This window comes from Lissotriton helveticus, chromosome 3_2, assembly GCF_964261635.1.
Source record: "Lissotriton helveticus chromosome 3_2, aLisHel1.1, whole genome shotgun sequence".
NCBI classification, from domain to species: domain Eukaryota; kingdom Metazoa; phylum Chordata; class Amphibia; order Caudata; family Salamandridae; genus Lissotriton; species Lissotriton helveticus.
In genome coordinates, this window is record NC_136062.1 from 327,844,273 (window position 1) to 327,988,451 (window position 144,179).

Consider the following 144,179-nt stretch of genomic DNA (forward strand, 5'->3'; position numbering starts at 1 on the left):
AAAGAACATTTTTTCCCAGACCTCTGTATGAAAACGAAGAAAAGCCAGTAGGTTCAGGAGTACCCTTTTTGCAGCCTCCATATGGGGAGGAGCGCAGGTCATTTAGTGCAGGAACTATGTTCCCAAAACCAAATTATGGTGGAGGACCGAGTGAAACGCATCCTACTGCCCCGAGTTTTACTCCTCACCTGACCCCACAGATAATGCCTGAACGAACATTAGGAAGGATACTGGAAGAGAGGGAGCAAGAAGTTCTAGCTAGACAGAGGACAGAAATAATTCAGAAAATCTCCCAGTTAAACACTAGTCCTGAAGCTTTGACTATTCCGGTAACGATCGGACCAGTAGTCCCGTTGTATGGGAATAGTCAAGGAAGTCCGAACCCTCCAGTTATGAACCCGATAATGGCCCCGCCGAGGCAAGAGCCCCTACTGATAGACGATCAGTCCAGTGAGTGCGAGTCCGAAGTGGTGTTCTTGGATCTGCCAAACAAACAGACCGGAAAGGGAGTGCAGAAGAGGCATAATCCTTTTGATGCGAAAGAAATTAAATTAGAATCAGCAACAGGGACTAGGAGTGTTTCCTTGGTAACGCCGGAAGAGATTGAAAATTGGAGTCGTGATTTAGAAAAACAGGCTCCGCAAACGAAACCTTTAGACCTCTACAAGCTGAGGGTAGAAATAGAGGAATTGATGGCAGGAAATGTGGGGTTAGACAGATTAAACACCTATTCTGAAGAAGAATTGCTGTTCATGTGTAAAAGCCTTACCAGAAGTACCAGGGTGCTCCACGAAAAGCTGACAGACACCGCAGCTAGTATGGGGGTAGATATTTCAAGATCCAAGCCCTTACAAAAGCCTTACAGAGCTGAATTCTCAGACAAGGATTTAGAGAACCTGAATGTGTCAGGGAAGAAGGTGCAGATTAAAGAGTTGCTTGCAGTTTTGCAAAAATGGGGAGATGTGGAAAGGTGGAGAAGCAGGTGGGCAAGAAAGAAAGATGAGGCTCGATCCAGACAAGCTACCCCTGAGTTCCCTTTAAGAGAAGTAGACAAGCCTGAAACATTATGCCCCATGCGTGAAGTGCCAGGTGGGAGGTATGTGCACGTTCCATGGTCCAGACAGGATATTGTGTCCTTTACTAACGATTTCCCGAAGTTGCGCGAAAAGCCAGTTGAATGGTACCGGCAAGTGGAAAGGTTCGTAAAGGTGCAAAAATGCCTGTGGAAAGACCTGGATGGGTTTTTCGATATTGTGGTCCCGGTCGATCTATGGACCGAGTGTAAAATAGGCATAGGCTGGCCTAGTGAGGAGTACCCGAGGGACTCCGCCACAGGGGAGCCGTCAATTGAAGTGATGAAAAAATATGAACAAGTGATTCAGCATTTGAAAAATAAGGTGCCGGCAAAGGAAACAGATTGGACCAGGATAGATAGAACAACGCAGGAGAGAGAGGAGACAGTGCACTCCTATTATGAAAGGCTGTTGCAGGTGTTTAAAACATACAGTGGTATAGATAACATCGAAATGAAGGATATGACGCATTTCATTTACAGGTTTGTAAACGGTTTAAGGCCTGAAATTTGTCAGTGGATAAAAGATAATAAAATCTGTTGGCATACCAAAAAGGTAGACGAGGTCCTGTGGTACGCAAAGTACTGCGAGGACGAAATGGCAGAAAAGAAAAAGGCTCTCAAGGAGAAGGTGATGTGGGCTCAGGTGAAGCTCGCAGAACAGCAGGAAAAACAGTTGAGTAACATGGTCAAGAACACTCAGAACCAAGGTACTGGGGGTGGGGGAGGAGGTAAGCCCCGGCCCAAAATGAGCAGGGAGGAGGCTATGAAGAAATTTCCCTGCCATCAGTGCGGCGAAATTGGACACTGGCGTAACGAGTGTCCTTACTTGCCGGATGATAACCCCAAAACACCTGATTTAACTCCACAGACGCAGAAAGAAAGACCAAGAAAGACTCAACCACAGGTAAAAACAGTTCAGGTGCCCCGAGCACCAAAGCAAGTATACAAGGGAAAACAAACAGAGGGAGATGAGATAGAAGTCTGGGAAAGCAATGAGAACAGAAATGCAGCAACTTCGCAGTATCTATTAAATGATACCTTCCTTTGTGATGATCAGTACTGACGGGGCCTGAGAGGGGAGGACGAGGAGTGCGTACTTGGCGCCTCCTTGCCGGTGGACCAGTCCGGACCATACATTGAAGGAAAGGTTGACGGAAATGATGTCACTTTTCTGTTGGACACTGGTGCTACCCGTTCTACTGTGAGAACAGTGGACGTTCCAAACCTACCCCTCTCGGGAGAAGCCATCCAAGTAGTGGGTGTATCTAATCAATTGATTAGTACTCCTGTTACCAAGCCCATGGAGATCTCAATTGGAAACTTTAAGGAAATGCATAGATTTGTCGTTTGCGACACCAGTCCAGTGAACTTGCTGGGACGTGATTTGCTGTGCAAAATGAACTGTACCATCTTTTGCACACCAAAGGGTGTTGAAATTCAGACCCCAGATGAAGACGGCATTTATAAAATAATGTTAGTCCGCCCTGACTCGGAAATTAAACGAATGACCATGCAGGATTTACCGAAAGAACTCCAAGAAGCAGTGAAGCCAGAGGTGTGGGACTTTACTGGGAAAGATGTAGGGTTAATGAAAAATGTGGACCCCATACAGATAGCCATCAAGGACAATGCAGTATACCCCAATACTAAACCCTACAGAATGAATGCAGAAGTGAAAGCTGGTGTTATTCTGGAGATACAGAAATTGCTAGAAGGAAACATCATACAGGAAGTAATGAGTAGCCCATGTAACTCCCCGATTATGGGCATTAAGAAGCCTAGTGGCAAGTACAGGGTAGTGCAGGACCTGCGAAAAGTCAACAAGATAGTGGTCCCCTGTTGCCCTATTGTCCCGAACCCAGCAGTGATTCTGTATCAAATTCCCTGGGATGCTGAGTGGTTCACTGTGATAGACCTGTGTCATGCATTCTTTTTCATTCCATTGCATCCAGATAGCAAATTTCTTTTCTCATTTGCCTTCAATGGTCACGTGTATTGCTGGAACAGGGTCCCTCAAGGGTACACAGAGAGCCCCTCTATCTTTAATCAGATCTTGAAAAAATGTTTGGAAACTTTGGTCTTACCTGGGAACTCTGTCCTAGTACAATACATAGACGACCTCTTGGTGGCGTCTAAAAGTCATAGGGATTGTGTGATTGACACCATTGCCTTACTGAATCACCTGTGTGAGAAGGGACATAAAGTGGCCCCTGACAAATTACAGTTCTGTGCAAAATCAGTGAAATATCTGGGGCACCAGATAGAGAAAGGGGTCAGGAAAGTGACATCGGAAAGAGTGAGAATAATTCAAAAGATGCAGTTACCCCGTACTCAGAAAGAGATCAGAATGTTCCTGGGTGTGATAGGATACTGCAGGCAGTGGATTCTGGGATTTGCAGTCCTAGCTAGGCCCTTGATAAAAATGACCAAGAGAGGAACACCAGATGTTGTAGAGTGGGATGATGAAAGCTTAACAGCCTTCACGAAACTGCGAGATTGTCTGTGTACAGCCCCTGCATTGGGAATGCCAGACTATTCCAAAGAATTTGCCCTATTCTGTGACACTCGTGATAATTGTGCATTATCAGTCCTGACACAAGATCATGGCACAACAAGAAGGCCTGTGGCATATTTCTCTGCCACCCTGGATCCAGTGGCTGCTGGATTACCAGGTTGTCTGAAGGCAGTAGCTGCTACCTGCGCAAGTTTAGAGCAGAGTGAGTCCATTGTCATGGGACACCCGGTAACTGTGTATGTCCCCCATGGAGTGGTAATTTTACTGACCAGAACAAAGACTCAGTATCTCACCCCTAGTCGGCTGACTAAATACGAGAGGATTCTGGTGGGTGCTGCAAACGTAAACATTGTTAGGTGCAGTATTTTGAACCCTGCCACCTTACTTCCCGACCCAATGGATATGGAAGGTGGGGTGGATGATGAGCATGATTGCATCGATTTAACAGAATTCAATACCAAGCCACGTCCAGACATTAAAGAAACACCATTGCCTGTGCATGACAAGGAATTATTTGTGGATGGTTCATGTCTGAGACATGAACAAGGAGGCCTGAGTGCTGCCTATGCGGTAGTCTCCTTAACCAAAATTGAAGAAGCAGGTTATTTATATCACATAAAGTCTGCACAAGTAGCTGAATTGATTGCTATGATAAAAGCTTGCCAAATTGGGAAGAACCTACGCATAACAGTGTATACTGACAGTCAGTACTGTTATGGGGTTGTGCATGACTTTGGCCAGTTGTGGCTACAGAGGGAGTTCCTGACTTCATCAGGTACCCCAATTCGAAATGGAAAAGTTGTTCAAGACCTTTTAGAGGCAATCCAGTTACCCAAGGAACTGGCTGTGGTAAAGTGTGTCGCCCATAAGAAGGACCTGGACACTGTATCACTGGGAAATGATTTTGCTGATCGAGTGGCCCAATGGTGCGCCAGAGATCGGTATATCGTAAATCCAAAGCGAGGGGGGCCAGGAACCAGCTGCCAACTTCAGGTGTTTGAAGAAGTGCCTACATGGGATGAAGTGAAAGAGTGGCAGCAGGCGGCACCTTGGCAAGAGAGAGAGAAGTGGAAGGACGATGGGTGTAGACCAAGACGTGTGGATGGTGTCATCATAGGTCCAACTGGTATGCCTGTGTTACCTAGACACTTACTTAGCACAATGGCGAGATTGATACATGAAGGATCACACATTGGTAGGGACGCCATGATTCTAGTGTTCCAACAGACTTGGTACAGTAAAAAGTTCAGGAAAGTAGCAGAGTCCCTCTGCCAGAGGTGCCTGACATGTCAAAAGATGAACCCAGGGAAGAAGACGGTGGTTGAACTGGGAAAAATTGGGAGGTCAGGGGGTCCCTTTGTGAGAATACAGGTTGATTTCATCACCATGCCCCGTTGTGAAGGGAAGCGGTATGTCCTTGTCATGGTCTGTTTATTTTCAAAGTGGGTGGAAGCTTTCCCTACTCCCCAAAATGACGCGAAAACAGTAGCTAAGTGTTTATTAAAAGAACTGATACCTAGGTTCGGGGTTCCAGTCACTATTGAATCAGATCAAGGCTCACATTTTCATAATGAAGTGATCGACGAACTCTGTAAGGCCTTTGGAATTTCACAAAAGCTTCACTGTGCCTACCGTCCAGAGGCTTCTGGAGTAGTGGAACAAATAAATGGAACTATCAAAAACAGACTAGCAAAACTGTGTGATGCATCTAAATTGACCTGGGTGAAGGCCCTGCCTCTGGTCCTGATGGGACTAAGAAGTGTTCCTGATCGCAAAACAGGCCTAAGTCCCCATGAAATCATTATGGGAAGAGTGATGAGACAAGCATGGGTGCCTGGAAGCAAACTGTTGAGTATTACTGATGATTTGGTACTTGAATACTGCAAGAGATTGGGTGACCAAGTGCGTTCTATCTCTCGCCAGATCGGAGAAGACGCCATCCTCAATCCAACGACTCCTCTCCATAAACTGGTCCCGGGGGACTGGGTGAAGATAAAGAAGCATACTCGGAAGAGCTGCCTGGAGCCAAGGTGGGGAGAAAAACGTCAGGTGATCCTGGTAACTACCACAGCAGTAAAGTGTGCAGGAGTTCCACGCTGGGTACACGCCAGCCACACCCAGAAGGTACCACCAGACGAGGTGCCTGAAGCAGAAGGACGTCCCGCAGAGGACTCTGCAGGAGCCAGACCAGAAGTAGCTGACGACGTACAGCCCAGTACCAGTCGAGCTACAGAATCAGCAGACGTTGGCCCAAGAATAGTTGACAACAAACTACCAGGAGCCCAGCCTGCTGAAGGGGTCAAAGAAGCTGAGCCAGAAGTATCTGAAGACGAGCTGCCGAGCATATGGCCAGAGGAGTGGATTCCCTCGATTGATCTCACCGAAGACCCCATTCGAACAAGTGAACGACTTTGGGAAGGTAGAGAGTGGACTAGAGAGGAAAAGCAAGGCACAGGCGAAGAACCTCAGACTCTTGAGATTCACATAAAAACTGAGGAAGGAGAAGGTCAGACAGGGATAGAGCACGTGGTTGATACAGAACAAGTGAATGCTGCAGAGCCGGTGCCCGATACTGAACAAGTGAAGGATACTGAACAAGTGAGGAATACAGAGCAAGTGATTGATACTCCTCCACTGACACCTGATATCGGGAAGGGACAGACTAGACATAGCGTAATAGTTCGAGCAGAAGAAAGTCCAGAGATCGAAGTGCTTGAACAGGATCAGATAGAATTAGAAGAACGTGTTCAGGAAACAGAGTCAGAGACACTTGAAGAGCAAACACACAATTTACCTGAACCAGGCCAGATTAGTACCCAGGCAGAAGAAACAGATGCTAGCCCTGGAATTAGTCAGATAGAAGAAGAAGAAACTGAAGCAGAATTGCCACAAGCTAATGAAAATAAGAGGGCAAGAGAAGAAAACGAAGTCCAAGTACCAACCAAAAGACTTAAGAAAAGAAAGCATCTTGAGCCTAGATACATAAAGAAATTGAGACTGAGAATAAAAACAGTAGAAGAAACACGTGCAGAAGAAAGGAGAAGTGCTCGCATAGCAGAACAACCAGAAGACACTTCCAAAAGAAGGAGTGATCGGATAAAGAGACAAAAAAAAAGTACAAGTCACCTGAATGGACACTTGTGTTGGAAGAACTTGAAGATCTCGATATCACTGACGTAAGCGACGGAGAGCCCGTCCCTGAGTACTCTGACGAAGAGGAAGAAGAGCCACCGTGAATTTGCACAAAGTAAGATACTTGTGTAGAGACACAAAGAGGGGTTGAGAAACTTCTTCTGAAGCCAAAATGTCTGATTCAAACGTGAATGGTAGACCTAGTCGCAGCGGTTGCAAAACTTGCTGCAAGGTATGTGTCTGTAGTATAGTTGTCCTGATATTACTCTGGATAGGACTAACAATTTTCATTCCCTTTGCTGTAAGCAAAGATACTAATATTGTCCCTACTGAAATTGTAAATACTGACAGTGAGGAGCTGACAACACAGAGTGTAGCTAGACATGAGAGAGCACTGAGACAAACAAAACAAAACTTAGAAGCATCAGATGAGGGAGAACTACATTATCATGGAATTAAAAACAGGACACGCTTAAATGTTTTCGCAAACTTATTAATACACTATGTAGAGACTATGGAAATTGAAGATTGCTATGTCTGCATGAAGCTACCTACCTCTGTAGCTGAAGGCGTGTCATACCATCACTTGCCGCTGACATACGGAATTTCCTGTAGCATTTTAGCTAGTTTATTTTACAAAAGAGGACCGTTACAGTACTATTACTCTAATAATGACGTGATCTTTTCTGAGCTTCCTATACGTGGGAACTTGAATCCTGTACATACCAAAAGTGACGTGATACGATATATGGGAGATTATTTCCTGACTATTGGTGATATTGACATAGGTGAAGCACACAGAGATAACTTGACTTGTTCTTTGCGTGAGCAGGAAAAGATGTTCCTGAACATGGCAGAGAAAAGGAGAATTAAAATACAAAAGAAAGCAAATGACGAAAGTCAGAAAAGACCAAGGTGGGCAGAAAACATGGAAGGCACCTCAACTGGTGGGGCGGGTCCTGCTCTGTTGCTGGATTTTGAAAAGAAAGGCAAGCTATGTCTTCACCGCGAGAAGACTAGCTATTATAATAACATTTTCATTGGTTCCAGTGAATGCAAACATAATTACAAGGTAATTGGAGGTTGGGGTTTCAAAAATGGGTCAGAGCCTGTGTTTCCTGGAATTTATTATATTTGTGGGGACAAGGCTTATTTCAAATTGCCGGATCACTGGTATGGAAGCTGCTATTTTGGCATTGTCTTCCCGAAAATATACCATGTGAATGGAGTTGCTGGAAGCAGTGAAAATACTAATGGCTTAGTGCGTAGTAAAAGAGAAAGCATAGGTGAAATAATGGGTAGTATTTTCAGTGCACTGATACCTGGAGTGGGAGTGGTTCTGAACACTCACAGAATTTGCAAATTGTCCACTATAGTGGATGTGTTGTCGACTGAGACAGCTCATGGATTTCTGCTGGTCAATACCGAAATGGTTGCGATCAGATCAATGGTTTTGCAGAATCGACTTGCTCTTGATACCTTATTGGCGAAAGAGGGCGGAGTCTGCCGGATGTTGAAGGCGCAACATTGTTGCACTTATATTCCGGACAAAAGTGTGCAGCTCAAAAGATATGTGAGAAACATTACTAATTTGGCAAAGGAACTCAGACCACTCGAGGTTGATAGTGCCTGGAAGAGACTGGTAGATGGTCTCTCAAATGTAGGTCATTGGTTTGCTAGTATAGGTAAAGGCTTATTGTTTAAAGTACTGATGCCAATTGGAATTATAGGTCTCATCCTATTTTTCATATTTGTCTGTTGCAAATGCCGTAAGCACACCAGAAAGCATGAAGTGAATGCAAGAGGGGTGAAACGAAGTGTGGATGAGCTCGAATTGGAGGAAGTGAATAATCAGATCTATAAAAAGGTGAAGAATTCTCACCCTACCAAAACTGAAAGGGAAAAACTGGAGAAATTGCTGGAAGAGATAGAGTTGTACAAAGTGTGAAAGAAAGTTGGCATCTGGTTCCATTAAAATTTTGTGATGATAGTAAATATCATCAAAGAGGGGATTGATGAAGCAAAGCTTCGCATATTTTGCGACTTGCCGAAGTCATGAACCTCGTTTATGTGTAACAAGGTAATCACATGTATGTTTTACTAACGATATTTTATGTTTAAACAAAGGTTTCTTGATGCTTGCATATGTGTTTTACTAAAATAATTCACTCGAGTCATTTAACATGGCCGCCGCTTGTATTTAGTTACTGCGCATGCGTCAGTCACACTCACGTGTCCTGACGTGTCTGCAGAGTTGGAGGGAAATTTATGCGCATGCGTAATACATAGCTTTGCCAGTAACGTGGTACTGCTCGTGCCACTGCTCTTGTGTTTGTTTATATGTAGCTAACATTTAGGTTGCATAAGTATATTTTATAGTGATAAATTGAAAGTACAAACCCTGTGATGTGTTTTCATAATGTTATTTCTATGTATTAATTTGTTTTCGCTTGCTTTTCATGTACCGCGGGGAATGGGGGTCTAACTGCACCAAAAGCCATCTTGGAGGTCCCTTCTACGCATGTGCGACTTTCTGGGGCACCGACAACCTTGGCTGATGGAACACCGCCAGTTGGCAGTGATGGGCAAGATGCTCCTGAGAACTGACCTGCAACCCTAGCAGGACGGAATCACATGTTCTTATTCCGAAACAATGTATTATCTCTATTGTATTTCTATGCAGTTTCTCATGGGAACCCCAATCTCGCTAGGCGGTACCCAGATATGTAAATGAAGCATCCAAACAGTATATCTACCCTGGGTTCACCTAGGGAAATTGTCCGACTTGTCTGGTTTAGCTGACCTGTCACTGACCCATCGTACTCAATAGGTGACTGAAGATACAGAGCGCTGCGGAGCACTCTGTCCGAAATTGACCATAGACTAAGGTTCTACTGAACCTTAAAGTGCTGGCGAAGCACTTTGCTGGGAGTTCGCTGACCCAATCCGGGTCTTGATCGATAGCTGCAGAGAGGGTGGAGCGCAGGCGTTGCTTCCAAACTGCGGGTGCGGTCCTGTCCTGAGGGTTTGCTGTCCTGTCCTGAGGTCCTGTCCTGATTCCTAATCTGAGGGTATCCTGTCCTGTCCTGGGTGTCCATTCTGCACCTGCTGTCCTTTGAGGGGTATCCTTCCTTGAGGGTTTCCTGTCCTTAAACTGACCCGTGGCCAGGGTTTGGTTTCCACACCAGTCTAGGTAAATACTGCTCTAAGTTCCTTAAAACTTGCACCTTTCTATTTTTCTGTCTTTGCTTTAATAAAGACACACCTTTGCACATGTGATTTTCCATGCTTTTGCCGCAAACTATTGAATCTTAAAGTCAATTGCATATTTTCTTAAATTGTTCCTATGCTATCCTACCTTTTAGAAATCATATTTTGCATTGCAGTTTGTCATTTTTCTGATATGGTCTAGAACAGCCTTACTTAAATTTTCTAAAGAGTTTTTGCCTTGAATGCATAGCATATTTCCTTTGCCTCTCATATTTGCATTTGAATGATTACCCTGACTTTATTTCTCTATAGTTATGTACTTTTCATTATCTTGGTTATTGATTGCATTATTCTTGTAAGTTTGATGCTTGATGAAAACGAACTTTAGATAAACATTTTAAAACTTCCAGTTGTCCGTGGTCATTTTACAACAGTATTGAATGTCATTTGAATTTGCATTTGTTGCCTTTCCTTTTACAGCTAGGCCCCTGATCCGTTGAAATCATAGGTACCCGTGTCGGTGGATGGTAAGTCGGGTACACTGAGTGATAACAGTAGGGAACACACACAATTGGTAGCAGCCCGTGAAGTCGCCCTGTCAATGAATAGTGTGAATTGAAAGTATATGGGCCCTGAAGCCGGAAACGGCGGAATCATTGGCTGGGTGACCTCGCGCGCTCTATCACCACGCCGAGCTGTCTTCAGTCTCGCCCGCCTGCCGGCTATCGCGTCGCGCTGTCCTCAGTCTAGCCCGCTTGCAATCTTCAATCTTGCCCACCTGCAACAAAACAAAGAAGGGGGAACAAGAAGCTGATGCCCCTCAACGCCGCTACGAGTTCACAGCAGCCCAGGAAACGAAACCGCACCGCTTTCCTCCTCTCTTAAACCTGTAAGATAAAGACAAGAAATACAATTACAGTCTCCTAATGAGGCTGGTCTGTTAGGCGGGGGAGCGCGAGGAGCAAAGAGGACGATTCCTCTGCTCCCCAGCCTTTTATGGGCCATTTCCAGCCAGGCCAGTTCTAACTGGCCCTGTGTTGTCCACAAGCGTGACCCAGAAGTGATTCTAATCACTTCCGGTACTCGCTTGGGACCCAGGACCTATCAAGATCGAGGCGCGCCTGTTGCATCACTACTGACTGCAACAGACCCGCCTCTAAGGTCGTCACGGGCCGGCACGACTGCCATACTTTCTGCCGGTCCGATGCCAGCCCCGCCTTTTCTCTTCTGTAGAATTTGATAGCCTCCATAAGGAGCAGTTTTCACAATTCTTCCATGTTCCATGAGTGATAGTGTCATATACAACTCTGTTGCTGTACTTAAAATTTGAGATCACAGGCAGTAGCAACAGTGGTGTAACTTTCGCCCCAGCAGGCCCCCCTCAGGTGCGGGGGGTACCTAAACTCCAGTGGGCCCCCTCAGTACACTCAATAGTGCTACTAAAGAGGAAGATATGATGGGGTGGAAGGAGGGGCAAGGGCTTTATACAGAAATGAGGAGACACACATTTGAAACAGTGAGAGTGAAGAGTGAGAGAAGTGGAAAGCAAGTGAGGGTCTGTCAGTTAAGAGAGAGAAAGAACAGACAGTGAGAAGTGAAAAGAGGATTACAGAAGAAGATGGGGCAGAGAAAGGAGCATCAAACAGATACAGAAAGTAGCTTTGGGGGACATTGAGAAGGTTAAGAAAAGAAATAAAGTAGTGGGAGCATATACAAAGCACGACAGAGGAAATCAAGAGAAAGCATGTGGAGGAGTGAGAGAGGCAGAGTCAAGGAAGGAGAGAGAGGAGGAAACTGATGGAGAAAAGGGAAAGTAGAAAGAAAGAGGTTTAAAAGATAGATTATGTATGTATTACCTATAAATTGCCTGTCAGAGCATTCAATCCCAATTCCAGTGTACCATTTCTTTGAAAATATGGTGCTCTTCTGCTCTTTCACACAGCGGTGTACAGACATAATTTAAGTTACACATCTTGTACGGTGCTCTGCTGCCTTTTGTCTAGGGTTGTGCTACTGAAATAACATATACATATATACATACAGGCTGAAAATCACATTTTTTTTAAGAAAAGGCACATTTTTAAGGTACCAGGAGAAAATCCATCCAAGGCTCCAACACGGACCATTTCTCTGGCAGGTTACACTAGGGCGCTAGAAGACTTTGGGATTAGTGCACACCAGTCATGTTGCACATTTCTGATTGTGCTCTTTCTTCTCCATTAACTGGAAATGTTGAAATCAAATATTTTCAGAAACAGAGATTACAATAAAATGTAATTCCTCAAATCTATGACTATACCGTCATAGAAGTCTGTTGTCAGCAACCAGTCTATCCCACAATCAGCTCCTGAAGTACTTTTTCCTCAGGACTCGGAGCAGTGCACTGCCTGCAAGAATGGGTCTAGAAGGCTAGCCAACAAATTAACGGGACAAGTTGAGCCAGAGGGTCTGGCTTGGCTCTTAGAGCCCATGCACAAGCTAAGCCCTGAAAATATTTACTATGTAAATCACTATAAAGTCTCTTTAAAATTAAAAAAGGTGTATTTCTTCAACATTTGGAAGCATTGATACTAATATGTCACATTATCGCACTGCAATGAGAAGCACGTTTTAAAAGTGATAGTTTTTAGGAATAAACTTAAAGCATTTCCTACTCTGGTGACGGAGGCATAAGTGAACTAAGAGGCAAGACATTTGTCATGTGAACCCTGTATGGGGCCCAGAGTGATATAGAAAGAGCAACATTATTGTCTATTATATCAAACACAATAGTTGTTGATACAGTTGGTATTCCGGACTCACATATCTGAAGGTGCTTCCATATGTCAAAGTGAAGAAAAGGGAGGATAAATAAAATAAAATATTTTCCTAACATCAAACAGTTTGGTTAAGGGGAAAGCCATGATTAATCCAGGTTTTGTAGTTTCACTCTGTACAAATCAGCCACTAAATGTTTTTACCTCATGGTGCATGAAAGTAGAGCAAGGGTGGCATGCAGGACTCATAGGAACGCTCAACTCGTTATGGGCTCAAGGTTCCATTGGGACCTCAAGCTGAGCCAGAGCCAGGTTTCCGGCTCTGGCACAGTCTGGCTTAAGCTTTCAGTGGTTCTGCCACCCAAAGCTACACCCTACTGGGAAAACTTTAGTGCTGGTGAGAGGTGGTGTGACAATTGTTATTGACACCCCTCACCAAAGACCTCATTCCATACAGATTTCATCACTACCACCCCCCTATGCTCCGATGGTACCCATCATCTCTACTCTCACTCATGTGCGTTATTTTTTTATAGTGCTACTCATCGCAAATATGTAGAGTAGGGTGTCATAATGTGATCTATCATATTCATTTTATATAGAGACAATGACTGATATAAATGTGTAAATCGATGTATAGGAAGCATTAGTTAGTAGTACAAAGAGGGCCACAAGGTGTAGGAGTCACATTTCATCCATACTGGTAGGCAGCATATGGTAAGAGTGCCTGGGTTGGAGAAATATAAACTGAGGATTTAAATATAACATAGTGGCTGGAGTGCCTTTACTTATCAATAATTAATATTATCGAAAGAAACCCTACTTAGTAACCTTAAAATAACAAACGAATGGGAAAAAATCATAATGTTCTAATCCCATGTTTTGTATTTTGCATGCAGCTCTTTGACAACAGTTCATAGGTTACTGTGCTATATCAGAAATATGCCTTATAAACTGCAAGTACCTTTGTAACAACAGCAGCAGCCCATTGAACTATCTACATAAGAAAACTATTTTTGATCTGCACGTTACACTTGTGCTTTGCAAGAGTCACATCATCCCTCTGCGCTATTTTAGGAGTCAAACCTGGGACTGGGCGAAACTCAGATCTTTCCAACAGATACATTAATCACAGGAGTTAGTTTGCCAATTCTATTATTGCCTAAAAATTGGTGGCACATAAGTAACTCTGAAGTCTCTGTGTTCAACGCTTTAATTAATTTCAAAACACAGCACCCCTGAAGTTTGGGTGGTGCAGGCTCCAGGACAAATGCAGAATGCTATGCTCGTGGCAGCGGCACGTGGAGGCGTGCCATTTTTTAAAGATAGAAATATGGCTCATATTTTTCAAATCCAGATTACAGACACAGCTGGACCGGCTTCCCTACAGTTTTTTCTAAACTGAGGGTGTCAAATCTTGTTACAATCTACAATCTTTTGGGTATTATTTCAGATCTATTGCCTGTTTCTCAGTATACCACATGTTACGGTTCTTTTACGATATAATTTTTTCTGTATTACTTCACATCTGTTGTCCCTACCTTACTGCAGCACAAACTATTGACCCTTTTATTATTGAATCTCAGTGTGTGATCCAATGATTACTTTTGTAGTTGATGCTAGCAGCAACCATTCCCTGAGGGCTGGTTTACACCCACCCCACACGCATCCAGCAGAGACGTCACTGGATATGTGACCCTGGTAATAAAAAGGAATCGAGCGCACATGCCCGTACCCACTTCCACTATCTATCTGTGTCAGTGTGTGCATTATCTATGCATCATACTGCCCCAGGGCCGTACCACATTACATTGTGCTGTGGATAGCGTATGCAACCATGTTACCTCCGGCAGTGGGGACAACTTTGGTTATGTAACTTTTAGGTGCATGGCTACCACAGGTGGAAGGCTACTTTACAGACCATGAATATTGATGAAGATAATGTTTGCATGTTGTGTGTAGAGTAAGCTATGTGTACATAGCAAAACGTTTTCAAAAAACATCTCTAAGCAGAAGAGGTATGTCTCATCAAATGCCGTAGAATAGAATGACTAAAGTGGGTGGCGTTCGCCAACCACTACATTGTGAAATGGTATGAACTAATCAAATGCTTTTTTTTAAGATCACATGGCAATCATGCACCCAGCGCGCATGGAGACCACACCTGACGCGATTTTGAGAAAATATATTTACTATAATATGTTTATTACAGTTAGAAATGTATAAATGTTTAAAATATTTTATATTATCGCTTGCTCTTATGTACACTTTAAAGTTATTTAGATAGAGTTTTGAGATATAAAAAATATGAGGGAATGGCGTACTCGGCGCGACACCATACATCAATAACGTAACACAGAGCCTGGCAGCGTGCACTTCTCGCATACGCAACACGCAGCGGGCGCAACCCCATACGTACATGACGTAACACGGGCCTTGGTACTGCATAGCCATCACATAGCAAAGTAGCAGCTGGAGCGACCTCATACGTATATGATGTTACGTGGGATGCGGAGCCACGAAACCGTCGGATACGAAATACGCATCATTTACGAATTTAGGAATAAGGCTATAGGAGTCGCGTGCTAATGGAGCTTGGTACACTACCGGTAAGGGACTCTAGTTTTATAAAAAAAAAAAAGAGTTAAAGTTAAAAAAAAGGATAATAGAGTTCCAAAATATTACAAACATTTTTTTGAAAAAATATATGTTTTATAAATATTAAAATATGAAATTAACATTTAAAACCCTTCTAAATTTACTGAAAAAAACATAGGTTTTACAGACAAATTCACCCTTTATAGTTAGTTGAACTAACCATAACTTGCGCCCCTGCCATGCACTGCTGATGACGTCACATATTACATCATTCATGACATGGTCAGTGACATCACTGATAACATCTCATATGACTTCACTGATGACATCACTGATGACATCATCCATGTGAAAATCTGATCCACCTCCTCACACTGTAATATAACCTTTGATACACCCACTGTACCTGTTAATACATACACACTCACTGATTCCTAACTTTACATACACATCCACGGGCGAATTTCTCTGGTTTTATATGATTCAAATGTCCAACTAACTATAACGTCTCTGAAACCTATGGTTTTTTAGTGAATTTCAAAGGTTTTTTAAATGCTAATTCCTAACTTTAACATCTGTAAAACCTATGGTTTTTTCAGTGAATATATGTATATATATATAAATATATATATATATATATATATATATTACCTACTGGCGGTCGCCAGTAGGTATATATAGTTAGGATTTTTTCTCTATGGGATTTTTGAAAATTCTATGTCTAATAACTTTGGCGTTTGGGGACGGAATTGGCTGAAATTTTCAGGAAAATGGAACATTTTGTTTCTGAGCAGCCACTGAAAATTTGGGGGGGGGGTTTGTCAAGGGGGGGCTGAGAAAAAAGGGGGGTCCCAAAACGTGTTTTTCCCATGTTAATTTCTATAGGGCGGTTGGCCTCACTTTTAGCCCGAACGGCTGAATGGATTTGCACGAAACTTGGCAAAATTGTAGGGACTGTTAGCCCGATGTGCCTTTGCTAGGTCTCAAGATATGTGCTCCAGTGGATTTTGAGAATTTAACGTTCAAAAAAAGATATATATCTGTAAGCGCGTTCCGGGTAGCGCTCTGGTTCGCGTACTTGACGCGTAACGGAACTTCGCGTAGCGAAGCTGATTGGCTCTACGGTGTCTGTCAACATTCTAAACAGTCCGGAGCGGCCGCCTTCTTGTCTCTCGGTAGGATCGAGAGACAAGAGGAGGCCAAAACAAAGGGGGAAATGACCATAAGGGGGCATAGTAGATCCTCCCTGACCCCCTAGGTTTGATGTGGAGGCTTTAAAAGGGCCCCGTGGGGCAAAAAATAAATACATTTTTTTTGTTTTTTTTGCGTGGGGAGCGCCCGGTTCGCGAACCGGGAAGCGGTCCGGGGAGCATACTATAAGGAAAAAAGAATGATAGACTTTTCAAATATTGTATGTTAATTGATTGTTTGTTTTGTTGATTTTTTTATTTCTTTATTTTTTAAGCAATTATTTATTATTGTGATAGTGTTTCAAAATTTAATAAAATGTGTAACATTTCACTGTCTGAAATGTCGTTATTTTCATTGAACATAGCTTATAATGTTTGAGTGTGTAAAATGTCCTCATTTTCAAGGAGGACATCTACTGATTGCACACATTGCAGTAGTTCTTGGTCCCAAGTTTCATCCATAAATTCAATGTCATTTGGATCAATGATTTCTTGGTTGGTCTCTGCAAGGACAATTTCAAATGAAACTTTCTGTTCGCCTTCCATTTTGCCTGAAATTTGCATAAAAAAATATATATTAGTAGAGATAGGGCACTGTTGGGATTAATTTTAGATAGGCAGTTTTTAACAGTGAATTTATCTTTGGGCAGTGTATAGTATCAGAGTGGAAGTAGGAATATAAAAAAGTGTATGTGATTTAACGTAAGTAAATTCATAATTATACAAGAGAAGCCTAACTCCATCCATAACTATAACAGAGAAGTCTATCTAAATGTATAACTACTACAGAGGGATAGTATATAACTATCAGAAAAAGTTTACCATATTAACTTAAAGTGCACAATATACTTCAGTTTTTAAAATAACAACTTACCTTTAAAAAGAAGTTGAAGTTATTAGTGAAAATCCTATTGAAATGTACACCAGGAAGTAGTAGTCAAAATGGCTATGTTTCCTTCTCTTCCTTTATATATATTCAGGTACATAACCAATCAAATGTCAGGTAAAAAAAAATAGAAAATGAAAGTAACATTTTAATTGGTTGTCAATTCCAACACTTCAGATGTGTTTTTTGAAGTAATTTACCTCAGGGTATTTAGAGAGGTCTACAGGCTAAATGGCTAAATGGAATTCCAACCAAATTTGTGAAAATGGTAGGGATTGGTATGTAGTATGAGCAAATCTATATTTGGTGAAAGTGTCTCCAGGGTTTCTTCTGTAAATTACTTTCCCACCTTTTTTAATGGAGCGCTTCCCGGTGAGCGCCCCGGTACGCGAACCTGCAGCGTTACGGGAGTCCACCATTTTGTGTTTCGGTCGATTTAAAATACAAGATGGAGGGCAAATAATGTTCAGAATGGGTAGAAGGGGGCACGGTAGACGTATCTTGACCCCCTAGGTTTTCTGAGGGTGGCTGAGGAGGCCCATATGTGCGGAAAAAAACCCATTTTTAAAAAAAAATTCGCGCGGTTAGCTTCCGGTTCGCGTACCGGGTAGCGCTCCGGGGAGCGTACTTTGTTGAAAATTTGTGAAAAAAGTTAGAGTAAAATAATAATTGTGAGTGATCAGATGTAGGGTAGCTCTGAGAAGAGCTTTTGGGTTTATGGTACATTTAGGTACTTATAAGTAGGTACCAATGCACAGTCTTAAATTCAAAATGAAAACTCTGTTGCCCTCATCTGAGAAGTGAACTCCATCTCCTCTGTAGATATCTTGCATGTAGTAACGCAAGTTATTGTTGTACATGGAGCCCATTCCATGGTCTCTCATGTAAGCTGAAATAGATTTGTTTACATGCTTCCTCGACTTCTCAATTTGTGGACAAAATTGGTTCGACCACCTCCATTTCTGTCTTTGGCATATATTTGAATATACCAAGGCAGTTTGAGGAAAAAGTGCCATCAATTGCTCAAAGGTGTCCTTTAAAAGCATTTCCAGACCTACACCAGTCAAAGTGCCCAAGTCATTTCCTCCACAGTGCACAATTAACAGGTCAGGTTTAGGCAAATGCATAAAGGTTTTCACCAATGGTATCAATTGGTGACATTTTAATCCTCTGTGGCCAAACCACTTAATTTCCACATCTTGTAAATTGAGGTTAGGTAAATTTCTGTTCTCAGCATACCTTTGAGCCCAGTAGATGTAACTATGTCCAACAATCCAGACAGAAAACATGGTGAGAGAAGGTTCTGCTGCAGTCAGATGAAGTGTGGCAATGAAATGACAGTTGGAAAAATAAGAGTTTAAAATGAAAAAAACTGTGGAGTTTCTGTGTTAATGAAGCAGTAGCAGTGATTGGTGGATTTTGATTGCTGAAAACAGAAAGTTAGGGTGCATGGATGAGTTCTTTGAAAGATGTAATTTGAATGGTCAAGAAAAAATCATTTAATGAAAGATTGCACTGGATACGCAGGTGCACTGAGAGTTCAGAGTTCAATTGAAACATTGTTGTGTGAACTTGCAAACATCAGAGGTCTTTCAGGAGGTGGTTGCTATGCAAAAAAGGCAGAAAGGGCAGAGGGGGAAGGGTGTTGATTTGAAAAAAGTGAGGGAAGAGTTTTGATTGGGTGACATGAGAGATATGTGTGATGAATTACAGGTTTTCTGTGCTTTTTATGGCTGCAGACTCTGGAGTGCATACCTTTTGCTCTGCTAAAGACAATTTGGTGTGTTTCTGAGACTGTTTTGAAACTCATAAAGTATTTGCTAAGGTGAGAAAAGATTCATTTAATTTAGATAGAGAATAGTATGGTTTAGGGAGAACATTATGAAGAAAGTTGTGTATTTAAAATTTTGATTTGTGTCAAGTGTTTTACAAATAGATTTTGTTTCTTTGTGTTACATAGCCATGTTAAAAGTGACGCTAAAATAGTGCAAGGGTCTTACAAAAATGCTTTCATGTGTCTTAGGGTATTTTAACTCACTTCCCCATGAATGTATGAATATAATTGCTTTACAAGTTGTGTTTAAAAACGTTTTTTGAAATCAATTAGGTTTCTTGATATGTAATGCTAGAGGTTCATAGGTTGCTTGGGGCATATTTATAAGGCCTTTGAGTCTCTCTGATGTTATTTTTCCCATTTTAATTTAAGACCTTTCCCTGTGGTGCAAGGTCCTTGTAAATACGCCCCCATCTGTGCTTGGCAAATTTAGATCTTGATTATTTGACTTACATAGCCATGTTAAAAGTGATCTAAAAATGGAGCAAGGGCTTTAAAAAAAACGCTTTCATGTGTCTTAGGGCATTTTAAGTCACTTCCCGATGAATGTAGGTATATAATTTATTTAGATGATGTGTTTAAAAATGATTTTTGAAATCAATTAGGTTTCTTGATATGTAATGCTAGAGCTTCATAGGTTGCTTGGGGCATATTTATAAGGCCTTTGAGTCTCTCTGATGTTATTTTTCCCATTTTAATTTAAGACCTTTCCCTGTGGTGCAAGGTCCTTGTAAATACGCCCCCATGTGTGCTTGGCAAATTTAGATTTTGATTATTTGACTTACATAGCCATGTTCCATACAGTTCTAACCTTCTGCGTAGTCTTTGATATGCTAGACTCCATCTGCACTATGAGATACCTAAGCAAAGGAAACACAGGTGATGTGATTGTGAAATGAGGAAAAGAAACTCCACATTTTTCAATTACATCACATGTGTTTCCTAAGTTTACGAATGACATTGTGCAGATGAGGTTTAGGTCTGTCCACGGACACAGAAAAGGTCTGGCCTTTGTTCAAGAGTGAAGTGGACACGACTTACTTCATTGGTAGGCCTTCACATGTATTATCTCCTCTGTACTCTTCAAAAAGCGTAAATTTCATCTGCAACCCTGAGTAGGCCTCACCTCAAACAAACCTCTGGATAGGCCACACTTTATCATCATCCTGAGTCAATCATTTAAAATGTTAGGGACAGATTTATGATAGGTGTAAGCTTATTTTGCGTCACTGTGCGTGACTTTTGTGACGCAGCGGCGGTGCAAAAGATTTGCTATGTGGCGACATATTTACAACTTGATGCATCTAGGCAGATGTGTCATGCTGTAAAGTCCCGTGCCACATGAAACCGATGCAGCAGTGATGCAAAACATGCACCATGTTGCAAGACAGGCCTCATTTCATCTCCAACAAGATAAGAAGCTGAATCTTCTGTAAATGTGAAAATTGTTGTATACACTGCTCAACTTATGTGTACTCTTTGATATGCTAGAGTCCATCTGCACTATGAGATACCTAAGCAAAGGAAACACAGGTGATGTGATTGTGAAATGAGGAAAAGAAACTCCACATTTTTCAATTACATCACCTGTGTTTCCTAAGTTTACGAATGACATTGTGCAGATGAGGTTTAGGCCTGTCTACGGACACAGAAGAGGTATGGCCTTTGTTCAAGAGTGAAGTGGACATGACTTACTTCATTGGTAGGCTTTCACATCTATTATCTCCTCTGTACTCTTCAACAAGCGTAAATTTCATCTGCAACCCTGAGTAGGCCTCACCTTAAACAAACCTCTGGATAGGCCACACCTTATCGTCATCCTGAATCAATCATTTAAAATGTTAGGGACAGATTTATGATAGGTGTATGCCTCTTTTGCGTCACTGTGCGTCACTTTTGTGACGCAGCGGCGGTGCAAAAGATTTGCTATATGGTGACATATTTACAACTTGATGCATCTAGGCAGATGTGTCATGCTGTAAAGTCCCGTGCCACATGAAACCGATGCAGCAGTGATGCAAAAGATGCACCATGTTGCAAGACAGGCCTCATTTCATCTCCAACAAGATAAGAAGCTGAATCTTCTGTAAATGTCAAAATTGTTGTATTCACTGCTCAACTTATGTGTACTTTTTGATATGCTAGAGTCCATCTGCACTATGAGATACCTAAGCAAAGGAAACACAGGTGATGTGATTGTGAAATGAGGAAAAGAAACTCCACATTTTTCAATTACATCACCTGTGTTTCCTAAGTTTACGAATGACATTGTGTAGATGAAGTTTAGGTCTGTCCACGGACACAGAAAAGGTCTGGCCTTTGTTCAAGAGTGAAGTGGACATGACTTACTTCATTGGTAGGCCTTCACATGTATTATCTCCTCTGTACTCTTCAACAAGCGTAAATTTCATCTGCAACCCTGAGTAGGCCTCACCTCAAACAAACCTCTGGATAGGCCACACTTTATCGTCATCCTGAATCAATCATTTAAAATGTTAGGGACAGATTTATGATAGGTGTAAGCTTATTTTGCGTCACTGTGCGTGACTTTTGTGACGCAGCGGCGGTGCAAAATATTTGCTATGTGGCGACATATTTACAACTTGATGCATCTAGGCAGATGTGTCATGCTGTAAAGTCCCGTGCCACATGAAACCGATGCACCAGTGATGCAAAACATGCACCATGTTGCAAGACAGGCCTCATTTCATCTCCAACAAGATAAGAAGCTGAATCTTCTGTAAATGTGAAAATTGTTGTATACACTGCTCAACTTATGTGTACTCTTTGATATGCTAGAGTCCATCTGCACTATGAGATACCTAAGCAAAGGAAACACAGGTGATGTGATTGTGAAATGAGGAAAAGAAACTCCACATTTTTCAATTACATCACCTGTGTTTCCTAAGTTTACGAATGACATTGTGCAGATGAGGTTTAGGCCTGTCCACGGACACAGAAGAGGTCTGGCCTTTGTTCAAGAGTGAAGTGGACATGACTTACTTCATTGGTAGGCTTTCACATGTATTATCTCCTCTGTACTCTTCAACAAGCGTACATTTCATCTGCAACCCTGAGTAGGCCTCACCTTAAACAAACCTCTGGATAGGCCACACCTTATCGTCATCCTGAATCAATCATTTAAAATGTTAGGGACAGATTTATGATAGGTGTATGCCTCTTTTGCGTCACTTTGCGTCACTTTTGTGACGCAGCGGCGGTGCAAAAGATTTGCTATGTGGTGACATATTTACAACTTGATGCATCTAGGCAGATGTGTCATGCTGTAAAGTCCCGTGCCACATGAAACCGATGCAGCAGTGATGCAAAAGATGCACCATGTTGCAAGACAGGCCTCATTTCATCTCCAACAAGATAAGAAGCTGAATCTTCTGTAAATGTCAAAATTGTTGTATACACTGCTCAACTTATGTGTACTCTTTGATATGCTAGAGTCCATCTGCACTATGAGATACCTAAGCAAAGGAAACACAGGTGATGTGATTGTGAAATGAGGAAAAGAAACTCCACATTTTTCAATTACATCACCTGTGTTTCCTAAGTTTACGAATGACATTGTGCAGATGAAGTTTAGGTCTGTCCACGGACACAGAAAAGGTCTGGCCTTTGTTCAAGAGTGAAGTGGACATGACTTACTTCATTGGTAGGCCTTCACATGTATTATCTCCTCTGTACTCTTCAACAAGTGTAAATTTCATCTGCAACCCTGAGTAGGCCTCACCTCAAACAAACCTCTGGATAGGCCACACTTTATCGTCATCCTGAATCAATCATTTAAAATGTTACGGACAGATTTATGATAGGTGTAAGCTTATTTTGCGTCACTGTGCGTGACTTTTGTGACGCAGCGGCGGTGCAAAAGATTTGCTATGTGGCGACATATTTACAACTTGATGCATCTAGGCAGATGTGTCATGCTGTAAAGTCCCGTGCCACATGAAACCGATGCAGCAGTGATGCAAAAGATGCACCATGTTGCAAGACAGGCCTCATTTCATCTCCAACAAGATAAGAAGCTGAATCTTCTGTAAATGTGAAAATTGTTGTATACACTGCTCAACTTATGTGTACTCTTTGATATGCTAGAGTCCATCTGCACTATGAGATACCTAAGCAAAGGAAACACAGGTGATGTGATTGTGAAATGAGGAAAAGAAACTCCACATTTTTCAATTACATCACCTGTGTTTCCTAAGTTTACGAATGACATTGTGCAGATGAGGTTTAGGCCTGTCCACGGACACAGAAGAGGTCTGGCCTTTGTTCAAGAGTGAAGTGGACATGACTTACTTCATTGGTAGGCTTTCACATGTATTATCTCCTCTGTACTCTTCAACAAGCGTAAATTTCATCTGCAACCCTGAGTACGCCTCACCTTAAACAAACCTCTGGATAGGCCACACCTTATCGTCATCCTGAATCAATCATTTAAAATGTTAGGGACAGATTTATGATAGGTGTATGTCTCTTTTGCGTCACTGTGCGTCACTTTTGTGACGCAGCGGCGGTGCAAAAGATTTGCTATGTGGCGACATATTTACAACTTGATGCATCTAGGCAGATGTGTCATGCTGTAAAGTCCTGTGCCACATGAAACCTGCGTCAGTTTTCATATAGGTGTTTTGTTGCAAGGTATGCATTAATTTGCATGAAAGCCCTGTAAAACTAACACAGTGAAATTTAGAAGATTTCACTGAGTCAGCTTTATAGCATTGCTGAATCAAATCCTTACGCCTGTTTGAAACAGGCATAAGAAGTGATGCACCATGCAATGTGAGGCTTCCTCCTGTGCATTGCAGTAGACATGTCGCGCTTATGACGTGATTCCTGCAATGTGCTGCTTTTGCGGCACAGATGCGTGACGCATCTGTGCTGTTTTTGCTCAATGGTGCTCCACATTGTAAATGCGGCACACTATGGGTGGCAGAGCAGCGGTGCACATCAACTGGTGCATCCGTGGGGATGCGCCACTTAGCATAAATCTGCCCCTGTACATTTAAGGGGACACAGAGTCGGTGAGGCTTATCCAAGGTTAAGAAGAGATGAGTCCTGTTCACTGAAAACTTGGACATAGGCCTCACCTCCTCAGCATCGCTGGACATGGCTAAATAATAGCTGCAAAATGTTACTCTTGTTAAACAATTTTACTATTATAATCTCTGAGATTTGTCTCTTACTCTGCAACATCTCATTGTTGTTCTCTTTCTTTAAAGATAACGACAATATCAACCATGAGTGACAATCAGCAATCAGTTGATCTCGACCTCATCATTGAACTGCTATTTGTGTATTATAAATTTGCCAAAGCACTAAAAAATATTCTATGTAAAAATGTCAAGTAGTGTGTTAAGTTTTTGATGACTGTTATTGATTTACTGTTTGGTAATAGTGGTTAATAACATTTTTTATTATATTTTACCACAGATTCAACTGCAGATCATTTCAAATTTTGAGAATGTCAACTAAGGATAGAATGAGAAAGGCTACAAAACGTCAAAGACAGCAGGTCCATCATTTACTGCAGCAGTCCTCTACAATAAAAAATCGTCAAGTCACCAAGAAAGCACCGGGTAAGACCACGAAAACATTCATAAGAAACATTTCTAGAAAAAAAAGTAGTACTACAGAAAATGTTTTTGTCCAGAAAAAGAGAAGCAATTTAAACGGAAAGGAAAGGCCAATCAAAAATGTTACTGCTAGAGCAAGAGATAACTCTGTGCATGATAGTAGAAGGAAACAACAGTTTAGGGACATTCGTAAACGAATGTTCCGCAACAGGATAATTGGCAATTTGTTAAAAAATATTAAGAAAGGTCAACAGAAAGTGGTTTTTTATAAGAGAAAAAAAAAAGTTGAGAAAGTTATTGATCAGGCATTTGAAATTAAACGAAAGTTATTTATTTTGATAATCAATAGAATTAGGAAGCTAAACAAGGCAATTTATGATTTCAAAAGAAATAGTAGATGGAAGAGAATAGTTAATCGTAGTAATTTTTGTGAAGTTTTTTCCGGAGAATGGATGCATAGTTCAAGTTGTGAGGCATTTTTCAATGAGGAGAGTTATTTCCAGGATAATGATTTGGTGCATGCAGTTGACACCAGCGGTCGAGCTTATGAGGTGAAAGATGGTTGTCCAGTTGAAAAAGAAAAACTTGTGACAACAGAGGCAGAAGAGATGTTAGGTAATGAGGTTTTAGGAAGACGTCCTAAGGGACCTGTGTACACCTGGAAGTGTAGTAGTATTTGCAGTGTGCGACAGGATTCCATCAATTTGCTTTGTGATTTTGTACGGACATTTAATAAGAAAAGTTTGAAGCAGAAAATGAAGTTGTTGCAAGAATTAGATCCTTGCAGAGTGAGAGAAGTGACAGGTTTGCATGGTCATTCACTGGCTTGTCTTTCCAGGAGAGTATGCCAGAGTGTTTTTCATCATTTCAGGATGCTAGCAGTGCATCATAATAAAGTGAGGAAATTAGTTAGAATGTTGTATTATGCTAAGAGTCCAGCAGTTATGCTTAAACAATTATGCGTTGCTCTTTTGCATGGTTCTGAAATAGATGTGAAGAATATGTGTGAAGAAATTGAGTTTTGTTACTTTGGAAGTAAAGAGGAGAATGTTGAAATTGACCCAGAAGAAGAGGGTAATGTGGAAGATAGTGTACAGGTTTCCAGTACAGATAATTTTCAGAAGGAAATTGCCACGTTTCAGGTGAAATCAAGTGAGAGGCCTAATTTCACTTGTGTGTGTTGTCGACGCACTTATTATAAGAATCAGACTAAGTTAGTGGATTTATATGCAAAAAGTGAAAGGGAAAATAATAGTGAATGGAAGGATTTCGCTACATACTTGATGGTAGAAAATTGTTTTGATTTGGGATCGGATCAACGTGTGTGTACTTATTGTTGTAATAAATTAAATCAAAACCAGATGCCTGCTAGAGCGGTTCATAATAATCTGGAATTGGTTGAGATTCCTTCTGAATTGAAGGATTTAAATACTTATGAATCTATTTTGATTCAAAGTATCCATCCCTTTCAGGCTATTGTAAGAAGGGAGCCAAAGACAGGGAAATTGCCTCCATCAGATTTACAGAGAGGATTAAAGGGAAGAGTTGTTTATTTGCCTCTAGATTTGAAGAAAAACATTAACACAATTGGAGTAGAAAAAGTGGAAGAGGAACCTCTGGTTATCTTAGTTAATGGGGTTCCGACAAAGAATAAAAAAATATGGCAAGATTTAGTGGATGTTAGGAAAGTCAAAAAGGCAACATTGTATTTGAAAAAAAATAATAAGTACTATAAGAATGTATATGTTGCAGAAGAGGAAGTAAGTGAGGAAGAGGATAGCGATTTGTGTGCTGGTCAAATTGAGAAAGTAGAACCCTCTAAAAGTGAAGAAATATATGAACATTATAGTGTTCATCCTTTGCATTCCAAGGAAGTCATGGGGAATGCTATTGAGTTGTTTCAAATGAAACAAGCCAAAGGGAGTCCCATTAGTGTCTGGGAGGAAAGTTTGGAAGCTCGGTGTTTCCCACAGCTATTTCCAACAGGTCAAGGAGGAAGATATGATGAGCGACCTTATCAAATTCCTGCTTCTGAATACCGGACTTTACGATTGTATGCAGAAGATGCTAGGTTTCGACAATGCATTCCCTATTTGTTTCATCTCCTGTTTGAAAGCGATCTGTCTGGACTGTCATATGCAGTGAACCACATCTTGAAAAGTGGTATACAGATGCAAAACATCTCGGCAAGTGACTTTATGGATAAAGTCAATGTCCAAGACAGTATTTTGGATTGTCACCTGATTAATCTCATGGTGATTTAAAATGTATGCTGAGGAACTTAGGAACTCCCACATGGTTCCTCACTCTGAGCTGTGCCGAGTATGGCTGGGAAGACTTACTTGAATTTCTACGAGAGGCAAATGGAAACATCGAAAACATCGAATTCAAGACACCCGGAGAACTGTGCTCTTTGGATCCAGTGAATGTATGCAGGTACTTCAATCATAGAATTGAAGCTATGATGTCTTTCATCATGAATAAGAAGAATCCACCTCTTGGAGAGGTGTTGGATTTCTTCTGGAAAAAGGAGTACCAAGCAAGAGGTGCTCCTCATATATATATGCCGCTGTGGATCAAGGATGCACCTAAATTTGGAACAGATCCAGAAGACTTAGTGATGAGTTTCATAGAACAGTATTCTACATGTGCTGTTCCAAACGCAAAGGAGGACAAAAGCCTAAGAGAACAAGTTCTACGCTTCTAAAGCCATCGTTGCGGAAAGTACTGTCGTCGTAAATTCAGAAACAAGGACAAGTTCTACACCAAATGTCGTTTCGCCTTTCCACGACCGGTGATTTCTAAAGGAAGAGTGAACAGTTTGATGTCTTCGCTGCGACATAATGTGATGAAGAAATCACCTAAAAACACATACAATTTGAAGAGGAACGAAGAGTCCAAGTACATCAACGACTACAACCCAGTGATTTTGTCCATGTGGAATGCTAACATGGATATACAGTTTGTGGCTGATAACTGTATGGCTCTGGCTCGGTATGTGACATCTTACATCAACAAAAAAGAAAAGACAGAATTGAAGGATATGTGGGAGGACATTTCCCATGAAAAGAGCCTCAGTAAGAAGTTGTACAGTTTCAGTCTGAAGATGTCGCATCGAGAAATCGGAGCTTACGAATGTTCTGACCGGTTGTCTTCAGCAAGTCTCTATGCCAAATCTAGGAGTATCGTTTGGGCGAGTCTTGGTCTTGCTGCAACGCGTAATCGAGTTCTGAAACCTGTGCGGGAAATTGAGTATTTGGCGGAAAAGGAGCCAAACAGTACCGACATTTTGAAGACCAACATGTTGGATACATATTATCCAAATCGAAGCAGTCACCTCGAGAATGTTTGTCTGTATGAGGTTCTACAAAATTACATATTCAAGAGGAACATCAAAGAAGATATTGATAAAGGAGTGTATGCTGTAATTGGAAGTGAGGGATGTCTGGTCAAGCAAAGAAAATGCCACTTGGTAAACCATCGAAAATTGAGTGGCGAATCTCCTGAAAAAAAGGAGTTTTTCTATTTAGCACTTTTGCAACTTTTCAAGCCTTGGCGTGCAGAAGAGGAACTACTTGGAGATTTCCTCTGTTACGAAGACTCTTTCACTGCCGACAAGGAGACTATAGAATGTCCTGCTTTTCCCAAATATGTAGAAATGTTGAATGCGGAAATCGAGCAGGAAGCAACGATTGCAGCCGAGATTGCCAGAGACAGTTCTCAGGACAGTCAGAGTTCTGTTTCATTGAGTCAGGATCCACTAGGAGGACCTGCTATCGAAAATGAAGCTGCCACTGCCATGAATGAAGTGGAAAGAGCCATGGCACATGCTCAGGAGGATGCGGTTAACTTAGAAGACTTGGAAAGACAACTCAACGTTGAGCAGAGGAAAATATATGACGAAGTTACCAAGCAAATTGATCATGGATTAAGTCATGAGAAGAAAGAGTGCTCATGTACGTCGTTGAAGCCTGTCCGACTGTACGTGAGTGGAGAAGCGGGAACTGGAAAGAGTTTCCTCATTAAAGCAATTTCATGTTATTTGAAGGAAAGGACTGAGTCATCGCTGTCTTGTGTTGTCACCGCTCCAACTGGACTGGCAGCACATAACATTAAAGGTATTACTTTGCATCGTCTACTGATGCTGCCAGTGGAGCATGATAACAAATTACAATACCACAAGTTATCTGGAGATGCTTGTTGTGAAGTTTCAAGAGTCTTGAGGAAAATGAAACTTCTTATCATTGACGAAGTAAGCATGGTTTCCAATGTCATGCTTGCCTTTGTGCATTTGAGAATGCAAGAAGTTCTTAAAACAGAGTATGATGTGTTATTTGGTGGCAAACACATCATTGTTTTCGGAGATCTTCTGCAGCTGACACCAGTGAAAGGACAACCTGTGTTCAAAATGCTCACGCATGAAGATACCAGGAAGTGCCTAGGGAGCATTGGCAACGTCAATATATGGTTAAACTTCAATTATGCTGAACTGCATGAAAATATGCGTCAGGCGAAGGATGAAGTTTACAAGAATATTCTACAAGATGTTAGGATTGGAAACGTGACCGAGCATGGGAAACAAGCTTTACATGCACGATTACTGTCAAATTTATATCCAGAACAAGACGTTGTGCCTGAGAATATTTTTCAGAAAATTACTGAGAAGAAATCTGGAATATGTTTGATGCCAACTCTTGCAGAATGTGCCATCTTCAACAACAAAATGTTGCATTTAGAAAACCAAGAGATTGTGAAACTGGAAGGTATTGACAGAGTAGAGCATATGGGATCAACAATTATTTTGTCTGAGAATTTGAAAACAAAATTGGATTCATTAGAGAAGACTATATCTAAAACTGGAGGTTTTGAAAAGACTCTGAATGTGTGCTTAAATTGCCGTATAATTTTAAGAAGGAATTTACATGTTGAAAGAGGTCTGGTAAATGGATCAATGGGTAATGTTGTTGATTTTGTGAAATACAGAAATAGAGATGGAATTGATTTTTTAAAAATTAAATTTGATGGCATTGAGGAAGTACAGCTAATTGGTCGTTGTTCTGCTAGGTTTTTGCTTGTAAAAGACTTATATGTTCGCCGTAAGCAGTTTCCTGTTTGCTTGGCATATGCGGTGACAATCCATAAATCACAAGGTTTAAGTGTAGACAGTGCATTGGTGAATATTGGCAGTTCTGTGTTCAAGGAGGATATGGCATATGTGGCATTGTCACGAGTTAGAACTTTATCGGGATTGTACTTGATTGAGTGTGATGTCACAAACATTTGTGCGGATCTAGATTGTGTTAAGGAATACAATAGGTTAAGAAGAGAGTATGCACCACATTTGCCTCAATATCCTTTGTTTGAGAAACGTGTGGTAGGCCGGAAACGACGAAATGTGACCAATACTAGGGAGGTTGTAGCAAAAAGACGAAAAGTCGATGAACCTGAAATTATAAGCAGAAAGAAAAAGGATTCTGTTGAAGATGTTGTTGGTTTTCAATTTGAAAACAGTTCTGGTGTCAACTGCTATGCTAATGTAGTGGTTAATGTTTTGTTTTCTCTAGAAAATGTAAAAGAAGAGATTGTGGTCAATTCGTATCACAGATTTTGCAGTTTGTTAAATTCTGTGTTAGAGAAATGTAGCACTGATAGAACAAAAATAGAAAGTGTGTCTGAAATTCGAAATCTGTTAGACAGATGTTCAGGTCAAACACAATTCTCTCAAAATATTCAGCAAGATTGTCAGGAGTTTTTAATGTATATGCTTGATGTATTGCATGCTGAAGGTGTAGATGTAGATCACCTGTTTGGGCTTACTTATCAATGGCAGCATGACTGCGAGAACTGTAGGGTATCAAGTACTACTAGTGTAGACTCAGAAAGATTTATATATTTAACTTTGCCAGACAGTAAATCAGTGTCCTTTAATAAGCTAGTAAAAGCAGCTGATCACAACATGGAGTGTAGCCAATGTAAATCTGAAATGATGTCAACATTATTTATACGAACATATGGCCAGTATGTCATTTTAATGTTCCAACGATGTAGGCCTGATGGAACAAAATTGACAACTTTAATTAAAAATTTTATAGCTTCGCAGTTGTCAATATCAGGAAGGACTTTTGTAACTGCAGCAATTATAGATCATGACGGTCCTTCAATAACATCAGGACATTACACAGCTTATTTAAAGTCTAGAAACGGTTGGTCATTCTGCAACGATTCTGTTTTAACTTTAAAAAAAAAATTGCCGTATGACCTTAAAAATTCTTACCTGGTGTTTTTAAAACCAAAATTTTAGGGAAAGAATCTCGGGATGTGCTCTGAGGAATTTCAAGAGGTTCTAATGGCTCCTACATGATTTGGCCTTGAGGATAAGTGTAGTACAGAGACATAAGTTATTTTTGAGTATTAAATAGTTCCTGGAAAAAAAGAAGATTTTCTTACAGAAAGTGGTGGGCACAGATTAGTTGAAGGACAACAGAGTATTTCCCAAAGCAAACGGTCTTCTTACCATAACACTTGACGTCATGGAAAAATAACTGCACTTTGAATGAGTTCAGAAAAACTGTTTCTTTTTATAAGCTAATTCAAGCAGCCAATCAAAACATGGAGTAGAGGGAATGTAAGTCTGCAATGCTGTCTAGATTATTGGTCCAAACTTTTGATTATAATGTCATTTTAAAAATCCAACTATATAAACCTGATGAAAGTAAGTCTTCAACTTTAATTACAAATGTTGTGGCTACACAGTCGTTAATTTTAGGAAAAACATTTGTAACTGCAGCTATTATATGGCATGATGGTCATTTGACAGATCCGCTTATTACACAGCTTAAAATGTAAAAAAAAATGCTGTTTCGGAAATTATTCCCATTTGACTACGATACAATGTTGCCTTTTTATTTAAAAATATTCTTACTTTCTGTTTTCAGAAAAGAGAATTTAGGGTAGGTAACTGGCGTATAATGATTCTAGGGGTTGATATAATTTTATCTACTGTTTTATATTGCTTTGTGATTAAAAGTGATGTAGACAATTAAATAATTGTAGTAGTCATAGAGGTAGTGTAAGTCTGCTTCATAGTAAGCAGTATCAGTGTCATAGGAAATGTAGAACATGAGTGAGCAAGAAGGGTAAGATATTACTAGTCCAGGATTGTGAAAGTGATCTTGAACGTTTTCTTTCTGAAAGTTGTGGAAATACAAAATGACGGGATTTGCTTACAAGAATTCCAAGAGTTATAAATGGCTCTTACATGATTTGGCCTTGTGGAAACATGTGGTAGAGAGCGAGAAGTCATTTATTGTATGTAACATATTTTTCAAAACGATGGAGGTTTTCTTTCAGAAAGTGGGAGGCTGAAAATAAAAACAGCACAACCGAGTGTAAGCTGTTCATAGGACATCCTTCGACGTCATGGAAAGTAAGTTACTTTTGAGGAGTTCTGATTTCTGATTGGTTATGTTATATGGGTTTTTTAAACACAATCATTTTGATTGTGTTTTTTTTTCCCAGCTGTTATATGATGAATACCTTCAAGTCACTGTTTTTAGTGAAATTTGATAAATTCTGAGAACAGCAAAAATAAACCATTTAACATGTATAATTAATTCTGTACTTTTTGTATTTATGATATACATTTAAAACTGTGTAGGGGGCATGCAGAAGCTGAGGCTTCAGTAAGTGTCAAAGTTGTTGCATGCAGTGCGTACTCTTTCATATGCTGGACTACATCTGCACAATGAGATACCTAACCAAAGGAAACACAAGTGATGTGATTGTGAAATGAGCAAAAGAAATTGCACGTTTTTCAAATACATTACCTGTCTTTCCTAACATTACGAATCACATTGTGCAGATGAAGTTTAGGCTTGTCTAGGGAAACAGAGGAGGTCTGAACTTTATTGGTAGGCCTGCACATGTATTATCTCCTCTGTACTCTTCAACAAGCGTAAATTTCATCTGCAACCCTGAGTAGGCCTCACCTGAAACAAACGTCTGGATAGGACACACCTTATTGCCATCTTGAAACAATCATTTAAAATGTTAGGAACAGTTTTATGATGATTGTGCACCTCTTTTGCGCTGCCATTGCGTCACTTATGTGAGACAACAGCAGTGCAAAAGATGCACCATGTTCCAAGATAGGCCTCACTTCATCTGCATCAAGATACTGTTAGTTTAAAATGTATATCTTTAGGACTGTGTAGGGGGCCTGGAGAAGCAGAAGCTTCTGTAAGTGTCAAAGTTGTTGAAAAACTGTTTGTCCTTCAATCTTTTCCCTTGTCTTTTCTAATTTTTAAATACATGTTTTAATATTTTTCAAATGTTTGTTCTCTCTTTCACAGATTGAAAGTATAAAAATAACAAGTGACTAAGTTAACGACAATTATAAGGTAAATGTTTTGTACTCTTTTCATTACATTTCTATCACATTTAACTACTATTAGTTCCACTGCTTCATTTCTTTAACCCTCACTTTCCTGCCTTTGCTACTTCCCTCATTCCTTTCTCTATTACTTACTTACTCTACTCCTTCCACTCCTTTTCTCAGTCCCTCTCTTCTCATAGTTCCTCACTCTTGTTCACTCACTCCGTCTCTATTACTCTTAGTGTCTTTGACTGATCACTCTTTCACTACTTGTTCATTATGCTTTCTCTGTGTAGTTGAAGCACACTAAGGGGCATATTATGAACAGAGCCAATAAAATTATTGCTGTTTTTATCGGCAGAAAACTGCTGCAAAAGCAGTTTTAGAGGAAGTTTTCTGCCGCAAAAGCGGCTTTAGCGACACATTTCTGCCGATAAAAGCTGCAAAACTTTTATTGCCTATGTTGATAATATGGGCCTATGTTATTTACATTTCTTTGCTGTTTCAATTATTCTTTTTCTGTTACTTCTTCTTTTCTGCTTTCTGTTTTTTCTCTTTGTTATTTCACATGTTTTAATCTTATTTTGAACATTCACTCACATTCTCTAAGAAACTCTTCTGTGTTATTCTTCTACTCTCCTTTTTTTCTTTCATTTCCTTATCTATTTTGTTTTTCACAATTATATCCTCTTCCATCTTTTCTTCGGTAAATAAATCTATTAAACGGTATCTCTGGTTTAGTCCCTATAGCTGTCTTTCTTTTAACATTACTCTCTGTTTACTTCCCTTACACTTACTCTTCTTTTTTTTTTTTTTTTTGGTTCGCTCCCGGTTCGCGTACCGGCGAGCGAACCGGGAAGCGAACCAAAAGAAATAGAGCTTGCCAGAGTGCTAAACATTCTAGCAATTTTTTTATAAAGGGGAGGTAGTTCTGAAAAGAACTTTTTTTTTAATGTTTTTGTTGTTTTATATATTTTTTTTCTTTTTCTGAACATTTTTTGTTTTTTTTGTATTTTTTTAACAATTTTATGTTTTTTTGGTTTTTGGGGGGGGGAAACAACAAAAAACAGGCATTGGAAAGGGCTCAACAGGAGCAAAAATGTTTTTATTTTTTGGGGCGTTTAGAGCACTTGTGGTTTTCAAATGCTCTGTTTATTAAGTTAATGCTCATATTGGCACATGATAGTAAGGTACCGCAATATAAACAGACAATCTTCATGTGGATAAAGTTATCCTGAATGTTTGGCACTGTTTCCCGTGCCTCTGGCCCCGACAGAGATACCTGTGCCGATGTCCTGGCCACAGGAGTTGGTGGGTTGTCCTGGAGGTCACGCATCTGTGCCCGGCTGTAATTTAGTGGATGCCACCTCAGCATGTGACGGTGCATAGTATAGTTGCCGTAACTATACTTCTTATCTGTGCCTCTAGATAAGTCCTCTTTGCATATGAGGCACGTCACATACCGAGCATTAACTTTTTTCTGTCCTTCAGGAAAAGAAAAAAACTGCCAAATGAAACTATTTTTATGATGAGATACCCGGGGCTCCTCTTGTAAAAACTGTGTTCCCTGTATTTCCTCTTCCTCTTCTTGATCCTCTTCCTCCTCTGTGTTGGGAAGGAACTGTGGAGGTTGTCCTCTCTTCCTATGAGGAGGTGGTGGTGGTGGTGGGGGTGCACCAGCTGCAGCTACTAGTGAAGCCATTTTCCACTGAGCAAAATAGGTCTTCCTTTCACAAAGTTGAAAGTCAGAGTGAGAAAAAAGGTGGGGGCTTTCATCATTTGGGAAAAAAATAGTTCTAAACCAATGAAAAGTGTTATTTTTACGTCACCTGACCTAGCCTTACATCATTAGGAAACCAAAAGTGAAATGAACCAATGAAAAGTTGTATTAACAAGTCACATGACCTGTTACGCTTATGTTACGCGCTGCGGAACGCGCCCCGGATCGCTTCCGGGGAGCTGCGCTTCGCGCCTCGGTTCGCGCTCCGGAGCACTTCCGGGTGCGCTAACGCGGCGCGTCATAAGACGCATTACGCGGCAACGCGATACGTCCCGCTTTCGCGACGCGCCCCGGATCGCTTCCGGGGAGCTGCGCTTCGCGTCTCAGTTCGCGTACCGGAGCACTTCCGGGTGCGCTAACGCGGCGCGTCATAAGACGCATTACGCGACAACGTGATACATCGCGCTTCCGCGACGCGTCACGATGTTGATTTCTAACGCGGCAGTTGCGCAAACGGAACGTTTACCGGTTCGCGGACCGGGTCGCGGCACCAAATTGAGCTAACGGGAAGCTTCCCAGTTCGCGAACCAGGAGCGAACAAAAAAAAATAATAATAAAAAAAATTATTAATAAACATATAAAATATATTTTTTGATTTAAAGAAGAATACATTTTACAGCTATAGATATTAGCTTTTAAAAAACCACTGAAATTCACTGAAAAAACCATAGGTTATAGACCATATATAGTTAGGAATTAGCATTTAAAAAAACTTTTTTTACTCACACAAAACCATTGAAATTCCATATATAGTTAGTTGTACTAACTATATATCGCGCACCCGCAATCCACTGCTGATCATGTCACATATTACATCATTCATGACATGGTCAGTGACATCACTGATGACATCACTGATGACATCTCAAATGACATCACTGATGACATCACTGATGACATCTCAAATGACATCACTGATGACATCACTGATGACAACATCCAGTGACTGTATGTTTCTGTAAAGTTAAAATATGTCTTACATATTGAAGAACGAGTGGATGTATAAGTGTCTGAATGAAGGATTTAGTAGGTGCATGACTGACTGTATGAGTGAGTGAATAAATGTGTGTCACTGAGTGCATGGGTTAGTGACTAAACTGTCTTAATTTGTGCATCATTATGTCTGTTGTTCTGTAAACTGCTGCATGTGTTGATCAGTAGCTATATGAGTAAGTATATGGGTTATTGATTGGTTGCCCAAGTATTTGTATGGGAGACTGAGTGTGTGTGTGTGGGTGGCTGGGAGGTGTATGACTCTGTGCATAGATGTGTGAGCAGTTGATTCACTAGATGTATGGGTTCAAAAGTGCATGTAGAAACACCTGTATGGGCGGTTGACTGAGTGCATTGGTGAGTGAATGGATATCTCAGTGCTACATGTCAAAGTAAGTACATATGTAAAACACAGTACATGTGACAGTTGACATATATAAATAACTGTGCATAAGAGCCAGTGAATGTGTGAGTGGCTGTATTGATCATTGTGAACTTGTATCAGGCATTGTAAAAGAGAGTAAATATGTGTTAGTATATGTTTGAATAAGTAAGGTGTGTATAACTGTATAGTTGAGGAAATGGAGGTGTGATTGATTCTTTGCATGACTGACTAGGTGTGTGAGTAACTCCATGGATGAGTGACAGTCTGTGAGTGTCTGTTTACACTGAGTGTATCTAAGGTTATATTAAAGTCTGAAGAGGTTCATCGTATTATCACATGAATGATGTCATCAGTGATGTGATCAGTAATGTCAAATGAGATGTCATCAGTGATGTGATCAGTAATGTCAAATGAGATGTCATCAGTGATGTTATCAGTGATGTCATTTGAGATGTTATCAGTGATGTCATTTGAGATGTCATCAGTGATGTCATCAGTGATGTCATTTGAGATGTCATCAGTGATGTCATCAGTGATGTCATTTGAGATGTCATCAGTGATGTCATCAGTGATGTCACTGACCATGTCATGAATGATGTAATATGTGACATGATCAGCAGTGGATTGCGGGTGCGCGATATATAGTTAGTGCAACTAACTATATATGGAATTTCAATGGTTTTGTGTGAGTAAAAAAAGGTTTTTTAAATGCTAATTCCTAACTATATATGGTCTATAACCTATGGTTTTTTCAGTGAATTTTCAAGGTTTTGTAAATGCTAATTCCTAACTATATATGGTCTATAACCTATGGTTTTTTCAGTGAATATATATATATTCACAGAAAAAACCATAGGTTATAGACCATATATAGTTAGGAATTAGCATTTACAAAACCTTGAAAATTCACTGAAAAAACCATAGGTTATAGACCATATATAGTTAGGAATTAGCATTTAGAAAACCTTATTTTACTCACACAAAACCATTGAAATTCCATATATAGTTAGTTGCACTAACTATATATCGCGCACCCGCAATCCACTGCTGATCATGTCACATATTACATCATTCATGACATGGTCAGTGACATCACTGATGACATCACTGATGACATCTCAAATGACATCACTGATGACATCATGACACACCAATACCAGTTACTACATACGCACTCACTGATTCCTACGTCTACACACACATTCACTCATTCACCCATACAATCACTCATACATACAGTCACTCATTATTACAACACTATCATATGCACTCATACACCTATGCAGACAGTCACACACTGCCACTCATCCATGGAGTTACTCACACACCAAGTCAGTCCTGTAAAGAATCAATCACACTTCCATTTCTTCATCTATACAGTTAAACACAGAACACCATACTTCAGTGACATCACTGATGACATCACTAATGACATCTGAAATGACATCACTGATGACATCTCAAATGACATCACTGATGACATCATGACACACCAATACCAGTTACTACATACGCACTCACTGATTCGTACGTCTACACACACATTCACTCATTCACCCATACAATTACTCATACATACAGTCAGTTATTATTAGAACACTATCATATGCACTCATACACCTAGTCAGTCCTGTGAAGAATCAATCACACTTCGATTTCCTCATCTATAGTTAAACACAGAACACCATACTTTTCACACATATACTAACACATACTTACTCTCTTATACAATCACTGATACAAGTACACATTGATATGCACAGAGTCACACACCTCCCAGCCAGCCACACACACACTCAGTCTTCCATACATCCACTCATTCTTCAATATGTAAAACGTATTTAAACTTTACAAAAACACACAGACACTAGATGATGTCATCAGTGATGTCATTTGAGATGTCATCAGTGATGTCATCAGTGATGTCACTGACCATGCCATGAATGATGTAATATGTGACATCATCAGCAGTGGATTGCGGGTGCGCGATATATAGTTAGTGCAACTAACTATATATGGAATTTCAATGGTTTTGTGTGAGTAAAATAAGGTTTTCTAAATGCTAATTCCTAACTATATATGGTCTATAACCTATGGTTTTTTCAGTGAATTTTCAAGGTTTTGTAAATGCTAATTCCTAACTATATATGGTCTATAACCTATGGTTTTTTCTGTGAATTTCATTGGTTTTTTAACAGCTAATATCTGTAGCTGTAAAATGTATTCTTCTTTAAATCCAAAAATATATTTTATATGTTTATGAATAATTTTTTTTTTTTATATTTTTTTTTCTTCGTTCCCGCTTCGCGAATCGGGAAGCTTCCCGTTAGCTGACCTTGATGCCGCGAAATAGACCGCGAGCCGGTAAACGTTTCTTTACCGCAAGTGCCGCGTTAGAAAACAACATCGTGACGCCTCCCGTCTGCATGACGTTTCACGTTGTCGCGTGATACGTCATATGACGTGCTACGTTAGCGAACTGGTACGCGAAGCGAGTCGCAAAGCGCAGGTTTCTGGAAGCAAACCGGGAGGCCCTGCAAAGCGCTTAACGTAAACACAGCAAGTCATGTGACTTGGTAATAACACTTTTCATTGGTTCATTTCACTTTTGGTTTCCTAATGATGTAAGACTAGGTCATATAATCTAAAATGAACACTTTTGATTGGTTGAGAACTCTTGTTTTTCCCAAATGATGAAAATCCCTCCTTCTTTCCTCACTCTGACTTTCATCATTGTGAGAGAAAGACCCTTTGTGATCACTGAGCAATGGCTTCTTTAGTAGCTTCAGCTGGTGCTTCCCCACCACCTCCACCACATCCAAGGAAGAGTGGACCACCTGCTCAAGTTATAATTCAACAAGAAGAGGAAGAAGAGGAACAGGACGACGAGCACGAAGAGAGGCAGTTTTTGCCTGAGCAGCCCAGGACGTCTCACCGGAAAGAAAACTTCATTTGGCAATTTTTTAAAATTCCCAAAGGTCAGAAAAAAGTAAATGCAAGATACGTAACTTGCCTTATATGTCAAGATAGACTGTCCAGAGGAACCGAGAAAAAATACAGTTTCGGAAACTACACAATGCATCGCCATATGACTAGGTGGCATCCTAACAACTACAGTGCTGCACAGTTTCGGAACGACCTAGATAATCTCCCTATTATGGCCAGAAGATCTGTTGTACCGGAAGTAACGGGACCAGAGGGCAGGGAGATGGTGCCAAATATACAAATGAAATTTGGTGAAGTAAAACACATCTGCGTATTTTGCGATGGATTCATTTCCTACGGAGAAAGAAGCATCACTCTGATCAACAGAGCTATTGACTATCATATGCAAGTTTGTACGAAACGCCCAAAATAATAAATACTTCTTTTTTTGTTTTGTTGCTCCTGTTGAGCCCTTTACAATGAATCGTTTTCATTGCCCCCTCCAAGAAAAAACCCAAAAAATATAAAACTGTTCAGAAAAATTCAAAAAAAGTAAAAAAATGTTCCGAAAAATAATAAAAAAAATATAAAACAACAAAAACAATAAAAAAAAAAGTTCTTTTCAGAACTACCTCCCCGTTATTAAAAAATTGGTACAATATTTGGAACTGTGCCAACCTCTATTTCTCTTAGTTCGCTTCCCAGTTCGCTCTCCGGTACGCGAACCGGAAGCGAACCAAAAACAGTAAGTATAAGGGAAGGAAACAGACACTTATGTTAAAAGAAAGACAGCTATAGGGGAGTAAACTAGAGATACTATTACCCGTAATCCACTGCTGATGATGTCACATATTACATCATTCATGACATGCTCAGTGACATCATCAGCAGAGGATTGCGGGTTTTTTGGCAACGTGCCTTATCCACGGTTTAATAACGCTGCCTTTTGCTTTATATAAGTTTTCAAATTGTATGAAATATATACCAATAGGTCGTTATGAACCTTTAGGTAGTGCTTTTCTTCATGAGGTCTGGTCGCTTCCATACACATACAGATGTTTCAAAGATGATCAAGAAGTTTATCTGAATGGAGAGGAATGCACTGAGACGCCAGATCATTCACTAATGTGTAGGCACATACAGTTACACAGTTCATGCAACAAACACCGACCAAATATGGCTTGCGTGTTGCAAGGCACGCCAGTTCCTGCTATCATCCCCACGTTCAAGTTGTTGGAAAATGGTAGTTATTTGATGCTCAATAATGAAGATTGTTCTGAGTTAATTAAAAGTATTCCTTTTATCGTAACAGTAAGTGAACGGGTTATTTGCTGCAGAAATGTTCTATTTCCTCCCACACATGAACATAGGGAGTTTTCAATCTGGCCACAAATACCAACCTTGGGACAGATTTCAACGGCATGGCAAGAATAAGAGCTCTTTTGTCTCAGAGAGAGGTGGCCTTGAGTTCGGCCCGTGAAACTTTCGTGCTTCACATAGCGAACACCCGTACAGAGGTGCAGACCCTTTTCAATTCAGATTTGCCTTTCAATTTCAGCAAGATGGTTCCGACTATCTTTAACGCATCCTCCACAAAGGCCCTGGCGCACTTTTTTAAAGTTGTTACCAGTGGTCTCGTGACTTCATTTGAGAAAATCTTTGGAGTCATCCCTGCTTCCTTTCATTCTATTTTCTCCACTCTGGTTCGTGGATTGGCATTTTTACTTGCATTACCAGCGGACGCTCTTGTGCTTTTTTACATTTTTAAATATGGATGTCCCTCCTATGCAGCCTCCCACCCTGCAGCTGCTGACACTGTTCCGCAATCGCATGCTAGAATATTATGGCACAATGCCGTTGGCGATATTAAGCACGGCATATGGATTATCTTTTCGATCCTCCTACTTCACCTGTGTCCAGCCTGTATTTCACTGCCTGACCTGTGATTTCGATTGGGCCATTGATTTGTGTCTCTGCGGACCGGTTTCTCCTGACGTCGACTTTAATCAGCTGATGACTCCTATCATTACTCACGAGTTGGTTTGTCCTGGCGAAAGGATTATGGCTGTGGCATTGATGCATGGACTACTTGGTCCCTGGAATTTACTGGCGGCAGCACAGTCTTTCTTGGAACAGAGCTTTCTTGAAAACCCACCGAGCTGTCCTCTGATGGTGATAGAGGATCCGGTGCTGGGAGAGCACGTATGTTCTTTTCCGCTTTTAAATTGGATGGCTGAACTGTTTTCGGATGAAGACGGTGACTTCCTATTGGAGGCTGTTGCAGCTTATTTTGCATACACAGTTATGTCATAGACCTTTTTCATGTTTGATATGCTGAGTACTAGCATTTCATTGACAATTTATTGACTTATTTGTCAAGTTTTTATTATTTACCTTGCCTATTGGCTTAAGACTCGATAAAGTACTTGGCTGTTTTATTTTTCTTTAGCATTAAATTTTCCTAGTTTTTAATGCTTTTCCTTGCGGACCGTCCACATATAAACTTGCAATCTGCTCTCATGAGATGGCACTTCTATTATCTTATTCAGTTCGTTTCCGGATCATGGGGAGGTGTCATCTAGGTCCTGGATATCTTTACACCGTGTTAAGTTAGCATGGGCTCATTACCGGTTTAAACGCCATTTTTCCTTTTTTGCAACTTCTGCACACGACACTTAGTTGTTGCTTTAGCTTTCCACCTAGTAGTTCATCGTGGTTTACATGAGAATAATATGTTATTGCTCTACTATCTGCTTTGCTTGTTAAACTATATCTGTACAGCGAGTGCTAAAGTTTCAAGAACAACACGATACAGAATTGTTATGAGGTCTGATCTCCACGACTTCATACTCATAACATAAGTGCAACTTCTGCCAATTCTGGGCATGAGGCGGGTTTTATATTGCTTTGCCGAACACACATACACAACAGTTGATGCGGTTCACATGAAGAGAGAGCTGGTGTATGCTGATGTGATTCCTTCAAATCTAAGACACTAAAGTATGGGCACGCCCTAAACCAACACAAAGAGACCTTCTTAGCAAATAATATAATATGTGTATTAGGGAGGGTGCGATATAAGCAGCCGCGGGCCGTGGAGGGAGTTACGGTGAGGCAGGGAGGCGGGGAGGGGGAGAAGCAGGGTGGAGCCCTCTCTACCTTGCCCCTCCCCCTCCCCGCCTCCCTGCCCCACCGTAACTCCCTCCACGGCCCGCGGCTGCTTATAAGTGTTGCTAACTCTTATTCATTTACAGCATGTTAACATACTGTCACCATTCGCTTTTTATGTACTAGTAACTATGCTGGTAATTTTGCTACTGATAATATGTGTACTTGTATTCTCCACCCTGCTTCTCCCCCTCCCCGCCTCCCTGCCTCACCGTAACTCCCTCCACGGCCCGCGGCTGCTTATAAGTGTTGCTAACTCTTATTCATTTACAGCATGTTAACATACTATCACCATTCGCTTTTTATGTACTAGTAACTATGCTGGTAATTTTGCTACTGATAATATGTGTACTTGTATTATCTAAGATACTACGCCTGAGAAGACGGCATTAGTAAATAAACATTTCAAATACACATGTGTTCTTCTTAACTCCATGTTCTGGTTTCTAAGAAATATATAACGACCGACTGTTCATGAGTTCCACGTATCCTGAGGTACTATAAGTTCATATTCTGGATTGTCTAAACATTGAGAGTTTGTTATATCCAATGTGACACTGTACCTAGCTTGCTAAGGAGTTTTTGATTACTAACGTGAGTTTTGGGACACCCTAATTCGCCGAGGTTCCAATCCTCTGTCCACAGTTCTGTGTGAGAACAGAAACCCTGCGACAGGGGCACCCCCGACCCTTGCTGGAGCTTCATCACACTTGCGATACAACTCCAGCAATGCGCCACCTTTACGGCACAGATACATCACGCATCTGTGCTGTTTTTGCCCCATGATGCGCCGCATTGTAAATGCAGCACACCATAGGTGACGGAACAGCGGCACAGAATGACTAACACATCCCTGGTGATGCGCCAGTCATCATAAATGTATCCCTATGCTTCTTATCTTGTTAGAGATGAACCGCCATATGTATCATCAAAGTTTTTTGCATTTCCTAAATAGCGAACTTTAAGGAATAAATAGCGATTCTTTACCATTCCTAGTTTGCGATTAGCTATTTGCTAATTACAAATTACCCATTCATTTCCTTCATTTCCATAGGGCGGTTGGACTCACTTTTAGCTCGAACGGCTGAATGGATTTCCACGAAACTTGGCAAAATTGTAGGGACTGGTAGCCCGATGTGCCTTTGCTATGTCTCAAGATATATGCTCCAGTGGTTTTTACGAAAATTAACTTTGAAAAATATATATTGGGCTACATTGGCCTATATATATGTTGGAGCCCAAATGTAGCCCAATGTAGCCCAATGAAGCCCAATGTAGCCCAATGTAGCCCAAAGATGGCCGCCAGACACACAAAAAAACAAATGTAGCCCAAATATCAGCCAGATGTAGCCCAACTATAGCCCAGTGACAGAATGACCAATCAGCTTCGCAAACCTCCGTTACACGAAGCGGAGCGCTGTTACAGATATATATCTTTTTTTGAACGTTAATTTCTCAAAATCCACTGGAGCACATATATTGAGACCTAGCAAAGGCACATCGGGCTACCAGTCCCTAATATTTTGCCAAGTTTCGTGCAAATCCATTCAGCCGTTCGATTATTATTATTATTATTTTTTTTTGCCCCGCGGGGCCCTTTTAAAACCTCCACATCAAACCTAGGGGGTCAGCGAGGATCTACTATGCCCCCTTATAGTTATTTCCCCCTTTGTTTTGACCTCCTCTTGTCTCTCGATCCTACCGAGAGACAAGATGGCGGCCGCTACGGACTTTTTGGAATGTTGACAGACGCCGGAGAACCAATCAGCTTCGCTTCACAAAGCTCCATTGCGCGAAAAGTACGCGTCCTGGGACGCTGCCAGGTCCGTTGTTACAGATATATATCTTTTTTTAAACGTTAATTTCTCAAAATCCACTGGAGCACATATATTGAGACCTACAAAAACCTAACTATATATACCTACTGGCGACCGCCAGTAGGTAATATATATATATATATATATATATATATATATATATATATATATATATATATATATATATATATATATATATATTACCTACTGGCGGTCGCCAGTAGGTATATATAGTTAGGATTTTTTCTCTATGGGATTTTTGAAAATTCTATGTGTAATAACTTTGGCGTTTGTGGACGGAATTGGCTGAAATTTTCAGGAAAATGGCACATTTTGTTTCTGAGCAGCCCCTGAAAATTTGGGGGGGGTTCGTCAAGGGGGGGCCAAGAAAAAAGGGGGGTCCCAAAACGTGTTTTTAACATTGAGTTTTCCATAGGGCGGTTGGCCTCACTTTTAGCCCGAACGGCTGAATGGATTTGCACGAAACTTGGCAAAATTGTAGGGACTGATAGCCCGATGTGCCTTTGCTAGGTCTCAATATATGTGCTCCAGTGGATTTTGAGAAATTAACATTAAAAAAAAGATATATATCTGTAACAGCGGACCAGGCAGTGCTCCGGTTCGCGGACTTTACGCGTTACGGAGCTTTGTGAAGCGAAGCTGATTGGTTCTCCGGCATCTGTAAACATTCCAAACAGTCCGTAGCGGCCGCCATCTTGTCTCTCGGTAGGATCGAGAGACAAGAGGAGGCCAAAGCGAAGGGGCAAATGACCATAAGGGGGCATAGTAGATCCTCCCTGACCCTCTAGGTTTGATGTGGAGGTTTTAAAAGGGCCCCGCGGGGCAAAAAAAAAAACAATAATAATAATCGAAGGGCTGAATGGATTTGCACGAAACTTGGCAAAATTGTAGGGACTGGTAGCCCGATGTGCCTTTGCTAGGTCTCAATATATGTCCTCCAGTGGATTTTGAGAAATTAACGTTCAAAAAAAGATATATATCTGTAACAGCGCTCCGCTTCGCGTACTTTTCGCGTAACGGAGCTTTGCGAAGCTGATTGGTTCTCCGCCGTCTGTAAACATTCCAAACAGTCCGTAGCGGCCGCCATCTTGTCTCTCGGTAGGATCGAGAGACAAGAGGAGGCCAAAGCGAAGGGGCAAATGACCATAAGGGGGCATAGTAGATCCTCCCTGACCCCCTAGGTTTGATGTGGAGGTTTTAAAAGGGCCCCGCGGGGCAAAAAAAAAAAATAATAATAATAATTGAACGGCTGAATGGATTTGCACGAAACTTGGCTAAATTGTAGGGACTGGTAGCTCGATGTGCCTTTGCTAGGTCTCAATATATGTGCTTCAGTGGATTTTGAGAAATTAACGTTCAAAAAAAGATATATATCTGTAACAGCGCTCCGCTTCGCGGAGATAAAATTATCTCTGTATTACCTAGCTGTTGCTAACACCAGTTAGCGACCGCTAGTAGGAGATAGTGACCATCTTGGGCCCCACTTTGCATGTCAGTGATATTTATCACTAATGACATGCAAAGTGGGCATGCCAAGATGTTAGCGACTGGAAACAGTCGCTAACATCGCTATCTCCTATTACCAACTTTTGGAGATATTCGCGCTAAGCGCGAATATCTCCAAAAGCTACCACCTGCCCTGAGCAGTTCTTAGCCATGTTATCCAATGGGAGGTGGATAACATGGCTAAGAGCATTAGCTCGGTAATGCATGAATATCGGTGAGTTTTCAGCGATATTAATGCATTGCGGTAGTTTTTTATGGCATTTGCGATAAACCTTGATAATAGCAAGGTTTATCTGCGATAATTTCTGACGATGCTTAGCGGTAAAAAATTCGTTGCTAAGCATCGTTAGGGATAAATATCGCTTAACTTTGGTAATATGCCCCAACGTCTGTTAACGTTCGATTCGAAGGAAATCAGGAAGTGTTGAAAAACATTGTCTGCGCCATCTTGCCTTTTTTCAAATGCCACACTTTTGTTGTGCACGGCAGCCATTTTAGATGACTTGACCAGACCCACTCTCTGCACGCTGTCGATCCTTAGCATGGCTCCCCACCCTCGCAAGCATCTCCCCCAGGCACTGGTCACCCTCGTTCTCTGTCTTATGCATGGGTAATAAACCTCCCCCCATCTGCGCTGCTCTTCCCTGAGAATCACACCATGTGCCCGCCCGACACCTCCCTTTAGCCCTATTCACTACCGCACCCTCTGACACTCCTTTTCCTCTGTGTCCAATTGTCCAGGCCGGTCCTAGGCTATCAGCTAGCCCTGCAGATGTAGTTTATGGCCCCAGCTGTAAAGAATCACCCCTCTTCAAAGGAGTTATAGTAGATCAAGGCCCACACTCGATGAGATCCGTCACAGCACACGCGTTCCTACTATCTGAAAACCATCCTGTATTGTGATTGGGGAGGGGACCGAGCCTGAAGCGGAAGATTCCAGGGATGACTCTTTGTACATCAAAGTTTTTACAATTATGTGTCACATTAAAAATATATAGCACTCCAACACAGTAGTAAGATTATAAAACTTTAATAACTTATAAATATATACAACAAAACAAAAACAGTAAAAACATATAAACATTTTTAGGGAAAAACAACGAAGTAGCGGTCGGCTGTGCGAATAGTCCCAACGCAGCACAACGTCCAGATTTCTGGACGGCACCCAGGTGATGTTGCCTGGGTGCCGCACTGATTTCGGCATCCGGCGTGGGGCGTCGCGGGGGGTGGGTCATCAGTAGCAAACTGTTGTGCGAATAGTTCCAAGGCAGCAGAACGATGGCACCAAGGTGATGTCCAGTAAGTTGCCGCACTGGTTTTGGTATCCTACAATGCTGCTCCGAAGAACGGTGTGGGGCGCCCCGGGGGGGGGGGGGGAGGCGGCGTGAACGGGCCTCTCCAGGTGGAGTCTCGTCTGTTGTAGTGGGGCGCCCCTTTACCGTTTCAGTTGCCATTCCGTCCGCTTTTGGTCCACTGTGTCAAAAGCCGCAATTCAGCTGAGTTGCGCCCACTCTTGCGGTGCAGCGATAGGCGGCTGCCACAGGACTCTCAAAATGGCGGCAGGCTCTTTTCTTTTTGGGCCTGGTCCACTGAAATGGCCCTGGGACACCTTGCAAATCGGACGCTTGTCTGCTAGGTCTTGGACCCCATTCTCGAAAGCGTCCCCTCCGCCTTGAGGATTCAACAAAAGTTTTGGGGGCCCCCGACTCCTGCAGGCTTCTGGTGGGGAGCGGCTGCCATGATTGCTCGCGGAATGACCACGACGGAGCCACGAGATGGTGGTGCTTTCATGGTGAAGCCAGCTTCAGTGTGAAACATCCAGAAACAAGGTGGGGCTTTCATCGTTTGGGAAAAAAAAAGTTTTCATCCAATGAAAAGTGTTATTTTTAGGTCATATGATCAAGCCTTCCATCATTAGGAAACCAAAAGTAAAATGAACCAATGAAAAGTTTTATAAACAAGTCACATGACCTGTTATGCGGCATAGGGTATAAAAAGCGTAGAAAATCCGTTGGCACGTGAGGCGGCGTCAGTAGCGGACCGATGTGCGAATAGGCCGAAGGCAACACAACGCGCCAAGATCCGGATGGCACCGAGGTGGTGTCCAGCAAGTTGCAGCACTGGTGTGGCCATCCTACAATGCTGAAAGTCGGCGTGGGGCGCCCCGTTGGCCTCTGAGTTCGCGTCAGTAGCGGACCGATGTGCGAATAGGCCGAAGGCAGCACAACGCGCCAAGATCTGGATGGCACCGAGGTGGTGTCTAGTAAGTTGCCGCACTGGTATGGCCATCCTACAATGTTGAAAGTCGGCGTGGGGTGCCCCGTTGGCCTGTGAGATGGCGTCAGTAGCGGACCGATGTGCGAATAGGGCCAAAGGCAGCGCAACAATATTTTCGGAATAGAAGACACCACAAGGCGCTGAGATGCCAAGATCCGGATGGCACCGAGGTGGTGTCTAGCAAGTTGTGGCACTGGTGTGGCCATCCTACAATGGTAAAAGTCGGCGTGGGGCGCCCTGTTGGCCTGTGAGATGGTGTCAGTAGCGGACCGATGTGCGAATGGGGCCAAAGGCAGCGCAACAATATTTTCTGACTAGAAGACACCACAAGGCGCTGAGATGCCAAGATCCGGATGGCACCGAGGTGATGTCTAGCAAGTTGCTGTACTGGTGTGGCCATCCTACAATGCTGAAACTCGGCGTGGGGCGCCCCATTAGCCTGTGAGATGGCGTCAGTAGCGGACCGATGTGCGAATGGGGCCAAAGGCAGCGCAACAATATTTTCTGAATAGAAGACACCACAAGGCGCTGAGATTCCAAGATCCGGATGGCACCGAGGTGGTGTCTAGTAAGGTGCACTGGTGTGGCTATCCTACAATGCTGAAAGTCGGCGTGGGGCGCCCTGTTGGCCTGTGAGATGGTGTCAGTAGCGGACCGATGTGCGAATGGGGCCAAAGGCAGCGCAACAATATTTTCTGACTAGAAGACACCACAAGGCGCTGAGATGCCAAGATCCGGATGGCACCGAGGTGATGTCTAGCAAGTTGCTGTACTGGTGTGGCCATCCTACAATGCTGAAACTCGGCGTGGGGCGCCCCATTAGCCTGTGAGATGGCGTCAGTAGCGGACCGATGTGCGAATGGGGCCAAAGGCAGCGCAACAATATTTTCTGAATAGAAGACACCACAAGGCGCTGAGATTCCAAGATCCGGATGGCACCGAGGTGGTGTCTAGTAAGGTGCACTGGTGTGGCTATCCTACTATGCTGAAAGTCGGCGTGGGGCGCCCCGTTGGCCTGTGAGATGGCGGCAGTAGCGGACCGATGTGCGAATGGGGCCAAAGGCAGCGCAACAATATTTTTGGAATAGAAGACACCACAAGGCGCTGAGATTCGGTTAGCACCGAGGTGGTGTCTAGCAAGCTATGCAGCTGAGTTGCGTGCGCACTTGCGGCGAATAGGTCGAAGGCAGCACAACAATGTTTTCTGAATAGAAGACACCACAAGGCGCTGAGATTCGGTTACCACCGAGGTGGTGTCTAGCAAGTTGCTGCACTGGTGTGGCCATCCTACAATACTGCTCCGAATAACGGCGTGGGGCGCCCGAAGGGGGGGTTGGAGGCGGCGTGAACGGGCCTTCCTAGGTGGAGGCTCGTCTGCTGTAGTGGGGCGCCCCTTTACCGTTTCAGTTGCCATTCAGCTGAGTTTTGGCCGCTCTTGATGCTACAGCGACAGGCGGCTGCAACAGGACTCTCAAAATGGCGGCCTGTTCTTTGGATTTGGGCCTGGTCCACTAAAATGGCCCTGGGACACCTTAGAACTCGGACGCTCGATTTTTTTTTCCTTTCCTCTACATGCAAAAAAAGGTAAATGCCCGGTACGTTATACGCTTTATCTGCCACGATGTACTCTCCAGAGGAACCGAAAACAAATATAGTTATGGTAACTATACCATGCATCGTCATATGGAGAGGTGGCACCAATTAATTATAGTGCTGCATAAAAGAGAGATTTGGAGGAGAACCCCCGACCTGCCAGTACATTCATCAAAGAAGTGGCACTGACAGCATCAGAGGCAAGGGAAACGGTCCCAAATATTTAGAAGAACTTTGGAAAGATTAAAATGACATGTTTAGATTGTGGCAAATTAATTTCATGTGGACAGATGAGTGTTACTCTATAAATACAGCATATGAACATCATCATAGTCGATGGTTGGTACAGACATTTTGACTATATCCTGGACCTGCCCGTCCTCGCCCAAAATGGCGCCAGAATAAATGGGACTCGTAACTCCTTGTTGTGTACTGGTTGCAGAACCTTGAAATCACGAGATACGTATGCAGTTTTGAAGCACATGGCGGGCGGGGACGAGAATTGATTGAGTATTTCGACATCCCTATTGATATTAAGTTCTGATGTGTTATTGATTACTGTACTATTGAAAGTTCGAATTAACGTCGCGCATGGTACTTGCCCGCAAATGTATATCTAGATAATTTTATTGTAACTGGCCCTGTCGTATTTTAATTATAAAATGTACGTCCACCGATTCCGCAACTGTTAGACACCTTAGTTCTTGCAACCTAATGGCCCGCCCGTTACGTTCCTCTACAGTGTAAATGTCTACTCATCATATACGATTACAGTTTGCTCCGTGGCTGGCCCACGTGGTTATAGGCTCGTATTTGTATAATGAAATTTTCACAATAAAGGTTTTTAAAAGAAAACATGGTAGTAGTATATACATTGGTAAAGTTTTTAATAATAGTCACTGTTTTAGAATCATTAAAAGGCAAGTGAAATAAAGCAGACCAATTACATGAAGGGTAAAAGGTATAATACGCAGGAACGCAGTAAAGATAAATGGTCAAGGGCTGTTGTGTTTTCTACTCCTGCAACATAAAGTGATCGATAAGAATCTCATATTCAGGCGTATCGGCGACTAAGACAGCAGGTCGACCCTCTTTTGCTCAACGGCTCCGTCATGGGACGAAGAAACGCCCTTTTTCTCGAAAAAAGAATATATTTTACTTGCAGGACAGTTGTAAATTTTCCGGGAAAGTACATTAGCCTGGAACATTATAACATATATTTAAGAAAAAATAATGTTCAGAAGTAATAAAAAGCGTAATTTTTAGGTCATATGACCAAGCCTTTCATCATTAAAATAAGAAAAGTAAAATGAACCAATGAAAAGTTTTATTAACAAGTCACATGACCTGTTATGCTTACGTTACGCGCTGCGCGTCGCGCCCCGGATGACTTCCGGATGCGCTAACGCGGCGCGTCATATGACGCATTACGCGACAACGCAGGTCCAGAATATAGTCAAAATGTCTCCACCAACCAGCGGTCGGAACACAACCCCTTTCAGCAGGCTAAATAGTTCTGTTAAATGACAACAGAAGGGACAGGCAACAAGAACCATCAGTCAAAGAGGGGAGGGCTAGTTCTTCTCTACCGGGTTACATTGGGGCGCTACCGGAACTGATCGAATTGGTAGTCTACAGTGTTTCTGGATGTTTCAGACTGAAGCTGGCGTTAGCATGAGAGCACCACCATTTCGTAGCTCCGTCGTGGCCATTCCGCAAGCAATCATGGCAGCCGCTCTTTATCGTTATTTTGGGCGGGGTGGGTGGCGGAGCCGAGCTGTATTGCAGCCATCATGGTGTGGAGTTCAGTTCATCTCACTAGTTTCGTATTTGTCATGAGGGGTTGTTCTTAATGTTTCTATTTTAGCGAGGTCAAAAAGAGATCCCATTAGTGGCCTACTGATTTTGCTCAATTCCTTTTGTTTTTTTACATGATTTTTCGCTATCTGCAAAGACTAAACAGAGTATTGCGACTCTGTGCTTGTTTGTCTGTGCTTGTTTGTAAATAGAGAATGAACCAAAGAGAACAATCAATCAAATGGAGAGAGAAGCAGGCACGACGGATTACAACGGGGGCAAAGGCCTGCGTTAACTACCCTTCACTATCTGCAAAGAGAGAGTACTCCTAATAGAAATGAGGGGGGGGGCAGCATTCAAAGCAGATCAGTGTGCATAAACACGAAAATGTTTTTACTTACCACGTACTTGACATTCGACAGCTTATGATATTTGCTATTAAAAAACCATTGAAATTCACTGAAAAAACCATAGGTTATAGACCATATATAGTTAGGAATTAGCATTTACAAAACCTTGAAAATTCACTGAAAAAACCATAGGTTATAGACCATATATCGTTAGGAATTAGCATTTAAAAAACCTTATTTTACTCACACAAAACCATTGAAATTCCATATATAGTTAGTTGCACTAACTATATATCGCGCACCCGCAATCCACTGCTGATGATGTCACATATTACATCATTCATGACATGGTCAGTGACATCACTGATGACATCACTGATGACATCTCTATATATATATGTTTCCAAAAGGTTCTCTTGTCTTGAGGACGCACTACACAACAGATAGGTGACACCTTTTATTTACGAGTTGAAAGCGCAATTTCTTCCCGACCTTTGCAGTCTTCTTAACGACGCGTTCCGAAGTCTCTCCTTCTTCTTCATGGGCAATACATAATGACACACTGGTGCTGCTTGTATACTTTTCCATGCTTAATCATTCATTTATAGGCCTCCGGTGTGCCTTCCATACTGGATTTCATTGTTATTTGCATATGTGAGTATGTGTGTAAGTAACTCTATGGATGAGTATCGGTGTGTAACAGGATGTATAGGTGCTTGAGTACATATGATGAGTGAGTACATGTATGAGTGACTATATAGAACTGTTGGTGAATGAGTGGATGTGTATGTAGATGTTGGAATTACTGAATAGGTTGTTGTAACTGGTATTGGTATCTCCATTATTTTGAAAATTGTAGTTTCTATTTTTGAATCTGTGTATCAAAGGTTATATTACACTGAGAGGAGGTCTGCCACTCTGTCACAAGGATGATGTCATCAGTGATGTCATTTGAGATATCATCAGTGATGTCATGAGTGATGTCACTGACCATGTCATGAGTGATGTAATATGTGATGTCATCAGCAGTGCACTGCGGGCGCCCGAGTTATAGTTAGCTGAACTAACTATAACGGGGGAATTTGAATGGTTTTGTATGAGTGAAATGTCCAGCTAACTATAACATGTGTGAAACCTATGGTTTTTTCAGTGAATTTCTAAGGTTTTTTCAATGCTAATTCCTAACTATAACGTGTGTGAAACCTATGTTTTTTTCAGTGAATTTGCAAGGTTTTTTAAATGCTAATTCCTAACTATAACGTGTGTGAAACCTGTGGGGGCATATTACCAATGATTAGCGTTATTTATCGCTAACGATGCTTAGCAACGATTTTTTTAACGCTAAGCATCGCCGGAAATTATCGCAGAGATAACTTGCTATTAGCAAGGTTTATCTCAAAAGTGATCAAAATCCTCGCGCTAGCTGCCAAATGAGAGATTATCGCTGGAAAACCAACGATAATCTCTCGAAGTTTGATGTTAGCTTGATGATAGGGGCTCACAAACTTAGCCATGATATCCACCTTCCATAGGATATCATGGCTAAGTGAGGAAAATACCAGGTGTAAAAAAAGCAGTGCTAACCGCGGTTAGCGCTACTTTTTTTATCACTAACAGGCTTAGCGAAATCCTTGATAGAGATGCAACGGGAAGCGTAGAGAAAAAGGGTGCTAACATGCAAATTTGCGTGTTAGCACCCTGTTGCTGATAGGGAGATCATTTTATCTCCGCTTTCTTGGATTTTAAAGCCAAAAAATCCCTTGATAATATGCCCCGTGGTTTTTTCAGTGAATTTCAAAGGTTTTGTTAAATGATAATTCTTAAATGCATTCATCATTGTATTTCTTTCTTTCTATACTAATTTCCTACATTTATATTATAAATATTGATACTTATTTTATTTTTTAAATGCATAGTTCTATTTTAGATGCTAAAGTTGCCACAAAGCCAATCGTAGATGTGAAAAAAATGCACCACACCCATGCTCAAAAGTCATTAGCCAACAGTTCGGATGATAAAGCTAGGATTCAACAAAGTACTCCAGGGGAAGGACACCATCCAGTTTCAATGCATGTGCATACCCATTCTCAACCAGACAACACTGGACAGTCTAACCAACTACAAACTCCAAAACAGCTGCCTTCATCTTTTAAAACTAGTGATCCGGGAAAGGATGTGGGGGGGTACAGAAAGATCCAATGGGTGCTGAGCGGTTGAAGGAAGATGAGAGGCTTAAATTGAAAAAAGGCCTCCAACCACGCCAAAGAAGAAGCAGTAAGAGCATTTCTTCAGATGAACCTCCACTTTTTATCCCAGATAACATTGCTGCTGTAAAGAAGGACAGTGGCGAGCATAGCTCACCAAGTGACAGAAATGCATTGTTGCATGCCAAGCAATGTGCCTCTTGTAAAAAGCACCATGTCAACAGATTTATGGTGGGCTGTTGGCGTTGTGGAGATTGGTTACATGGTGATTGTGTTGGTTTGAGTCTTTCTCAAGCACATCAAATGCGAGATGAAGGTAAAGAGTACATCTGTGTGAAGTGTTCTGCTGATGAAAATAGGAGGATTGAATACTATGATGATGGTGCCTTGAAAGATGAAGATAAAACTGGTGCAGATAGAGAAAACAAAACTGTTGAAAGCAAGAAGACTGTGATATTAAAAGAATCGGTCAGCAGTTTTACATCAAGTGAAAAACCGAAGCAAACAGAAGAACGCGTGAAGAACAAAATTAAATTGTGTAACAAGGACTCTGGAGATAAATGTGTATTAGAAAGCAAAGAATTGGATAGCAAAAAAGTGCACAGTACACCTATAAGGAAATCAACACAGACATCTTTATCATCTCATTTGCTACCTGAAGAGAAGAATGATAAGCTAACTAAACACTTTCCAAATGTTTCACTTACAGAAGAAAAAATGCCAAAATCAGGCACACTTGAGAAGTATGAACACAAGAAGAAAACTGAAAAGCGGTTGTCAGTTAGTAACGTTCATCCTACAACCCCTCCTGCTCCTAAACCATCTGTAGATCAAATCCGTCAAAGTGTCCGTCATACTCTCACAGACATACTGTTGAAAAGGTATTGCTTCTAAAATGTGTAATGCCGGAATGCCTGTTCTTTCCTGTTGCTGAATGGATGCTTTACAGAGCCGTAATGCAACAATTCTGTGCGGACGCTATGCTAAATAATGTTACTTCTCAGTATCCTCAATAAACCGGATTCTCATAAAAAAAAATATATATATATTTCATATTCCTAATGTAAAATAATAACAAAAATAAATTAAAAATATTTTGTTTAGTTATTTTAGTTTCTCAATATATTAAAATTCAAATCTATATAATTCCTTTTTCATTCTTTTTTTTCAGTATTTGTACCGTACGCATACAGTGATCGCACCTTTCATTGCACAATAAATCTTCGTCTGCACGTACGCGCACACACGTTACAGATACACTTTGACGTTACACTCTCCTCGCAGAATTGTAATCATTCAGCCACTTCCCAAGTACTCATGGTGAAAGTGTGCCTTAGGGCATGAACTGCTTCAAACACCTATAGACTATGCATCCAGTGTTCTATGCACCGACAAACTTGTCTTTTATACCTTCAATTACCCAATCTTTATTCTTAAACTTCAAGTAAACACTATCATACTTCTGTTTCAATATTGTAGTGACCATACAGCACTATGTGTTTATCTATACACTGTTCTAAAAAAATCCATCTACAACATTAAAACACTAATCAGCAGATGTACAATAAGTGCTACATCCCCAGAGATATGGCAGTTAATGTATACTGTGACATCACCTCCTGGTAGCGCAGGGCTTTATAATGTGATGCACCTTCCAGATGCATCACATTGTAAATACCACATATCATGGCACATCTTTTACACCACCAGTGCGTCACAAAAGTGACGCAACAGCTGTGTAAAAGAGACACAAGTGGGTTGTAAATCCACCCCTAACACATACAAATTCATCCAGGCAGTTTCACCAGCAGTGCAAATTGAAGCATAGACTTGTAACATATTTATGTGCATATGTTACATTCAAGTGTTTCGGACGTACTACAGTATACTATAGGTAAACAGCTTATAGATTTATGCTGTAGCACTTCCTTATAGTTCTGCACTTTCACATTCACCATACACTAGTAATGTATTCATTCATTCATTTATAAACTTCACATTCATTCTGAGAAACTTGTATACACTAACATAGAAATATAGTTCTTTCTTTGACCAGTGGAGGTAGTTCTAAGAAGAATTGTTTTTTTTCTGTTTTTAGTTTTCAATTTCTTTTGTGTTTTCTCAACTTTAAAAAAAACTATTTTCATAACTACTCTTGATAATGTACTCCATTAGTATGTCAATTAAATATATAAATATATCTTTTTAAACAATTAATTAAAAACATTCGCGCCTTTCGCGTACGGGAAACTTTCATGCGACGCGTAACGTCCAAGCGTATTCGTAGCGTAAACGTAAATGTAAATGTAAATGTAGTGTACTTGTATAGCGCACGAATCGACCCCAGCTGGGGTATCTCGGCGCTTGTACGAATACCGCTGTGGAACCCTTCCTGCCTTTTCCCTGTGAAGTGCCCACTCCTGGGCACCCCCAAGGTGAAGCCAGTTTTGGAGATTAAGCAAGCTATTGCCCAGAGTTGCAGAGTGGGACCCATGATTAGAATAGGCACCGAGGCGAGAATTATCAGGTCCGAGGAAATTGAGCTCAAGACCCGCCGGGGCGGGAATTGTACCCTGGTCCCAGGCTAGACCTCTGCATCAGGGCCTGCCGCTCTAACCATTGAGCCACACTTCTCCACATTCTCCACACAGCGTATGCGAGGGTACTCACTGGGAATGATTACCAGTACAAACTATGATGCGATCACTTTCTCACTGTCAAATCAGAGCACAGGGCGCTCTACGAGAATGGTTACAAGTGGCCAATCATTGGAGATCCGATACTGGCCCTGCCTCTGCGCACATGAAAACCTTGCCCATGTCTCTCTCTGTTGTTAATTATTGATCCACACACTCACACTTGAACATGCGCGGTACACGCCCGCCCACACTTTCCTAGCTATCACCACGTAGCTTTCTTGCTATTACTAAGCCTGGAAACCAAAAAGCTGAAGAAAGGCAGAGTCAGAATTCAGGCTGACATGAGGCCATGTCATTGCCAATAGTAAGAATGTCATAATACTTATCAATGTACAACACAATGCACATTTGAGAACACACTGCTTATAGATTCACATTCATAATCTCTCAATGTACAACACTGTGTACATTTGTGCATCACTGCACTTCGAGACCAAAATGTACACTCCACAGCTCTCTCTCCCCCTCATGCTTTCAAATGCACATCCCACACTGCACCTTTAGCAAAGGGTTTTATTTTACAAAATGCAAGGACTCTCTCTTTTAGAATAAGGCTTGGGGTTTTATTTTACACAATGCTCTCTAACAGAAAGGCTTTCTCAGATGCCTAATGCACACAATTCAAATACATAAAGAGATATGCATGTTTATATGCAAGCAATATTAACACACTTGGTAAAAATAACAGCTAAATGCATGAATAATACTGATGAATAAACAAGCAGCAACTATTATGAAATAATATCCAGAAAATATAATATGCTGGACCTCCTGCAAGAGATTAGGAAGATATATACACTGAATACACCAAATGAGTACAAAGAAAACACATCAAATGATCAAAGCCACTGGCCAAACATCACAATGGCAATAATCAAAACTCAACACTTCACCTGGAGCAAACACAGTATCTGCATCTTAGCCCACTCCTGACTGGGGGATTCAACGCCGGGGATATGAGCTCAGCAACCAGGTTCTGTACCGAAGTAAAGGCATACGTCCCCGTTTGGATTCCAAAATCCTGGTTTCTAAGTCAACAACCCTCAGCTTTATATTCTCAAAACACACTAGAAGTTTAGAGAGAGTCCTCCCATGCGCCAGAGGACTCTTACCAGAACTGGCCAGCTTCCAAGCAAGCATTTCAATGGCAGGAAGGAGTTCCCACATTCTCTTCACCAATTTCATATGTTTCAGCCTTTATCTTAACGAAGCTCACAAAGCCTTCCAGGTACATTAAACAATCTCTCACAAAAACAATCCTTGAATGTGATTAACCCAAACAACTTGCAAGCGCTGGTGTGCATGCAGAAAAAGCTGAAGAAAGGCAGAGTCAGAATTCAGGATGACATAAGGCCATGTCAAAGCCAATAATAAGAACTTCATAATATTTACCAATGTGCAACACAATGCATATTTGTGAACACACTGCTTATAGATTCACATACCTCATCTCTCAATGTACAACACCGAGCGCAATTGTGCATCACTGCACTTCAAGACAAAAAGTACACCCCACACTTCTCTCCCTCTCATGCTTTCAAATGCACATCCCACACTGCACCTTTAGCAAAGGGTTTTATTTTACAAAATGCAAGGACTCTCTCTTTTAGAATAAGGCTTGGGGTTTTATTTTACACAATGCTCTCTAACAGAAATGCTTTCCCAGGTGCCAAATGCACAAAATTCAAATACACAAAGAGATATATATGTTTATATGCAAGCAATATTAACACACTTGGTAAATATAACAGCTAAATGCATGAATAATACTGATGTATAAACAAGCAACAATTATTATGAAATAACACTCCGGAAAATATAGTATGCTGGATGTCCTGCCGTAGATTAGGAAGATGAATACACTGAATACACCAAATGAGTACTTTGGAGGTGCACCTTGACTCCCTCACACATTACAAAGAAACCACATCAAATGATCAAAGCTACTGGCCAAACATCACAATGGCAATAATCAAAACTCAACACTCAACCTGGCGCAAACACTGTATCTGCATCTTAGCCCACTCCTGACCGGGAGATTCAAAACCAGGGATATGAGCTCAGCAACCAGGTTCTGTACCGAAGTAGACACATCCGTCCCCGTTCAGATTCCAAAATCCCAGTTTCTAAATCAACAACCCTCAGCTTTATAATCTCAAAACACACTAGAAAGTTTTGAGAGAGACCCCCCTGCGCCACTGCACTTCAAGACCAAAAAGTACACTCCACACCTCTCTCTCCCTCTCATGCTTTCAAATGCACATCCCACACGTTCTGTTCCTGGCAAGGCTGTCCTACTCCGTGACAGCTTCCACTAAAAGACAACAAGATTACAAGAAATAAACCTGTAGGAGAAGCAAGCCATATGCAGGACGTTGTACATTCAGGCTAGGGTAAAATAAGACACCAAAGTCAGTTAAAATAATGGTAGTCAAAGGTCATCACAGGGTATCAGACCACAAGAGTGCCTCTAACACTACAACAATTTAGAGTACTTTTAAAGATCTTAACTTAATTACTGTATAGTGTAGTTTAAACACAAGTATGTATCCTCACCGCTGAACATCAAAAGGTAGAAACTGAATTATTAGAAGCGATAAGTAGTGAGTTACCACTAGTAATAAGGCCACAGACTTAATAAAAGGTTCAGTCAAGGTCTGAATAAATTATTCCATTGCTCAACCCTTGGTAGTTTGCAACGTGCAGGCAGGTGAACTTAGAAGACTTGCTACAAAGCATTTAAAAACACCAATAGTTTAAACAAGTAAGACAAAACACACAATAAAATCCAACTCGAATTTATAGAAATAGATTGTATTTTAATGAACAAATTGACACCAAAGTGACAAAAATCCAATGTAGGGAACGAAAGACATGAATTTTTATAGAATAAACACTATCCAGTGCTTAAAAACATATAGCACCACTTTGGGACATCTGATTGTACTTGTCCGGGACAAACTCAAAGTTTGAGACAGACCACGATGAAGCCACCCTGGTCAGATACACTAAGCGGGAGGCCTCAATCAAGATTGAGCTTTACCTAAAAGGTGCTCAAACTTCTGGAACTTCTCCCAGGAGTTCCTCTTGAGGATTCAAAGTGTCCAAAACACAAATCAAAGGGTCTAGAACATCACAGGCATGTCTAGACTTCCCACAATGCACCTGATCAAACCTTTAAAAGTCCACTGGACGCAATCCCGGATGGGACTCATGGCGGAGATGATGCAGGTGGGCACAGCTAACCCCAACTTGCAGGGAGTCCACTCCTTAGACTTTCAAAGTCGGGCAAAGTCCTTCTGGTGCTGACTCCCACCGTGTACAGCAACAGCAAGTGCAGTCCAGGGAGGCAGCAGGGCAGTTCTACTTCTTCTTGTCTCTTCAGGTGGCAAGTAGGATAGCTATGCAGCTCTCCCATATTTAACCATGGTTTCCGGACGCCCCTGACGGGAAACAACTTTTACTACCCAGTCATTACATCGCACTACTTTTACATAGCAGTCATTACATAGCACCATCCTTTACATAGCATGTCATTACAACGCAGCCATCACATTGCATGTCACTACAACGCATGTCACTACAATGCAGGCATCACATCGCAAGTCATTACAATGCATACCATTACAAAGCAGAGTACCCGTACACTATCCAACACTTACCCTACTGTTGTACTCACTGAAGTTAGAATAGTAATTTTTACCCCCTACACTATCCAACACTAACCCTACTGTTGCACTCACTGGAGTTAGAATAGTAATTTTTACCCCTACACTATCCAACACTTACCCTACTGTTGCACTCACTGGAGTTAGAATAGTAATTATTACCCCTATAATATCCAACACTTACCTTAAATGTGATGTAATGGTATGCATTGTAATGGTATGCGTTGTAAAGGAATAATGTGATGTAATGGAATGCGTTGTAAAGGTAGTTTCTGAAAATGCGATGTAATAGCATACAATGTAAAAGAATGCATTGTAAATGATGTTACAATGTAAAAACTGCATTGTAAAGGCATGCATTGTAAATGTATGTGTTGTAACGTCATACATTCACCCCTGACCAATGTGATGCAGGGTCCTACCCCGGTGTATGACCCCTTACTCCATAGTGTGGCATATTCCTGTCCCAGAAAGCATAATTCTTTCAAAATTCAACATGAGAGATGTCTCTCCAGAGGAGTTGTATAAGGGTAACCCAAGCTACTGGTGTGACTAAGTTTCCTATACACTCAGTTTCCAACACTCTCCCTAATCTACTCACAGAGGCTCCAGTGTGGCTGATAAAGGAGGAAGTGGGGAAGGGACAGTGCTGTCCTAAAGTGACAAACTCTCTTTGAAGACCAATTTCGCTACCCCTCCCCTCTTCCTGCCATCTCTTTTAACAGCTATATAACACACCATACACACATACACACACAAATAGGACTATATAGTTTTCTTTTTTCTTACCAAAAGTACTTTTTATGAGTTCAATGACTGCCAGGGAGTAGTACGTATATGGTTGGGCCTCTCTTGCTAGATCCTTTGTGTGAATGTGCTAAAATAAACCTTTTTCCAGGCCCATACATTCTTTTTTAATACACATGAGTCACCCCTAAGGTAGGCCCTGAGAGCCCAGAGGGCAGGATGTAATGTATTTAAAAAGACAAACATGTACTTTTACATTTTGCATGTCTTGGTGGTGAAAAACTCTTCAACTTGTTGTTTACTACTGCAAGGCATACCTCTCTCATAGGAAAACAACAGAGTTACCATAATACATTTAATAAGCAGCAACAGTTCATGTTTGATGTCTTTTGGAATTGTAATGAAAAATCCTTAATTTTAGAAAATTGTCATTTTCCTGCCTTAGCCTTTCAGTTTCTACAGCCTGTCTCTGGGGCAAATGTGAGTATAGTTGACAGTTGGGCTTTCTGTATTCCTCCTAGATAGCCTCTCGATTAGAGCTTAGGTGTGACTGGATGGGCCATCAGTGGAAGGTTTCTGCCTCACTTACACTTGAATAAGTTGTGTCCTGTCTCCACGCAAACGGATGCATACCCCCTGCAGTTAGTGTGAAGCCAGGACCATGATGTCAGGGCATGTGTGCAGCTCAAAGCTCTGTCTCCTGAAGCTCTTTCCCACTTCAAAGGCACAATTGCATATAAGTACTAGATGTAAGACACCAAGGGCAATTATTTGTAAAAGCCTTGTGCCGCCGGTGCGCCACTTTTAGAATGGGAAAAAGTGACGCACCGGCGGCGCAAGGCCTTCATAAATAAGGCCCCAACTATTCAGTATACTTCTGGACCTGTGGATACCCTGCCATAAAGTAGGACTGCTGTGTTGCTGAAATGACTGCCACTCTGCTGGACTATTTCTCTGAAGGACTGATGCTTTGCTGTGCTGACCTGTTGGATGCTGTCCTCTTCCCTGGATGAGAGGGCCTGTACTTGCAACTCTTGTAACCAGAACCCAGATTGACTCCAAGGGCTAGTTGGCTTTCTTCCTGATCCTAAGCATCAAGGGCACAACAAGCTTCCAACAACATTGTACCTGCACCTGGACTCTACCATCTGTGAGTCAGCCCTGCCAAGTGGTGCCACCTCTGTCTTTGACCCTTAGAAGTGGGCTAACAGTGCTCAGCTAGCTTCTGTGGATCTAGTGGAACCAAAGCATCTTCTCTGCTGCTTGGCGCAAACCAGAGCAAAACTGACACATTGTCACTTCTGCAAGGATTAAACCTGTCACAAAGACCTGAATCTCCTTTGAAGCCCTATCAGAACCACTACTGTGTGATGCATCCTAGGCCCTTGCATCCCTTGTTGACTGCAGTCTTGAAGACGATGACAGACTCTGCATCTCAGCCTCAAATCTCATCAAAACTGATGAATTGTCACTACTGTGTATCTGATCCTAGACACAGGACTTTATTTAGCAAGCACCATCGATGGTATCCTTTCCAACAATGTGGGCCCTTGAAGCTCAGCCTCTTTGCATCTCAAAACTGATGCATTGCTTAGCTGTGTGACACATCTTTGCAACCAGAATTTAAGGTACTCTGTTCAGCAGGACTAACTGGGTCCCTGTATACAGCCTATGCTCCATCATGGTTGGTCTGAATTGTTGACTTTGTTCCAGTCCGGTGCAACTAGATATCCACACTTGGAGCTTCATGCTATTGGGTGCAATTTTCATTAACATATTTTAAAATGCATGTCTCCGGTTCCACTGATTGGATATTTGTCTTTCTGATCATCCTCCTTAATTTATTACAGGAACTTCTATTTTTCTAACTTGGTGTGGGATCCTTTTTATTTGGTGTTTTCCCGTTAGTACTTTTGAAGTGTTGCACAAATACTTGACACATTGCATTTAAGTTAAGCCTGACTGCTTCATGCCAAGCTACCAGATGGTTCAGCACTCTGGCAAAGAGTGTGATTGCTGCTTAAGCAGGGTTCACACCCCAGTCAACCAACAAGCCAATTTCTTACAAGGGTGTTCCTTAGCCCCTTCGCTGCGGGCGTCGGCCAACGGCCGTCGCAAGCACTACCTCGGTAGTGCTGCGCACCTCCATTGGCTGACGCGTCCACGTCCACTCCTGTAAACTGCAGAACCAACTAGTAAGAAAAATATAAGGGCAAGCAAGGTTAGGCAGCAGTTAATGTAGTAGATTCATATACATCTCTTAGTATCACAAGGAGTTGTGGCGCAAACCTATGTTGCATTTTGCTAATCGTCTTAGGGGTCAACAGGACCCCACTTAGGCAGTGCTTGGAGGTGCTCTCAATACAGAGACCCGTCGCTGTTCTGAGCATCTGCAGTACCTCTGTACAGTATTGCTAAAGCCTAGGACAGTCTCACATCATATGTATAAATGTTACCGCCCTATGATTGTGAATCTTTAACTTGGAAAGGACTCACATTCTGCTCAACTAATAACCGTGTTATTGCTCCACATCATTGTGAACTAAAATATGCGACTTCTGAAGATATAGTTCAATAAAGTAATCTAGATCAGAAATATATCACATTTTCTATTGTCAGGCAAACTGTTAGAGTATACTTTCAAAAAATGTATGTGTAATCCCTTTACCATGTGTTTACTAACCCAGATCGTCACAAAATACCTGGGGCCATATTATAAAGAGCACCACTTGGTCAGTGCAGAGCTGTCCACCTTGGTTTTTTTCCAATTGAATTGCCTAGAACTCCTACATATAGCTTAGATTGTTTTCAGTTAGTGCATGGATTTTAGAAAGCATATCCCCAGTGACAGATGGTGATCTTGAAAAGTGGTGGGGCATAAAACTTGCAAGGAGAACTCACATTTGTTTCAGAATTTTATTTGAGTGTTCTCCAAAAATGATCCTCATTGTACCAAGGCCAGCATTTTGTATGGGTACCCCCTTATACTAACAATAGCATACAATATTTTGCCATTGATACAGCCTGTATGCAATGGATGACAACTATGTCAAATGTTACCTTTGGCATTTCAACATCAGCATTTTATCAAGGTTTGATTCCCCCAACCCATCCCATCAGCTCCAGTATGTCATTGCTACACTCTTTGAGGAAGAACTATCTCCAGTATGCCAGCACCAGCTTTGTCATAAGTGTCTCAATATAACAAGTATTACTTTGAGTATTTCAGTCTCTGCATTTTACATTCGCTGCCCTCCTTTATGCCAAGAATTACCTCAAATGTTGCAGCACCAGCATTTTGCCATGGGTCTCAAATATGCCAGGATGTTGCTCCACTATGCTAGTGCCAGCTTATTTCCATGAGTGCCCCAATGCCAAAAATATGCTAGAGACCATAAATACCCATCTTTATACCAAGAATTATCTTTATTATGCCAGCGGCACCATGTTACTTTGGGTGCATAAGCCAATATGTATTTGGAATATGCCATGGCCAAGTCAGACTCATAATATTAAAACATACAAAAAACACTCTTATTGGCTACTCACTCCCCTCATTCACTCACTTCCCCTCTCTCTCACTCTAACACACTTGCTCAGTCTCACTCATAGTCACTCCCATTCACTGTTACTTACACACAAACATACTGACGTTCATTGGTTCTCACTCTTACTTACAAACACACTTACACAGATAAGTCTGGGCATAATTCTCTGTCCTATCTCTTTATGCGCGGAATTCTCAGCTCTGACTGTGGAATCTCCGAAGTTGTAAACTTAATATTAACTCATTCAAAGAGCTGTCACTACCACAAAAAATACACAAAAGGATAGGTTTGACTTTATGAATGAGGCCCAATATATTAAAACTGGGTTCAAACACTGTTAATGCTCAGTTTCACATTTACAGACACATTCGAAGTTAGGGGGTAACAAGATATGATACACACTGTACTTAAACGTTGGAACAGTTTTGAATATTGTTGCATCTTTGAGGAAGTACATTTTACTGAAAAATAGCCATGATTAGGAAATTGGGTTTAGAAGTGTTAAGTCACTGGTGACATCTAAACTGAGGCATCACTATTATTTCTACTCGTACAAAATTTCAAACATTAAACATCAATAAACATTTTATTAGCAATACTGAAAAATAGTCCGCATAAGATGATGTTTTAGTAGCAGTAAGGGGAAGTTGTAAAAATGTGAGAGTATGCGAGACAGGAAAAACACTAAAAACAATCACAGCCTTTTATTGTTTTGATATTTAAGTTATATGAACTGCCTATAAAAAGAGTACCACATAACATTTGCAAAACTGTTTGAATACCAGAGCTGCAACACCATAAATAAATAATCAATGAATAAGTTGTTGTTTAGTTTAACATTTGAACATTAGGCATTCAACAACAACATGTGTTTGTTCCATTTATATATCTATTTTGTGTATCTGAGCAGATGAAATGTCTCAGAAAAATGCTGCAGGACTTTCTATTCAGAGCAAAGCAAATCAATAAATAATAAAAATGAGTTTGCAGCTTCACTGTTCATAGCTCACAGTAATGCTACTTTATTAGTCCCATGAAATCAATAAAAGTGTTGCCTGGCAGTATCCCAAAGATTTCAAGTTGAAAACAACTACAGGAAACATTTTGAGAAAGTTAAATTTTCGCACTATGCTTGCATCCCTTCGCCCAAGGGCTTTCTAATTATATGTCCACTCTCAAAAAATTAATACTTTTTTCATTCTTCAAGAGGTTGGAGTAATGGCTCATGTGTTTGCGATGTTCTAGAAAGTAAAACAATGAATAACTGTAAAAAAGAATGGATTGTGAGCAGTAGAGATAATGGTAACCTGCTACTGCTATAACTTTAGGCCCTCCTTTTGAGAGGGCCAGAATTACTTTGTGGTACTTTGGAAACTCGGAAAATCACTACAACTTTGTGTTTCCCTCAGCATGAACTTACTGCTGTGTGGTTTTGAGCAGAATGAGAGTTGTGTGAAAAAAATGCCACTTTTTGCGTGGTCACTCTTATTTTTTGCATAATTATATTACTGTTTTTAAGACTTCGCATTGGCGCAATCGGCGCACTGTTGCACTAAGCCCTAATACATGCAGAAATTGGCTAATCCCTGATTGGAGTATTTATCTTTTTTGTAATATCATAATATTTATTATTGAAATACACTCATAGTATTGAACGTTAATAATCACCTGTGTACTGCAGCACTTATTGTGCCAACGACTAGTGTGACAATGGAAAACATTTCATTTTGGGCCTGCCTGCAGTAAGGCAAACAGAAGCTACTGAAAAGGTGTGTGGGGTTCACTCTGTGGTATTTTTCCCTATTGCTTAGGAAATGCCCAGGAGTTATCCCACCCTCTAGCTAGTTCTAGGCATAATCTTTGCACTCTAAGGCTCCCATTAGAACACTGACTCTGTGAAAGGATATCAGTCAGACTGAAACTGCTGCAATTAGCAAATGTCACCTATTGGTAGGACCATAGGAGGTTGGACCCCCTTCATTTGAAATCAAAGGACAGAAAGATCTCATAGGAGCATGAAGCTGATTCTCTGGGTAACTTCCAGGGTTGGCTCCTCCACGATGGCAGAGGAGCGTCGCCCCACTGACTCAGAGCCAGCAGCTATAAAATAAATCAATATTCTTTCATTGTTTTATTTTTCACCGGCTGGCTCAGCCAGTGTGTGTAGGAATGGGTGGGGCCAGGACCACTGAAGGGGGAGAAGGACTGGGTGTGCACTTCTAAGTGTGCATGTGTGTTTGGCCGGCCATGTTTGGCCCGGCCAAATACACATGTGCACTAACGTTTCTTCAACCAAGCTGTATTGCATAGCTGGGTTCGAGAAACAGCACAGAGCTCCCAGAGCGGAGCATGAAACCAGCTCACTGAGGCCAATCCTGTGCTGCTCTCATAACATGAGAGCAGCACGGGGATTTCACTGGGAGTCTGTGATGCTGTCCCAGTGTCTGCTGGGACCTGGAAGAAGAACAACTAGGTGAGAAGCAGGATGTAGTCAACACCTTCAGGTAAGTTTTCCTTTCTTTTTTAATATTGTTAAACTTCCCCCGCGCTCCCCCGTTCCCACTTCACCCGCCCACCACTTTTTTTTTGTGGTGACCACCACTTGTAACTTCAGTAAGATAAACAGCCGCACTCCATCATTGTTGGCCTCATATCACTTTTTTGGCACTTTGCATTTTATGGTGCAATTTTCATGTTTGTAAAAAACCTGATCTCCACACCCCCTTTTTTGTTTTTTTACTTTTTTAACTTGTTTGGTATTTCTAAATGCTTTACACTTTTTCTGTAAGTTAAGCATGTCTGCTTTGTGCCACAGCTATCAGGGATAAGCTCAGATTTAAATTACTGAAACCTTTGACTGCATCTAGCGAGATAGTGATGGAGCAAGGTTTCATATGCAAAGAAACTTGCTTGTATTTGGCCCTCTCGAAATAACATGTAATAAGTTAACCAACATGTTTTGTGATGACTAATTATTGCACCTCACAACATTTTGTTTATGTAGGGGAAGCTTTGCAATGTGTTTTACTAACAAGTAATACGAGTGTCTTAAAATGGGTGCTGAAAACGCTTGAACTCATTTGCGCATGCGTCTACTACATCTGCGTAGTATGACGTCCTTTGCTTTTGGTGGGAATTCTTTGCAGCTGCACAGTAATACTTAAAATGGCCGCTTTGAACCTCACATGCTTATGCAGATGGCTATGCTTAAACTTAACCTTGAATGTTTGCTTAACCGCTAATGCAATAGTTAAAATAAATGTATGGGATAAGAGTAGGAATAAGTGGTATACAGTGCATTCATTTATTTTCATACTCTAACATGTTGTTCTTTGACTTTATCATTAACTTGCTTTTGGGCCTGAAGGGTGACTGAAATCTCCATCTTGGATGTCTGTACGCATGCGTCGGGGACACTGAAAGACCTCGAGCAATGACATTAAAGAGTTGCCAAATTTCATCCTACCAGCAATGGGCCTGATAACTTTACATCTTGACTCGGAGAGGGGAAGCAGTTTCAAATAAAATATTATACATTATATATGAAATAATGTGAATGATGCTGGGAGGACTAAAGCATGGGAAAATAAAATAAGGGTGGGAACATAGAACAATTATATCAAAGAAGATGACTTCATATTAGTATGGTGTGATGACCTCTCCCGTGCCACTGACAATCTAATGAAGGGAATACACGAATTTGAAACATTGGGGTGTGGCACATACACGGAAAATAGTACAACTAGGGTAGGTTCAGTCAGTTGGATTGTCCGACTAGTCACAGACCTGTCACAAACCCAACGTTGTGGGAGAAGATTGTGGATGCCACAGAGCTCAGAGGGCTGGTCGAGCACTCTGAAAGAAGAATCGGGAGATTGCTGATGAAGAAGAATCGATCCTTCTAGAAGGGGAAGAGAGTAGCACCAGAGAGGGGTGTAATGCTGGTGTTGCACTTAGAAGAAGTTACCTGTCCTGTACTGCTGGCTCCTGATTAGTTGGGAGCCCTTTCTTTTCCAGCCCTTGGCCAGGGGTTGGGCCTCACAGCATTCTAGGTAAATATAAATCTGTGTGGTATATCCTTGTACCATTTTCCTTTTCTACCCTTCCCAGGTACCAATGTCTAGAGATTTTACTAAGTCTTTAAAGATTATTGCTTTGATCATTATTCTTATCCTTGAGAAGTTGGCGATTGACATGTATTGGTATTTGACTCATCAAATATTGCATAGATAAAGATTTTAAAACTCTCCAGAGTCTGTGGTCATTCAGAGAAAAGAGTAAAATGTTATTTATGCCTATTATGCGAACAACCTGATCTATCGACCAGAGTTAATTAAGCACTAAGGTATTCATTTTGGTAAGAAGGTGTACAGGTAAATATATATTTCAAGATAGACAAAGTCCGGAACTTCAGTGGTGAATCGCCAGCTTATCGTATGAATGTTTTATGGGCCCAGGTGAGTATGGTGTTTTAGAAATAACCCAAGTTGGTAATCCGGCGCCATCAATAGTGATTGTATTACTTGTGGTGGAAACAAATCCACCCCAATCAACAAATCACTTTCTCACATTGGTTATTACACCCTATTTCCAAACAGTTTCCATCTTTCAAACCTGTGTGCATGGTACACTTGTTGGTGGGTATTGAGGGGAATTGTGCAAAGGCAAAAATTGTAGGTATGTGAAGCTACCACACTGTCCCCCTTTAAAAATCTAAATGTCACCTTTGGACTACAGCTCTTATGCTTAAGTGGGTGCCTAATGGAGTTGCAGTCCACAAGTGACTTACATCCCGTGGTTATGCTTTGTACCATGTAATATTCTTAGACATAACTTAAACATGCTAAATAGGAGTATAGCTAATTTTGGCATCCTTTAGGGCAGAGAGCACATTCACTGGAGCCTGCTTAGCAGAGTCCCAAATCAATATGTCAAACAATCAGCAGCATCAGTCCAAAAACAAAATGGGATTAGGTCTTTTCCTTTATGTCTAACTCTCCAGAGGAAAGGGAATGAACAACCCAGCCGTTCCCTTGGAAGTCTTTATTATCCAAGTGAAAGAAACTGGAAAGGCCGTGGTCAATACCAGGTCTGTGCTCCATTGTGAAGTCCATATCCTAAGATAGCGTAACTAGGCTGTAGACCAATGTGGCTTCTCTTGAGTAAAGCTCAGCCAACCCGAGGGTTAGTGCGCAGTTGAAATCAATAGTCACAGCGCATAGCTCAACATCACCCTCAGAAAATCAACAGAGTCACCAAAGGGTTAAATTAACTCACTAGTGAAGTGGCGAAATTTGCCCATAAAGAGAACCTTCACCCCCAGACACTGTTGAGCGCCGCAGCTCAAAGAACAACAGTGGGTGGTGTTGAAAAACACTTACCCTGCAGTATCCAATTTTACGCCTGATCATTACTGACAAGTGAAGTGCTTCCCTCCTCCACTACACCAGCTTTTAAACATGGCCCTGCAATATTGTAGAGCTGGGTGTTACTTCCTGGTGCCAGTAGACCACAGATGCAGCAACTACAAGAGGTCCTGAATGCATCTAAGGATAACCCTGCTTTACTGTACCTTCGTGGTACAGACAGTACACATAGAACAGGGGAAAAATACTTTGGTACAGGTGCGGCATGTGCTCAACCTGCAAGGCCCTCTAAGCACTCCATCCACTATTTCTTCCTAGGGTGCTGCATGAAGCACTTTCAGCCTAAGCAACACTGCAGGGAAAGGTTGCTTGCACTGTAACATAACTGCTATTACCGTCACCCCTATATCTTACATGCTGTATTGCAATTTAGTCAAGAAAATAGATAACATAATCCCTCAATAACCAACTGCCTGTAATAGTACACAGTGGTAGGTAGAAAGCCCAATGCTGGGCGTCATTAAAAGAATGGCACCACCACAATAGACTACACCTTACGATAGTGGGAGAGTGCGGTTACTGGTGGTGAACCCTGTTAGATTTGGGGGTCTCTAGTTGGAAGAGGTAGGCACCTTTGTCCAAGTAGGGACGCTTGCTTCTAGTCTACTAGATTCTTCCACTGGGGACTTTTTCCCCCTCTCGCCGTCAATCTGGACTTCTGCACCCTCCACTTAGGAGTGGCACAGCCAGACACCATAACTGATGGAGGCCTGCTAACTGACACTCTCAGTTCAATGGACACTAGGGGATTCCCCTCACCAGGCGGCCCATCAGGACAGCCTAAGCTTCCCACTTGGCATTCCCGTAAAGAACCATCCAGGCTCGGAGACTGGGTTTCGGGCACCTTGGGACATGCAGCCCCACACTCAATCAGTCTCAACCTAGATAGGACGTGAGCCCCTACACCCCTCCAACCATACCGGGACCTAGCTGGGTTACTCTGCCCTTCTTCCACTACTCTGGGTTGGAAGATACCTGAACCACTCCTCTTAGGATCACTCCCAATGCCTCTCCGGACCCTCTGGAATCCACCAAAAGGTCTGCCTCCAATGTGAGCTCCCTGGGGTCAGAGAACTGACTCTCCAACAGGTGTTGGCATAGCTCAGGAAAATAGGGACTTACAATATGCTCTCCCACGATTGGATCACACAGCCCCCTAAAAGGATTAACCAAATTATCCTTCACCTCTCCATCCATTACCTCACACATGTACTGCACACCACTCTCCTGAGATTGGCAAGACAGTATCTGACTGTCTCTGTCACTCAACCCCCACTCTACTGGATGGTCTTCATACTCACATACCAGGACTTCAACCTTGGGGGAACCCCTCTCCCTGCACCTCTCACCTAGATTCAGTAGAGTGTCCCTCCCACCTCTAGGACCATCAACCCCTGTGTCAGTTTCCCCATTTACTTCAGAGACACTGCACACTACTGGAGCTACCTCATGTCCTTGAACATCCTCGTGTATGTTACCCCCCTCCTTCAAGTCAGGCACCAAATCTCTGGGTGTGTGTACTACTCCCTCAGCACTAGAACATTGAATTTTGCTGCCACCATCTAAGATGGAATCCACCTCCAACTCAGAAAAGCTCACATTCTGAGCTACACACATTTCTTTTTACTGGGCTGAGACATTCATGGCCTCAAGCCTCTCGGGCTCCAAATCAAGCTCCTTCATTCTCAGCTTATGCTCAAACTGCATCTTCCTTTCCTCTAGGGCCAATTTCCTACTTTGCAACACCAATTCTAACTGCCCACTCAACTTGATCTTGGTCAGCTCCATCTCTTACATCCTACTCTTCTCCCTGTCCTCCAGCTCTTCTGGGGACAGGCCCTTGGCAGAAACACTGCTAACTGCTGGGGATGGAGCTCTCCTCCCCCTGGACCCAATGGCCCTTACAACTCCTCCTCTGCTTTTTTAGCCCCCTCCACATTCTCAGGGGTATTCCTTGCTTCGAGCCAGGCCCACAGCACCTTTTGGAACTCATCCTTCTTGGAGAGACGGGTCATAGCAACTTTAAATCTCCTGCAGAAGTGCTTCAGCTGTTTCACATTTTAGCATTCTTGTTTCTCCTCTTACCAATCAAAATCAACAGATACGATGGACGCTGCTTTACTCATTGTGACTAAACTTGGCAGTTGTTTGCAAAAACAGAAAATCCCAGGACAAACAATCTACCAAAATGTATGTGATTGTGTTTGGTAATAAGTATTTTTATATAGACTTAACACAAGACCACAAACAACAAAAATCCACAATACTGTACTTCAGAAATGGTAGAATGAGCTTTGTTCTCTTTAGATGTAAAATACAAAACTTTGGGCCAGATGTAGGTAAATACCATTTACCGATTCTAAAATACCGTATTTTACCGATTCGGTATTTTAGAATGGGTAAATGGTATGCAGGTATTAATTCGGTCATTTTTACCGAATCTGTAAAATTCGGTAAATACCGATTCAGTATTTACCAAATCGGTATTCCCCATTCATTCCTAAGGGCCTTCAGGCCTATAGGATTGAATGGGGAATACCGATTTGGTAAATACCTAATCGGTAAGGGGGAAGACCTACAAGGGTGGCAGGGTGTCACATTGACACCCTGTTGCACCCCTGAATAGTGTATGGGTGCACATGTGGCACACACACATGCATGCCCTAAGGGCATGTATGTCTGCCACATGGCACTTTTAAAAAAGCACAAAATAGCTTTTTTAACGGTTTCGTTACTTACCACTAACTTGTAGTTGGTGGTAAATAAATAATCCTTACAGGTGAAAAGCACTCACTTGAGTGCTTCCTACATTTCAGATTTGGTAATTTACCGAATCGGTATTTAAGAATTCGGTAATTTACTGATTCCTTAAATTACCGATTCGGTAACTTACCGAATCCTGAGATTAGGCCCCTATATCAGAAAAGCCTAAAACCGGTCGGTAACGGCCGAAATTCAGTCATTTCTGCCGTTAACAACCGGTATTAGGCTTCCTACATTGGGCCCCAAATGCCTAATACTGGTCAGTAACGCCCAAAATTCTGTAATTTCGGCCGCTACCAACCAGTATTCGGGTTCCTACATCTGGCCCTTTAAGTTCAATGTACCTTTGGATGTGTAACGCTATACAACGAAAGTGTTGCAGGGAAGGTGATGCGTCGGTTCCTTAGATGCAAGAATGGTGATGCGTCGGGTCTCTACTGCTGCGTAGGGGATGCGTTGGTTCTTCTCCGCATGGGGAGGTGATGCGTCGGTTTCTTACTGCGGTTCTGTGGCCATGCGACCAGCAGCGCCGTGATGTGATGAAGATCGAATGCAATGAAACAAAATGGCAGCTTCTTCTTGATGCAACAACGATGCGTGCATGCCCGACGGCTGGCTCAACAATTCCTCTGTGCTGCGACAGGGCCTGCGACACGCTTCTCTGGCAATATGATGGCGCCTGCTGTGACAGCGACACTCTGCTCCGGTAATGCGAGGTGCTTTGGTTGATGCGATGGCGACAGCAGTAAAATGCTTCACCGGTGATGAGATGACACGGCTGCGGCAGCAACACGCCTCTTCATCTTGAGTCGCGCTTCCAGCTCCCAGCAACACGCAGTCTCTCAAAAGGCCCAGCTCAACAGCAGGCACTTCAATTCCCAGCAGGGGAAGGCAAGGGAGCTGGTTGGTGAAGTCTGTTGTCCCTGAGACTTCAGCAAGAGGCAAGCTCTATCTTAAGCTCTTGGAGAACCTTTATAAGTTGATTTGAAAGTAGCACAAAGAGCTTTCTCCGTTCTTTGGCAGTCAGGCAACCACTGGAGGCCAATCCCCCAAACAGAACTCAGCTTAGGGAAAGTCTCCTCCTCAGTTTCTCTGGCTCCTCTCCTCAGCAAAGGTTCTTCTTGTTTCCCAAAAGTGATGCTTTTTTCCTGTTTGCGAAAGCTGTTTGGGTGCTTTGTGAGAAATATCTTGCAAGCACGCATTTTGAAAGCGCGAACACGAAAAAATTCTGCGATGCCACGGATCGCGGAAATGTTGGCTATTCCGCGTTCTCTACGGAACGCAACTTTACCCAAATTCCACAAGCGGAACAGAATTTACCACCCAGGCCTACTAATATACAGAAAGGGAAGGTTTAGGGACTGGCGAGTTGGTGCAGTTGCCCAGACAACATGGCAGTACCACACTGCACAAAGGCTCTGCTATGGCAGACCTGAGACACACTTTACAGGCTGCTTCTGTGGGTGGCACAACCGTTGCTGCAAGCCCACCAGCAGCATTTGATTTACAAGCCCTGGGCATACTCAGTGCACTTTACTAGGGTCTGAAAAGTAAACCAAACCAGCCAATCATGGAGTCACTATTCCATACATCAATTTACCACAGGGAGAGCATATGCACTTTAGCACTGATAAGTAGTGGTAAAGTACCCAGAGTCATAAAACAGCCAACAGCAGGCCAGAAAAATACTGGAGGAGGGTACAAAGTTCAGGAATGACCCTGCAAAAAGGGCAATGTCCAGCAAACCCTGGTATGAGAGTGCACTGACCTCCAATGAGGCAATCCCTGCCTTCAAGCTACCACTTTTCATGTCACTCTGAATGTCACCTGCATGAACACAGTTGGCCTTCAGCCAGTGGATGCCTGCTATAGCCTACTGTTATGGCATCAGGCAGGGCCTTCCTCCAATTCTGTTTCACTGACGAAGGGGGTGGAATCAATGCCTCAAATTCCCCCGCACTACGGGCAGCCGCTCTAGAGTTTGGTAGCCTGGCCCTCTCTGCAGGGTCACCCCCAAGCTTTTCGAATTTTTCCCTACAGTTTTTGCAGAATTAATTTTTGTGGGGCTTTCACTTTGTCCACCGTAACACTATTAACCAGCGCTAAAATTTTTGTGTTTGCTCCGCTAAGCATGGTTTGATTGCTGTATACCGAATTGGTATATTTAATGTACTTATAATTCCCTTGTAGATTGGTATACAGTTGACCGGCTGCACTTATTGTGCCACCCACCGAAGTAGAAATTTCAAACATGTCCCAGGCCCACCATTGCAGCCTTAATACAGTCTTTAACTGCCATGTCAACTGGGCATTAAAGCCTCCTTGCCAAAACTTAAACCCCCTTTTAGTTACATATAAGTCATCCTTTAGCTAGGTCCTGGGTAGCCAACATGGCAGCATGCTGTGTAAATTAAAGGTTGGGCATTTACCTATAGGTTTTACTTGTGCTGGCAGTAAATCTCCTAAATTCATTTTTCCACCACTTAGGCTTACCCCTCTCATAGGATAATATAGGCTTACCCAATTACTTTTTTTGTGCTATGTTTTGATTGGGAACAGGTAGAAATATGTTTAGACTCAAATGAAGTATAATTTTAAACCCTCTTTAATGGTAAAGTTGGAGTTTAGATTACAATGTTGAAAATGCTGCTTAGAGCCTGCCTTTTTGCTCAGTGGACTGCCCTGCTGCTTGAGGCCTGCTTTGTTATTTAGAAGACTGCCCTGCTGTTACCAGAGGACTACCCTTCTGCTTGAGTCCTTTCTTGTTCTACCGAAGAGCGCCTTGCTGCTTGAGGCCTGCTTTGCTGCTGTAAGGAGAGAGGATCATCTCCTTGACCTCAGGACTTCCAGAGTGGCTTAAAGGTTCAGTTAACTGACATCCTGTTCTGAGCTATACTGACACAACAAAATCCTTAGGTCTCCCTGCAACTGCCCTGCTGACCTACTGTGACTGACCTGCCTGGACCTGCAAGTGGCGATGCCTGAGTCCCGTTAGTCTCTGCTTTTGGGAGTTCCTGATCCCCAAGAGGTGGCTCCCCAGGTCCTATACCCTTGACTGGCATCAGTGGAGCTCCTCTGGGAAATCCTGCAGTTTTATACTCTGCACCAAACTTTGATAAAGTAGGTTTTTCTTCAAGAAAATCCTGGTGACTATATCTGATCCGCTCTCCATTGCAGTAGGCCTAAAATTATGATTTTGTCCGGATCTAGCGTGAACAGATACCCACAGTTGGCACTATTTGGTTCTTGACACTCTTTTCACTTAAACCTTTAAACTTGTATATCTCCGGTTTTACTGATTGGACTTTTGTCATTTTGGTCTCATTTTATTTATTAAATTGTTCTCTACTGTTCTAAATTTGCATGAGATATTTCTTGAGATGTGTTTTTACTTAATTATATTTTGTGTAATGTATAAATACTTAATGCAGTACCTTTAAGTTAAGCCCAACTGTTTTTGTGCCAAGCTTCCAGACGGTTAAGCTCAAGTTTATTTAGTGACTTTTGTTGTTCACCCTGACAAGGATTGTTCTTGTTGCATGAAAATGGTTTTCACCCTCTCCCCCACTGAAAAACACATTTTCTTACATGTGTGTTCCATGGTGGGGTCCAATACTTATATTTGTGCAATGCCACACAGTAATTTTGTGTAACACTAAACTCCCATATAAATAACCTGGCCCCAGATTCTACCTTCTTTCATTTCTCCTTGATTGGCTTATTTTGCTTTATCCAAATCCACTTCCATTCTACCTAACGTATTGCATCTGTGACCTTGCCTACTGCAAGTATGGAGTTTGTGCTCAGCAACCTGGAGAGCTACACTGTGGCTAAGATACTGCAGGGTGAGGGAGCTTTCAGCAAACCAGTATTCTGAAAAAAACAGGAAATCCAGAAGTTCTTAAAGGCCTGGGAGGGGCCCACCAGTTACAGTTAATAGTACATGAAGATAAGGAGTGTAGTGTGAGTAGAAGCAGGAGGAAATGGTAGTAGTAGATGGCAAATCCCTAATTGTGCTCCCAGAGGAGAGAAGAGGTCCCATAGGAGTTAGGGAACCTGCCAGATCCAGAGCAGACAGCAATATTTCCACGGGCAAGCAGTCCCAAGAGGACAGGAATGCAGAAAGCAAGTTCAGGCTGAAGTTGGCCACACTGAAGATGGAGGAGGCAGTTGCCCAGGGGGCTGAAGAGTAGAGAATCGCTGAGGCAGCCTTGGCAAAGAAGAAGACTGATGAAGAAAAAGTTGTGGCAAAGGAGAAGGATGTGGTTAACAGGGCCCTGGAGGAAAAGAAGCTGGCATTGGAAAAGGAGAACAATGAAGCTGAAGGAGCCTTGTCTGAAAGAAAACTGGTATTGGCTCACGATTTGAGTCTTAAGGAGCTGGACCTTAATACTAAGAAAGCAGCAAAATTCAGCAGCAATAGTGGCAAAGTGCAATCAGTGTCCACTGGGGAGGCGAGAGTCAGTATACCTCAAAACCTAATGCACACCTATGTGGTGGGTGATATATTAGATACATGGTCTTCTGCCTATGAGGCAGTCCTTAGAATACATGGGATCCCAGTGGAGGATTTGGGTGCAAGCTTGTGGAAACACAAACCCACAGTAGAGAAGGACTCCCTTATGACTCTAGGGGTGGAAAATCAGATGAAGTATATATATATAAAGTCCATTTTACTCATACAGGTTGGGCTTACCACTGAGAAGTACTGCATCAGATTGAGGGGCAAACTGAAATTTCCAAACCAGTCTTGGGTAGATTTCTTAGACTACTCCTGCAACCTGAATGGTTGGGTGAGAGGTAGTAAAGTGAACAATTTATTTTAATGGGCTGTACAATCTAATTTGGAGAGTGCACATGCTCAGTACTTGCTTTAAAGATTTGCACCAACAGCTGATTGACAGAAATCTAACTGCCTCAGGGAGTTTGCAAAGGAGGCAGACTGCTGGCTCAGCATCACAGTGTCTAAGAATGTCATTGGGAGTGAACGCAAGAAGGGTGTTTCTGGTTCATCAGAGTGAGGGTGGGGGTCCAAGGAGACACAGACAAGTCCCAGAGTAAGGTGGGAGCAAACAGTTCCATGTCCCTTCGGATAAACAGAGAGGAGGTTCTGGTGAGTGGTGGCCTAGGGCACCCTGGTTCCATCCTCCTTGCTTGAGTGCTCCCAGTTCGGATACAATCATGTAACAAGAAACCTCCCACTGGTGGAAACTCTACAGTGGTGGCCAATATGGCCTTACGTGCAAGTGGTCCCCAGGAGCAAAGGGTAGAACTTGCCCTGATCTCCCTTAGTTCATATATAGACTCAGAGGGTGGGCTTGTGAGACCTGAGGGTGGAAGAAGTCATTTCCAGCAGATCACAGTGAATGGGATCCCCGCTCTGAAATATATCAGTGCCAGAAAAACCATGGTGTGAAAAAGTTGGTTTTCCCCAAACAGTACAACGCACAGGTGTGTAGGGTAAGTGTGAGAAGTTAGCCTGGCATATGATGTCCACTAGTTCCAGTGGGCACATTGCACCAGTCTAATAGACTCTTATTGATGGTGGTTGTAAAGTCAACCTTATAGAAAGCTATCCTAGTGGTAGCATGAACCAGCAGTCTTCAGGCTATGACTTCAGTAGGCGAGTTAACCAAGTTGTTTTACCATATATACTCCCTTGAATACCAAATGAAAGGACACCACACTAGGTATATATCAAATATATATGTATTTAATCTGAACATGATGAAGGGTTAAAATCACGCTCTACCATCTGATCACCAGAAAAAGCATCTCTCAGCTGTCTTGATAGCGAAATGTCACATATGGCCCTGCCAGAGAGAACCTGAAATATGCTTTAAAACCCTAAATTTTTGCTATACATGATCAACATATTAAATCCCACTAACTCCCTGAATCCTGGGGTTATAGACCCAAGGCTGAGATATAAAAGACATGTCTTGGGCTAACAAAATGCACTAGGCCACAATAATGTTAACAATGCATTCCTCTGCTGCACTGGAAATTAACATGGTAAATTGGCCTAATGTGAAGTAGTAATTTTCCACAGAGGCCAACGCCACACACACCCACACGTACACCAGACTCAGCTGGCGCAGAGGCAGATTGACACATTTCAGGGACTTTCCACTGAAGTCTTGTTTTGAAACTTAGCTTGTCGAAATATGCCACAAGCTTCTTGCAAAACTAGCCCTGGCGTAAGTTTCTGGTCACACGTACATCTTTAGAAATATGTACTGAACAAAATGTTCTAGCCCATAGTGTACAGAACAAAATGTTCTCGCATGGCCAACCAACTGTTAGGACACCTGACCAGCCCCCACTGTCCTAGGACAAATGTGGTGAAAGCCACCTGCGTCACAAAATACGTCAGGACAGTGTTAGTTCCTTGTTTTTAGGTAGAAAAGATCCACCATCACATTTAGAAGGCAGAACTTTCCAAGCTGACTTTTTGGGCTGTTCTCCAGTCGACTGAACTTTCTGATTTAGGAACGCAAACCTACCCTTCCAGGTGATGCCTTCCTGAATGAGATAGTAGATTAAGCTCTCTTAATTTGCTAAATGCTTTTCATCCATTCCCAATTCCTTGCAATAGTCATAGGTATCTTTCAGCATTAGATCAGCATTAAATCTACTGGGGTTCTTTCCCCTAGGCAGGTGCTTCTAGGCACTAGGCCTGATAGGAGTGTACTTTGAACAATTAAGCTGGAATTCTAATATGCTTTTTAAGAATCTAAACCACTGTTATTTTATTCTTGCTAAAATGTTTAAACCTACAATGATAGTTCTCGGCGGAGTCATTGTGTAAAGGCAACGTACTTCCTCGAACAATTAGAAGCCTTCGTAAACATTTCCTGCTTACACAGAAAGTCGTCTTTTTATGAATAGCCACTTCTGTTTGCATCGCAATAACTTTTAGAAATAATTGATTCCTAGCACACTTCCTGGCAGAGTGAAGCCAGAGCCTTTTAAGAGTGATCTCTTGCATTATGCGTTATTTTTATTGATACACATGAGCTTATAATAATAAAACGTGCCACTCCAACTTGACCAGCCGTCTTTCTCACGTTTTTCTCTTCCTCCTAGCAGTGCCTGATTGCGACGATTACCCAGACCACAGTGAGTGTGACCAAACCTACCCTTCCAGGTGATGCCTTCCTGAATGAGATAGTAGATTAAGCTCTCTTAATTTGCTAAATGCTTTTCATCCATTCCCAATTCCTTGCAATAGTCATAGGTATCTTTCAGCATTAGATCAGCATTAAATCTACTGGGGTTCTTTCCCCTAGGCAGGTGCTTCTAGGCACTAGGCCTGATAGGAGTGTACTTTGAATAATTAAGCTGGAATTCTAATATGCTTTTTAAGAATCTAAACCACTGTTATTTTATTCTTGCTAAAATGTTTAAACCTACAATGATAGTTCTCGGCGGAGTCATTGTGTAAAGGCAACGTACTTCCTCGAACAATTAGAAGCCTTCGTAAACATTTCCTGCTTACACAGAAAGTCGTCTTTTTATGAATAGCCACTTCTGTTTGCATCGCAATAACTTTTAGAAATAATTGATTCCTAGCACACTTCCTGGCAGAGAGAAGCCAGAGCCTTTTAAGAGTGATCTCTTGCATTATGCGTTATTTTTATTGATACACATGAGCTTATAATAATAAAACGTGCCACTCCAACTTGACCAGCCGTCTTTCTCACGTTTTTCTCTTCCTCCTAGCAGTGCCTGATTGCGACGATTACCCAGACCACAGTGAGTGTGACCACACCCTAAAAGAGGCTCGGGAAGGCCTCTTTCTACCCTCTACCCTCTGTCAGCTGGCGTACCATGAAGTTGATCCTGCCAAGATTCTGCCGACATTGAGATTTGGAGTGCATCAGCGCATTGTGCCACGGGGTCCGGTCTCCTCTGCTGACCAAGGGGTGAGTCAAGGATTTTTTTTGTTTTTCCCTTGAATTGCCCTTGTGGTCTGATTGGAGGGGGAAGGTTCCCTTGGGCCTCTCTGCTGCCTCGGGCCCTAACTGTCGGCACTCTGTCTGGCCAGGAATAATACCCTCTACCCCCTATCTCTATCTTTGTGTGGTCACACTTTGTAGTTTTTTTCGTAAATACCAGTTATAACTTAAAGTACCTGTTTCTCGCATGTGGTTCAGTGTTTCCTGTGGTTTCAGAAATTTGCCTTTCAACTCCGTTACTTTGTGGCTTTCTCCTGTTGGCCTTACCCCTGTCGGTTCTAAAGCCCGAAGGGGTTGAGACAGTTTTGTGGTGTACTCCTACGGTTATATATTTACGAACTCTCAGCATTCCTGTTACTGCATGGGTCGGTTTTGGTTTTCCGACTAAACTTAGTTTTTGGGTCCTACGCATGCATGGCATTCAGGTGGAATTCCTCAATAAATTCTAGGTTTAGACTCCCTCAGCAGCTCAAGGATTGTATGGGGTCCAGGGTTTTGATTCCTGGACAGATGATTTGATGTGCCTATACTCAGTGTGATTTCCTTAGTGTGATTTCCTTGTACAACAACTGTCTTACACTCCGGTTTCGCTTCCGTTTTATATTTCATAACAATGTCCTTTACTCTTCATTTTGCTGTAGTATATACAGACATCATTTAATGGTTTTTCTCATGCTTTCAAAATTAAACTATGTCCTTTAGGCACCCGGCCTTTCCCAAATTCATTTCTCCTCTTCTTTCTACTCCTGATTTGTTTCTGCAAGGATTGGGTATTCTAGTTCACGGACTAGGCATTGTTGTATCTCTGACACCTTCCATTGTCGGAGGGACGACAAGGCAAGACCTACCGCCTTTGTCAGCTTGCAATTTGCGCGCACAGAAAGAGGAAGGGCTCTGTGCTCTGTGTCAACAACATTCTGCCACGGTGGCTCACTTCACCGCATGGCACTTCACCCCACACGATATTAAAGACATGTCTCCCACAGCCCCCATCTGCAGAATTCAACACGCCTTTTCTCTCACCTTCACTACTTCTCCGTACATCTCTAACATCTCTCTCTCTCCAGCTCTTCCCCCAGCCCCCCTCTCCTCTGCGATGTGCAGCGCCACACTGGCTCACGCCCTACTTCCCTTTTCTGGCTTCTGTGAACAATGCCTCACCCGGGGCTTCATTTCCTGCTTTTCTATACTGACGCATGCACACACTTTCACTGCTAAATTTTCACCTACGACATTTGCTGACTACATCATGTTTTTTCTTTTAAATTATCATTTTTTGCTCCATCTAAAAATACCTTTCTCACTGTTTTTGCCTTCTGTCTCCTGTTTATGTGTTGTGCTTCATGTTTATGTTTATGTCTGATGCTTTGGGTCATCAATATCACTGCTTGTGCTCACTTTGCACTCTAGCTAGGTAGTCTCGCCTTCTCATCCACTAACTGACTACCCGTGCCTCGCCCTTCACCCACTCCCACTACCTTCTTTTGCCTCTCACTTACGCATACAACTGAGTGCCAAAAGAGGAGGGGTGAGAACTGTTTTTCGTCTTGGCCCCTGCCTCCCTGTTTCTGCCCCCCCACACCGGTAATGCTCCATCTCTCCTTATTTCAGTAATGTCCAGCACCCCCCCACATATTTTTCATTGCACTATTCAGTTCTCCCATGGCAGGCCTGAATTGATTCACAATACCGCTACTAACGTATTCACTTCCCTTGATGACAAACTCCGCACTATACTCACAGACGCCTGGGCAATTTTAGGAATTACCCCTACGCCAGGCACCCAGCTTAACATCTCTAGCCAATCTCTTGACATCCTCCCAGACAAATTTCTTACCCCACCATCTCAGACACTATAGACCCTCAGCTGCTGTATACAGAAGAGGCCTCTGATTCTTCCACCCTGTCTGCCCCCCACTCTCTTCCCCTTGGATACCCAGGGTATCCAAACAACCCTGCTACCTCACCCATCCTCATCACTGACGACGAGTCTTCAGTAGACTCCATACAGTTAGGTGCAGCATCTGAAGTAGCATTCATCCCACCGCCAGAAGGGAAAGGACCAGACGCACCCCCGACATCCACCTCCAACTCATACACATATCACACACACTTTCAAAACGATACAGCACCCCTTTTAAGAGCACTACTGTCCAAATACCCATAACATACTGTGAGCCCTGCGTTCTGCCACACCTGCAGAACTCATCCCACTATTCCAACTTCACATAAGGGAATGAGTAATCATACCACTAACCACATCACGATATTCCTGATCAACAATACCATTGTAGGCATTTCTGACGGCCAACCATCTTGTTTCATCCATGCCACACCCCTTATGAGTTCTGTCCTTCTCACAATATTTCTGGCCCTCAATATTGACTATGCCTACCCTCGCCAAGTCACCCTATCTCTTGCACCAGCATTTTCGCGCCCCGCCGAGCCTGCAGTAAAGGCTCTCCCGCACAAACAGTTTCACGCCCCACCGAGGCCATAGTAAGGGCTCATAGCAGTTCTTACCCACCCGTGCACCACCTGCTTGTCGCTCACAGGAGACAAGCCCCATGCAGGCTCTTCAGGCAGTATACGAGAAACTAATATTCGGCACTTCAGTGCATAAAACACCAGAGTGGATCTACATACGGATCCGTCTACTATCCCCAGGCCTAGAGCTACCCACCGTATTCGAGTCCTCCTGGCCACGGAACCCACTGCAAAGCAGAATTCGCAATAACTTTGCCCGTCATAATCTTTAATTCCCTGACTTATCCCCAGAAGGAAGATACATAGGACCTGACGAATTAGATTTAAGATACATACTCTATATTATTGTCTGTAATGAAATAGGAGAGGAACTTATCAGAGATCTGCATCCTCACGTCTGTGGGCCTGAAAACACCCAGGCAGGGTTTGTCTGTCCCTCCATTCCAACATCAGACTGTACACCACACAGTGTTGCCCAGCAACAGCATATGCATTGAGTAATTTCATGAATAGGATACTGAATTCCACTGTGTATAAGACACCTACTGGCTATTATATATATTTTATTTTGTGCCTTGCAAGTTGGGAAGGACCTACAGTCCTATCTAGCGTTTTCCCCAGACACCCACATCAATCTAAAATAGCTGACGCTTGCTTTGGAGGCCAACTTCTTTTCCCCGGGTGCACTCCCTTCCAGAATATTGAATTACAAAGCGCCATATATGACTGCATCCTTGAGGCAGTAGCAGGTGAACTCATACGTGACCTCTAGGACCGCACAGACCGCATCGCCCCCATTACAGAGCCTAATTTGCTTCCACACAAACATTTCATTATGGCAACACCACTCCAACATGTCCTGAAAATGTTTAGTAGCCAGGAACAGCGCATACTCAAACATTGTAGGGAGCTTCACAAGTTAACTAGGAATATGAACTTTCCATGGCCCTCAGAAGGATCTTTTGACGTAAATGTCCTTGAGCACGCCACCACCTTCCTAGACACCAAATACTCTGGCACCAAATTACAAAAAAGGAAGGCCACCTTAAGTCTCTGGCGTATCTTTAAAGAGGACAATACGCCAGAACGCACTGCCACCCGGCCCACTGCCCCTCCTGCGCCTCCACTGTACCAAGCCAGTGGCATGTATCCCGCAATAGTATCCGTCGAAAATAAAGAACTGGACTTACAGTGTACAACTAATAATATGGCAACTGTGGGGTATAGTCAACTCCCAAGGGATCTCTTTAACACACTCGAACACCCTCCACCTGCCACTGACAATAGTGCTGCCCCATTGACACCACCCGCCACCAGCAGTGGCCCAACAATACCCGTTACAGTGCCAGTCATCATACCCACGTCAGCTCCAGCCCCAGTCAGCCCCCCACCTGGTACACCTGTCGCCAGTGGCAGTCCAACATTGCACGCCACGGTGCCAGGGTTACTAGGGCAAATAAATGCGCAGTTTTCGCTACAACTGAACCCCACTTCAGTCTCAGTCCTGTCTGTTGAGGAGGAAGAAAAGGCGACCAACAATGTGTCCATCGCCTCATCAAACCACTCACGCACGTCATCTCACCACTCATCCGACTCGCCTCGCCAAGCACTCCCCCAACTACCCCGATCTGAACAGCCTCCGTGACACCAATGCTCCACAACTCCCGGAGCAGGAGGCCACCTCACGAGACCACATGCCATTCTGCGGTCCAAACACAGGCGAGCCACTGATCACATTCGCTACTGTCCAACAACAGAATAAGGATAGAGAAGTACAGGGCCCGCCAGCACCATATCTAGTCCATTATGACAACTGGAGAGCAGCCACAGAATTCAATAAATGTTTGGAGTGCAGCCCCAATGGAAATGCCCGAACTGACATGTTCATCCGAGAAAGGCCATCCAGCCCTGAACACGGTGATAGATCCCAGGTGGTCCGACGCGCCTCATTAAAACTAGAACAGATAAGTGAAAGATTGTCCGACACCCTCAAGTTTGCCCACTTTAACTCACCGAATACCCAAGCAACAATGAACACTTCGCGACAACACACCGAACAGGCAGACATCTTTGAAAGCATGGGAGGGACTGGGGAACTAGGCAATAGTAAACAGCAGACAGCCCATTTCCCATCCACACCTTTGCCAAGTGCTGGTCCCTCTCGGGACATAAGAGATTATGAAGGACGACCGGAAGTGCAGTACCATAGGTCCCCCTCCCCTTGCCGCCAGACAGCTACGCCAGACAACACACATACGACGGCTGAGACAACTCAGGTCCAGCCTACACCCCCAGACATACCCCCACGGCGCCCCGCACCTGTAGCAGACCCGTTTGCCCCACCATCCGCCACAACCATGACAAATTCCTCCAGCCAGCCACACGCCATCAATGGGACAAACACATCAACAAACCCGTTCTACCAACATCAGGAATTCCAAAACTCGGGGGTTGAGGGCGGGACCAGGAGAAAGAGAAAAACAGAGGTAGAAAGACTTGCAGTGTTAGGAACACACGGACGACCAGAGGACATCGCATACGATGTTCCTGGCACGGACGCTCACATTAACTACCAGGTCACTGGCACCGCCTCCATGCGGAACACTCAAACTAGACCAACTAATGGCATGTTCCTCAGCAGGCAATGTGCCCTGCGGGACAAGGGCTTAACTCCCAACAAAATAGTGACAATAGGCGAGAATTCAGACTACGCTGTCATCCCCTTCACAGACAATCTGGCTGGGTGGACAGAACCTTTGGCCCCGCAGATGATCCCCTGGCCAAGAGAAGGGTCCTTCGACCCTCAGCATATGGCCCCTGCAGTAGAATGTATACTGCAGGGTGCAGGGGATGAGGATTGGGACTATGATTATATGGAAGCCAGTCTCAAAATTTGGCAGAAATATGCTATACGATATGACACCACCAGACCGAAGGTCCCAGGTGTAGGGATTAGCCGCCAGATGCCGCTAATATACAAAACAGCAAAAGACCCCCCCATATATAACTGCTGGTGTTATGCGGAGAAGGAAGCCATTAGAAAGAATCTCCCGCCCCTCACTGAGGGTGCAAGCAAATGGATAGTGGCCCTAGAGAAAAATACTACAGGCACCAAACCAGGGGTTGGCGATATGAAAAGTTTGCTAATTTCCTTAATGGGAGGGGAAGCAGAAGAAATGTTCACAAGTATCAGTAGAGGACTGATAACTATGAACGACACTACATACGATGGGGAACCATTTGATAAAATTAGGGCAGCAGTCTGGACTAAATTGCGATTAAAATACCCTGATGTTCCAGATATTGGGTCTCTCATGTCACTAACTATGCAAACAAATGAAGACCCGATTAACTTCATTTCCAGGATGAAGGAAAAGTGGCACCAGGAGTTGGGTGACTCCTGGAATACAACTGGAGAAAACAGCAGACTCTTTTACCACATGGTCAAAAGAGTACTGCCAGACGACGTACAGGAAAAATTAGATGGAGTAGTAGCCATGGAAGGAAAACCCTGGCCTGAAATACAAGACCACATTATACATTTCTGTAAAAAGAAAATAGAACAGGAGAAAAGTAGACAGCTAGCTATAGAGAATGCAGCTGCCAAATTGGTGCAGCAGAAGCTTAAGAAAAAGGACGCCCTAGACACGGTCATGCTGGCTGCACCTGTCAGCCAAATGACAGCAGTTACCACCTTTCCACAGGCCGCCCAAAATGCACTTACTGCCAATGCCCAGTCCCCACAACAAGTGCAGCAGCCTGCCATACAGCCTGCCATGCAATATGTGCAAGAACAGACACAACAGCTACAACAGCCTGCCATACAGTACATGCAGACACCACCACAACAGGCAGTGCAGTATGTGCAGGCCCCGCAACAGCCTACAGTGCAGTATGTACAACAACAGCCCCCTGTACAATACGTGGCTCCACTGCCTACTTATGGGAATGACCAACAACAGTACCACAACAATGACAGAAACTACTCCAACAGAAACATGGGCATGCAGGGACGAGGAAATGGAATGGGGCAACAGAGGGCCCAACAACAGGCAGGGACACGCACTTGTTTTTATTGTCACAAACAAGGTCACATGATGAGAGAATGTCGCACTAGGCTTCGAGAGCAAGGCCAGCAACCCATGGGCCCCATCCACCAAGTCCCCATCCAACAAGTAGTACCACAATTACAGCAACAAGAGACGTTTTCACAACAGCCCCAGATGTTGTATGCTTATGCCCAGCCGGCCCCACAGCAGATGCAAGTCCCCATGCAGCCACAGCAGATGCAAGTCCCCATGCAGCCACAGCAGATGCAAGTCCCCATGCAGCCACAGCAGATGCAAGTCCCCATGCAGCCACAGCAGATGCAAGTCCCCATGCAGCCACAGCAGATGCTAGTCCCCATGCAGCCCCAGCAAATGCAAGCTCCCGTACAGCCGCAACAGCAAGTATCCACGTACCAAATGATGTCCCAAGCCCAAAACACAACACCTCAAGGAGGAGTGGTGATGACCCCCAACAACTCCTTCGCACAGGGCACAATCCAGCAGTACCAAGCTGGAGGATACGCTCACTAGGACAGCCCACAGACAACTCTTGTGTGCCCAGTTTTATCATGCATCATGAGCGGTGAAGATGACCCCACCGTCCTGGTCACGATAAATAACAAAACTTACAGCTTCCTCATTGACACAGGCACCACGTACTCCTGCATTACAGGCGGACACCTGCCTATTTCTGATCAAGTAGCGGACACACAGGGATTCTCTGGGGCAATAGCAAGGGTCCCCTTTACGAAGCCAATACCCCTACAAATAGGAGACAGGGTGCTGGAGCAACAACTGCTTTATTCACCACACTCTCCAGTCAACTTGTTAGGGAGAGATCTCATGGCAAAATTAAACATGACCATTCACTTCCATGAGAACGGTACAATGGTTTGTTCTATGCCAGGTACACCCCTAGCCCGGATGATGGCACTAACGGTGAACTCTTCAGATCAAATGAGGGCTCGCCCTGTGGATGAGCAAGCGTTCTCCACCGCGGTGCACATCGTTATAGCCAACACCCCTGAACTACACCAGCTCACGGTCCAGCTCCCAAAGGAATTTCTCTTTCGCCCACAGTCCCTGCACTACAAAATATCAGACAAGAATATGATCCTAGGCATACTCGCCCTTCACATTACACCTACTTATGGGGCATTCCTAGCAGGAGACGACGATATGCGCTCCTGGGCCTGTGTAATTTTCACCGAACCCGAACACCAAGTGAGGGACATTGCAGACGACCAGCTCTTTGGTGATCCTGACAAATACCCCATAACAGAGATAATATATCAGTATGAGGTGCCCCTCTCAGTGACAGTGGAAAACAGAACATCCGGTGCCCCACCAACATTTGATTCAGTGCGTGAGGCAGACTTGGCACAAATCCCGCCGCATCTGTGGACCACTGGTCGAAATGATGTAGGCCTCATCCGTTCAGCCACTCCTTTTAAAATAACACTGAAACAAGGCGCGATTCTACCCAGAATTAAACAGTACCCACTTTCCAAGGAAGCAGAGGAAGGCATTGCCCCAACAATACAAGCCCTGCTAGATCAAGGGGTCATATACCCCTGTGTATCTCCAGTTAATACCTGTCTTTTTCCTGTCCGAAAAGGGAAGACCAATCAGTGGCGTTTAGTTCATGATTTGCGTTCGATCAATAACATAGTGGTACCAGAGTTTCCCATCGTCCCAGACCCTTCAGTCATCCTCACCAATGTTCCCCCGAATGCGCAATACTTTTCGGTGATCGACCTGAAAAATGCGTTTTTCAGCGTCCCCCTTCACCCAGACAGTCAGTACCTATTGGCTTTCTCATTCGGCGGGGTGCATATGACGTACCGACAACTCCCACAAGGGTACTGTGAGTCTCCCAGCGTCTTCAACAGAGTCGTCAAAGAGGACTTATCGTACTTCCAATGTCATAGCACGTTGCTGCAATATGTTGATGACATTTTGCTCTGCAGCACTACAGAATGACAGTGCAGAACTGATACAGTCTCTCTTCTCACCACGCTAGCCCAGAGAGGCTATAAAGTGGATAAAAACAAACTTCAGTACTGCCAAAGAGAGTTACAATATCTAGGCCAGATACTCTCAGCATCAGGGAGACGAGTCACGCCAGACAGAGTTGAAGCCATAAAAATGACACCTGAGCCACTAACTGTAAAAGATATGCAGAAATTCCTTGGACTAGTCAATTATGTCCGTCAGTGGGTCTTTGATTTCTCCACCATAACAACCCCCTTGCTGAAAGCCGTTAAAGCAGCGAAAGACAGGCACAATAAACTACATTGGACACCTGAAATGACAGCTTCTTTCAAAAAACTCAAAGATGAGATAACAAACGCACCAGTGTTAGGCACACCTGATTACACAAAGGAATTTTACCTGTTCACTCACTGCAATGGTCAGGTCATGACTGCAGTCCTTACTCAGAAATACCCAATGGGCCATAAGCCCATTGCCTACTTCAGCGGCATGCTCGACTCAGTCATGAAAGGTCATTACCCCTGCGAACAAGCCCTGGCAGCTGCAGCCTTTGCTGTAGAGAAAAGCACCCCAATTGTCATGGGATCCCCGCTGACACTGTACACCGAGCACGCTATCTTTGCTATAATTCAGAAAGCCAAGACGACATTAACTACACAGAGAGTGTCAGGGTATGAAGTCATCCTGTCACTGCCCTCCCTGAAGGTAGTCAAATGTCACACAGTCAATCCTGCCACCTTCTTTGCCCATCCCATTGTAGCATCAGATGATGACAATCATGACTGTGCCACATACTCCCCAGATGAATCAGGAGCAGCAAAAGAGGACCCCCTGACTGACAGCACAGTATACTTTGTTGATGGCTCCTCCACCATTGATCAGGAAACAGGGATAAGGTACACAGGCGCCGCAGTGGTTAAAAGCCAGCAGCACGAGTCCGCCGATTACTTTGACATTGTACAACACATTACTTTGCCCCTACATTACTCAGTCCAAGATGCTGAATCAGTGTCACTAATTACCGCTCTAAACTGTGGGGCCGATGACCGCATCACAGTCTACTCAGACTCTGCATATGTCACAACAACAGCACACTCAAGCATCCTGCACTGGAAAAGGCGTGGGTTCCTCAAATCAGATGGAACACCCGTGTGCCACAAAGATTTGCTGGAAGACTTGATTGAAGCACTCACACTTCCAACTGAGGTAGCCGTTGTTAAATGCGCAGCACACACGAATGGATAGGACTTTGTTTCCAGAGGTAACGCCATGGCAGATTGGGCAGATAAAGCTGCGGCCAGGGGCCCCTTACCCGTACCTGCACCATATCACCCTATCTTACTTGCGCAGGCTATTGCTCCGTCAGGACAAACAGAACAAAGAATAAGACTGGCAGAGCAAGTACAAAAGAGTGTCGATGATGTAGCTCCAGCTCAGGACCCAGGCACAAATAATGATAATTCTGACGCACCTGGTTTCTGCCCTATTGATGACACACAACAATACGATCACATTGCCCAACTACATCTTAGAGAAGTACAAGAAAGTGCACCACAACAAGAGAAAGAGCTATGGAAGAAGAGGGGAGTACAACAGGACACTGCTGATTTTATATACACGCAGACCATATCAGGGAAACCAGTCATGCCACAAGCCTTACTGCAGGTGGCACTGGACAACTCCACCATCCCGCACATGTCTCCCGAGATAACATGTCCACAACACTGCAAGCAGATTGGTTCATTCCCAATGCCCACGAACTAATACAACTCTTTGTTAATAATTGCCTCATCTGTCAACAGTATTCCCCAAATCCAACACTCAAAACAATCACTTCAACCATTCCCAAACCCTCTGGCCCCTTCAAAGAACTCCACCTCGACTATGTGGACATGATTGATCGGTCCCAAAATTACCGATATCTCATTGTGGTGGTATGTCCCTTCTCGCGATGGATCAATGCTGGACCTTGCGTCCACTGCAATGCCAAAGCAGCAGCCACATTCCTACTACGTGAGGTCATCTCACGCTTTGGAATTCCTACCGCCATAAGAACGGACAATGGGAGCCATTTTTCAAACGCCATCTTCTCCTCCCTGACCACGATGCTAGGCATCAGACACAAACTAACATCTGCCTACCATCCCCAAAGTAATGGTATTTGTGAGCGCCTCAACGGCCTGCTCAAAAATAAAATAAGCAAAATCAGCGCCACCATCGGTAATAAATGGCTCTACTGCCTTCCACTTGCCCTCTACTCATTTAGAAACTCCCCAAGCTCGGATCACCACCTCAAGCCCCACCAACTTGTCACTGGACGATCCATAAATGTAGCTGTCCCCTCCACCAGGCCCAAAACTGACAGTGAGTCATCCTGTGAGATTGTGAAAGCTGAACTGTATGAGTTTGTCTGCACACTAACCCGCGCTACGCAGTTCCTTTCTACCCAGGTATCCAAAAGGAAGGAGAAGAGCTCCAACGATCCAGAACTGCCACCTATTCGCCCTGGGACTCTGATCTTTATCCGGAGGCACGTCAGGAAGTGGAGAGACCCCAAATTTGACGGCCCCTTTGCAGTGACTGATTCATCTCCAACTGCCATCCGGATAGCTGAGCGCAAGGCATGGATCCACCGGCGAAACGTTCGGCTCGCTCCTGTGCCTCCGCAGCAAAAGACAATGGACTGAGAGAGGAAAGAGACATGCCCATGATCCCCCTGAATGAGGACAGCGGTTTCCCGTCCACTACCGAAGAAGAAGAAGAAGAAGAAGAAGAAGGCACACCCTTGCTGGTCCAGGGATACAGCAGCCACGATGCGAAGTTATGTACTCTTGTCACATTTATGTTTTGTATCATTGTTGGAGTGGCACTAATAACTTTTAATTGGTGCGTCTATTTTTTTGCTGTAAAGAGCTTTAATGACATAGGTACCAGAAATACCCTAGCATCCACTGTTTCAGCAATTGTACCAGCAGTCACACCCAAAGAGCAGGCAGCAACACAACACACACTAGGTCCTGAGCTCCCAGAAAATAGTACTGCCAGCAGCGCACCCACCAGTGTGCATCCTGAATACTCACTTATCACCCCAGGGGACAGAAATAGGTCATGGGATAGGTCTGCCAACATCACAGAAAGACAACAAGTGTCCCGCCAACGCCTTTCCCGTCACCATAGAACACGCCGATTTGCTATTGCCCCTTACAGAAAACAAAACCCCTTGTCGCCTGCAAGAATGCAAATAACCAGAAGACAGGGCACAAAACATTTGATCATCTTGTGAAGATACAAGAGGGCCTAGGACCCCTACTAGGCCTAGAACTATCAGTAAGAGATCATTCAGTCCACTCTTCCTTAGTAGACAACTCCTGGTATAGGGACATGACAGCAGTAGGGAAATCAAGAACAAACGATTCCTGTTATGTATGTTCATACATCCCCCACGCAGTAGGGGCTGACAGACTACTATTTCCTAGAGAGGTCCCCCCAGACATCGCCATGTGCCTTCTGCACTTGTATCTTTGCCGCTTAGAGGGACAGATCCAGATCAATACGGCGGAATTAGACATTGAAGGTGTCAATACAACAGTGTGGGACTATACCCCCATCGTATACAAGATTGTCACTGGGACAGCCGCCCTGACTAAAGAAATAAAGAACTTGCATCGAATGAGGCACCCAAGGGCACATTATTACGAGACAGTGATTAGGAGACAAGGGTTTACGGCAGTGACAGTACCCCTAGCGGATTGTGATCCGACTATACCACACAATGAAAGTTCCTGTCCATGCAACAATAGAACTGTGCTGAACATACGAGCACAGCTTTATGTAAAGGATAAATGGGTCCCTGTATATACCCTATATTGCAGAGCAGCTTCCTTAGGCCCTCCTTGGACTGGCGAAACGGACTGGGTGGGAGATATTGACTGGGATGTTGAGGAAAGCTGCGAGGACATTTGGAACAAGGAAGGGAAAAGACACACCTGGGATGGGGAAGGAATGTCCGAAAGTAAAAAAGCATTTAAACAAAAAAATCCTTCTCTTTGTTTCCTAGGCAATGGCTCCATCTCTGTTGGGCGTAACACAGACTGTAACAAGACGGTCTTCAACTTCGATATGCAGTTTGGCAACTCCGCATTAATGGACTACTACTGGGCTTGTGGAGAACGCCTATATCTCCACCTACCTCCTCAGTGGCTCGGACTGTGCTCTTTGGTGACTCTGCATGAAGTACATCTGGTTGTGCCGGCATCGAATGCCTCTCACATACTGACACACCCTATGTCAGGCGACGTGACATTCCTCCACCGCCACCGGCGAACAGCGGAGTACTTTGCAGCTGAAGCTCTTGGTAAAGTTCCAGAAGAATTCCGCCTCTTCAATGAGGCCCAACTTTTCTTCGGAGGAGCAGTCCCAATGTTCCAAACTCAGGCTAATGCTCGCTGGCTGGAAGTGACGCGCTATGAGGTTATGAAAGCCATCAGCAGCACCAGAGACGGACTAAATGCAATAAGGGAAGAACTGCGCCCATTGAGACTAATGGTCCTGGAACATCGCTACTTCCTTGACATGCTGACTGCCAAAGACGGTGGTCTGTGTCACCAAATCGGAAAATCTTGCTGCACTTTCATACCAGGAAACGACAAGAAGAACGGATCGATCGCAAGAGCCATTGAGGAGTTGACCAACTTGGGAAAAGAAATGGTCGATGAAGGAGGTGCCCCTGCGGACATTATTCCAACAGACTGGTTCAATCTTGACTGGATGCCTTCATGGCTCACAGCGATTTTGAAATTGATCATACCGATTGTTGGGATTCTCATAATACTGTGTTGCGCTTTTCAGATTGGGAGCCATTGGATTAAAAGATTAGGTTCCAAGGCAGTTGGGATGAATAATGCTAGCACAGGGATCTACCAGATAGCGAAGTATGAAGACATGGATAGGGTTCCCGGGGATGGGATGGGAGTACAATTAGAAATGGGCGAGATAACAATACCTGGCACCCACTATAACATACCCACTGCTCCCCCTCTTCCCCCAGGCAGAGACACCCTGAGCAAAAGTCCTACAGCCGCCCAGTATGAGCGTCAGCTTAATGACCGAGATGCAGAATACGTCAAAATAGTCCTTAGATCAGACGGAGAAACAGTGAAGAAGAAAGAGCAGGTCCAAGGTACCTTCAAGTGTTATGTTAATGACATGCCCTGGATACCCCCACTGGCTGTAGGGTCGCCAAGATACTCAGTAAAGAGTGTGTTCATAAATGAACAAGACAGGGGTGATGATGAAGGGTTAAAATCACGCTCTACCATCTGATCACCAGAAAAAGCATCTCTCAGCTGTCTTAATAGCGAAATGTCACATATGGCCTGGCCAGAGAGAACCTGAAATATGCTTTAAAACCCTCAATTTTTGCTATACACGACCAACATATTAAATCCCACTAACTCCCTGAATCCTGGGGTTATAGACCCAAGGCTGAGACATAAAAGACATGTCTTGGGCTAACAAAAAACACTAGGCCACAATAATGTTAACAATGCATTCCTCTGCTGCACTGGAAGATAACATGGTAAATTGGCCTAATGTGAAGTAGTAATTTTCCACAGAGGCCAACGCCCACACACACCCACACGTACACCAGACTCAGCTGGCGCAGAGGCAGATTAACACATTTCAGGGACTTTCCACTGAAGTCTTGTTTTGAAACTTAGCTTGTCGAAATATGCCACAAGCTTCTTGCAAAACTAGCCCTGGCGTAAGTTTCCGGTCACACGTACATCTTTAGAAATATGTACTGAACAAAATGTTCTAGCCCATAGTGTACAGAACAAAATGTTCTCGCATGGCCAACCAACTGTTAGGACACCTGACCAGCCCCCACTGTCCTAGGACAAATGTGGTGAAAGTCACCTGCGTCACAAAATACGTCAGGACAGTGTTAGTTCCTTGTTTTTAGGTAGAAAAGATCCACCATCACATTTAGAAGGCAGAACTTTCCAAGCTGACTTTTTGGGCTGTTCTCCAGTCGACTGAACTTTCTGATTTAGGAACGCAAACCTACCCTTCCAGGTGATGCCTTCCTGAATGAGATAGTAGCTTAAGCTCTCTTAATTTGCTAAATGCTTTTCATCCATTCCTAATTCCTTGCAATAGTCATAGGTATCTTTCAGCATTAGATCAACATTAAATCTACTGGGGTTCTTTCCCCTAGGCAGGTGCTTCTAGGCACTAGGCCTGATAGGAGTGTACTTTGAATAATTTAGCTGGAATTCTAATACGCTTTTTAAGAATCTAAACCACTGTTATTTTATTCTTGCTAAAATGTTTAAACCTGCAATGATACTTCTCGGCGGAGTCATTGTGTAAAGGCAACGTACTTCCTCGAACAGTTAGAAGCCTTCGTAAACATTTCCTGCTTACACAGAAAGTCGTCTTTTTATGAATAGCCACTTCTGTTTGCATCGCAATAACTTTTAGAAATAATTGATTCCTAGCACACTTCCTGGCAGAGTGAAGCCAGAGCCTTTTAAGAGTGATCTCTTGCATTATGCGTTATTTTTATTGATACACATGAGCTTATAATAATAAAACGTGCCACTCCAACTTGCTCCTAGCAGTGCCTGATTGCTACGATTACCCAGACCACAGTGAGTGTGACCACATCCTAAAAGAGGCTCGGGAAGGCCTCTTTCTACCCTCTACGTTATGCCCTAGGGGCCTCACAAACCATATACTAAGAAAGTGGTATAAGTACCACGTGAGATTTAGAAAGAAGGCCTGGGGCCTGTGGACACGCTGGGGCTACACTAAACAAACAAAGGTTAGGCAGTAGGAGGCCCACGGGAGACGCGTGCAGTGTCTAAACACAGGCGCGGGTTACCATTGACTTTCTATGGGAAATGAAGAAGTTACAAATATACAATTTAAGACACTTCCGGATGGACTAGGATTGAACCCTTTTAAACTAGGACACTTCGAGAGTCAAGACCCATGGGAGCACCGGAGTACTTGTGTTACCTCACCCAGGGAAGCCGGGTGCATAGGTGTCTTTTCGTGTCGGGTTTTGTCGTTGTTTTCTAGGGAGAGCTGCAAAGAAGTGCTGCAGGCGACCAGAGGGAAAGTGTCCGGGTGGATCCAAGGGTGGATCAGTGATGTGAAGAACCTGAAAGCAGAGGGGACAGAGTCTGGGTCATTAGCCAGTGACCAGGAAGGGCCCAGAAAGGAACCAGGCAATGTCGAGTGCTTGAAGGTGAAGAAGGTGAGTTTGTCTCTTCAGCCACGAGGTCCAGGAGGCGTCAACGATGAACAGACGCTGGATTTGAGATATCCCACAATGGATCTAGATGACTGCAATGTTGGTATCCGGATTGTACCCCACAAGCCTTGGCAACCGCAACCCACGCAGGATGTCAAGATTGGCTCCGTTGCAGACCAGCAAAGTTTGTGGTGCTTCTCCTTTTCAGGGAAGCTGGAGCAAGCCTGGAGAAACCAGGAAAGCAAAGTAAATTCAAGATGGCTTCTTCAGGGGGCTCACTAGCCAACAGGTAAGAACTGGGAAGATGTGTCAAGCTCAAATGCAAAGGCAAGGCCCACGGACATTCGCGGAGTGTGGGGGCCTGGGCTTCAGTGCAAATGATGCGGTGGGGCTTCTCGTACCCGGATGCACAACTTACTGAGGCTTCAGGAAAGGAGTGCAGGTAGCAAAATGCAGGATGTCCATGATGTCCGGTCCCACGTCTCTTGTGTCTGCCATGGGTCTCAGCTTTGCTGTGGATGTGGATCGGGGTAAGAGAAGTCTGGAAGTCCAGTTCTTGAGTCGCAGAGTCTTCGGGTTCCAACAGGAGCCTTGAAACTACAGACCGGCGAAGTTGCTGTTGATGCCTGTTTGCACAGGGTGGTCACTCCTTGACCACAAGGGAGATGTCTTCCATCTTCCAGTCAGAATGGAATGTCGAAGGTCCAAGTTATGTCTTTCAAAGATTCATCCAGGATAATCTAAAGTCCCAGAGACACAGCTCCTATACTTATACAAAGAAAGGGGGCTGGATTACCTGACTAGGTCCCTTCTATGGGTGGACCTGAGAAGGGGGTGGTTATACCCCTTTCCCTTTGACTAGTTTTGTGCCAGAGCTGGGGCTGGAGTGCCCCAGCAACTGGTTTGAACCGGGCTATGCATGGAGCACCTTGTGTGCCCCAGGCAGTGTCTACATGCATTCACTGAATGCAGCCCTCCCTGCCCCAATACACAAAACCCCTGTCTGGGGTGGAGCCAGCACCTCCCTGGACCGGAAACCTGTTGTCCAGGCCTCCCCTGCCAGAGTTACATCCAGCAACAGGAGGTCAGACTCGTGTCTGTGGCAGCTGCATCCATTTTGTGATGCTGAGGCTCTGTTTGACTGTAACCGAGTAAAGCAGTAAGCTACATGTCTTTTATATTCTAGAAGGGTGGAATGCTACCCCGCCACCAGCATTGGTGGCGGGGGGGGGGGTAGTATTCCAAGTGTTTGACACCTTACACGACATGTTTTGATAAAGCCCAACCAAAGTTAGCATTAACCGCGAGGATTTTAATGCACTTAAGAGTATATGATATGGCTATATCATAGAACAGCTATAAGGATATGGTTCCGAAAGCTGCAGAGGGTCTCAGCTCATGCTAGCGCACCCTCTAACATAAAACAAAGCACTTTGCCTCCAGGATTGTCGAGGCCTACCATAGGAGTGGCTTATAGGTGTAAATGTGTCTATATATAAAGGTAGATATAGGTATACTATATCTAAGAAAGGGGTGATTCCACCACCTTACCCAGGCTGTGTGAACAGATCTGTGGTGTCAGTTGGGAAGGCAAACCAGGGGTGGCACAATACATGCTGCAGCCGAAGGTAGGCCTAGGGTACACCTGTGCCCTGGGTACCTATGGTACACTATACAGGAGCTCACAAGAGTGACCCAGTAACCAATGTGATATGTACCTAAAGTACATGCTATCAATTTAGAGAGAGAACAGCTGGGCTGTGGGTCTGTGTAGCAGGCCCACAGCCACAATAAAGTCGAAAAACCAGAGAATCACAGCAAAAAGTGGGGGTGACCATAGGAAGCAGACCCTACTCTCCTACACAACCCCCTCAACCCCCCAACCCAGGGACATTAAACTAACCTTGACCAGTTGAGTCTTCATGTTCTAAGTGGAAATATCTGGAGAGTCCATCTGCATTGGCATGGTCAGTCTCATGTCTATGTTCCACTGTATAGTCCATCCCCTGTAGGAAAATGGACCACCTAAGCAGTTTGGGATTTTCACCCTTCATCTGATTTAGCCATAAGAGGGGCTTATGGTCTGTCTGAATCTTGAAGTGAGTAACAAACAAGTATGGCCTCAGCTTCTTCAGGGCCCAAACCACAGCAAAGGCCTCCCTCTCAATAGCTGACCAACATTTCTCTCTATGGGTCAGCCTTCTGCTAATAAAAGCTACTGGATGGTCGTGACCATCTTTATTCAGTTGTGAAAGCACATCACCTACCCCCAACTCAGGAGCATCTGTTTGAACAATGAATTCTTTGGAGTAGTCTGGACTTTGCAGAATAGGAGCAGTGCACATGGACTGCTTCAGGTCATCAAATGCCTTTTGACAGCTGACTGTCCACTGAACTTTCTTTGGCATTTTCTTAGAAGTTAAGTCATTAAGGGGTGTCACTATGGAACCATACCCCTTGACAAATTTCCTGTAATACCCAGTCAGGCCCAAGAAAGCTCTTACCTGAGTCTGGGTGGTTGGAGCAGTCCAATCCATTATTGGCTGGATCCTGCTCTGCAATGGTTGAACCTGGCCTCCACCTACAAGGTACTTGGTAGCCTTGATAGTTAGGCCTGCCTTTTGCAGGGCCTTCAAAACATTCTTTAGGTGGATCAGGTGATCTTTCCAAGTGGAGCTAAAGACAGCAATATCAACTAGATAATCTGCACAGTAGTCATCCAGAGCTGAGAAGACTTCACCAACCTTTGGAATATGGCAGGTGCATTTTTCAGACCAAAGGGCATTACCACAAATTGATAATGTCCACCTGGGGTTGGAAATACTGTCTTTGGCTTGCCTCATCAGCTAGTCTGAACTGCCAGTAGCCAGCTTTCAGGTCAAATGTGCTCAAAAACTTGGCAGATGCCAATCTGTTAATAAGTTCATCTGCCCTGGGTATTGGATGGGCAGCTGTCCTAGTGACAGCATAGAGGCCTCTGTAATCCATGCAAAACCTCATCTCTCTCTTACCATCTTGGGTTTGAGGTTTAGGCACCAGGACTACTGGACTGGCCCAAGGGCTCTCTGAGGGCTCAATGACTCCCAAATTCAACATCTTTTGGACCTCTATCCTGATACAGTCCCTGACATGATGAGGTTGCCTGTAAATCTTACTTTTAACAGGCAGGCTGTCCCCAGTATCCACTTCGTGAGTGCACCAGGTAGTCTGACTTGGAGTCAGTGAAAACATATGTCTGTAGGACTGTAGAACTTGTCTGCAGTCCTGCTGCTGTTGGTCAGTGAGGCTGCCTGCCAAGACTACACCATCAACTGAACCATCGTCAGGGTTCTGAGAAAGCAGGTCTGGGAGAGTGTCACTCTCTTCCTCCTGTCACTCATCTGTAGCCATGAGCAAGCCCATGTCTGCCCTGTCAACATATGGTTTCAATTGGTTGATACGAAGCATTCTGTAGGGGCTCCTGGGAGTTCCAAGGTCAACCAAATAGGTGAATTCTTCCTTCTGCTCAACAATAGTGTGGGGTCTTGGAGAGCTGCTGTGGCCACATGCTCCAACACCCACACTTTCTGTCCTGACTGGTAAGCAGTCAGCACAGCCTCTTGGTCATGCCAGGCCTTTTGCAATTCCTGACTACCCTCAAGGTTTTTGGATGCCTTTTTCATGTACTTGACCATCCTGGAGCGGAGACCAAGTACATAGTACACAATGTCTTATTTGGGAGGTTTGAGAGGTAACTCCCATCACTCCTTCACCAGACAAATGGGTCATCTTACAGGATGCCCAAACAGAAGTTCAAAAGGGCTGTAGCCAACCCCCTTCTGTGGGACCTCTATGTAAGCAAACAAAAGCCAGGGCAGCAGGATGTCCCATCTCCGCCTGAGGTTTTCAGGGAGACCCTTAATCATGCCCTATAATGCCTTGTTGAATCTCTCAACTAGACCATTGCATTGTGGATGATAGGGTGTGGTGAACTTGTGGTTCACTACACACTCTTTCCACATAGCAGTCAGATATCCAGACATAACGTTTGCACCCCTGTCTGAGACAACCTCCTTCGGAAAACCCACTCTTGAGAAAACTCCCAGGAGGGCTCTTGCTACAACAGGTGCTGTTGTTGTCGTTAGGGGAATAGCTTCTGGGTATCTGGTGGCATGATCCACTACCACCAGAATAAATCTGTGCCCAGAGTCTGTTTGGGGATCCATTGGTCCAACAATGTCAATCCCTACATGTTCAAAGGGAACCCCCACCACAGGTAGTGGTATTAGGGGGGCCTTTGTGGTGCTACCTGATTTGCCACTGTCTTTGCAGGTGACACAGGAGCGACACAACTCCTTGCTATCCTCTGACATATGAGGCCAGTGAAAGTGAGGGACAAGCCTGTCCCAAGTCTTGTTCTGGCCAAGATGTCCTGCAAGGGGAATATCATGGGCTAGTGTGAGAAGGAAGTCCATGAATGCCAAAGGTATGACCAACCTCCTGGAAGCACCAGGCTTCGGCTCTCTAGCCTCTGAATACAGGAGCCCATCATCCCAGTAAACCTTTTGGGTCCCACTAGCATTACCAGCAGCCTCAGCAGCAGCTAGCTGTCTGAGGGGTTCAACAGAAGGGCAGTCCAACTGCGCCTGCCTCAGATCTGCCCTGGAGGGTCCCCCTGTCCCAAGAAACTCAACCTGATCAGGCTCAAGCTCTTCTAGGACAGTTTCCTCTTGGGTCTCACAATCAGCTTCCTGAGAAGGCTGATCCTCTTTCTGAGGCAAGGGGGAAGGCACTGCCTTAGCCCTACTGCTTCTCCTCCTGGTAGGCAACTGGTTCATTGTTCAAGAATCCAATGCCTGTTCAGTGTTGCAATTTCTGACCCATGACCTAGTCACAGCAAGGACATGTGCTGATATCCCTAACATTTCTGCATGGATCCTATACTCCACTTCAGCCCAAGCTGAAGTCTCCAGGTCATTGCCAAGCAAACATTCTACAGGGAGGTCTGAGCTAACCACAACCTTTTTGAGGCCAGTTACCCCTCCCCAGGAGAAATTAACAATTGCCATACTATGAGTGGTAGTGAGATTGATAGCATTGGTCACTATGTAATTTTCACCTAGTATGAGCTGTCCAGGGTCCACAAAGCCAGGCGTCACCATTGTGACACTACACATGTGTCCCTGTAGGCCTGATCCACTTTGTCATTAATTAAAAGAGTTTGTCTGTACTTGCCCAAGATATTGGGACTCACAGTAGAGGACAGAATTGTGTCCCCATCCCGGATCAAAACAGCTTGAGTTGGTATTCTGACTAGGCCAGAATCCAGCTCAATTCCCAGGGTTAACCCTACTACACCCTTCTGTTGAGAACCACCACTTGGAGCTGTACTAGGGGGAACAGTTGCCTTAGGGGCAATTGTGGCTGGAGCTGCCTCCTTCTTGGTGCAATCACTGGTCCAGTGAGTATTACTTTTACAAAACTTGCACCATGGTTTCTTTTGGCCTTCTTTCTTGTTAGATTGTTGGGAACCCTCATCATTAGAAGCTTTTTGGGGACCTTGAGAAGACTTCTGGTCTTTTGCTTTCTCCCCACCCTTTTGGTCTGGCTTCTTCTGATCACCACCTTGGTTCTGTACCTTCTGCTGTACCCTGGTTCCGACCCATTTGTCTGCCCTCTTACCCAATTCTTGTGGAGAGGTCAAATCAGAGTCAATCAGGTGTTGATGCAATAGCTGGTTTTTACAGTTCCTAAGAATCTGTTCTCTCATAATAAGGTTATACAATCCTGTATAGTCACTTACTTTACTGCCCAATAACCAGCCTTCCAGAACCTTAGTAGCACAATCTACAAAATCAGTCCACTCCTGAGTCTGTGTCTTTTGGCTATCCCTGAACAGCAACCTGTACTGCCCAGTGGTTAGGCCAAACCCATCTATCAGAGCACTCTTCAGGACATAGTAGTTGTCAGCATTCTGTTCATTAACTGTCAGGAGCTTATTTCTGCCTTTGTCTGAAATTGAGAGCCACAAGATTGCTGCCCACTGACTTTGGGGTACCTGCTGTACTTTGCAAGCCCTCTCCAAAACAGTTATCCATTTGTGGATGTCATCCTCAATCTGATAGGAAGGGACAATCTTGTTCAGGTTTCTATGGTCATGAAACCTTTCCCTATCTCTAGGAATTATGCTGCCACCAGTGGGCCCTAGCCCACTGAATTTCTTCTCTCTCTCAAGAGCTAGGGCCTCTTTTGCAAGGCAACTTCTTGCCTCTTGATCCTAAGCTTGGCTTCTCTCATCCTAGCTTTATGCTCTCTTCTATGAGGGGAAGACATCCTCCTCAGAGCAGAGGTATTGGACCCTACTGAGGAATCAGAATGATCAGAACCACTGGACAGTTATTTGCACCTTCTGTTTACATTGTCAGGCCTATTTGGAAGGTTAGAGGGGGGCCTACCATGGCCCTCTCCACCTCCAGATAGTCCTGTGTTGCCCAGGTCAGGTTCATCAACCTCATCCTGGTCAGCATCCACTTCATCATCAGAGACCACTGGATTTTACCCAGTATTCTCTTCTGTTGATGGATGGCCCCCCTCTCTACTACCTTGGTTACCTGGGTCTGGTGCATTCTCTACATCACGAGCCACTAAGATATCTACCAGGTGGTTAAAGGTTGGACTCTGTCCTTGTCTCAGTCTTCTGACTAAATGCAAATGTCTCAGTTCTTGAAAAGTAAGTGTGTCATATTTAGAAGGCAACCTTGGGTTGTCTTCTGGCAGAGGCCCACTAGGCCCGGCTTCCAAGCACATTTCTAGTGAGGTGTGGTGTGTGGACCTACCTACACTATTTGTTTTCCTACTAGAACCTCTCTAGGAGTTGTACTCAGGGTGTGCTAAGCCCTTACCACCTACAACTACTAAGTTCAGTAGAACTTATGTATATAAGACTTGATTTATATGTACCTACAAGTACATTGATATGATCTTTCAGATGATATCCCAAGATTATTTGGTAAAACAAATTGCAAGCTCTTATCCCAACCGCTGCACACCAATGTGAGAAGTTAGCCTGGCATATGATGTCCACTAGTTCTAGTGGGCCCCTTGCACCAGTCTAATCGACCCTTATTGATGGTGGTTGTAAAGTCAACATTATAGAAAGCTATCCTAGTGGTAGCATGAATCAGCAGTCTTCAGGCTAAGACTTCAGTAGGTGAGTTAAGCAAGTTGTTTTACCATATATAATCCCCTAAATACCAAATGAAAGGACACTACACAAGGTATATATCAAATATATATGTATTTAATCTAAACACAACCCTTCTGCACTCTTTATGAGGTCTGAGGTCAAAATACAATACAAGTCACAATGTTAATATACAATAAGTTGCACAGTATATGTTATGCCCTAGGGGCCTCACAAACCATATACTAAGAAAGTGGTATAAGTACCACGTGAGAGTTAGAAAGCAGGCCTGGGGCCTGTGGAATCGCTGGGGCTACACTAAACAACCAATGGTTAGGAAGTAAGAGGCCCACGGGAGACGCGTGCAGTGTCTTAACACAGGCGCGGGTTACCATTGACTTTCTATGGAAAACAAAGAAGTTACAAATATGCAATTTAAGGACACTTCCGGATGGACTAGGAATGAACCCTTTTAAACTAGGACACTTTGAGAGTCAAGACCCACGGGAGCACCGGAGTACTCGTGTTACCTCACCCAGGGAAGCCGGGTGCATAGGTGTCTTTTCGTGTCGGGTTTCGTCGTTTTCTATGGAGAGCTGCAAAGAAGTGCTTCAGGCGACCAGAGGAGAAGTGTCCGGGTGGATCCAAGGGTGGATCGGTGATGTGAAGAACCTAAAAACAGAGGGGACAGAGTCTGGGTCACTAGCCAGTGACCAGGTGAAGAAATATAAAATCGATATTATATAATGTTGGCTTAATGTATCCAATATATCAATGCTGCCTTAGGAAAACCCCTTATAAATACACTCGAACTATGCCCACAATGAAGAAGTGGGCCTAAAACTTCGCGAGCCATTTTGGTTTCATTTCCCCTTGTCCCTTTCATTAGTTAGGAAAGCACATGACCTGTTACTGTGTAGAGAGTCTGAGAGGCCGGCCTGGGCTATGAAAGGACCATTGATTCTAACTTAGGAAACTCAAGGTCTCATCTATCTTTCTAGCAGGATGAGCACATTCTTGTAGGCGCCATGTCTGTACTCCCGTGCCCCAGAACGAAAGGGAGAGGGAGACACCTTTACTGCCCTACCCCCGGAATAACTCGAGCTGAGTTTCGAATCAATCAATTGTGCCTTATATGGGTTTTCCTGTTGGCTTCACGAGAAGGGGTTTTCATGGGGTATGCTGAAAGTGTATATGCAATTTGTTGATTGTAATCCAGCAGTCTCCTCTGCGCACCTTTGAGGGTGAAGGCGAGAGTGAGGCTCCCCTATATAGGGTGCTTTTGCAAAATAAACGATTGAACCTTCTCCATTGCCGACTGACTTATTCTTGGTAAATCAGGTATATGGGCTATTGGTAAGTATAGCTCTATAGTTTATTTTTTTGGTACTTCACAGGAAGGTACCAGGAAGGAACCAGGAAATGTTGGGTGCTTGAAGGTGAAGAGGGTGAGTTTGTCTCTTCATCCACGAGGTCCAGGAGGCATCGACGATGACCAGGCGCTGGATTTGAGCTGTGCTATGATGGCTCTAGGAGACTGCAGTATTGGTATCTGGATTGGACCCAACAAGCCTTGGCAACCGCAACCCATGTAGGATGTCAAGATTGGCTCTGTTGCAGACCAGCAAGGTGTTTGGCGCTTCTCCTTTTCAGGGAAGCTGGAGAAAGCCTGAAGCAACCAGGAAAGCACAGTAAATTCAAGATGGCATCTTCAGGGGGCTCACTAGCCAACAGGCAATGAACCAGGAAGATGCATCAAGCACAAATGCAAAGGCGGGGCCCAGGGGACACTTGCGGAGTGTGGGGGCCTGGGCTTCGGTGCAAATGGTGCTCAGGGCTGGGGCTTCTTGTACCCCAATGCACACCTTACTGAGGCTTCAGGAAAGGAGTGCGGGTAGCAAAATGCAGGATGTACAAGATGTCCGATCCCACATCTCTCGTGTCCGCCACAGTTCTCAGCTTTGCTGTGGATATGGATCCGGGTCATAGAAGTATGGTCCTTGAGTCACAGAGTCTTTGGGTTCTGACGGGAGCCTTGAAACTGCAGACCAGCGAAGTTGGTGTTGGCACCTGTTTGCACACGGTGGTCCCTTCTTAACCACAAGGGAGATGTCTTCCATCTTCCAGTCAGAATGGTATGTCGAAGGTCCAAGATATGTCTTTCAAACGTTCATCCAGGATAATCTAAAGTCCCATGGACACAGCTCCTATACTTAGACTAAGAAAGGGGGCTGGATTAACTGACTAGTTCCCTCCTATGGGTGGACCTGAGAAGGGGGTGGTTACACCCCTTTCCCTTTATTCAGTTTTGCGCCAGAACTGGGGCTGGAGTGCCCCAGCAACTGGTTTGAACCAGGCTATGCATGGAGCACCTTGTGTGCCCCAGGCAGTGTATAGATGCATTCACTAAATGCAGCCCTCCCTGCCCAATACACAAAACCCCTGTCTGGGGAGGTACCAGCACCTCCCTGGACAGGAAACCTATTGTCCAATCCTCTCCTGCCGGAGTTTCGTCCAGCAACAGGAGGTAAGACTCGTATCTGTGTCAGCAGTATCCATTTTGTGATAGTGAGGCTCTGTTTGACTTTAACCGGGTAAAGCAGTAAGCTACATGTCTTTTCCCTCTAGAAGGATGGAATGCTACCCCCGCCGCCAGTGTTTGACGCCTTACACAACATGTTTTGATAAAGCCAAACCAAAGTTAGCATTAACCGCGAGGATTTTAATGCACTTATATGGTATGGCTATATCATAGATAAGCGTGGGTGTAAAATCCGTTCCGCTCGCGGATTTTGCGGATTTTCGCGAACTCTCGCGAATTTGCCGAAAATTCGCAAATTCGCGCGAAGCAGATTTTTTTGCTTGGTCGCACTTGCCAAATAGAATATTATACAATTTTGCGGCGCGCAGCGTTCACTTACCGTCATTCAGCGTTTGAAGAGTTGTTTTTCTCCATGTTTGCGTGTGCTGCGCCATTTTGGATCTTGCTGCGGGATCCCGCGGCTGTCTGTCGACCGCGATTACGTCATCGCGGCTTGCCACCTTGCACAGCGAGAGTTTGTCAATGCGAGTACGTCATAAAGGCCCGTGATCACGCATCGCGGTAGTAAACACTTGTGAACACGTAGATGCGGCGGGCAGCGACAATCTCACAATTGCGAGATTGCAAAATTTGCTATTTTGCACAAGAAATCCACCAGCAGGCAGCATAAACCTTGAAAATTATCAAAATAACTCCTCAGGTTGACATTTGCCTGCACTTTTTTTTTGTAAGGAGTCCATTTTGGGGGGGGGGGTAGGAGGAAGGAAGTGCCCCACAGTCTCCAACTTCCTGTTCCTGTCCAGCAGGCTCCTCCCAGTGCTTACTTCATGTGCTGGTCACTTTGATTTGGATCTTGACCTGGAAGGATTACTTTTTGTGGATGCTGCTGGATATTTGGATTTGAGGCCTTTTTGACTTTCTTTGGATCACTTTTGGATTAGAAATTTCAGAAGTAAGTTTGTTTGGGGCATTACAGTTGCTGCAACTACAATTTTGGAACATTTTCAGAACATTAAATAAAATATATTGTGGGTAGCCACAGTATCCAGTAGGACCAAGGTTAGTTATGGGTGCATGATGCAACTGTTTTGTTGAATTTCAACATCATTTAGGGCATGGATGGCATTGGATTGTGGTGATTTTTGTGTGTTTTTTATTTTTTGGGGTGTTGTTGGGGCCTTTTGCCCAGGGGTACTCACTCAGTGGTGCATGGGCCTAGTCTTTCTGTGTGGTCTCTTTAATGTAAACATCATGGAGGGCATGGATGGCATTGGATTGTGGTGATTTTTGTGTGTTTTTCGATTTTTTTGGCTGTTGTTGGGGCATTTTGCCCAGGGGTACTCACTCAGTGGTGCATGGGCCTAGTCTTTCTGTGGGGTGTCTTGAATGTAAACATCATGGAGGGCATGGATGGCATTGGATTGTGGTGATTTTTGTGTGTTTTTCGATTTTTTGGGGTGTTGATGGGGCGTGGCCATGTGGGTGGGGGCCATTTTGAGGCTTGGTCCAGGGCCATGTGGTGGGGGTGAAGGGGCCATTTTGAATCCAGGCAGTGTGCTTTGTGTCATAGGCCTGCATCCAAAGTGCCTTGCTTTCATCCATTATGCCCAGGGGTATCCAGTGGTGCATGGGCCTAGTCTTTCTGTGTGGTCTCTTTAATGTAAACATCATGGAGGGCATGGATGGCATTAGATTGTGGTGATTTTTGTGTGTTTTTCGATTTTTTTGGCTGTTGTTGGGGCCTTTTGCCCAGGGGTACTCACTCAGTGGTACATGGGCCTAGTCTTTCTGTGGGGTGTCTTGAATGTAAACATCATGGAGGGCATGGATGGCATTGGATTGTGGTGATTTTTGGGTGTTTTTAGATTTTTTGGGGTGTTGATGGGGCATGGCCATGTGGGTGGGGACCATTTTGAGGCCTGGTCCAGGCAGGGCCTGGCCATGTGGGTGGGGGTCTAGGGGCCATTTTGAAGCCAGGCAGTGTGCTTTTTTGTGCCATAGGCCTGCACCCAGTCTGCCATGCTTTCATCCATTATGCCCAGGGGTACTCTGTCAGTGGAGCATTTTATTGGTCTTTCCATTTTGGGGGGTGGGTATAATAAAAATTCTTACTTGCAAACTATTAATTGAAGCGCTACATAGGCAACATTTATTTAACTGATGTTCCTCTGGCTTCGTTTGCTTTTAGGTGCAGAAAGATGAATCATCAGCCTCATCGTCATCGAAACTGAACTCAGACAAGACGGAAGAGCTCATTCTGGGATCATCACCCTCTGCCTGGGACGACTCCTGGTGGCCCCCTGCCCTGGGCAGCGCACCCAAAGCAACGGACCACGCACGCAACCTGGGCTTCATCCTGGACTCCTCGCTCTCGATGACCAGACAAGTCAACGCCGTCTCTTCTTCATGTTTCAACATCCTACGCATGCTATGAAAGATATTCCGATGGATCCCCACCGAAACTAGGAAGAGGGTGACCCAGGCACTCGTCAGCAGCCGGCTGGACTATGGAAACACCCTCTACATCGGAACCACAGACAAACTACAGAAAAGACTCCAACGCATCCAGAACGCCTCCGCACGACTCATCTTGGACATCCCCCGACACAGCCACATCTCCGGACACCTGAGAGACCTACACTGGCTCCCCGTCAGCAAGAGAATCACGTTCCAACTCCTCACCCACGCACACAAGGCCCTCCACGACCTTGGCCCCAGGTACCTCAACAACCGCCTGACCTTCTACACTCCCACCCGTCAGCTACGATCGACCAGCCACGCCCTCGCCACCGTTCCACGCATCCGAAGAGCCACCATGGGAGGAAGATCCTTCTCCTACCTGGCAGCCAAAACTTGGAACTCCCTCCCCATCCACCTCCGCCTGACCCAAGATCACCTCTCCTTCAGGAAGCAACTCAAGACCTGGCTGTTCGAACAGTAGCAGACCCCCCCCAAGCACCTTGAGACCCTCCGGGTGAGTAGCGCGCTATATAAATGTCTTGATTAATTGATTGATCGTTCCTCACCAGGAAGAAGTCCTGCTGCGGTGTGTGCAGCACAACATCACGTGTGGCCACAGACACCTCTGCAACTTCTGCAACTGCAGCCTGCTGTTCTGACATCTGAAGAAGATGGCCCCCAAAAAAGTTGCCCGTAGCTTCTCTAGCAAGAAAGTTGGCAGTAAGGAGCAGAAGAAGCAAGTGGCGCCACTTACCAAGGAGACTGGTGTGCCGACCGCCGCATTTTTTGGGGGAAAAAAAGTACACCTGCAGCAGCAGCGGGGTCTGCTGGGGACCAAGCTGGGAGCAGCACCTCCGCTCCATTGGGCTCAGTGCCACCACCACCACGCCAACTTAGGTCCAAGCCCTTGAGTGCTGCAGAGGCAGCCAGTATAGTTGTTCAATCACCATCGACCAGTGATGTTGGCTCATTGCAAGAAAGTAGCAGCATCCCTCAATCAATACAGGTTGTTGTAACTCATCTGACGAGTGTTCAACAACCACAGCCGCAACAACAATCACAACCAAATGTGCAAGTACAAGCCCAAGCACATGTGGAAGGAGAGGCGGCGCAAGGAGAGGCCCGAGTACATGTGGAAGGAGAGGCAGCGCAAGGAGAGGCGCAAGCAGAGGTGCATGGAGCGGCACAAGTGCCCACAATAGCTGTTCCTCCCGAAGTAGGGGCACATCAGGAAATCGACATTCAAGCCGAGGTATCACATGAGGAAGCCACTCCTACTGATGATTCATTGTCTTCCAGATCCCCAGCAAGGAAAAGATCAAGGATCTTGTCTACTTCTTCTTCAAGCCCTCTTGCTTCTGATGATATGGATAAAAATTGGGAACCACAAGTGCTGCCTGAGAGTGAGGCACACCATGATCTGACAAAGGTAGCTAAGCGTAAAAGGAAGGTCACCGAAAGTCTCAGAGTTATGGAGTGTGATGATGATGCTGCAGAAGAAGTGGCGTATACTCCTGCTGATGAAGACTCTCATGACGACGACGCAGTCATCATAGGCGTCACTCCAGCCTCAGCGGGCATGCAGCAAACAGACATTTTTACCCTATCCCGAAATGCTGCTGAGCGTGATGATGGCGACGTGGCAATGGGACCACCACAAATGCAGTTAGTTAGTACACCACCACCTACAGCTTCCATATTTTCTCGCCAGAAGGGACCTCCATCCACCTTGACCTCCATTTCCTCAATTAGTGGTGCTGTAAGTGCACAACGTACTAAATTTCAGCAACACACATCCTCCAGTTCATCTGGCATTAGCAGCATTCCCAGTATTGCCTCCTCCGCCCCCCCACAGACATTTGAAGTCCGCAGTTTGGGACTTCTTTAGTGTTTGCCCAACAAGGGAAAACATAGCCATTTGTACCATTTGTAAGGTACGAGTTAGTCGTGGTAAGCTTGGTACCAACTATGGTACCGGAGGCCAGAGAGGTCATCTTGAGAGACAGCACACTGTCAAATGGCATGCGCACCTAAGGGAGATCAAGGATGCCCGAATTGCAGGTCAACGAATTGTATCCGTTGATGTTTCATCTGCTGATGACGAGGAGAAAGAAGCGTCAAACATTTCTTCAGTTACACCCAGTACCCCTGTCAGCAGCACACCCCCTGCAAGATATATGAGCCACACTAAGAGTTTGGGAGAGAGTGAGACACCAATGCGAAAAAGTTCATAATCACTGAGCGTAACTGGGTCGCAGAAGTCATCATCATCCCGTAAAATGGTCCAGCCCACCATTAGAAGCATGTTGTTTTCAGAAGCGCCATATGAACGCAACCACCCAACGGCGCGTCTGTATAACACTAAGCTGGCTAAAATGCTAGCGCTGGACCTTCTCCCTTATTCTTTTATGGAAGGGGTGGGTTTGCTTGAAATGGTGGCAACGCTCTTCCCTAAATGGAAGGTTCCTAGCCGGTTCTATTTTGCCAGAGTTGCGGTTCCAGCACTACATGAAGATGTGCTGGAGGTGATTGGGGCAGCTTTGCAGAAGAGTGCTGTTCACACTATACATCTGACAACAGACATGTGGACCAGTTGCGCAGCCACTGATTAAATGTGCATCACTGCACACTGGGTCTCTTTTTCAGGGTTTAAAGCAAAGATAAACACAGGTGTTGATGTGGACAAAGTTTATAAAGTTGCTCGAAAACATGCAACAAAAGCCATGTTTGCCATGGAGAAAAGTCATACAGGAGAAAATATTTTGCATGAGTTTAACACAAAGGTCTTTGAATGGCTGTCCCCAAGAAAACGCATGATTGGTTATGTTTCCACGGATAATGGCGCCAATGTAGTTAAAGCCATGGATATGGGTAACTTTTTCAGAGTGCCGTGTTTGGCGCACTGTATAAACCTGGTTGTTAAAAAATTCTTGAGTGAAGTAAGTCCAGTCTCTGAGTTACTGACCACCTGCCGAAGAATGTGCACACATTTCAACCATTCGTTTAAGGCCCGGAAGCAGCTGAGGTGCCTGCAACATGAACGTAAAGTGCCAGTGAAAGCACTCATCCAGGAGGTGGCAACACGTTGGAACTCAACCTTCTACATGCTTGAGCGTCTGTATGAGCAGTATGCGGTAGTCGATCAGTATTTCTTTAAACTGGGTACACCTATGATAGACATGAGGAAACAGGTGGAGCAATGGAAGCTAGTTAAGAGCCTGACAGACATGCTTCGTCCTTTTGAGGTCTACACGCGTGCAGTCAGCAGGGAGGACTGTAATTTGGGAAAAGCTATCCCATTGTTGCACATGCTAGAGCACCAACTGAAGGCGGTGTGTTCTAAGTTTGAAAAAGATGGAAAGGAAGAAGCATTAGAGTTGGCGGACTAGTTATTTCACCGCCTACTTCGCGATGATCGTCTTGAAAGGATCCACACAGAACAGCATTACATGTGTGCTACTATTCTGGATCCACGGTACAAAAAGACAGTGGCAGGCAGAGTATTCTTTCCTTTTGATGACGCAGATGTTACAAAGTACAAACATTGGCTAGCTGTGTCAGCCACTCGGTTTGAAAGAGAACGACAGGAAATTGAAGGAAAAGGCAGTACATCAGCATCAGCAGGCCGTCCGCAGTCAAAAAAATCCACTTCTGCATTTGTGGCTGTGGCAGAAGTGAGTGATTTTCCCTCTCAACCGTTAACGACACCAGCAACCGTATCATCTGCACCAGACACAACAGTAATATTGTGTGAGGAAGAGGATTGGCTAACTCAGCTTGGGTTTGCTTCTGAAATGGTCCCAGAAAAAAGTAAGCAAAGTTGAGGAACCCTGGAGAACCTTGAGTCGATGGTGCAGGCCTATCTGAATGACTCAACAGAGGTCCATCTTTCTCATGACCAATTGGCGTATTGGCATGGGAAAACAGATGTGTGGCCAGAGATCACCAACCTGGCTATAAATTACTTGTCTTGCCCACTCGTAAGTGTGTCTTCTGAATGTGTTTTCAGTGCTGTTGGTGGCATTGTAACTTCCAAAAGGACCCGCCTCTCGCCCAAAAATGTGGAGAGGTTAACAATGATCAAGATGAATCAGCACCTCATACCACCAGATTACAAAATACGAGAATGCACGCAGGAAGAAGACAAGGAGCGGACCAACTTAGACGAGGGAAGTTCTTCTCTGTTAAGTGACCTACTCCCGTCTGAATTCGCAGAATTTGAGGACGAGCTCTTCTTCCCCGACACCGAGCCCTGAAAAAGAGTCAATGAATCACTAACTTTCTTTTTCGTCCTTATTCACTTTTCTTCCTGTGTGTCTGTCTTTCTTTGTTTTGCAAAATCTATATAAAAAAACTTTAATCACCTAATCACAAAAACAAGCCCATCAGCAGAACTGTCTTCACTTATTTGCTTATTGATTTGAAGGTGCCGCAGTCTGCATTCCTCATGTTCACCAGTTCACAAGAACATGCTCCTCTATCCTCCTCCTCCAGACTCCTATTTCCCTCAAAGCAGATGGCTGGATTACGCCCAATGAAGAAAGACTCTGCGCTTGTGGGGGTGTTCTACCTCTTTGCGGGTGAGTTGACGGGTCTGGTGCATTGCTGTGAAGGTCTAATACCAGATAAAAGAGGCTTGGAGAAAATCGAAGCAGGAAAAGATTTTGCGCTTTTGATCACTTGCCTGTCTTTGGGGTGCTGTTTGGCGGGCTTTTAGGTTGTTGTGGGTGGGGTTTGGGGTCTGGGAGCACTGCTGGCACAGTCTAATGTTGATTGCATTTGTTTTTCAGGAAATCCATGGTGGAAAAGGGGAGTTAGGGCCTAGCTGCACAGCGTATTTGGACAGAATTGAAGGTAGCAGGCCCATTTTTGCTTTTTGCCTGTTTGGGGGTATTCTGCTTTTTTGCGGGTGGCTGCAGGGGTCTGGGGACACTGCTGGGAATGTCTAATACGGGATAAAAGTGTTTTGGATAAATTACATGGTGAAAAAGTTTTTCACTTTTTATAGTTTTTGCTCTCTTTCATGTTTTTGGGGGCCTGTATGGGGGGGTTCCTGGTGTTTGTGGGTGGGTTTTGGGGTCTGGGAGCACTGCTGGGTATGGATAGTTTTGATTGCAAGAGGTTTGAAGCAAATCCATGGTGGCAAAGGGGAGTGAGGGCCTAGCTGCAGAGCGCGCGTGGAGTGATTTTGGAAATTTGCCTGAAAATTTCTAAATCCCCATTTTTGTAGTTTTGCTTTTTGGCTGTTTGGGGGTCTTCTACTTCTTTCCGCTTGGGTTGACGGGTCTGGGGCCATTGCTGGGAAGGTCGAATACCGGATAAAAGTGGTTTGGAGAAAATCGGAGCAGAAAAAGATTTTGCGCTTTTGATCACTTGCCTGTCTTTGGGGTGCTGTTTGGCGGGCTTTTAGGTTGTTGTGGGTGGGTTTTGGGGTCTGGGAGCACTGCTGGCACAGTCTAATGTTGATTGCATTTGTTTTTCAGGAAATCCATGGTGGAAAGGGGGAGTAAGGGCCTAGCTGCACAGCGTATTTGGACAGAATTGAAGGTAGTAGACCCATTTTTGCTTTTTGCCTGTTTGGGGGTGTTTTGCTTTTTTGCGGGTGGCTGCAGGGGTCTGGGGCCATTGCTGGGAATGTCTAATACCGGATAAAATTGTTTTGGATAAAATACATTGTGAAAAAGTTTTTCACTTTTTATAGTTTTCGCTCTCTTTCGTGTTTTTGGGGGCCTGTTTGGGGGGGTTCCTGGTGTTTGTGGGTGGGTTTTGGGGTCTGGGAGAACTGCTGGGTATGGATAGTTTTGATTGCAAGAGGTTTGAAGCAAATCCATGGTGGCAAAGGGGAGTTAGGGCCTAGCTGCAGAGCGCGCATGGAGTGAAAAAGATTTTGCGCTTTTGATCACTTGCCTGTCTTTGGGGTGCTGTTTGGCGGGCTTTTAGGTTGTTGTGGGTGGGTTTTGGGGTCTGGAAGCACTGCTGGCACAGTCTAATGTTGATTGCATTTGTTTTTCAGGAAATCCATGGTGGAAAAGGGGAGTTAGGGGCTAGCTGCAGAGCGCATTTGGACTGAATTCCAGGTAGGCCCAAAGTTTTTTAAGTGTGTCTTTTCCCGGGTTTTTCCTTTTGGCTTGTTGGGGGGTTAAACTTGTTTTCGCCCAGGTTGACAGTTCTGGGGCCATTGCTGGAAAGGTCAAATACCCGAAAGAAAATATTTTGGAGACCATCCCTGGGGAAAAAGTTTTTGCATTTTCTGAGATTTTGTTCACTCTACCGTTTTCGGGGGGCTGTTTGTGGGGGTTCCTGGTGTTTGTGGGGGTGTTTGCGAGTCTTGGAGCAATGCTGGGTATGGATACTTTTGCTTGCTTGCAAGTGGTTTGAAATCCAATCCATGGTGGGTAAGCGGGGATTTGGGCCTACTTTACTTTCAAAGTACGTTTTGTCACCATTTTCTACTAGGCCTCGTTTTTGGAGATCTGATTGGGGGTCTTCTACATTTTTGCGACTGGGTTTAGTAAGGGTCTGGGAGCACTGCTGGGAAGGTCTAATTTTGTTCTAAAACACAGTTTACAGTACACCTAGCTTGAGGGGAAAGATCCGCTAAATTAATTCGCCCATACCTATTTATCCTTCAAAAGGAGACTCAGACAGAGTAGGAACTTTCAAAAATATTGTACTGTCTATTAGGAAACTCAAAGTGTGACTTTTTGCACTACACAGCATACATACCTTATAGTTATTTGTCAGCGGTGTTCTAATATCACTTCCTGTTTTTCCATCAATAATTACAGGCCGGGTTTCAGCCTGTGCAATGGGAAAAAAAGGATGAAGTCAGGCTTCACATTAGCGAGCCGCAATTCAGCATCCGCCAGGCAGGCAGTGGACAGGGTGTCTTCTGGTCACCAACATTGATGGACGGAGCGTCAGATGGAATAGAGGAGTCCCGCTAATAAGAGGAATGGTTGGAGGCATGCAACTTACCAAATTCAACAGGACAACTACAAAAACATACAGATACAGTATCCGTTCTTTTCTAATTATCTTTTAAGTAATGTTAGTGCAGTGAACTTCTATGAGTGTGACTTTGCATTTCTTTGATCTCTGCTTCTAAATTCATCCCTACATCCATTCCATAGGTTTTACTTCTGCTATTTTTTAAACCAAATTTAATGTAAGAAGTGTTTCTCTGAGTGCAGAGATAGGCAAGTGAAAAGGCATAATTATTACTGCAGCCCTGTACTGTCGCATTTTTTCATTCACGGTTGTCGAAAGTACTACTTACTTTTCAGTAACCATGCATGCAGTAGTGCATGCACTTCCTTTATGTCACTTAAAAGATTTATGGATAGCTTAGTACCCAAAGATTTGTTTATCTTCAATTATTGTTTGTCCATGCTGTGCTTTTTTTTTCTTCTCTCAACAAAACTTTCCCAAAAACCCCCATTCCCATCCATTTTCCAAACCCTAACCCTCTTCCCCCGGGCTGTGTGGTTTTGATTGATGTGTGACTAAATGACAGCAATAATTCCACACACTTGCTGGGGAGGATAAGGTCATAGCAACAGGCTGGTGAAGGAATCCGAGGATATATTCTAACTCAGCTTGACACTGAGTCACTATTGGCAAATGAAAGCAGATTTTCATGTGCGCCATCAACTTGATTGGTCATCAAGAACATCCTCCTCCTAGACGTGGCAAATTATTACGCTGCTGTGTCCTTCCCCTTCAGTACTATTTCTTGTAGTAGTAGCCAATGTCAAAGAAATTCAACGCAAGTACTAGTTATACTTTCAATACTTTACCATTTGTTCGGCTACATTGTGGCACTGTTCTAGTGTACTGTCACCTGCTATATTCTCTATCGTACCGTTCTAATGCTACGGTAAGGACAAACAAGGTTTAATTTTCTTTTTTTTCAGATGCTGCAACTGCCACTGTGTAACACCACAAGTACCACCGCAATGATGACATTTCATCCGCCCAGGATTGCCAACCTTAATCGCCATTTCCCGTGCAGCCAGCCCTGTGCCTAGCCCTATTTCCAAACACAAATTGCAGGTAAGATAAGCGTTTGGAGGGAGGTAGTATAATGGAGTATTAGGAGAGACGAGAGACTGATGGTCCTAGGACTATTGAATTCACTTACTCTGTGACAGGCACTTAGTTTTGAAAACATTTGGGCAATTACTAGTACTTACACAACTTGAATCAAGATGCCACTTAAGTTTCAGGAAAACAAACTTACTGTTAAACCCCCACCCACCAGCCTCAAAAGCAGTAAAAAAACATGTAACCTAAGATAAAGTTTAAAGTATATTTATATATCCCTAACATAAATAATCTCCCGCAAGAGCCAACCCACCCCCCCTCCCAAACCCCAACGAATGTCCGTGAAAACTAAGTCCAAAAAAGTAGAAAACCCAACTCCCAATTCCCACCCCCCAGAAGCCTTTAAAAAAGGGGCAAGGGACAGTCTCCTCCTACTGCTGGCTGCTGTTGACTTTTTCGGGCCAGGTCGGCATGCTCCTTGCGGAGGGTCTCGAGCAGGGTTTTGGTGTTGAGGAGCTCCTGCTCGAGGTAGGACACCCTCAGTGAAAGGCGGTGCACGCGTGCCTTGCACCTGCTGTGGGGGGCACCTGATTTCTTTGCTGCTCTGCGGTGGCGGGTGTCTGCGGTACCCCGGCTCTGTACCGCTGGAGACCTGCTGCGCTGACTGGCTGACCCAGGGAGCGCGGAGGAGGATGCAGGTGTCGCCGTGGATGTTGTCGACGTACTCTGCGTGTCCTCCTCCTCCTGGGCCACCAGCCGCCGATATTCGGCGACAGTGGCCTCCAGCCTCCGTTGCCGGGCCCTTTTAGCCAGCTCCTTCCGTGTTGGTTTGGAAGGAGCATCTATATGAAGAAAGAAAGACATAGTCTGTAACCAATGCTCTTTAAGATTAACACTAAATGATTCAGCAGAAAGTTGTGTCACAGTAGAACTAGCAACTTGCAAGCGCCGTCCATAACTATTGTGGCCAGTATCTATCTAACCTCCCACTTCTTCATCCTTGCTCTAACATTAGTGGGAGTTTAAGGAATCAATTCTACGAGCACTATGGACTCACTCCATTAGAGTCGACTATGACAATGCACCAGTCTTATTCATCTTCTTCTCTCTTGTTTAGCAAAATTGGTACGTTAACTTCTGCAAGCCGGCATAATGCCAGCGCAGTCAACTTGCACCCGAGAAAAACAGACGCCCGCCATGATAAGTGAGACAGACTTGCGTTACTGTACCAGTCCAGTACATGCAGGTGGTGATGCTCTTACTTTTCTATTACGGGTGGCACTGAGAATACTCTGTTACAAGGGCTACTGCTTAACCCCTTCGACGCTCATGACGAGCTCAGCTCGTCATGGAGTTTCCATTGATTTCAATGGAAATTACATGAAGGACAACAAATAGCCTTAGCATCCAAGTGGTTAATTAATTTAACTTTCACCTTACAGTGCCAATGAATACTAGAAAAGGAAAATGAAGAAGATAAATAATCTGATTATCTATCACTGCACATGGTATGTATTTGCTTACATATGGGATGACTTTAGGTGCTTTGCATTTTATTGAGTGAACAGTGATACATCCACACATGAATGACCGAGTTCTACTAAACTTATTAACAGAGGTAGTGAGTGGCCATCATAATAGCCGGATATATGCTGTGCTTGCAATACAAACTACTGCTACTATTCATGGTAGTATTCGGGCAAAATTACAACTTCTTTTCCTTGCCTTTCCTACACTGGGACGGACGTGCGGGTGCGGTGTTACATGCTCTTCAAAGTAACACTTAGTTCATCCAGTGACCGTCTACTCTCTCTAGATACACATATGCTATCTAAGAGTCAGATAGTACCATGATCCAGGCTTCCATGCATTCAAACTATATGTCAATCATTCTTCTTCATGTCTCTCATCTGGACAAACCTTACGTTTTCTCACGGGAAAACAACCTTTTTCATTTTATTTGGGAAACCGCAAACCATAAATCCGTGCTTGACTTGTATTTGAATTTCAACCAAAGCATATATTGCGCACACATACAGTTTCTGTTTCACCCACCCAGGCTGTTCTCCTCACACCCATCCTTGCTTCGTCCTTCACCCAGCCATGCATCATATTCCTTCCCAGCCACCTCGGGCACCAATCAAACATGTATCATTCTTCTTTGTCAGTCATCATTACTTTTAACTTGCTCGTCCTTCCATACTTACTTACACCCTTCTTTCGCTTTTCGTTCATCCCATCCATCAAGTTCATCTCAGATCTGATTTGGATTCTCAAAAATAAATTAATCGCTGAGTTGAAGTAAATTTAGGGGAGGCTATTACCTGGTTGATAAAAACTTTGTTTTAAATTTGAAAGTCTGCTTAACAGTATAGTAACTTAACTGTAGAACATTTATACTACACCCGTGCAGAGAGCACACTATGCAGTCTGCAATCTCAATAAGTAAGGAATATAAGAGCTTACCACTGCCCGCCACTACCATGGCAACCCGCACAGCAGTTTCGTCCGGCACTTGCACCGCCTCCTCCCCAGAAGTGTCCTCCACCACCTCCACGCTGGGCCCAGCACCAGATGTTCCACCTACAAAGTACATTTAAGAATGTTAGATGTCATAGACATACACCACTCACTAGTATTTTGTCTAGGAATGAAGAAATGTGAATAGAGAAACCAATCTAATAATTTGTGACTGTCTACTCTAAAGTAAACATTTCCCTTTTTCCAGGGAAGGGTGTTGTCTTGCTGCACTTTTTGGCACAGCTGATGAATGCTTGGTTTTTAACACGCACCATTTTTCTCATAACAGACAGAAGCTTCACTTCTGAGAACAAATCATCATCACTAGGACGGAGTGACCAACGATTCAGCACCAAAAAGAAAAATTAAAGTTCAAACCAGGTGAGGGCTCGGCTCACCCACAATAAATGTGTGAAATAAATGACTAAACACTTTCCCATTTTTAATCAACCGTTTATGTTTTATGACAAGCTTGGTTTTTAATAAATATTTTTACTTTTAATAAAGCTTTAAAACTTAAATAGACTCTGTGGTTTTTGGTCAAGAGTGAATGAGCAAAAGGTTTTGCAATTTCCAAGCACGAGTCCGTGCCTCTGACACTTCTGGACTCTGACTCCGTACTCTTGTCCTGCGTTGGATAATCATCATTGGGGATCAATCATCGATGAATTTGGGAGCTAAATGACTCTGCCACACTATCTAGTCAGTAAGGAGATTGGGGGTTCTTCAAAGTCTGATATCACTGAGGTATGTGGAAAGTCTACCTGCGCCTATTATAATTCATGAACAATGCACTATTTAGTGTCCATAGTTCTGTTTGTGCAGATTTGTCCCTGCAACAGTAGTAGTATGGATTGTCCTCCTATCCAAACCAAAAGTAAAGTAGTATCTTATTGTTTCTTGGTGGTCATTCACCTTTTTATTGTTGGTAATTGTCAAAGCATAAACATTTAGAAGACTTGAAAAGACATTATGGACAATCCCAGAGGACTGCACTCAGTGCATAGAGCTATTGCTGACTAGAATGGGAGTTTCGTTTAACACCTTTTGCCAAATGTGCAATCTTAGTTAGCTACACAGACTAACTAATCAGAATAATCTAGTAATACCACAGGGAGTCATAGTAGAGGCAGGATAAGAATTTAGATACAGTCTACAAGAAGATCAAAGACGATTTAGAAAAAATCGAATGAGGAACACTAGGAAAAAATAGGTACTCTATATTAAAATTAAAACTTACCGGGGCCAGCAAAGGAGCCCTCGCCTGACCGATCCTGGCCTTGAACAGCAGCAGCAGCCGATAACCCCTCCTCCTCTGTCCTCTTGCCCCTGGGGGGAGCTGATGTACAACATGAAAGAAAGAAAGACCCGAAAACATCGATGATTGTTGTCAACCAAATCAAACATTTCAAAAGAACATTAACAAAATATTTTGGCGAAATAGCAAATAGACAACTATTCCACGGGATATATTGACCTATCTCATATGGTCTACTACGATATTAGTATTGCTTGATTTGCGGACCGTCGACTTGGAAAGTTATGTAACTCAATAAACAAACTACAAAAAAGGTTCGCCTAGGACTGGCAGGCAGCAGTCCGCAGCACGCGAAGTGACAGACAAACTCCATCGCAGATCAGCGACAACACTAAAAAGTTTCCTACTACATTAACCAGTCATTAAAATACTCAAACTATCAATCCACTACCACTATTTCTTCTTATTGCCAGGTGTACAAAGGAAGGACTGGAGTTGAGTCTGTAGGGGCAGATTTACAAGCCCCTTGCGGCTCTTTTACTCCATTGTTGCGTGACTTTTGTGACGCAGCGGCAGAACAAAAGAGGCGCCATGGTGCGGCGTATATTAACAACGTGACGCATATGGGAGATGCATCACATTGTAAAGCCCTGCGCCATCAGGGGGCATTCTGGCACAAGGGAGGGCCGTCCTGCGCAGGAACGCATCCTAAAAGTGGCTGAGGGAAATCTACAAGATTTCAATCAGTCCCTTTTAGGACAATGATGCGTGACTCAAACCCTGCGCCTGCTTCAAGCAGACGTACGGCTTCACGCAGAATTGGGGAGATAGGGCACCCCAGAGCATTGCTGGAGCTGCGCCATCGTTGTGACGCAACTCCAGCAATGCGCAGCCTTTACGGCACAGATGCGTAATGCTTCGGTGACGTTATGGGCCCATGGTGCGCCGCATTGTAAATACGGCGCACCATGGGTGGTGGTGGCGTGGCACACAATTACTGGCGCATCCCTGCTACTTTGCAGGGATGCGCCTGTAATTGAAAATCTGACCCTTAGTGTTTAGCATTACGCAGTTCTTTAAACTACACTCATACATAATTTCTCAGGCCAATGAAATGAACACAAAATCGAAAACAAATAAGCATTGTAGCAACGCTACTGAGAAGGAGAGCAGTGCACCTGAAATGCACAGAAGATTTTGAAATATAATTTACCTACAATGTAATCAGCAGCATTATTGCTCTTGGTAAAAAACAAAAATGTGCAATATAATAACACACAGAGCAGGAGAAAACAGAGTAGTGATGAAATAGGTAGCTACTACTACTCACCAAGCCCGTGGATCTCGATGCCAAGCAGGTCGAGCAAGTCGCGTTCCCGGTCCAGGAGATCCGGTGGGTGGGTAGCCTGGTTGTAGGTGCGCCGGACCCGAGAGTGTTAAAACATGGCCCGGCACATCTTCTCCCACCGCTTCCGGCGCTCCCAGAGCCCGTAGCCGCTAGCGATCTTGCCGCCTGCCATGATGGTCCTGGGGAGGCGGCGCTGGACATAAAACACTAGTGCGGCCACCTCCTCTGCGCTAAAGATCTCCCGGGCTGTGACTTGCTCCCCCCTCAAACGCCCGCACGGGAGCCGGGCACGGGGTGCGGGACCCTGCCCCTTCCCAGGCTGCTTCCCGGCTCCCTTTACCATGGCCCGGGCAGAAAGGAAGGTAAATAATATATAAGAAATAGAACAGGAAAGAAGAAAAGAAAAGAGTTTAAAAAAGTAGTTTAAAATTAACCTACAGTAGCAGAAAACACAAAAATATAGAGCTAGAAAAATAGAGGGATAGATAATAAGTAAAATAGATCCAAAAAAACTTCAAACAAGCAAAGGATGGCAGAGATTGACAGAGGATACAGAAAGCATGCCCAGAACCATAGCAATGAATGAAAAACAAGATGGCCGCGCCCGTTCACGACCGTGTGGGTAAGTTCGCGCGAGATTTCCCTCCGAATCACACGCAAACTTGTACTAGCGAGCCGCACACTTTGCGAGATTACACATAGCGCCCGGAAACGGAAATACGTCACGCAAACAAGATGGCCGCGCCCATGTACGACCGCTAAGGTAACTTCGCAACGTTGCGCTACAAGCGGCTTGCGAAACCGCAAAAAATCACGCGAACTAACACGCCGCAAAAAAAACAAATCGTATATTCGCACGAATTCGCGTCTTCCGAATTCGATCTCGCGCATATTTGCGCCCCGCGAATCACGCGAAATTGCAGAAAAACGATTTTTGCAAAACTGAAAGCACTCAGCATGTGCAAAAGTTTCATCTTATCATTAGTAACCATTCCCTGTAGTGCTTCCTGAGGGGCCCCTCCAGAGTTCAGTTGCCTACTTGCAACTATTCTATGACCCTGCTCTGACCCTCACAGCAGGCTCAGAGAATAGCTACAAGTATGCCACAAAGGTCCTGTTAAAAAAAATTACACTGCAACAGAAAGCAACTACAGATAAGGAAGCAGGTGCCAGACTGGAAGTTCAAATTCAGTGACACATTAAACAGCCCCTAATTCATTCATGTCAGTTGAGGCAGGGCAGGTGTGCTTTTCCCCCCATAATCTACAGTGATGTACCATAGGGTGACATGGGTGAGCCAGAGGGTGGCAGTGGTGAAACAGAGGGTGGCAGTGGTGAAAAAGAGGGTGCTGTGATGAACCAGATGTAGAAACAACATGGTCGCGACCGTTGCTACCCAACAAGTAAGTTCGCGTTTGCGAACTGGTAAAAAACCCTTGCGAAATAGCAGAAACACTTGCGAACACAAAAAAAAATCCTCAAAATTTGCGAGAGTTCACGAATTTTGCGGATTGCAAATCCGTAAATACGCAATATCGTGAATTGTGAATTCGCAAAATTCGCCCATACTTATCATAGAACAGCTTTAAGGAGATGGTTCCTAAAGCTGCAGAGGGGCTCAGCTCATGCTAGGGCACCCTCTCACATAAAACCAAGCGCTCTGCCTCCAGGATTGTCGAGGCCAACCATAGGAGTGACTTATAGGTGTATATGTGTCTATTTATAAAGGTAGATATAGGTATACTATATCTAAGTAAGGGGTGATTCCACCACCTTACCCAGGCTGTGTGAACGGACCTGTGGTGTCAGTTTGGAAGGCAAATCAGGGGTGGCAAAATACATGCTGCAGCCCCTCGTAGGCCTAGGGTACACCTATGCCCTGGGTAACTATGGTACACTATACAGGGGCTCACAAGAGTGACCTAGTAACCAATCTGGTATGTACCTAAAGTACATGGTATCAATTTAGAAAGAGAACAGCTGGGCTGTGGGTCTGATTAGCAGGCCCACAGCCACACTAAAGTCGAAAAACCAGAGAATCACAGCAAAAAGTGGGGGTGACCATAGGAAGCAGACTCTACTCTCCTACAATAAGCAAGGCCATTGGGCAGATCTTTGTCCATCCTATGGTTCTGGCATGCCTAGAATGGGGTGGGGAATTCACCCTGAGGAGCCTCATAGTTAATCCCCACATGTCCATTGACTGCATTCTGGGACTGGGTTGTCACAGGTGTTAACATTGCTGGAAGGGTAAGTCATACAGGGTGCTCTGAAAGCTCAGGTTTCTGGGAATATGCTTCCCCGATGGAGGATAAGGAGGCACAGATTGAGGGGCAGGGAAGAGAAGGCTCATCCATGTAACATATTCAGCCTCAGGTTAAAGACTCTGGGATGGAGATCCAGTCCGAGGCCACTAGCCATCAATTGGTTGGAGGGAGAGTAGAAGTAGGGCACCTAACACCCAAAGATATTGCCCCAGACTCTGGGAAAACTCAGAGGCCTGGGGATACTTCGGGCCAGTCAGGGAATTTCTTGTCAGCCCCAAGGTTGGAAGTGAGGCCTATCCCAGACCCCCACTTGGAGCCCCCATTTGGCAATAGATGGCCCAGTCCTGGATTTTGACACTGAGAACTGTCAGTCACCTGTACTGGTACTGTCCCTGTGGGCAAAGTTTTCTTTGGGTTGAGGACAGATACATGATTCAAGGGCCGTAATGGGCCACATCACATTGTTGCCCATGGTGGCACTGTCAGTCTATTGGGATTTATCTCTGAGCAAGTTAAGGTCAGATGCTACAGGGATGGGGTCCACAAGTGAGGAGAAGCGTTGCCCATGGGTCAATGCAGTAGTTGAACAGAGTGTTAACAGATGGATCCAGTTGAGTTTAGGGGGGCATTGAACTGACAAACGCCACTGTAGAAGAGACTCATTGTCCACATGCTACTGCCTAAGAAGGGAAGCCCATCAAAGTTTTTGCCTTAGGCTGGACGGGGGTCATGTTGGACTTGGACCTCTCTGCAGGGTCATCTCCAAACAATTTTGCCTTTTTTCTTGTTTTCTAATCCCTATTTGTTGCTAACTAATTCTAAAGTACTTAGCTCTCTCCTTAAAACATGTGCCTACAACTGACTTGCACATTTCATTTAAATTAAAAGTCCCAATGAAGTGGTACATCATGAACCAATGGCCTGTAAATTAAAAGCTACTCGTGGACAGCACTTCTCATTGTGCCAAACATTAAAATTAGCCTTTTAAAACATTTCTCAGGCCTGCCATTGCAGCCTATTTGCAGTTTTAAGCGGCCAACTTGACTTGGCAAAATGAACCTTTTGCCCAACCTAAACGTCCCTTTTTTAATACATATAGGTCACATCTAGGTTAGGCTCTAAACAGCCCACAGGGCAGGGGGTATTGCATTGAAAAATGTAGACACTTAGTTTTAGGTTTTACATGTTTTGGTACTGATAAACTCCTAAATTTATTTTTCAGCTATATGTCTTACCTCTCCCATAGGATAACATTGGGTTACCCTATTACATTTAATAAGGCCTGTTGCTGCTTGTTTGCCCTCCGTAGGAGGCAAGAGATTGGTGGGAGGCTAAAGGGGGCCGGAGAGCAGGGCCAGGAGCAGGGGGAGTGCAGGACTGCACTCCCCAGCATCCCCAGCGGTTTCTAGCACATCCGCGCAGGTACCAATATTTGTCTTGCGCCAGGAAGCACCTTCAAAACCTCGCAGAGGCTCCCGCAGTGCAGGAAGCCCTGTTGCATCTTGTTTGCCCTCTGTAGGGGGCAAGAGACCGGAGGAGGCTAAAGCGGGCCGGGGAGCAGGAACGGGTGCTGGGGAAGTGCAGAACTACACTCTCCAGCGTCCCCCGCGACTTCCAGTGCATCAGCGCAGCTGGCAACATTTGACTTGCGCCAGGAGGCACCTTGAAAACCTCACAGGAGCTCCCACAGTGCGGGAAGTGCGCGGGCCAGCCCAGGCCATACCCGGGTGAAGCCTGGGCCCATCGGCGCCCATCAGTGGCAGGAAGGGGCCAGACTGGGCCACCCCCCCCGTGGGCCTGCAATGAGAGATTGATGGATTTCTGAAGCTCTGATCTAGCAAGGATCCCAAGGTCAGTGATTTCATTTTTAGCCATACGATACTACCACTCCAGCATTCTACTTGCATGGCCAGGCCCTTTTAACAGGACTGTGGTACTCATCTAATCAAAGGACTTAGGTGTTCCTACGAGCCACTCGCAGCTATGGGAAAATGAACCTGTGCAGGAAAAACCCACACTGCACCAATGCAATTGGCATCCTCCTACCAACCAACCTCAATAGATAGGATGCAACAGAGGGCAATAGGTGTAGTTGCCACAGAAATGTAACTAACTGAAAGACGTATTTCTCTAACCCGTAATGTAGCCCAACCCCTTAGCAATCATGATGAAACAGGATCTTCATTGTCCCTGGCCCAGGAACCCCCCACTTCCCACCCAAGGACCCGTGCAGTGGGCTGTGTGTATAAGCCACACCCAGAAGGCACCCGTCCTAAAAAAGGGAAGACTAAATCTGCTGCACCTATGGGATCATAACGCAAGAAACAAACCACAGACTTTGCGATGTCTGGTGATCCATGGAAGGCCATGCCGGGAACATCATCCCAAGCAGGCCTGGAGCAGCCAGCTTGGGTGACCAACGTGGTGGTAGACATATAGGTCCAAGTAAGGACCATTGTGAAGGACGAGTTACAACATTTGTGGGAACGGGTAGATAATCTTGCCAAATTGGACTTTGAACTGTGGGTTGATAGGACAGAGGCAGCACTAAGGGGTAAGGAATTGGTAAACTCTGTGAATTAAAAATCAGCCCTTCCAAGTACCAGTCTGGTGCCCGAATAACAGATAGCAGGCTCACTTCCAACATGGTAACCTACCTAAACCAGGAGGGCAAGGGTAAATGATCGAGTAACTTAGCTGGTCCAGGAAAAGAATATAGCACTCACTGTCAGGGGCATAATCAAGGGGCCCAGTTAAGAAGAAACAATTGACCTTCTACAGCAAGACCACAAGCATGCATCCTCCCTCACCAAGGGCCCAGACAGAGGAGTTCCCCACGTGAGGATAGTCAAGAAACAGGACCAGCCTTACCGTGCATTAATCTTTCCCCGGCCTCAACATCCTATGTAATAATATTAGCAGGAGTTCCGGAATTAAATAAAGGGAGCAAGGAATCACATTTTGACCTAAAAAATAAAAGCATACACTGGCTAGCCAAACATAAACAATGTTTATACAGAGATGCAAGCAAAATCCTTATGACCCACAGGTTGGGTTGGGTGGGATGGTGACTGAAAGATATCTCTGGTGATTGTGTTGTGATTAATTTTAGAAATACAATGATTGTGGAATCGCTTCTAGACAGTTGCCACCAATGGGAGAAGAGGGGCATCAGATCTCTCCCACTGGGCTACTTCTTTCCCCCTGGCCTTATACCACCCACAAGAAGAAGAGATGGCCAACAGAGGGGAGAGTGGCCCCAGAAAAAAACAATATTCCACACTGGGACAAGATCCCCTATTTTATAATATACCTGTAGCGAACAGATTTAACCCCCTAGAGTCAGTAGATTGACTTGCGAGTGGCGAGCCCCCACAAGAGAGACCTGACCATCTAAGAGAGGCCTCTCTTAAGCAGAGGGAGTCTGCACAGGGGAGAGAAACTCTGAAGCAGAACGAGACATAGGTGCTGGAAAATGAGGTTGGAAAACGTAGAGTAGCTAGGGGTTAACAGAAGATAGCCTCTTCTATTCCCCTGACCCTCGATCAATCAAGCCAGGGTACACAGATATCCAACTTAGAGCTGCGGGATATATCAAACCTACCATCTGTTGCAAAGGGTTTCCATGAATCCAACACCAGATCAAGGTCAACACAGCCGATGGAGTCTTGAATCCCCCAGGGGCACCCAAGAGAACCACGATATCTAATCCCCTAGACTAGTTAACTACGTCGGTTCCTACAAGTCTACTGCTTCTTTTCTGAAACTTAGCCGGACTATGATCTAAATTGGATAATCCGGAATGGGGGCTCTTTATAGAGCAACACAAGATCTGTATGCTCCAGGAAACATGGTCTAGGGCAGAAACACATAGAATGGGCTATGCATCGTTTAGTATTCCAGCCACTCCAGCGGGTAAGAGTAGACCATCTGGGGGATTGTGTACCTGGGTAGGTGTGCATCTGGGATGAGAGGCAAAACAGTTAAATAGCTCTTCACATGATATTCTTTTTGTCCTACTGTCCTTTCCCACCAAAACTAATATAGCTTTAATTAATCTATATTGTCGACTGGTCTGTCGAGGCCAAGAGTCCACCACTCTTGAACAACTAACTACTTTCCTTTCAACAATCTCTGACAATTTTGGGGTAATCATTGGCGGAGATTTCAAATGCCAATTTGAACCTCTGAATAGCCTGGTTACGGGTACCCTTAGTGAGGAGGACCGAGACTGGTCAATTCCAGAGCCTAATATCTTCCCAACACTAGCACGGACCCTGTTAGTGTTGCAGATATATACCCTAACACTAAATTTTTCCTTGAGAGCATGTAATGAACGAAAATCATCGGATACCCAAGGGAATTATACCTTTAATAGACCGGGGTACACCTCCATCATAGATTATATATTGGTAGATACCAAATCATGGCACAGAGTGATAGATTTTAAAATCAGTCCTCGCCATGATAGCGACCACAATGTCCTCACTATAAAATAACTCAGCCATGTGCCCGGAATGCAACTGATAATGTGTCAGCACCAGACCCTAGACTGACGCAGTCGAATGGAGGGAGGAGGGTTCACTGGAGAGAATTCTCAAATTCGCAAAAAAAGCTGGCTTTGCTTTACCAACAACTTTTTCAACATCTTATGGTTGCAAACCAACTTGCAGCGATTAACGGCACCCCCAACCTCCATTTGAGAATCCTTAACAATCATCAAGATCTGTTTGCCTCCTTGGCTACTTTTTTCTACCAACACAGAAGGCCTAGGGTAACCAGTAAATTACTATATCCATGGTTCAACGTAATCTGTTGAGCAGCCAAGTCCAGCCTTATTGACGCCATCAAAGGCAACAACAGGCCATCAATCAAGGCAGCAAGGGCAGTCTATAAGTGTGCCATTATTAAGGCAAAAAGAAGTTGGGAATTCCAAAAATGGGACACTCTAGAAGTGCTCTAAAAAATCATCATATGAGGACCTTTTGGAATGTCATCAACTCTGGCTCCCAGGATGACAAATCGGCCATGGAGCCCAACATTGGGGAAGAGGTATGGAAGGCTCACTTTGAATCTCTACTCAAGGGCTGAGGTTGGGGATGAGCCAGTGAACAGTTGACTCTTGCCCCCTAGCCCAGCTCCTGCTGACATCCTCCCAATCTCCCTTAGGGAGGTCACTAATGCCCTGGGCAAAATAACACAAGCCAAGGCCGCAGTGCTGGACAATATCCCTGGTGAACTTTTTTACCATGGGGCCCAGTAGGGTCCATGGCATTCATCAGGGCCTAAGAGAAAAGAATGAAGGGCTCCGTTCTTACCAGCCGTGTGGTAATAAGATGCCACTAGGTGGTGGAGTGACCTATGTCACACTCCACAGAGGTAAGGGCTCACTTTGAAGTCTTAGAACATGATCCTAAATGCCCCATGGGAGCAGGGCAATAAGGGAAGACCCGATGATCGTCGGTGAGGAGAGGAGCACACATATAGGTGCTCTTACGGGAGACACACCTTGATGCAAGTTTGACTACAGGGGTCTTCCCTTTTTGCCGTCCTCCCATGGGGTAGAAACATGTCGACCGCACCTACAATGGTGAGGGGACAGTAGTCTCCCCATTGCACCGTTCACTTGTTTTTAATACCATATAGCTGCCAACCACATTAAAATTAAGTTGGTAACTATAATGTTTTTGAAATCTCACTCACTCTTCAAGGGCCCCCACTTAGTTGAGGAGTGCATCCATGTCATCAGGTGTATGCCAGCCCTCCATCAAAATGAGATTCTGGAGGGAGAGGGCAGGTCAATGATGAAGCATGACACCTGGTTTGTGAGACCAGTCCGTTACATTTTGTGAGATGGCCACACTCACAATTTAAGTTCTTTGCACCTAGGTCAATACTCTGGGAGCAGCCCCATTCTGTGTTGAACAAAAATGGAGAACTCTTAGCCCCTAGGGGCGTGGCTAACTGCCAAGCATGGCGTACGCGAGCTAAGAAGGCACCGTGCCGAACCCGAAACTTGTCTAATTATCCTAATAGAATGGGCCCTTTTTGGATATAGAAACACCTGCAAAAGGTAGCGGAGCGACTGAGGGACAAGCAGAACGCATTTGAGGACTTCAGGTGACCCCCTTCTGTGAGAAACGAGCTATGTGGCTGCCACAACGTGGTGATCCTGGAGTAACAGGCGGAGGTTCTGGGGTGCGGCCAAAATAGGGACGCTGAATGACGGAAATGGAGGACATTCTCCACTTCCCTGCCACCTAATGAAAACCGGAAGAATGGAGGGGACGTACACGGCAACTTACTGCGGTCCCCGGTACACTGAGCATGCTCGGCGGCGCTGCCGGGCAGAGGCACCCCAAGAAGGCACTGGTGAAGGCAGTGGCGATGGTAATAGCAACAGGTAGGGGCGGCGCAGGGCAGTGACTCCTGAGCTCACGGGCCGGAAAGCACAGGAGGTGAGCGAGTAAGGGACTGACCAGAGTGGCGGGAAAGCAACAGTGAAACGGGCAGCTGGCGAAAGGGGGTACCACGGAATATGAACTGCGCAGTTCCCCCTGTACAGATTATTGAGGCTCAGGTTCTGTGCGGAATAGGGACGGCGGATGGGAGGAGATTGCACTGGATTACTGATACTGCAATATACGTTGTGAGAGGCTTGGTGCTGGTGTAAGTGTCTGCCAGGATAAAGGCGAACAGGCGGATGGGATCCGAAGACACAAGGCTGTGTTTGGTGCAGTGGAGCCTGGAAGACAGTGGAACTGAGAAATTGTGAGGGAACAACAGACTAGTGGAAGTGGATGTAACAGTCTACTGTTACCACCACGCAGGCATAGCAGAAGAGGCGATGTGCAAGCTGAGGGTCATGGTATACTGTGGGTGATACACCCTCCCTCCCCCCTTTGGTAGTAGCGGGACCTGGACACGCGTGAGATTGGAGGCGAGTGCCTCTGAGCAGACTATGGCCCTGCTGATCTGGGTGCTGGAAATTTGGGGGGCTTCTGGGGTCGGAGGTACTCTGGTCTGCTCCCCCGCCCGGGCAGGTACTGGGCTGGCAGCGTATGTGGATGATGTGCTGCTGCAGCTGGTAGTTGGAAGGGGCCAGTGGGCAGAGTGAGGGCCCGCCTGCGACCCCACACAGGACTTGGAGGGAATAGGAAAGCAGAATTATTTAAGGGTTCCCCGATCCCACTTTTGTGTCTGGAATACTGGTGCTACTACTTATATTTGGTCTCAAACTACAAGGTTCGCACCCGGTGACATGGGGCGCACCAGGGCAAAGCAGCAGGACGCACAGGTTGCAGACAATTCGGGTACAGTGGCCGGTAACAGGACTCGGACATGGAAGTGATCCCCCCCACAGCGCAACCCGTGGACAAACTGGACCTAATACTGAAAGAAATTAGAGACTCGTGCTTGGCAATGAAGGCGCAGCTGGGATCCCTCTCTACTACCTTCAACTTGTTAAAGGCGGACCACAAGAACCTGGCAGAGAAGGTGAAATGCAATGAAATAGCCATTGACGACTTGATCCCACACGCCACTCAAATGGAACAGGTGAGGAACCAGCTGAAGGGTCTCCAGGACAGGGTAGATGACGCAGAAGGGAGGTCCTGCAGGAACAATGTATGAATTTTAGGAATACCCGAGAAAAGTGAGGGGTGCAACCCCACACAATTTGTGGAGAACTGGTTAAGAGAACATGTGGCGAAGTAGGGGCTGTCAGCACTGTATAGCATGGATAGAGCACATAGGGTGCCGGCTAGGCCTCCTCTGCCTGGGGCACCCCGCCGGCCCCTGATTGCCCGTATTCTGAATTACAAGGATCATGACATGATACTAAGGGCGGCACGAGAAAATGCTCCTTTCCGATTTGAAAATAGAACGGTCTCCTTCTACCCACACTTTACACTGGCGGTCCAGAGGGCCAGGGCCACTTTTTTGATGGTTAAGAAGAAACTAAGGGCGCACAGTTTGAAATATGCCTTACTCTTCCCGGGCAGGCTGAAAGTGATACACGGGCAAAAGTCACTTTTCTTCGAGAGTCCAGAAGAGGCAGCGGACTGGCTAGAGATTACTTTCTTCTCCGCAGACATGCAGGACTCTCTACCACGGAGTGGCGCTAGGTCTTCTCCACTACGGCTGGAGATGCCATCGACTCCGGCAGAAATGGGCCACAGGGGGACAGACACTGGGATATCTCCAACAATGGAACAGATTACAAGCAGCCAGAGGGACGCTTTACTGACGGCGGCAGCGCTGGCAGAACATGATGCCTGATCACAAGCTGTTTCTGCTCACTCGTCAGAGGGGGCCACGGCCCATTTTGAGTCCGAATCTAGCCTGACATTGTTCCCTTTAGTGACTGCCCAGACGGCAGATGATTACTGAACTGGAGAAGATGGAGAAGACGCTCAGACAGGAGTGGTATCGTATACTGTGCTGCCTAGCGGCCTGTTCTGCTGTTGATGTACTAAGTTGGCCTGCTCTATCTATTATTGCATAGAACTGTAAAGGGTTTGTGATGGGGTGATGTAACGATGATACATGTGTGAAGTAAATGTCAAGTAGTACTATGGTGGTTGTCTCCCCCTCCTTGGCGACTGCACAGTGGTGTGATTTCAGTAGAATTCTGGTTATATGGTTAATTATAGTTTGGTCCTCTGTTTTTCATAAGGGGACCCGAGTATTGGGGTGGTTGTTTATTGTGTTGGTGGGCTCAACGTTAGTTGATATGTTACAGTCCAGGCTCAGTGGTTGTTGTGATCCTGAAGGGCCACTCTGCATAAGGTCTAATGGCAAACCCTGACACTTATATATGCCACTCCTGGAATGTCTGGGGCCTTGGCTCCATTCTAAAAAGACATAGGCTGCTTGACCAACTGAATAGGCGGAAGGCGAATGTGGCGTTTCTGCTAGAGACTCACTTAAGTCAAGATGAGGCGGTGGAGTTAAAAAAGATGTGGAGGGGTCAGTTATTCTTCACGTCAAATTTGGCCTTCGCTAGGGGGGCTAAGATATGGTTGAGAAATGACATGCCCTTTAAATTACTAGAGCAAAAGGTTGATAAGGATGGAAGATATGTGTAGCTCCATGGGTTACTCGACGGGGAGCATATTGTATTGGGTAGTGTTTACACTCCAAACACAGGGCAGGACAAGTTTTGGGAGGTTTTAAATACGTTACTAGTTGACTGGGAGGTATATCTTTGGGTGAAAGGGGGGATTTTAATGCGGTACTCGACATCGGACTAGATAGGTCTCACTCGCCACAGCATAACGCAGCCAGTAAGAGAATAGCGGAGGTACTGCGACACTGGGCACATGGTTGGGGGATCATGGATGCATGGAGGGAAAAACACAATGGGATCAGGGAAAACTCATTCTATTCCCCAATGCACAAGTTACATACCCGCATTGGATTTCCAAATGAGGTCGCACACTGCCCGTCCCATCAGCGTGTGACCCCGGAGCATGATGGTCGATGTAGTAGGTATCAGCGGGTGCGCTTTTACCCGAGTCTTGAATCTTGAGGGTGTTCACTGATGTGCTTGAAAACCCCTGGACACGTGTTTTGCGTTCATTAACGCTTGTCAGCAGGGATTAGGCGTGTGCACGGGGTTGCTGCATGGGCTGCCGAAAATATTCGTAGATCCAGATACCTCTTATGGCGCGCAGGTGCGGAATCTCGAGGTCGTCACCTCCACCGGCTCAAGGGAGCCTGTATAAATAGTATTTCCACATGAGGTCACACACTGCTCGTCCCATCAGCGTGTGACCCCGGAGCATGATGGTCGATGTAGTAGGTATCAGCGGGTGCGCTTTTACCCAAGTCTTGAATCTTGAGGGTGTTCACTGATGTGCTTGCCATCCCTAGACACGTGTTTCGCGTTCATTAACGCTCGTCAGCAGGGATTAGGCTTGTGCACGGGGTTGCTGCATGGGCTGCCGAAAATATTCGTAGGTCCACATACCTCTTATGGCGCGCAGGTGCGGAATCTCGAGGTCGTCACCTCCACCGGCTCAAGGGAGCCTGTATAAATAGTATTTCCAAATGAGGTCGCACACTGCTCGTCCCATTAGCGTGTGACCCCGAGCATGATGGTCGATGTAGTAGGTATCAGCGGGTGTGCTTTTACCCGAGTCTTGAATCTTGAGGATGTTCACTGATGTGCTTGCCATCCCTGGACACGTGTTTCACGTTCATTAACGCTTGTCGGCAGGGATTAGGCGTGTGCACGGGGTTGCTGCATGGGCTTCCGAAAATATTCGTAGGTCAAGATACCTCTTATGGCGCGCAGGTGCGGAATCTCGAGGTCGTCACCTCCACCGGCTCAAGGGAGCCTGTATAAATAGTATTTCCAAATGAGGTTGCACACTGCTCGTCCTATCAGCGTGTGACCCCCGAGCATGATGGTCGATGTAGTAGATATCAGCGAGTGCGCTTTTACCCGAGTCTTGAATCTTGAGGGTGTTCACTGATGTGCTTGCCATCCCTGGACACGTGTTTCGCGTTCATTAACGCTCGTCAGCAGGGAATAGGAGTGTGCACGGGGTTGCTGCATGGGCTGCTGAAAATATTTGTAGGTCCAGATACCTCTTATGGCGCAGGTGAGGAATCTCGAGGTCGTCACCTCCACCGGCTCAAGGGAGCCTGTATAAATAGTATTTCCAAATGAGGTCGCACACTGCTCATCCCATCAGCGTGTGACCCCAGAGCATGATGGTCGATGTGGTAGGTATCAGCGGGTGCGCTTTTACCCGAGTCTTGAATCTTGAGGGTGTTCACTGATGTGCTTGCCATCCCTGGACACGTGTTTCGCATTCATTAACGCTCGTCAGCAGGGATTAGGCGTGTGCACGGGGTTGCTGCATGGGCTGCCGAAAATATTAGTAGGTCCAGATACCTCTTATGGCGCGCAGGTGCGGAATCTCAAGGTCGTCACCTCCACCGGCTCAAGGGAGCCTGTATAAATAGTATTTCCAAATGAGGTCGCACACTGCTCATCCCATCAGCGTGTGACCCCGGAGCTTGATGGTCGATGTGGTAGGTATCAGCGGGTGCGCTTTTACCCGAGTCTTGAATATTGAGGGTGTTCACTGATGTGCTTGCTATCCCTGGACACGTGTCTCGTGTTCATTAACGCTCGTCAGCAGGGATTAGGCGTGTGCACGGGGTTGCTGCATAGGCTGCCGAAAATATTAGTAGGTCCAGATACCTCTTATGGCGCGCAGGTGCGGAATCTCGAGGTCGTCACCTCCACTGGCTCAAGGGAGCCTGTATAAATAGTATTTCCAAATGAGGTCGCAAACTGCTCGTCCCATCAGCGTGTGACCCCGGACCATGATGGTCGATGTAGTAGGTATTTGCGGGTGCGCTTTTACCCGAGTCTTGAATATTGAGGGTGTTAACTGATGTGCCTGCCATCCCTGGACATGTGTTTCGCGTTCAATAACGCTCGTCAGCAGGGATTAGGCATGTGCACGGGGTTGCTGCATGGGCTGCGGAAAATATTCGTAGGTCCAGATACCTCTTATGGCGCGCAGGTGCGGAATCTCAAGGTCGTCCCCTCCATCGGCTCAAGGGAGCCTGTATAAATAGTATTTCCAAAGGAGGTCGCACACTGCTCGTCCCATCAGCGTGTGACCCCGGAGCATGATGGTCGATGTAGTAGGTATCAGCGGGTGCGCTTTTACCCAAGTCTTGAATCTTGAGGGTGTTCACGCCCCATTGCAATTGCTTATACAAATTGGCTCCCTTGATCTTTGAGCCGACGGGCTCCTAGACAACGCACCTGCGTGCCGGTTCGGGCATTGAGGCCTTTGACGGTTGTTTGGAGGCCTTCTCTTCCACCCCTAACTATTTTCTCTACTGATGAGGGAAGTTATCCCGAAACCCGAGCCATGTCTCGGGCGATATCCAGAAAATCGGGACATGTATCGGGTCTAGAGATCATCAGTTCTACAACTACCTACTTGCACCCACTGGGGTGAACCACTCAAGAACTCCATGTACCAAATTCCCGAGGGGCGATCCGGAGGAGGGGCTAGCAGTGTGCGCTCCATTGCGATTGCTTATACAAATTGGCTCCCTTGAGCTTTGAGCCGACGGGCTCCTGGACGACACACCTGCTTGCCGGTTCGGGCATTGAGGCCTTTGACGGTTGTTTGGCGGCCTTCTCTTCCACCCCTAACTATTTTCTCTACTGATGAGGGAAGTTATCCTGAAACCCGAGCCATGTCTCGGGCGATATCCAAAAACCCGGGACATGTACCAGGTCTAGCGATCATCAGTTCTACAAGTACCTACTTGCACCCACTGGGGTGAACCACTCAAGAACTCCATGTACCGGATTCCAGAGGGGCGATCTGGATCAGGGGCTAGCGGTGTGTGCTCCATTGCAAATGCTTATACAAATTTGCTCCCTTGAGCTTTGAGCCGACGGGCTCCTGGACGACGCATCTGCGTGCCGGTTCCTGCATCGAGGCCTTTGACGGATGTTTGGCGGCCTTCTCTTCCACCCCATACTATTTTCTCTACTGATGAGGGAAGTTATCCCGAAACCCAAGCCATGTCTCGGGCGATATCCAAAAAATCGGGACATGTATCGGGTCTAGAGATCATCAGTTCTACAAGTACCTACTTGCACCCACTGGGGTGAACCTCTCAAGAACTCCATGTACCAGATTCCCGAGGGGCGATCGGAGGAGGGGCTAGCGGTGTGCGCTCCATTGCAATTGCTTATACAAATTGGCTCCCTTGAGCTTTGAGCCGACGTGCTACTGGACGACGCACCTGCGTGCCGGTATGGGCATCGAGGCCTTTGACGGTTATTTGGCGGCCTTCTCTTCCACCCCTAACTATTTTCTCTACTGATGAGGGAAGTTATCTTGAAACCCGAGCCATGTCTCGGGCGATATCCAAAAACCCGGGCAATGTATCGGGTCTAGAGATCATCAGTTCTACAAGTACCCACTTCTACCCACTGGGGTGAACCACTCAAGAACTCCATGTACCAGATTCCCGAGGGGCGGTCCGGAGGAGGGGCTAGTGGTGTGCGCTCCATTGCGATTGCTTATACAAATTGGCTCCCTTGAGCTTTGAGCCGACTAGCTCCTGGATAATGCACCTGCGTGCCGGTTCGGGCATCGAGGCCTTTGACGGTTGTTTGGCGGCTTTCTCTTCCACCCCTAACTATTTTCTCTACTGATGAGGGAAGTTATCCCGAAACCCGAGCCATGTCTCGGGCGATATCCAAAAACCCGGGACATGTATCGGGTCTAGAGATCATCAGTTCTACAAGTACCCACTTGCACCCACTGGGGTGAACCACTCAAGAACTCCATGTACCAGATTCCCGAGGGGTGGTCCGGAGGAGGGGCTAGTGGTGTGCGCTCCATTGCGATTGCTTATACAAATTGGCTCCCTTGAGCTTTGAGCCGACGGGCTCCTGGACGACGCACCTGCGTGCCGGTTCGGGCATCGAGGCCTTTGACGGTTGTTTGGCGGCTTTCTCTTCCACCCCTAACTATTTTCTCTACTGATGAGGGAAGTTATCCCGAAACCCGAGCCATGTCTCGGGCAATATCCAAAAAACCGGGACATGTATTGGGTCTAGAGATCATCAGTTCTACAAGTACCTACTTGCACCCACTGGGGTGAACCACTGAAGAACTCCATGTACCAGATTCCCGAGGGGTGGTCCGGAGGAGGGGCTAGTGGTGTGCGCTCCATTGCGATTGCTTATACAAATTGGCTCCCTTGAGCTTTGAGCCGACGGGCTCCTGGACGACGCACCTGCGTGCCGGTTCGGACATCGAGGCCTTTGACGGTTGTTTGGCGGCTTTCTCTTCCACCCCTAACTATTTTCTCTACTGATGAGGGAAGTTATCCCGAAACCCGAGCCATGTCTCGGGCAATATCCAAAAAACCGGGACATGTATTGGGTCTAGAGATCATCAGTTCTACAAGTACCTACTTGCACCCACTGGGGTGAACCACTGAAGAACTCCATGTACCGGATTCCAGAGGGGCGATCTGGATCAGGGGCTAGCGGTGTGCGCTCCATTGCAAATGCTTATACAAATTGGCTCCCTTGAGCTTTGAGCCGACGGGCTCCTGGACGACGCACCTGCGTGCCGGTTCCTGCATCGAGGCCTTTGACGGATGTTTGGCGGCCTTCTCTTCCACCCCTAACTATTTTGTCTACTGATGAGGGAAGTTATCCCGAAACCCAAGCCATGTCTCGGGCGATGTCCAAAAAATCGGGACATGTATCGGGTCTAGAGATCATCAGTTCTACAAGTACCTACTTGCACCCACTGGGGTGAACCTCTCAAGAACTCCATGTACCAGATTCCCGAGGGGCGATCGGAGGAGGGGCTAGCGGTGTGCGCTCCATTGCAATTGCTTATACAAATTGGCTCCCTTGAGCTTTGAGCCGACGTGCTACTGGACGACGCACCTGCGTGCCAGTATGGGCATCGAGGCCTTTGACGGTTATTTGGCGGCCTTCTCTTCCACCCCTAACTATTTTCTCTACTGATGAGGGAAGTTATCCCGAAACCCGAGCCATGTCTCGGGCGATATCCAAAAACCCGGGAAATGTATCGGGTCTAGAGATCATCAGTTCTACAAGTACCCACTTGCACCCACTGGGGTGAACCACTCAAGAACTCCATGTACCAGATTCCCGAGGGGCGGTCCGGAGGAGGGGCTAGTGGTGTGCGCTCCATTGCGATTGCTTATACAAATTGGCTCCCTTGAGCTTTGAGCCGACTAGCTCCTGGATAACGCACCTGCGTGCCGGTTCGGGCATCGAGGCCTTCGACGGTTGTTTGGCGGCTTTCTCTTCCACCCCTAACTATTTTCTCTACTGATGAGGGAAGTTATCCCGAAACCCGAGCCATGTCTCGGGCGATATCCAAAAACCCGGGACATGTATCGGGTCTAGAGATCATCAGTTCTACAAGTACCCACTTGCACCCACTGGGGTGAACCACTCAAGAACTCCATGTACCAGATTCCCGAGGGGTGGTCCGGAGGAGGGGCTAGTGGTGTGCGCTCCATTGCGATTGCTTATACAAATTGGCTCCCTTGAGCTTTGAGCCGACGGGCTCCTGGACGACGCACCTGCGTGCCGGTTCGGGCATCGAGGCCTTTGACGGTTGTTTGGCGGCTTTCTCTTCCACCCCTAACAATTTTCTCTACTGATGAGGGAAGTTATCCCAAACCCGAGCCATGTCTCGGGCAATATCCAAAAAACCGGGACATGTATTGGGTCTAGAGATCATCAGTTCTACAAGTACCTACTTGCACCCACTGGGGTGAACCACTGAAGAACTCCATGTACCAGATTCCCGAGGGGTGGTCCGGAGGAGGGGCTAGTGGTGTGCGCTCCATTGCGATTGCTTATACAAATTGGCTCCCTTGAGCTTTGAGCCGACGGGCTCCTGGACGACGCACCTGCGTGCCGGTTCGGACATCGAGGCCTTTGACGGTTGTTTGGCGGCTTTCTCTTCCACCCCTAACTATTTTCTCTACTGATGAGGGAAGTTATCCCGAAACCCGAGCCATGTCTCGGGCAATATCCAAAAAACCGGGACATGTATTGGGTCTAGAGATCATCAGTTCTACAAGTACCTACTTGCACCCACTGGGGTGAACCACTGAAGAACTCCATGTACCGGATTCCAGAGGGGCGATCTGGATCAGGGGCTAGCGGTGTGCGCTCCATTGCAAATGCTTATACAAATTGGCTCCCTTGAGCTTTGAGCCGACGGGCTCCTGGACGACGCACCTGCGTGCCGGTTCCTGGATCGAGGCCTTTGACGGATGTTTGGCGGCCTTCTCTTCCACCCCTAACTATTTTGTCTACTGATGAGGGAAGTTATCCCGAAACCCAAGCCATGTCTCGGGCGATATCCAAAAAATCGGGACATGTATCGGGTCTAGAGATCATCAGTTCTACAAGTACCTACTTGCACCCACTGGGGTGAACCTCTCAAGAACTCCATGTACCAGATTCCCGAGGGACGATCGGAGGAGGGGCTAGCGGTGTGCGCTCCATTGCAATTGCTTATACAAATTGGCTCCCTTGAGCTTTGAGCCGACGTGCTACTGGACGACGCACCTGCGTGCCGGTATGGGCATCGAGGCCTTTGACGGTTATTTGGCGGCCTTCTCTTCCACCCCTAACTATTTTCTCTACTGATGAGGGAAGTTATCCCGAAACCCAAGCCATGTCTCGGGCGATATCCAAAAACCCGGGAAATGTATCGGGTCTAGAGATCATCAGTTCTACAAGTACCCACTTGCACCCACTGGGGTGAACCACTCAAGAACTCCATGTACCAGATTCCCGAGGGGCGGTCCGGAGGAGGGGCTAGTGGTGTGCGCTCCATTGCGATTGCTTATACAAATTGGCTCCCTTGAGCTTTGAGCCGACTAGCTCCTGGATAACGCACCTGCGTGCCGGTTCGGGCATCGAGGCCTTTGACGGTTGTTTGGCGGCTTTCTTTTCCACCCCTAACTATTTTCTCTACTGATGAAGGAAGTTATCCCGAAACCCGAGCCATGTCTCGGGCGATATCCAAAAACCCGGGACATGTATCGGGTCTAGAGATCATCAGTTCTACAAGTACCCACTTGCACCCACTGGGGTGAACCACTCAAGAACTCCATGTACCAGATTCCCGAGGGGTGGTCCGGAGGAGGGGCTAGTGGTGTGCGCTCCATTGCGATTGCTTATACAAATTGGCTCCCTTGAGCTTTGAGCCGACGGGCTCCTGGACGACGCACCTGCGTGCCGGTTCGGGCATCGAGGCCTTTGACGGTTGTTTGGCGGCTTTCTCTTCCACCCCTAACTATTTTCTCTACTGATGAGGGAAGTTATCCCGAAACCCGAGCCATGTCTCGGGCAATATCCAAAAAACCGGGACATGTATTGGGTCTAGAGATCATCAGTTCTACAAGTACCTACTTGCACCCACTGGGGTGAACCACTGAAGAACTCCATGTACCAGATTCCCGAGGGGTGGTCCGGAGGAGGGGCTAGTGGTGTGCGCTCCATTGCGATTGCTTATACAAATTGGCTCCCTTGAGCTTTGAGCCGACGGGCTCCTGGACGACGCACCTGCGTGCCGGTTCGGACATCGAGGCCTTTGACGGTTGTTTGGCGGCTTTCTCTTCCACCCCTAACTATTTTCTCTACTGATGAGGGAAGTTATCCCGAAACCCGAGCCATGTCTCGGGCAATATCCAAAAAACCGGGACATGTATTGGGTCTAGAGATCATCAGTTCTACAAGTACCTACTTGCACCCACTGGGGTGAACCACTGAAGAACTCCATGTACCAGATTCCCGAGGGGCGATGCGGAGGAGGGGCTAGGGGTGTGCGCTCCATTGCAATTGCTTATACAAATTGGCTCCCTTGAGCTTTGAGCCGACGGGCTCCTGGACGACGCACCTGCGTGCCGGTATGGGCTCGAGGCCTTTGACGGTTATTTGGTGGGCTTCTCTTCCACCCCTAACTATTTTCTCTACTGATGAGGGAAGTTATCCCGAAACCCGAGCCATGTCTTGGGCGATATCCAAAAACCCGGGACATGTATCGGGTCTGGAGATCATCAGTTCTACAAGTACCTACTTGCGCCCACTGGGGTGAACCACTCAAGAACTCCATGTACCAGATTCCCGAGGGGCGATCATGAGGAGGGGCTAGCGGTGTACGCTCCATTGCGATTGCTTATACAAATTGGCTCCCTTGAGCTTTGAGCCGACGGGCTCTTGGACGACGCACCTGCATAACGGTTCGGGCATCGAGGCCTTTGACGGATGTTTGGCGGCCTTCTCTTCCACCCCTAACTATTTTTTCTACTGATGAGGGAAGTTATCCTGAAACCCGAGCCATGTCTCGGGCGATATCCAAAAACCCGGGACATGTATCGGGTCTAGAGATCATCAGTTCTACAAGTACCTACTTGCACCCACTGGGGAGAACCACTCAAGAACTCCATGTACCAGATTCCCGAGGGGCGATCTGGAGGAGGGGCTAGCGTTGTGCGCTCCATTTCGATTGCTTATACAAATTGGCTCCCTTGAGCTTTGAGCCGACAGGCTCCTGGACGACGCACCTGCGTGACGGTTCCTGGATCGAGGCCTTTGACGGATGTTTGGCGGCCTTCTCTTCCACCCCTAACTATTTTTTCTACTGATGAGGGAAGTTATCCCGAAACCCGAGCCATGTCTCGGGCGATATCCAAAAACCCGGGACATGTATCGGGTCTAGAGATCATCAGTTCTACAAGTACCTACTTGCACCCACTGGGGTGAACCTCTCAAGAACTCCATGTACCAGATTCCCGAGGGGCGATCTGGAGGAGGGGCTAGCGGTGTGCACTCCATTGCGATTGCTTATACATACCCACTTTGACAGGATATTCTACCCAGCCACTTTGATTGACGCAGTTAGGGACTCCACGCATTTAGGGAAAACCTTGTTGGATCATAGCCCGGTGGAGATTACACTGCAATGGGAATAAATTCCGACCTTAGTGCCGACATGGAGACTACAACCACAACTGCTAGTAGACTCAGTCTTCAAGACAGCACTAGCTACTGCTATAGATAATTATTTTTCTGCAAACACGGGTTCCTCAAGGCAGATTGAGTGGGATGCATTTAAGACTGTGTTGAGGGGAGTGGTGATTAGCACACGGGTGGGACTGAGGCACACTCTAGTCACTCAGATCACTGACATAGTAAAAACCCCGGGAGAATTGGAACAGCGGGCTACACTGGACGAAACACATAGGGTACAGCTACAAGAAGCCCATATACGTTATGCTGAACTATTAGAGGATCTAAGACTGGGTGGACAATAGGCTCCATACACAGAGCAACATACAGTAGCTGACAGAACGGGACCGTTGCTGGCTAGGATTATCAAAGATGCCCCATCGGTTGTTCCCATATTGGAGGTTAAAAATGCAGAGGGTGACATGGTATGTACGCAACTCAAAATCAATGAGGCCTTTAGGGAATATTATGAAACGTTATATGGTAGACCAGAGGATATAGGCCAATTGGACCTGGACACTTTCTTCAGCAGGCTACACCTCCCCCAATTGCTGCAGACACACAAGGATGAGCTCCGACTCCTGGTGACTGCGTTGGAAATCAAAAAATCAATACACTTTTTGCCCCAGAATAAATCACCTGGAGGGGATGGGCTGCCTGTGGAATTTTATGCAATGTTTGCTGATTTATTGGTTCCCCACCTGCAAAGGCTGTATCACTCATCCCTAGAGGTAGGCACCCTTCCGCTTACCACACTGCATGCCACAGTGATTTCTCTGTTAAAACCTTCAGAACACCTCTGGACCTCTAGAAGACAGAATAATGATTGCACCTGATGCTGTGACCTGTGAGGAGATACGCAAGAGCCAGGCCTGCTTTGACTTGTATGTAGGATTAAGAAGTGGGTATCAAGGGAGAGTAGGCCAACCTCAAGTTAATCTACAGGGACAAAAATGCTTCAAAAAGCCCACTTTCCTGAAGCCCACTTTCCTTAAGAACCCAGCTGACTTGTTCCAACTGTACCTGTCCTGGACCCTGCTGGTGGCTTCTACTGGAGTGAGCTCTGACCTCTACGTGGTGTCCCTAAGGTCCCTGGCCTCTAAATAAGTGTCAGAGTGTCAGCCCTCAATTGCTGCTACCATCTTCAATGGGAACTAGATTCAGCCTGGCCTTCATTTCCTCCAAGTGTAGTGTAATTTCCTCTAGTGCCAATGTCTTGTCCTCCAAGGCTATGGTTGTCAATTTGACCTGCAGCTCCCTTTCTGATTGCCTATCACCGATCTCCAACTGGTGGATGGCCAGTTCAGAAATGCTTGTGCTAATGGAGCCCACTTCACTTCCAGCCCTGGATGTTTCATCAAAGAATCAAAGTTGTGAGAGATTTTCCCCTCCTTGTTCATCCTCTGGAATTGCCT